The sequence below is a fragment of the Diceros bicornis genome, chromosome 22 (genome assembly GCF_020826845.1).
Source record: "Diceros bicornis minor isolate mBicDic1 chromosome 22, mDicBic1.mat.cur, whole genome shotgun sequence".
Classification (NCBI taxonomy): domain Eukaryota; kingdom Metazoa; phylum Chordata; class Mammalia; order Perissodactyla; family Rhinocerotidae; genus Diceros; species Diceros bicornis.
In genome coordinates this window covers 12,417,704-12,561,882 of record NC_080761.1, presented here as the reverse complement: position 1 = coordinate 12,561,882, position 144,179 = coordinate 12,417,704, and positions in this window count along the sequence as shown.

The following is a 144,179-nucleotide window of genomic DNA, read 5'->3' as shown; positions in this document are numbered from 1 at the left end:
CAGGTTTTGGAAAGCACATTAGAAGGGCTTCGTCTGTGCTTGTCCTTTCCAGTTAGTCGAGACATAGTTGTGTTTCTCCTGTCTGATGTGGATTCTTGAATCATGTAATTATTTCTAATTTATCTCTAAAATTAAGCATCTCAAATACAATTTTAATTGGGATTTCATTAGGTACTTATTATACCATGTGTCAAATGATAGTTGATTATTCTGAGCATGGATATAGAATCTGAAAAAGATAGTGGGAGAATGATGGGTACCTCTGAAAGCTGATGGTGCTCAATAAATATGTCTTAAAAATAATCAGTTGATATATAATTAACGTAAGTAATTACTGCAATTAAACTGTATTTATGGAACCCTGCTGTGTTGTTTCCCATCCTAAGCTTAAACATGATTGTTGTTCTTTTGCCCAAATAAAATTAATGTAATGAGAGAAAAACAGAATAAATATAAGTCTGGATAACAGAAAGAAGAAGACATTTTCCCTTTATTAGAGAAGAATGTCATGAATAGAAAAATTTACTTTCATAAGGAAAAGGTGTATGAGGCTTTAAAAATATCCTCTTCACCTAAATGAATTAGGCACATTCAATGCACAGCAAGATGTAATACGACTAGTAGGTGGGGTAAAGTATGTGCATCCTGATGAAGGAAGAACAGAGATCTTGCTAATCTAAAATACTCATCACTGAGAAACCAGGCTGGCTGTAGACCCTGCACTATGTGGTTGCTCTACTAATTTGTCTCTAAATCCTCACATTTAGGGCAGTGACTATCTATAGTAAGTATTTAGAAAAATACAACGTTGCATGGGTCGAGTCTGTCTTGAGTGACAATGAACATGCATAGTTTACAGGGAGGTGATGGAGAAACAAAAGAAAGGAAAAAAATCAACAGACTCAACTAAATGTGTCCCCTTGATCAAAATAAACATTCCTAAATTCAGCTTCTGGGCAAGATGGGCCAACATTTCTCCACTTGAATCAACTTGAAAAAATAACAGACAAAATATATAGAACAATGGTTTCAAGACACTGAAGCATGAAGCACTAAATGACAGTTTCCTGAGATTTAGGAAGCAGATGAGGAGGGCCATATGATGGTCCTAGCTTACTTCTCGAGAGCTTCCAGGTTATGGCATGGTGAGGGAGAACTCAGGTGGAGGTGGGTAGTCTCTCTGAGTTAAGGAAACAGAGCTGTGAATCTGGGGAGACCAAGGCAGCTAGAGTTTGCAGGGCACGGGACCAGAGAGGATAGATCTGTATAGAGAAAGAACTTCAGAGATCTGCAGGTCTGCTTTGAGGCTTCAGCCAAATAATTATCAGCACATGCTATTGAGGAAACTTCTTGAGGCCATGGAAAGCACTATTGGAAAGAATTAGAGGGAATAATCACAAGGATTCTCATAGGGCTGGGAATAATTCTTGTTCCTATCAGCTAGAATAGTTCCTGTGATTACTCACTCTAGGAGAGGTGAGAATATTGGGTCATTGGATAGACTATTCAGAAGGGTTTTAATGCAGTAATGTGGCAAAATTAACTGTAGACCAAATACTGCTTTGTTCCCACCTAACAAAGCTTAAAAGAAACACCCAAGAGGATCATGTCTTAGTCAGGTTAGGCTACTATAATAAAAATACCATAGATTGGGTGGCTTAAACAACAAACGTTTTATTTCTCACAGTTCTGGAGGCTGGGAAGTTCAAGATCAAGGTGATGGCAGATTCAGTGTTTGGTGAGAGCTATCTTTCTTGTTCACAGATGGTGGTCTTCTCATTGTGTCCTCATATGCAGAATGAGAGAGCTCTCTGAGGTCTCTTTTTATAAGGGCATTTATCCCATTCATGGGGCTCTACCCTCATGACCTAATCACCTCCCAAAGGCTTCACCTCCTAATATCATGACATTGGGGGTTAGAATTTCAACATATAAATTTTGAGAGACACAAACATTCAGTCTATAACAGATTAAAATGTTTCTAAGCAACTTAACTGTATTCCAGAACAAAGCTCAAGAATGTGTATAGGGATAAAAAATATCTAGCACCAGGGTAAAATTCACAATGTTTGGCATCCAATTAAAAATTACTAAGTACACAAAGAAGCAGGAAAATATGACCCGTAATAAACAGAGAAATCAATCATTTGAGAAGCCTAACTTTTAGTATAGCAGAATGAGGAGAGAGGCAAATTTTCTCCCTAAAAAACAACTATAAAACTGGACAATATTATTTAAAAAAAAACCCCATTTCCTGGCTCTTGAAATCAACCAAAGGCAAAAAGCAAATTGAGAAGCCTTTATTCATGAACAACTGCTGAACTTCAGATAAAAACATTGGGAATCAATTGCATTCTTTCCTGGAGCTGCTTCCATCCTTCCCAGGTTGGTTGGTATGGTAGTTCTAGTATGTGGGGAAGGCTGTGCAAACCAGCAGCTTTGCTGCCAGAAGGGACTTGCTTGATTTTGTGTGGAAGGTGGAAAAACCACTTCCAATAGCATTCTCAGTAAAAGTAATGATCTTGGAAGCAAGCAAATGAGGAAGACCAGCAACTGCTCATTTGAGGTATAGTCCCAGTTGGGAAAAGCAGCAGACCAATGGACCAACCAGAAATTAAACAGAGAGATCCTAGATATGAGACAAGCATAGAAGGGATTGTTACTATCTCTATACATCCCTGGCTGCCTTCATTGTTCGTGCACATGGGAGACCAAAGAGAGTCCAATCTATCCAAATATCCCTGGATAATTGAGCAACTACATACCTGTGCAGAGTAGATGCAAGAGAATCCAGCAGAAAATAAGTGCTGGGTAGGACAGAAAGTCCTTGAACTTTGAATGAACCCATACAACAAATCCAACAATAAACAGTACAAGGCTTCTTGGATTAAAGTGTTTGAGTACAACCTCTGTTTAATCATTGGCTGACTGTTAAGCTATGAAGACACAGGGATGGCCTCAAGGAAGCCACCCTTAAAAATAAAACAAGAGTTTAAAAAATTACTGAGAAGAGACATCAGGGGCTACACATGGCAGAGGAAACCAACTCCACAGATTTACAATAGGTAAGTTTCTAAAACAAGCAAACACAAAAACCCAGCAACAACAGCAACTCTCAGGGAAAATATCAAAATCTAGAATTACTATAATACATTATCTAAAATGTCCAGTTTTCAACCAAAATAATGAAACCTTCAAAGAAACAGGGAAGGGTGACCTATATTCAGGAAAAAAAAGCAGTCAATAAAAACTGAGTGGGTCCAGATGTTAGATTTAGCAGAGAAAGGTTTCAAAGCAGCTGTTATAAATATGTTCAAAGAATTAAAGGAAGCCATACTCAAAAAATTAAAGGAAAGTATGATGACAATGACTTAGTACTTAAAGAATACCAATAAAGAGATACCAAGTATAAAAAAGAACCACATGGCAATTTTGGAGTTAAAAAGTACAATAACTAAAAAAAAGTTCACTAGAGAGGCCCAGCAGAGGATTTGGGAAGAATCAGCAAATGTCAAGTAGATCAATAGAAATTATGTAATCTGAAAAACAGAGAGAACATAGTTTGAAGAAAAATGAACAGAGCTTCAGAGACCTGTGAGTTAACAGCAAATTTACCAGCATAAATATAATTGGACTCCCAGAGGGAGAAGAGAGAGAGAAAGTGGTAGAAAGAATATTTTTAGAATTTATGGCAGGAAACTTGAAAAATTTGATGAAAAACATGACTCCACAGATCCAAGAAGCTCAACAAGTCCCAAATAGGATAAATACAAAGAGATGAATACCTAGACACATCATAGTCAAACTGAAAGACAAAGACAGAAGAAATCTTGAAAGCAGCAAGAACAAAAAGACTCATCAAATACAAGGGAACTCCAATAAGATTAACAACTGACTTCTCTTCAGAAATAATGAAGGCCAGAAGGCCTTCCTTCAGAAATGAAAGTGAACAAAAGACCTTCTCGCATAAACGAGGCTGAGACAATTTGTTACTAGCAGACTTGCCTTAAAAGAAATACTAACGGAAGTCCTTTAAACTGAAAGGAATGATGTTAGATGGTAACTGAAACCCATAAGAATAAATTAGGAGCACTGTGAATGGTTAAATATGTGGGTAAATATAAAAGACTGCATAAATGTTTTTTCTTTTCTTCTCTTAAATTATTTAAAAGGCATTAGAGTATACAAAGCAATAATTATAACTGTATTGTTGGTTTATAACATACATAGATGTAATATATATTCTAATAGCACAAATGGAAGATGCAGCACAGTCTCTATATTTCACCAGAATTAAGTTAGTATTAGTTTGAAATAGATTGTGATGTGTTAAGATGTGTATTTAATTTTTAGATGAAGAAAAGAACTAAAAATATATAGTAAAAAATCAACTGAGGGACTTCTACTTCTGCAAAAGATAGAGGAACAGGGACCAGATTTACTCTGTCACCTGAAATAACCAAGAAAAAAAAGAACCATCCAGTCAAAATGTACGAAACAGTGGTTTTCAAGACAGTGAACATTAGGAAGGAGGAATTCCAAAGGAGTATGAGGAAACTTTTGAGAGTAATGGATACTTTCATTATCTTGATTGTGGTGATGGTTTCACTTGTGTGTACATATTCCAAATCTTATCAAACTGTGCACTTTAAATACATGCAATATTTTATAGGTCAATAATATCTAAATAAAACTGTTAAAAGCATTTCTAGATCCAAGTATTAGATCATAGATCCAAGTATTTAAAGTACATATACACAAACATGCATTATACACATAATGTTTTTGGGGAGGCATTATAAAAGTCACTCCTGTTAACTTGGAATTCTCCTTATGTAACACTTTTCCATAATTTAGAGGTAATTTTGAAAATATTTGGAAAATGGGTAATTTGAAAGTTTCAGAAAAGTAGATGCAGTTTATATTCTGGTAAGTTTAGCCTTTAAATTAGGAATATGTTGAAAAATACTGCAAAATATAATTTGAAACAACATAATAACTCCACTGGCTTTATAAAAAATAAACTATATCAGACTCAATTAATTTCTTTTTACAATAGAATAATATATGGAGGAAGAGAGAAGGGCTGGCCAATAAATTCCAGGTAAGAGTCAGTACTGGCTGTGGTGATTGAGATCTGGGAATAGATTAAATAAGGATTTGAAGCAAAAGAATTTCCACGGCACAGTAACTGGAGTTTTGGAGGTTAAGCAGAAGGAGTGAAAAGGTTCTGAGGTCTCTATCTTGGATTACTGGGTAGGTGTGTTGTCTTGAGATGAGCTAGGGATTATCAGAGGTGCGGGAGGTCTGAAGGAGGAAAGACATAGTGATCTTGATCTTAAGCATGACATAGGGATTTTCTTTTGCACCGCATATTTGAGAAATATATAGGCACTAGTTTCTGAAATCTTTTCCCCTGAAGATGTTCATTCATTTAAAAGTGACTTTATGCATAAAAGGGTGTTTTGCCAGATCCTAAAAATGGTGATTCTCTTCTGCAGCAATAACGGAGCTTGAACCTGGGGTGAACTGTCTGCAGTGTGGTAACCAATCAGTCAGCATGTAATATTGAGATCTTCTCAATACTGGAAACAGTGCCGGGTTTAGAACAATGAACAAGGGAGATAATGTTGCTACCTACGTGGGTCCCTTTCCTGGGGACTGGGAAATTGCAGAGGCATTATTCTGAAAGTCAAAATGGAGCATTTCAGCCCTTGTTTTTAGTCACCGTTAGAGATGGAGATAAGCGGTTGGGGGGCATGATCCAGGAATACAGAATTGAGATGCCTCGTGTGGTCTGGGATCTAACTCACTGGGGCATATGACAGCTCTGATTCTGCTTCCCTCAGCCTCAGGCTTTGCTTCATTAAACTCCAGAAAATGCCTAGATTTCCTAATTACAGACGGCAGGAGAGAATATGTGGAAATTCTGGGTAGATTGAGCCTTTTCTTTAGAATCAAATTCTGGCATAAGTGCTACCACAAAACCAGACTACAGTTACAGCAATGACAGTGACAGTTCTTTGAAAGTCAGAATGAAAGTGCTCATGTCTGGTTCTCTGCAAGAAGATCTCCCTCCACGTTACTGACTTGAGACCTGTTTGGTGTGAATGGTATTGATGTTCAACTTGTACTAGAAAAACAATGTGAATTTGTGAGACACTCATTTTTAAAGAGGTTTTTTCCCAAGACATTCTTGAATTTCATTTATTAAACATTTACCCATGCTCCTTATTTTGGGGGAATAAAGGTGGTGTCATTATTTTAAATAGTGTAACACTCATTACTCTCTTGGTTGATTTAATAGCACTAGGCCAACTATTACAACTCTACTTTTGCACATTTTTGACTCAACAATTTAAAGAGTAAACTATTAAATTGCTTTAAATAGATTTCATCTGAAATTTAAATTAGATAAGGCAGGTTTTGTTTATTTATTAAGTGCTAACTAATTACTTCAAACATATTTTGCTTGCTTTAAGAATGGCATATGATTATCAAAAATCAGTCAGCCCACACTAAACAGTGAAAACAATATATTAGCTTTGAATTTATCAATGCTTTTTATAGCTATTTAAAGGCATTTAAGTAAATGAGATTTTGTGGCAGATTTTGAATACTTCAAAACCCCAGTGATATTTGGCAGTAGCAAGAGGGTCATATGGATGTATAACTCTGAAAGTTAGTGGTAGTATACATTTTGAGGTTTAGGTCACAAGTTCAAGCCAAAGTCAACTTGATAATGACCAACATTTGTTACCATCTGAGAGCTACTTGTTGGTGTTTGAAATAGTTGTATGGTCTTAAAGAAACTTTTTAACTATTTCTTACCTACTTTTTTAGTAAAATATTCTGTCTGAAAATGTTAGAGTGACTTAATCTTTTTTCATTGTTTAAAAATCACAACTGTAACTTTGAGGAAGATGAAATAAATAAGAACCATTTATTTGCTCTTACTAGAGAAAAAATTTTAAATACTACAATTATTTAGGTCCGGATTTTACGGATTCACTTTTTTGTCTTTTGCTTTTAGTGAGAGGGAGACCATGTCAACAAAATCTACCTTTAGACAAGGGAAATACACCTAAAATTACTTCATAAAACATTATAATTTCATCCTAGTGTCTTTGGAATTTAGGGGCCTAAGAAGGGATGAGTACGACCCAGAAACCAGGTGCTTGGCCTTTTAAAGTGTTAGCCATCATTTAAACCAGAGATGGCACCTGAGTAGTTTGGGACTTGACTCGTTATTGACACGCACACAACACCTTGTGTGCATATCCACACCAAGCAGGGCAGCTGCACAGGTTGTTCACTGAACAACTCCAGGGGAGCTATTCACACAGGCTGTTAAGGGCACCCCTTGGAGTTGTTCACTGCTGTCCAGTGTTCAACCTCTATAAGTCTATCTGGTGGCTTTTACAGGGTTTTCATCTTATGTTATTTCATCTCTATATAGTTAGTTTTCTATGCCTTAATTTTTGCAGAGATTCACAATCCTATTATTTAGTATTATTACACACTAGCTAATTAATTACATCCTCTTTGCTTTATTAGATATGAATGATTTGATTTCAGTTTTTCACACACTGCCCCAGATAGGGAAAATACTCTTCACCTACCAAAACACACACACACACACACACAGACACACACACACACACACACACATACAGGTACAAGTACAGGTAGACCAAAAGCAATGTTAGTGTTTCTGGAACAAACAGTAACATTTAAAGCAGTGCTTCATTCCCATGGAATTGTTTGTTTTCTTCCTCCTGTTATTTTTCTCTCTCTTGGTGTCTAAGAGTTTAGGGCAACTGAATAGCTAAATATTGATTTGTAACCACTGTGTGTTATTATACAAATGAAATCATAGAACACAGAATTTAAGAAATATTAACCTAGACCTAATGTTTTCCCTTTCGATATGCTTACATTCCTAGTGTTTGAAGTCATAGCTCCCCAAATCAGCATATGACATTTCATCTGGAGTTTCTCTTAAAACCAACGGTTTCTAAAGATTCTCCCACATTAAAACATCTTTATAATTGTATAATTCATTTGCCTCAAGTTAGGAATTTTTGTGTCTACATTGGGTGATTGTTATACATGCAGTTGTGAGAGAAACGGATCTAAAGAAAACCCCATAAAGCCCTTTGTTGTCAATCTCTGTCAGTTCTCTGTACTTGAAACCCACTCAGAGTATCTATCTCCTTGCACTTTCCGAGTGTCAATTTTCTGTATAACTTCCTTCCATAAACTGTAACTTTAGCTATTCTCATAACGATTGGTTTAGTCTTTTATGCCATAATTTCTGTTATTTCTTTTTCCATTTGTCTGGGCTTGTAGGTAGTACTTTGATTCTTAGTTTTCCTGGCTGAAAGTTATAGATTTACCTCTTGAGACTCAGAAGAAATCACACTGTGTTCTTTTTCAATCTTCTTTAAATATATCCACACTGCTTTGTCGTTTCATGATTCATTCACCGTTGCTTCCAACTGATATTAATCCAATTCAGCAAAACCATTCTCCTAGCTTTGCTGAGTTCATCTTTGGATTCTTGCTTTTACCAACTGGGAGAGATGCTGGGAGAGTCAATTGTGTATGGAGTGCTTGATCTGTATGGAACTGCACCAAGTCTTTTGGAGAGTGCAGTTTCTAAAAATTGTGTGTGGGCGTGTGGTTGATTGAGTCAAGTCAACAAGATCACAAATAAAACATAAAGGGTAGCGTGAGATCTGAGAAGGCATTGACTGCAATCCATGTCAATTATCATATTTACTATATCATTACTGTGAAATTTACTGGTATAGAATGCATTTGAGAGAAATTCACAGGCCTGTACTGGATGTCCCAATAATATAACAAGGGAAGACTTGAATAAATTAAGGGGGATGATCACATTAGAACAGGAGCCTGGCTTGCTATCCCAGCTCCAGCCATACTGATACTATCTCTCTACCTGTTTATGCTTCTCTGTTGGAAACTGTTGTCGGGGATAGTTTGGGCTGTGGCAGCTAGACTAGTCTAAGTGGGGGCAACAGGTTAAACTGGGCGAAGGTGAAGGTTGTGCTTTTATAAACCATCATCTCTCAAAAAACTCTATGTCTAGTACCGACATGCCTTTTAATTTGTAATCCTCTATCTCCAACTGCTTCTGGGCACCTCTGCATGGATAAATGCCTTCTCAAACTCAACATGTTGAAAATAACTCACTGTGTTCTTCCCTCAATCAACTTTTCCTTGAATTCCCTGTTTCTATAAATGATAGAATAATTTTTTACACACTGAGGATCAAAACTTGTCACAGGTAACTCCTTCTTTTTCTGTCACCATATCCAATCTATTGAAAGTCCTAAAGATTCTCTTAAAACATTCATACCATTGCATGCTTTACATTTTGCCCACCAGCCTTTACTTCAAGCCCTTGATATTTCTCATGTGGACCCTTTCCATAGTTGAATAAGGAATATCAACCCTCACTTGTCTATTTCCTTTCCATTCCATAAGATACAAATAGGCCAATTAATCTTCTTTACTAAAACATGGTTATTGCTATAGTATCCCTTATTCAAAAACATTTAATGATACAATTGCCCACCAAATTTTTAAAATAATTTTTTGTTTACTGCAGTAACATTGGTTTATCACATTGTATAAATTTCAGGTGTACATCATTATACTTGTATTTCTGCATAGATTACATCATGTTCACCACCCAAATACTAAATACAACCCATCACCACATACATGTGCCGAATTGTCCCTTTCGCCCTTCTCCATCCCCCCTTCCCCTCTGGTAACCACCAATCCAGTCTCTGTCTCTATGTGTTTGTTTGTTGTTGTTATTATCTACTACTTAATGAGGGAGATCGTACGGTATTTGACCTTCTCCCTCTGACTTATTTCACTTTGCATAATACCCTCAATGTCCATCCATGTTGTCACAAATGGCTGGATTTCATCGTTTTTTATGGCTAAGAAGTAGTCCATTGTGTATGTATACCACATCTTCTTTATCCATTCGTCCCTCGTTGGGCACTTAGGTTGCTTCCAATTCTTGGCTATTGTGAATAACGCTGCAATGAACACAGGGGTGCATGTGTCTTTACGCATTGGTGTTTTCATGTTCTTTGGATAAATACCCAGCAGTGGAATAGCTGGATCATATGGTAGTTTTATCCTTAATTTTTTGAGGAATCTCCATACTGTTTCCCTTAGTGGCTGCACCAGTTTGCACACCCACCAGAAGTGTATGAGAGTTCCCTTCTCTCCACATCTTCTCCAACACATGTTGTTTCCTGTCTTGTTAATTATAGCCATTCTGACAGGCGTGAGGTGATATCTCATTGTAGTTTTGATTTGCATTTCCCTGATAGTTAATGATGTTGAACATCTTTTCATGTGCCTAATGGCCATCTGTATATCTTCTTTGGAGAAATGTCTGTTCAGGTCTTTTGCCCATTTTTCAATTGGGTTGTTAGTTTTTTTGTTGTTGAGATGCATGAGTTCTTTATATATTTTGGAGATTAACCTCTCATCAGATATATGGTTTGTAAATGTCTTCTCCCAATTGTTAGGTTATCTTTTCATTTTGTTGATGGTTTCCCTTGCTGTGCAGAAGCTTTTTAGTTTGATGTAGTCCCATTTGTTTATTTTTTCTTTTGTTTCTCTTGCCCGGTCAGACATGGTGCTTAAATATATGTTGCTAAGACCGATGTCGAAGAGTGTACTGCCTATGTTTTCTTCTAGAAGTTTCATAGTTTCAGGTCTTACATTCAAGTCTTTAATCCATTTGGAGTTAATTTTTGTGTATGGTGTAAGGTAAGGGTCTACTTTCATTTTTTTGCATGTGGCTATCCAGTTTTCCCAACACCCTTTGTTGAAGAGACTTTCTTTTCTCCCTTGTATGTTCTTGGCTCCTCTGTCAAAGATTAGCTGTCCATAGATGTGTGGGTTTATTTCTGGGCTTTCGATTCTATTCCATTGATCTGTGTGTCTGTTTTTGTGCCAGTACCATGCTGTTTTGGTTACTATAGCTTGGTAGTATATTTTGAAATCAGGGAGTGTGATACCTCCAGCTTTGTTCTTTTTTCTCAGGATTCCTTTAGCTATTCGGGGTCTTTTGTTGTTTCATATAAGTTTTAGGATCCTTTGTTCTATTTCTATGAAAAATGTTGTTGAAACTTTGATAGGGATTGCATTGAATCTATAGATGGCTTTAGGAAGTATGGACATCTTAACTATGTTAGTTCTTCCAATTCAAGAGCACGGAATATCTTTCCATTTCTTTGTGTCTTCTTCAATTTCTTTCAGAAATGTTTTATAGTTTTCTGTGTACAGATATTTCACCTCTTTGGTTAAGTTTATTCCTATGTATTTTATTCTTTTTGTTGCAATTGTAAATGGGGTTGTATTCTTAATTTCTCTTTCTGCTACTTTGTTGTTAGTGTATAGAAATGCAACTGATTTTTGTGTGTTGATTTTGTATCCTGCAACTTTACCGTATTTGTTTATTACTTCTAAAAGTTTTTTGGTGGATTCTTTAGGATTTTCTATGTATAAAATCACGTCATCTGCAAATAGTGAGAGTTTCACTTCTTCCTTTCCAATTTGGATCTCTTTTATTTCTTTCTCTTGCCTGATTGCTCTGGCTAGGACTTCCAGTAGTATGTTAAATAGGAGTGGTGAGAGTGGGCATCCTTGTCTGGTTCCTGTTCTTAGAGGGATAGCTTTCAGTTTTTCACCATTGAGGATGATATTAGCTGTGGGTTTCTCATATATGGTCTTTATTATGTTGAGGTACTTTCCTTCTATACCCATTTTATTCAGAGTTTTTATCACAAATGGATGCTGTATCTTGTCAAATGCTTTCTCTGCATCTATTGAGATGATCATGTGATTTTTATTCTTCATTTTATTAATGTGGTGTATTACGTTGATTGATTTGCAAATGTTGAACCATCCCTGCATACCTGGAATAAACACCACTTGATCATAGTGTATAATCTTTTCAACGTATTGTTGTATGCTATTTGTTAGTATTTTGTTGAGGATTTTTGCATTGATGTTCACCAGTGATATTGGCCTGTAATTTTCTTTTTTTCTGTTGTCCTTGTCTGGTTTTGGTATCAGGGTAATGTCGGCTTCGTAGAATGAGTTAGGGAGCTTCCCCCTCTCCTCAATTTTTTGGAAGAGTTTGAGAAGAATAGGTATTAAGTCGTCTTTGAATGTTTGGTAGAATTCACCAGGGAAGCCGTCTGGTCCTGGACTTTTATTTTTGGGGAGGTTTTTTTGATTACTGTTTCGATCTCTTTACTGGTGATTGGTCTATTCAAATTCTCTATTGCTTCTTGATCCAGTTTTGGAAGGTTGTATGATTCTAAGAATTTATCCAGTTCTTCCAGATTGTCGAGTTTGTTGGCATATAGCTTTTCGTCGTATTCTCTTATAGTCTTTTGTATTTCTGAGGTGTCTGTTGTAATTTCTCCTTTCATTTCTGATTTCACTTATTTGTGCCTTCTCTCTTTTTTTCTTGGTGAGTCTAGCTAAAGGTCTGTCAATTTTTTTGATCTTTTCAAAGAACCCGCTCTTGGTTTTATTAATTTTTTCTATTGTTTTTTTAGTCTCTATTTCATCTATTTCTGCTCTGATTTTTATTATTTCCCTTCTTCTACTGATTTTGGGCTTTGTTTGTTGTTCTTTTTCCAGTTCCTTTAGGTGTATTGTTAGATTTTTTATTTGAGATTTTTCTTGTTTCTTGAGATAGGCCTGTACTGCTATAAACTTTCCTCTTAGAACCCCTTTTGCTGTATCTCATAAATTCTGGCATGTTGTATTTTGATTTTCATTTTCCTCCAGGTATTTTTTGATTTCTCCTTTGATTTCTTCATTGACCCAATTGTTGTTCAGTAGCATTTTGTTTAATCTCCATGTACTTGTGGCTTTTCTGATTTTCTTCCTACAGTTGATTTCTAGTTTCATACTGTTGTGGTCAGAAAAGATGCTTGGTATTATTTCAATCTTCTTAAATTTATGGAGACTTGTTTTGTGGCCTAATATGTGATCAATCCTGGAGAATGTTCCATTTGCATTTGAAAAGAACGTGTATTCTTTGGTTTTTGGACGGAATGCTCTGTATATATCTACTAGGTCTATCTGTTCTAATGTGTCATTTAAGGCCAATGTTTGTTTATTGATCTTCAGTTTGGATGATCTATCCATTGCTGTAAGTGGAGTGTTAAAGTCCCCTACTATTATTGTGTTACTGTCTATTTCTTTTTTTATGTCTGTTAATAATTGCTTTATACATTTAGGTGCACCTACATTGGGTGCATAGATATTTACAAGTGTTATACCCTCTTGTTGGATTGTTCCATTGATCATTATATAATGCCCTTCTTTGTCTCTTTTTACAGATTTTGTTTTAAAGTCTATTTTGTCGGACATGAGTATTGCTACCCCAGCTTTCTTTTCATTGCCATTTGCGTGGAGTATCTTTTTCCATCCCTTCACCTTAGTTTGTGAGTGTCTTTAGGTCTGAAGTGTGTCTCTTGTATGCAGCATATATATGGGTCTAGTTGTTTTATCCAATCAGCCACGCTATGCCTTTTAATTGGAGCGTTTAGTCCATTGACATTTAAAGTAGCTATTGATAAGTATGTACATACTGCCATTTTTTAACCTTTTTTATTTTTCAGTGTTTTAGTAGCCCTTCTCTTTTCCTTTCTCTTTCTATACAGAATTGATGGTCTCTTTAGTTTGACCTCTGCCTGAAAGCTCTACTCTTTAACTCCCCTCCTCCCCCATTTTATGTTTTTGATATCACACCTAACCTCTTTTTTGGGCATTTGTATCCATTGCCCTCTTATCATGGAAATAGATAATTTTTCCTATTTGTGGTCTTCTCTTTTCCCCTTAAATCAGTCCCTTTAACATTTCTTGTAGCACTGGTTTCTTGGTGACAAACTCCTATAATTTTTGCTTGTCTTGGAAGCTTTTGATCTCTCCTTCCATTTTGAATGATAACCTTGCTAGATAGAGTATTCTTGGCTGTAAGTTTTTTCCTTTTAGCACTTTAAATATATGGTGCCACTCTCTTCTAGCCTGTAAGGTTTCTGCTGAGAAGTCAGCCGATATCCTTATGGGGTTTCCTTCGTATGTAACTTGTCTTTCTCTTGCAGCTTTTAGGATTCTCTCTTTATCTTTAATTCTGGACATTTTGATTATGATGTGTCTTGGTGTGGGCCTTTTTAGGTTTATGTTTTTTGGTGCTCTCTGTGCTTCTTGTACCTGGATGTCTGTTTCCTTCCTTAGGTTAGGGAAGTTTTCATCTATTATTCCTTGAAATAGATTCTCTGCCCCTTTGTCTCGCTCTTCTCCTTCCGGGATACCTATAACACAGATGTTGGTGCACTTGATGTTGTCCCAGGGGTCCCTTAGACTGTCCTCACTCTTTTTAATTCTTTTCTCTTTTACCTGTTCAGCTTGGGTAATTTCTTCTAGTCTTTCGTCCAGCTCACAGATCCGTTCTTCTGTATCTTCTACTCTGCTTTTGAATCCCTCTAGTGAATTTTTCATTTCCAGTATTGTATTCTTCATTTCTGATTGGTTCTTTTTTATCTCTTCCATTTCTTTGTTGACATTCTCACTGAGATCATCTATTCTTCTCCCCAGATCAGTGAGCATCCTTAACACTCTTTGTTTGAACTCTCTGTCAGGTAGGTTGCTCATTTCTGTTTCACTTAGTTCCTTTTCTGGGGTTTTGTCCTGTTCCCTTACTTGGAATGTATTCCTTTGCCTCCTCATTTTGCCTCTTTCCCTATGCTTGTGTCTATGTATTAGGTAGTTCAGCTACGTCTCCTGCTCTTGGATAGGTGACCTTATATAAGTGATGCCTTAGGAAGTCTGCATTGTGCTTCCCTCAGTTCTCAATGTTCCAGGGGTGACCCCTATGTGGTCTACATGTGTCCTTCTGTTGTGGCCTGTTTGCTCTCCCTGTAGGCTCCCAGGGAAGCTGAGTTATGCTCCTGGCCAGCTGTTATAATGCTCAGCTGCTTGTAGTTGTTGTGGGCCCTTCAGTCTCTTTATCAGGTGTGGGGAGCCCCAGCACAGTTGGCTGCAAGTTCTAATACCACATTTGTGTTGTAGTATTTCTTTTAAGTGAGTAGGTCCCCAGCGTGGCAGGTTGTTAGGCTCAGGGGCTTACAAATGCTTTAAGCCTCCAGCCTTTATGTCTCTTGTCAGCTCTCTGAGGATTGCAGCTGGGTTGGGCTGGCCTCAGGCATGGGAGCACCCAATTGTTTCAGGCTTTGGAAAGTGGGGCAAACCCCCATGTGGGTTTGAGAAACACAAGTGTTCTGCAGCTGACAAGCCCTGCCACCCGCAGGTCCACACACACAGTCAACACAGTCCTGCCCCGTGTTCATGCCCCGACCTCCTGACGTGGACCCAGTCTCTCCACATGGGGAGCCCCACACACTCCACCACTGCCCCACACTCTCCACCAGCTTCTTGTGCACGCCCTGCTCCACTGAAGTGGGCCCAATCACCATGCTGCAGAGAATCCAGTCACCAATCTATGCAGGCCCACAAGTTGCCTGAGGGCTTGTTGTTGGGTGGAGCCAGTCCCTAGGGTGGGCTGCCTGCCCTGGCTGAGCTGGATTAAATCGGTGCTCTAGTGAGTGGGGCAGGCCCTGGGCTAGCAGGCCCCAGGGAGAACTCCAATGATGTCTGTGTCAGCACGCCCACACTAGGCCACAACAATGGCCGCCGCCAATATGCCAGTCCCTGGACAGGTCTCACCTCTCACTGCAATGCACTCAGAGCCTATCAGGTGAGTCTCTTTTCACCAAAGCACTGTGCACCTTTCTTTCTCGTGATTTTAGGTTGCTTTTTGAAATGGGTGAGTTTGCATGTGGGCCCTTTAAGAGCCAATTGTAATTTCTTTGTGTACCAGCTTTTCTGGGGGTATTCTCCAATGTTTCAGTAGCAGGCAAAGTCAGATATTATGCTCCTTGTCTCAGTTGTGCTGGGTCCACAAAATGCCCACAGCGGGGGCACTCCCGGCCCAGGGCCCTGCTCCTCCAGGGAGGGCTGCTGACCTGCGGGCTGCTCCCGGGAGGCCGTGAGGGGCTGTGGTTTGTGCAGGCGGCATTTTTTCTCTCCAGAAGGGAATTTCTGCCTCTTCCACCTCAATTAGGATTGTCATTTGTTGCAGGAGTTCCTCTTATCCAGTTTTCAGTTCTGTCTCAGGGGTAATTTTTCCACGCGTAGTTGTAAATTGGCTGTGTCTGCAGGAGGAGGTGAGTTCAGAGTCTGCTTACGCTGCCATCTTGACTTCTCTCCTCTGCCCACCAAATTAAGTGTTAGTTTCCCAATCTTCCATTGTAGACCTCCAAAATAAAACTGCAACTTATCCCTCTAGTCATATCTTGCATTTCTTCCCTATATCAATCTTTTTTTCAGCTAAAACAGACACTTTGGAGTGGTCGGAAGATTGATTATGTTTGAACAAGGAGATGGTTCGTGAGGAAACGGAGGCAGTGGCTACAGCTAGAGCTAATCAAGTTCATGTATATCGCATGAGCACGTTTTTATTTATCATCTACTAAGTATAGGAAATATGTGCCAATAGATACTATGTGGTAAGAGAATGTAAAGGTATATACGATAGATTCTCTGCCCGTAGAGTTTATATTTTATTTAATGATATAAGATCACATGAAACGTTAAATAATAATACAGTATTTAAATTTACCACAAGAAGAGATATAATAATGCAAAACAATTGTTTGTTTGATGAATTTTACAATTTACAAATTTTAAAGGACATAAATATCAGTTTAGACTAAATGAGCTTTTAGAACAAAGAGGACTTGAATGTTTCAGAAGCAGCATATTTTGTTTTGAGTGGAGATTGAGAATAAGAGATTGGGGAGATAAAGCAGGAGAGGCCGGTAGGGGCTCTCAGAATAACTGCTTGGAGGAATAGATTTTCAACCAGTTACATGGTTGTGGAGCAGGTACAGGGTGGGGACCGGGATCTGCCCTGAGGAGGAAGAGCCAGGTGAGGTCAGTAATTTGTGGAGGAGATATGATTAGGAACCCTCTGGGGAAAGATAAAGCAGACAGGTTAGAGGAAAGAACTGAAATCAGGAGTTTGAAATTTGCCCCCATATCCCACATTGAATCCTTTGGTAAATCTCGTCTGCTCTTTCTTCAAAATATGTTCCAAAGCACTTTCTCTCCTACTATCCGGTCCCAAGCCAATATCATTTCTCACCTGGGCTATTGCCATAGACCCCTCTGGCTTCCTTGCTTTCGTTCTTACTCCCACTCCCACCAAACCATGGTCTGTTACCCACAGTATAGCTTCAATTTACTTTCAAAAAGTGAGTCAGATCATTTTACTCTAGAATTCTCCAGATGATTCATCATCCCACTAACAATAAGAGCCCAAGTCCTTACTGTGGTGTACAGACACCCACATGATTTGGTCCCCAGCTATCTTCTTACCTCATTTCCTGCCAATCCCTGCCTCCTTCACTCTCTGCCTGCCACACTTGCTTCTTTGTTTCTTGAACACACCAAGCACGTTCCTCCTCAGGGCCTTGGCATGTGACATTCTTTCTGCTTGGGGTGCTCTTCTCCGGTTAGCTGTATGGCTCCCTTCCTCAATTCTTCAGGTCACCTCCCTAGAAAGATATTCCCTGATCCCCCATCAAACAGTCATGCTCATCAGCCCATCACTTTCTGTTGCCTTATCCTGCTTTACCTTTTCCCATAGCACTTATATGCCTGACATAGTGTATATTTATTTATTTGTTTATCATCCACCTCTTTCCACTAAAGCGTAACTCCATGAGGGCAGAGATTCTTTTTCCTCTGCTGTATCCCAAGCACCTATAACAGTCCAAATACATTCTAGGTGCTCCATAAATAGTAAATAAGCTGAGGGTGATACCCATGAAACAGAGGAACCAGAGGAAATAACAGTGGTGGTAACTCTCAAAGGGGTGAGAAGGCACAAATTCTAGATAGGGGAATGCAACGTCCTGCTCTCATTCTCCTGGAAGACACAGACAACAATTAAGTAAACACATATGATGATTTTAGAGGAATAAGGCCTATGAAGAAAATCTTAAAAATTGCAAAGCAATAGAAAGTAATGGGAGTGGAGTGTGGGGCATCTAGGGTAGTTAGGGATACCTTCTCTGAGGAGGTGATAGTTGAGCTGAGACCCTAATGGTAAAGTTCCAGCCAAGCGACTATTTAGGGGATGAGAATTCTCCACACTAGGAGGAACAAGCCAAGGGTCCTAGAGTTGCTTTGTGGTGCCATCCCAAGGCAGTCTTTTCTTGCCATAAATGATCCTTGCCCACTTATGAAGGGCAAGCGATGTGGGGACTCCTGGGATTCCATTTTGCCATTATGGGAATAGTGGCTATGCCCCTTTAGATTTGTGAATTCTCTTTGACTATGTCTCCTTGGGATTTACTGAAGACTCTGTTGAGGGGGTCTTTATGTATGTAACACTTGAGCGAATCTAGAAAAATACCCATCTATAGGAAGGGAAAAGGTTAGTGTTACTGATAATCCCCCAGATCAGTCCAGCACAAAATCTAAACTGGAGGGCACACTGACAGAAAGAAAACTTTTCACTTGCTCTTTTATCAACCACAAGATTTCAAGAACACTTACCTCCTCCCAATTATGGGGTCCCCAGGGTCTTAGATGTATTCTGGAATAAGGCCCATTGTTTGCCATGTCTTTTCTCCATTTGTTTAAGTGTTTTTAGTGGTATTATAAAGTTTTCTTCACATATATTATGCATTTTTTGTTGTGTTTACACTTAGATATTTCATCTTTTTTGTTATTATTATAAGTAGGCTCTTTTCTTCTTTTATGTCTTCTATCTGATTGTATAAATGTACGCTACTGATTTTTGTATGTTAATTCTGTAACCAGCCATTTTGCAAATTCTCTCATTGTATATAATCATTCTAGGACTTTCTTTTAAAGTATTAGTACTCACTTCAATATAGATTCATAGAAGGGTTAATAGGAAGTTCTGATTCATTCACTCACAAATATTCATTGAGTGTCCACTATATGCAAAGGCATCTTCAAGGCCCTAGATATCAGGGCTATCATTAGCCCCGAAGGTTTTTTTTGTGAGAATTAGCTTCCTTAAGAGATTTTACTTATACCTTTTGGAAAATTGTCATAACATCCGATTTTATTGATACAAGGTCCTCTCCTTCCTTTGCTGGATAAGTTTGATAGCAAAGCTGAAAATCTATGTCTATAAATTGAATCACATCCTCTTGGATGTGGTGCCATTGTGTAGTGCATAGTCTGCAGATGCAAATACAGCAGCCATGGAAACAGCAGAATAAGTTATTCAAGGATTATGCTCTCATGGGTCTTACCTTCTGCCAAGGAGAGAGAGTTTTTGCCAGCATAATGAACTTATAGGGCTCATAAAGCGTATTCCTCAAATCATCTTTAATTTTGTCTCCTGCTTTAAACCTACTTCGTGGAAGTCATCCTTTCTCTGACTTTTGCATGAACACTCTGGCGGTCCCATGACCTTTCTAGTCACTCTCAGGTAAAAAAATATTTTAGTCATTGGAAGCTGAGAGCATAATCTCAGTTTGGTTTACATCTTCTCCCCTTCCCTAGGTGTAAACCTACAGTCTGAGAAAGAGTGTGGTCGGCTTCCTCTCTTTTCGTCGTTGACCTTCTCTTCCACTTGTAAGTTAGTTGCTGTTCTGACTCCTCCAACTTCGGAACATTGAGGTGGAGGATAGGAAATGGGGTCAGAAAATCCTTACTTGACTGATGCTGCTGTGAGCCAGCTTCTTTGTTGCCTGTGGCCCATTTCTCACACATCCTTTTTGCTGATAAATTCTGGGAGTTTGGGCTGATCCTAACACAGTTACCTCTGCCTTCAGAGCTGCCAGCAGCTCAGTCTTTAACCAATTAGGTTCCTCAGATGAGAATCAGACTCAGTCCATTCTCCACTCAAAATCTAAGGGTCACATAGCAAACTCCAAGAACTCCAGTTGAAGTCTCTTGTTCTAGGCTTAAGTTTGGGAGCAGTATTTCCTACAAACTTATCTCTTTCTTAAGGGGGTCCAGGAGAAGGGGTAATCACAGCTCAGCTCTCAAGTAATTCTCCTCGCAAAACTCCATTCTCTCCATTCTTTCATCTCTTTTATCTAGTTGTTATAAATCTATCATCTAATCCCTTGCTACTCTAAACGTGGTCTGTGGACCAGCAGTATCAATATTGACTGGGAGATTATTAGAAATGCAGAATCTTGTGCTCTCCCCAGAACTGCTGAACCAGAATTTGCATTTTAACAAGATCTCCAGGTGATTTATGTGCCCATTCAAGTTTGAGAAGCACTGATCTAATCTATTCTTAGTCTCTTATTTTAAAGATTCTGCTGGTAATCTTCCTCATACTTCATGTTGATATCTAATATCTATCAGATCTTGGTGCTTTAATGGAAACTTATAATTTAACATCTTGTTACATAGACAATAAGCAAAAAAAAAAATTAAAAAAAGATCAGATTGGGATACCTTCTATGAAGAAAATGTAAAAGGGTAATAATTATGAGTTGAATTGTGTCCCCCCACAAATTCATGTGAGGTTCTTATTCCAGATACCTCAGAATTCGACCTTATTTGGAAATAGGGTCATTGTCGATGTAATTAGATAGGTTAAGATGACCTCATACTGGAGTAGGGTGGACCCCTAATCCAATAAAGCCCTCTAATCTGGTGTCCTTATAAAAAGGGGAAGATTTGGACACAGACACGCACATAGGGAGGACATGATGTGAAGATGAAGGCCGAGATTGGGGTGATGCTTCTATAAGCTGAGAAATGCCAAAGTTTGTCAACGAACTTCCAGAAGCTAGGAAATTTTCTCACAGCCCTCAGATGGAATGAACCCTGCTGACACCTTGATCTTGGACTTCTAGCCTCCAAAACTGTGAGACAGTCAATTTCTGTTGTTTAAGCCACTCCGTGTGTGACAGTTTGTTACGGCAGCCCTAGCGTGCCATGTCACTAGGACCTCAGTGAACTAGAGTTGCAGTTCTCAGAGGAAGGTCAAGAAACGTGGAGGGGTTAAATCACGGTCACTCTGAAGAGGAGAGCCCACTTCACCCCCAATTTCATGCAGTTTCTGCTGGTCCTGCTGCAGCCTCCTCCAGAGCTAAAACGGGCAGTGAATACATATTTGTTGATGTGACAACATCAAAAGAGTGTCTCGCTTTGGAAACCGTAAAGTGAAGGGGAAAAGGCAGTTTCTCGTAAATGGAAGTAATTCTCAGCAGGCTGAATTCTTACCCACTTAGCACTAAGGAATTTTGCTCATGTAGTGAGAATGAAAACATATTGAAAAAAATAACCCAAGTTTTCCATTGCAGTTCCAGAACATGAGGATTTGGCTCGTTATTATTCTCTGCTTGATTGCTCCTTTCTGTTGTGCTGGAGATGAAAGTGCCCTGTGGTCCTACTCAAGCAGCTGTTCATTAATCTCCAGACAGAGCTGGAGGAGAGACCCATGCGGTGCTTGGTCACCCCACCTAGCAGGCTGGGAACATGTTGGGCATTGGTGGAAGCCCAGGAACGTGCCAACAAAAGTGTGAGGCAAGAGAAGTTCCTTTTCTATGCCCTCTTGGTTCCCTTTTCTGCAGATACCTCATCCCTTTAAGGAGGACATTAGTTTTTAATGATTGCCATGCATATTCACATGGAATTCTCACAACACAGCTTGATGTAAGTGTTTTTATCTCTAGTGTCCTAAATAGGCCCTTGGGGCATAACTTTATGGGACATCATAACATTAGCATGAAGTTTGTGGAGGATGTAGACTCTTTGGGCCAGGCTGCCTGGGTTCAAATTCCAGCTTCACACCTTATAAGCTGTGGGACCTTGGGCAGTTACTTAAACTTTTTTCTCTACCTCAGTTTTCCCATCCGTCAAGTGGGGCTAATAAGACTAATAGTTCTTATCTCCTAGAGTTGTTGTGAGGATTAAATGATTAAATGAATCACTACGTGTAGCATTTGGAACATCACCTGACGTACGAAGATGATGTAGGAGGAGCGTGAACCCAGGCCTGTTTGACTCCAGGATCAGTGCTCTTTCCATTGTGCACAAGCTACTTCTCTCAGTGCCCAGCTGCCCTCATGACACTTGGACATTCTTCGGACCTTTCTCTTCTTTCCCTCCCACCACAAGTTACCTCCTCTGAACTCCAATTCCTCAGGAACTACCAGGTATTTGGATTAGTTAACCTGACAAATCGCTGTAGGCTGAGGTGTTAAGGAGCACTCCTGGCTCGATGGTGTGCTTTGTAGTTGTGGTGGTGGTGTGAGTTGTGCAGACTTGCAAGGGGCTCTCTCATAAAGTAGAGGTTGGATAGTCACTGGTAGAGGGGCTGGACAGAGGATACATGAGCTGGGGAACGGTTGGCTCTACATTTCTATGCAAAAGGAAGACCACTGTGGAAAGTGCGGCCATTACTGCAGACTCTGGAAGACAGATCTTTGTGCCTTCAGGCCTTTGTTTACAGATCTCACCATTTGTTAGAGACCTTCACTGGCACATAGGCCGGCTAGACCTGGAGAGGGGGTGGGGTGGGGGGTTGGGGGGGTGAGGATGGGGGAGTGCAGCAAGTCCTCTGAATAAGAGCTAGTCACTTCAGACTCTTTGTAGAAACTGATTTATTATTTCCATAGTCTTCTGTTATTTTAACCGTTCAAGGTTTCCATCCATGGATTAACATATTTTGGGGGTAATTTGCTCAAGCCAAGCAGATTGTTTATTTTAAATTTATTTAAAAATATATCTCAATCTATTCCTCCATAATAGATGCTTGAACTGTGGTTTCCTGAGTAAACAATTCCTTGTTCAACAGATTGGGCAAAAGGGGTAACAGGGCACATATACATTATGATGGATGGCAACTAGACTTTTGGTGATGAACACGCGGTCTATACAGAAGCCGAAGTTTAATGATGTACACCTGAAATCTGCACAACGTTATAAACCAATGTGACCTCAATAAAATAATTAAACATTTAAAAAATAAATAACTTAAAAAAAAAAAGGTTATTTCTGCCTAAACCTTACCAGGTTAGAGGAGGTTTTGAATGCAAACCCAGCCTGACCTAATGGTGCAAAGAGATTGCACTGGAAAGAAACATTTTGGCAGGAATCAGAAAAGAAACAAACCGACTTGGTACCGTCTCCTGCTGCTAAAAACTGAACTAAGAGGGGAGTTGGCTAAAGGCCACAGATTTTTTAAGGAAACAAGCTCGTGTGTGTGTGTGTGTGTGTGTGTGTGTGTGTGTTTGCCATATTTCTGTTGACAGATGGGTCTTTGCTACCAAACTTGGAAGAAATGTAGGCAGTAAATCAGTTTTCCCATTTCATGACAGACTTTATCATGAAGGATGATTCTAAATGTAAACACAGTGGGTAAAATGCCACTTAGAGGGAATTTAATAAACATACTAATTTAGACCTCAGCAAGAGAGCACCTAAATATCAAACATAATGATATACCACAAATCAAATATTCAGGATATCTATTTTAATCTAAGAGGAAACAGAACTCTTTATTCTAATCTTGCTGTAAAGCCTTTGGCTTCCTAAAGTATGTGATCTTGTTAAATTAAAGGATTAAAGTGAATGCATCCTTACTTTGGTATGTACTTACAACTAAATAAATAACATGCTTGTTATGACTGCAAACAAAATGAATTAAGTGAAACAAGACGGACGGCATGGACTTGCTGATGTCTTTGTTTTTTATAGCCTCTAATCCTGGAAACAGGAAGATATGGAGATGAATAAACATTCCCTTCCTATGTGAGCTCCCAAGTGGTTAAGTCTATGCCCAGATCCGTGCTAAGAAGTTCAGAAACTGAAGCATCTGAAGACAACCTTGCATATGTATAAAGGAAATCTCTCCCTTCCATTGTCTTCTCAGTTTCCTGCTTATCTGAAAGCCCATTAATGCTGTAGCATTCGGGGCCCTCAAATACTGTAAGGGTGGTGGGGGTGGAGAACAAACATTCCTCATTAGACACTTTTGAAGAATTGTCCCCCTTGAACAGCTGTCCCAGTTTAGTCTCCATGAGCTGTCACGGAACCTTCCAAAAAAGAAAAAAAGACCTGGTGCTTTCAATGAAACCCCATCCCCAACAACATTAACCCAGGGGCCACAGCTGTGTCCCCTGCCTTCATGGAATGCCGTCCTGAACCAAATATGCTAGCAGTCAAACAGCCCACGAACACACCACAAATATTTGTTTATTGGGAATCAAAACGTGGAGGGGGCTACAAAATTGGGGGCTGGATTATTAAGACCAGATTGAAGAGTGCTGTGGTGGTGCCTGGGTAAATATCACTAGGGGTACAATAGTGAAAAGACGGAGAAGTCATCAACCAGCCCTTCAGAACTGAAACACATGATTTAACCACAAGCCGTACTTTATGAAATCTTAAACTGTAACACAAAGAGCCACCTAATTTAATCCATGTGGGCTGCATGTTTGATGTCAACAGACTTTTCTTTTTAAACTGTCCGGGGAATGCAACAGGGTCTTTAGTCTTTAATAAAATCTGGGCTGTTTCCTGCTAAGTCACTTATCTTAAGGCATTAATTATTTTTACATTATGATTGATATTCCGTGGATTCCACGGATTTTTCTGTACCTTTTTGTGCATATCCTTTTTGCAAGGGACAGTTAACCATAAGTCTTAAAACGTTAGTCTCCCACAGGTATAGTGGATGTGGAAGCAGATCCTGAGGTAGACAGCCTCCTCTCTCCCTGAGGGGCTTGTAAGAGACAGAATGAAGACAATAGTTGCTGTCATAAGTCATATGCATGATACTTGCTTCACACAGAGGCTACTGGTCGACCTCACATGACACGTGCACATTTATAGAAAAGCACCTCCTAAGCAACTCTTCTTAATGCAGTTTGAGATATGACTTGGGGGCTGGAGCCTCCCCATCAATTGGGTTCACAGCATGCTTTTTCACCAGAATGAGATTGTCTCAGCATGATTATAAGTTGTTTTTTCTACCAGATGGACAACTAGTTAACCCTTCACTTTTTTTTTTTTTTTTAATATTATGACCATTAACTGAAAATATCAGATGGGCACATTTCACAAGTCTGTCCTTTTAAAGGCTCAGTGTGACTAAAATTTCTGAGGTGATGGTCTCAGTCCAGACTGGAATGGTTGAAAGGGGTACAGTGTCCTCCCTCAAGTAGTCCTGAGGACTCCTAGGCTGATAACAGCAGGGATGACATAACTAGATTAAAAAAAAGTAAGCAAAGAAGAATTCAGGCCTATGTCCCATCCCTACCTATGCTCCATTGTTTATAGCTTCCACAGACCTCAGCATCAGCATCACCTGGGGATTTGTTAGGAATGCAGACAGACTCAAGGGCCCTCCCCAGACCTACTGAATCAGAATATGCATTTTAACAAGAATCCCAGGTGATTCACAGGAGCATCTAAATTGGAGAAATACTACTTTAGAGGCTTTTGGGCCTGGCTGTAGGATGCCTTAAGTAACTGAGTTAATCCTTTAAAAATTATCCCACAGAAAGAAAATTTCCTTTGCTGGATGTAACACTGAAACATCAGAATGGATGAATTAGTATCAGGTTCATATATATATATATATATATATAAAAAACCGTATTTCCAACTTAGTTGTGTAGGATGGTGTCAGGTACCAAACATGAATAAGAAGAGCCACTTATCCATCCCTCTGTAGAAGCCTGAGGCTGAGTACCATAAGAAATTAAGTAGGCTGGGAGCATTCTTTCCATGGTTTTATAATAACTTTAAAATTGAACTCTGCTCTTCAACTTTGAATTTGAACATTCAAATATTCTAGACCAGAAGGGTCCTCACAATTTCAAGTTTTTCCTCTGAAAGCAAATAGATAAGAAAGGACATTTTTCCTGGCTCCAGGCCTTTACCACCTTAAAAATACTTTGGTTCATAGTACATAAAAAGATACATGTTCTACATATTGATGAAATTTAATATTCAATCCAAATTATAAAATGTTATTATTTATACACTGACATTTGTCTTGTATAATAAAAGAGAATGTATTCTCATCAGATGCTTTTCTATTTTTAATTTATTAAAAATAAACATAACAGAACTCATGCAACTCAACAACAAAAAAACAAACAACCCAATTAAAAAATGGGCAGAGGATCTGAACAGACACTTCTCCAAGGAAGATATGCAGATGGCCAACAGGCACATGAAAAGGTGTTCACCATCACTAATCATTAGGGAAATGCAAATCAAAACTACCATGAGATATCACCTCACACCTGTTAGAATGTCTATAATTATCAAGAAATAACTGATACCAAACCTCTTAATCTCAAGTTCGTGTGCCTGATGCCCAGCAAGCCAAACACTGAGACGTCAGTGCTTAGAGGTAGAGAAAGATTTATTCGAATTGGCCAAAACGAGTAGGTGGGAGCCTGGGTTTGCTCAAATCCACCTCCCCAAGAACAGAAAGCAGGGTTTTTTTATAGAGCTGAGGGGCTTGGCAGGAGGGGCTTCAGGGAAGCAAAGCGGTCACTCCCGATAAGCCTCTGGGCACTCTACTTCTGCGCTTCAACAGCTGCTGAGAGCTGGATGGCCATCTGGTGATCGCAACCTCCCCCAAGGCATTCTCTTTCTCCTGGAAAACAAGCTCACAAGTCCTTGAGACTCCTGAGTCACCTCTCAAGTTAAACATGGAAAACAGCAAATTAGTTTAATATCTACAGTACCCCTCAGATACCCGGCTTCATAACAAGTGTTGGAGAGGATATGGAGGGAAGGGAACCCTCATACACTGCTGGTGGGAGTGCAAACTGGTGCAGCCACTATGGAAAATAATATGGAGATTCCTCAAAAAATTAAGAATAGAACTACCATATGATCCAGCTGTCCCACTTCTGGGTATTTATCCAAGGAACATAAAAACACTAATTCAAAAAGATATTTGCCCCCTTATGTTCATTGCAGCATTATTCACAATAGCCAAGACTTGGAAACAACCTACCTGCCTATCAAGGGACGAATGGGTAAAGAAGATGTGGTATATATACACAACGGAATACTACTCAGCCATAAAAAAAAAATGAAATCTTGCCATTTGTGACAACATGGATGGACATTGAGGGTATTATGCTAAGTGAAATAAGTCAGACAGAGAAAGACAAATACCATATGATTTCATGCATAAGTCGAAAATAAAAATAACAACAACAAAGACAGAGGTATGAAGATTAGATTGGTGGTTACCAGAGAGGAAGGGAGGAGAGAGGAGGGCGAAAGCAGTAAAAGGGTACATGTGCATGGTGATGGACGGTAATTAATCTCTGGGTGATGAACACAATATAGACTACAAAGAAATTGAAATATAATGATGTACACCTGAAATTTATAAAATATTATAAACAAAGTTTACCTTAAAAAAAAACTTAAAAAAATATATAAATTCACAAGATCAAAAATTTCAAACTATAGAGATATAAAAGAAAAAAAAAACACAAAAAACTTTTCTTCCTACCTCTTCATGCTCCTCCTCTAATACTGAAAAAATAATATGGTTAACAGTTTGTTTTCAATATCCTTCCAGAAAAGTTACTTTATTTCTCATTTCTTTCCTTCCCTCCTTCTCTCCCCTCTCTCTCTTCCTCCCCATTCTCTCTCCTGTCTTTCTGATTTTAATGATTTTTAAATTTATACAATAGAATTATATCTTACACATTTTATAGTACTTTGCTTTTTTCACATAACTTGTTTTGCACAACTTTATGTGTCATCACCTACAGATATACCTCATTTTAAAAAAACACCTTTTCATTTGGAAATAATTTCAAATTAACAGGAAAGTTACAAGAATAAAAATAGTACATAATACCCTTTACCCAGATTCACTTATTTGTTTACATTCTACCTCATTTGACTGACAATTTGAGTTCTCTGTCTTCTCTCTGTCTCTGTCTCTGTGTGTGTGTATGACTTCATATGTATTTTTTATCTGAATTATTTGAGAGTGAGTTGTCTACATCATGACCCTGTATCCCTAAATATTTCAGTGTACATTTCCTAAGAATAGGAAATTATCTTATACAATCACCATATTGTTATCAATTTCAGTAAATTTAATATTGATACAATACTTTTATCTAATCTCCCATCTATATTTCAATTTTATCAATAGACCCAATAATGTCTTTTTTCAGCATTTGTTTTTCTCCAGTGTGGGACCAAGTATAGGACCAGATACTACGTTGAATTGTCATGTCTTTTTAGTTTCCTTTAATCTGGAACATTACCTCAACCTTTCTTTGTCTTTCTTGACATTGACCTTTTGGATAATACAGCCTCCCTACCTCAACTTTTAGATGGAAAATTCCTCTTTATAGGTTTGCCTGATGTGTCCTCAGGATTAGATTTAAACTCTGTACTCCTGGCATGTATACTATATAAGTGATGCTGCTTCGTTCTCAGCATATTGGATCTGCAAACACATGATGTCCTCATGTTAATTTTGATCCTCCATCAAGGGGGATCTAATTTCTCTGCAGTATAATTATTACTTTTTTCCTTTATAATTAATAAGCAGTCTGTGAGGATACACTTTAAGACCATGTAATCCTGCTGCTCATCAAAATTTCCCGGTAAGTTCAGCATTCATTGGCCACTCTTGCCTGAAATCATCTTTGGTATGGTTACCTACACCAGCTTCCAGCTAAGCCCCTGACCTCTGGTCCTCCCTGGCCCGAGAACGTGCAGGTGGCACACTCACGAGGACATCATGTGTGCAGATGCGATGTCCTGAAAAGGACACAATGTCACTTACATGGTACAAGTGCCAGGAGTACGGGGTCTGAATCTAATTCTGAGGGCACATCAGACAAAGCGATAAAGAGGAGTTTTCTATTTAAAAGGCAGGGTGGTGGTGGTGGTGGTGACTATATTATCCAAAATATCAGTATCAAGAAAGGCTGAGGCAATATTCTAGATTAAAGGAAACTAAAAAGACACAACAATTAAACATAATGTTAGTATGGTAGACGCAAAAGGATGGCCTTCCATCCCCAGCACTCACTCAACATTTATCTGCTATGCCTGGCATTCTGCTGTAATCAAGATCCCTCCCTTCCCCTATTTAATTAATTTGTATGGACTGCTATTTTTTTTCCAATGGTTTATAATTCATTACTGCACTTAATTTAGGCCTCCAGTTTCCCAGAATTGGTGACAGAGTTCTTTCCACTGATTCCTGTGTTCTTCTACCACGTTTCAATCATTTTTTGTTTTGTTTTTGAACATTTCCTTACTTTCTGGTATAAGAATAGGGTCCAGACTTATCTTGTGTTTACCCTATGCCAGCCCTGGAATCAGCGACCTCTCTAAGAAGCCCTGATTGCTGTTGATGGGGGATGGTATTAGACACCAAGTCTGAGTAGTAGGTGTGCACAATTCTACAGGAGTGCCTTGAGTTTCTGGAATGAATCTCACTTGATTGTGATATATTATCCTTTTTTTTTTTAAAAAAAACAAAACACAGACTTTATTTTTTAGAGCAGTTCTGGGTTCACAGCAAAATTAAGTGGAAAGTACAGGGAGTTCTCATATACCTCCTGCCCTCCCCTCTTCCCCCTCACCCCCACAGCCTCCCCACTATCAACATCCTGCACCAGAGTGGTACATTTCTTACAATCATGAACCCACATTAAGACATCATTTTCGCTCATAGTCCATAGTTTACATTAGGGTTCATTTTTGGTTTCATACATTCTACGGGTTTTGGCAAATGTATAAAGACACATATCCATCATTGTAGTATCACACAGAATAGTTTCACTGCCCTAAAAACTCCCTGTGCTCCACCTATTCATATTCATCCCTCCCCTCATCAACCTTTGGCAACCACTGATCTTTTTACTGTCTCCATAGTTTTGCATTTTCCAGAATGTCATACAGTTGGAATCATACAATATATAGCCCATTCAGATATTGTTCTATTACTTCACTTAGTAATATGTATTTAAGGTTCCTCCATGTCTTTTCATGGCTTGATAGCTTGTTTCTTTTTAATGGTAAATAATATTCCATCATCTGGATGTACCAAAGTTTATTTACCCACTCACCTATTGAAGGATCTTGGTTGCCTCCAATGTTTGGCAATTAGGAATAAAGCTGCTATAAAACTCCATGTGCAGATTTTTGTGGGGGGGTAAGTTTTCGACTCATTTGGGTAAATCCAAGGAATGTTATTGTTGAATCATATGGTAGGAAAATGTTTAGTTTTGTAAGGAACTGCCTAACCATCTTCCAAAGTGACTGTACTGTTCTGCATTCACACCAGCAATAAATGAGAGTTCCTGTTGTTCCACATCCTCGCCAGCGTTTGGTGTTGTCAGTGTTTTGGATTTGGCCCATTCTAATAGGTATGTAGTTGTATCTTATTGATGTTTTAATTTGCAATTTCCTAAGGATATATGATGTTGACCATGTGCTTACATGCTTATGTTCCATCTGAAAATCTTTGGTGAGGTGTCTGTTCAGGTTTTTTGCCCATTTTTTAATTGGGTTGTTCATTTTCTTATTGTTGAGTTTAAAGAGTTCTTCATATATTTTGGATAACTGCCCTTTATAAGATATGTATTTTGCAAATATTTTCTCCCTGTCTGTGGCTTGTCTTCTTATTCCCTTGATATTATCCTAGTTATACATTGGTGGGTTTGATTTGCTAACTTTTTGAGCGTTTTTGCATCTATATTCACGGAAGATATTGGTCTGTAGTTTTCTTTTCTTTTCTTTTCATGTCTTTGTTTTGTTATCAGAGTAAAGCTTGCCTCATAAATGAGCTGGGAAGTGTTCTTTCCTTTTCTATTTTTTGGAAGAGACTGTGTAGAATTAGTGTTATTTATTCTTTAAATGTTTGCTAGAATTGACCAGTGAAAACATTTGGGCCTGGAGTTTTCTTTTTTGGAAGGTTTAAACTCTGAATACAACTTTTTTAATAGATATAGAACTATTCAGTTATTTTTATATCATCTTCAGTGAATTTTATGATTTGTCTGATTAATGCTCTTTATTTTATTTTCTTTAACTTCATTGATTTCTGCTCTTAACTGTATAATTTCTTCCCTTTTGCATGTTTGGGGTTTACTTTGCTCTTCCTTCTCTAGTTCCTAAAGTGGAATTTTAGATTAACTGACTTGAGAACTTTTTTCTTTTCCAATATAAAAATTTAATGCTATAAATTTTCCTCTAAGTATTGTGTTAGCTACATCCCACAAATTTTGACATATGAAATTTTCTTTTTCATTCAGTTCAACGTATTCTTTATGTTGCCTTGAGAGTTCTTTTGTTATCCAAGAGTTATTTCTATATATATTTATTTAATTTCAAATAATTGGGGCATTTCCAGATATCTTTCTGTTGTTAATTTCTAGTTTAATTCAATTATGGTCTGAGAACATACTTTACAGGTTGATATTGTTTTTAGGTTGTAAGTTTTATTTTATGGCTCAAAATATGATTTATCTTCGTCAATGCTCCGTGTGTACTCGAGAAGAACATGTATTGTGCTGTTGTTTGATGTCATGTTCTCTAAACATCAATTAGATTGAGTTGGTGGTAACATTGTTGAGGTCATCTTGGTCCTTACTCATTTTCTTCTTTCTTATTCTGTTAATTACCGAGAGGAATGTTGAAGTCTTCAATTATAATTGTGGGCTTGTCTATTTCATCTTTCAGTTCTATGGTCTTTTAGTTCATGTGTTTTGAAGCTCTATTTTTTTGTGTATACCATTTAGGATTGTTATGTTTTCTTGGAGAATTGACTTCTTTATTATTATGTAATGTCTCTCTTTACCCTTAATTGTATTCCTTGTTCTGAAGTCTACTTTGTCTGATATTATTATAGCTATTCCAGCTTTCTTTCAGGTAGTGTCTACATCATATATCTCCATCTATCCTTTTAATTTTACTTTACCTACATGAGTAAAGTGGGCTTCTTATAGATAATGTATAGGTGGGTATTGCTAATTTTATGCAATCTCACAGTCTTTTCCAATTGGTGTATTTAGACCATTCACATGGAATGAGACTATTGATATAGTTGGACTAAAATCTACCAACTTGAGAATTGTTTTCTATTCCATCTGTTTTTTGTTTCTTTTTTCTCTTTTTCTTCTTTCTCTTAGGTTAATCAAGCATTTTTTATGATTCCATTTTATCTCCTCTAATGAATTATTATTTATATCTCCTTAAAAATTTTTAGCAGTTACACTAGTATTTACAATACATCTCTAATTAATCAGAATTCCTTTAAATATTTTTACATAATGTCATATGTTGTGTAAGGACCTCAAAACAGTGTATTTTCAGTTCTTCCTTCCCATCTTTTGTGATACAGTTGTGCTACATTTTACTTTTGTATATGCTATAAACACACAATTCACTGCTACTAATTTTTTGCTTTTCACAATTATATTTTAGACAAATTAAAAGAGGATAAATGAATTGTAATTTACTTGCATTTGTTCTATTTCAAGTGCTATTTATTTCTTTCTGCTTATACAAGTGTCTGTCTTGTATCATTCCCTCTTCTTTAATATTTCTTTTTTTCCCAGCATTATTAAGATATGATTGACATATAACATTACGTAAGTTCAAAGTGTACAATGTAATGATTTGATATGTGTATATATTGTGAACTGATAACCACAATAAGGTTAGTTAACACATCTATCACCTCACATAAATACTATTTTTTTTTGTAGTGAGACTATTTAAGATCTACTCTTTTAGCAACTTTCAAGTATATAATACAAAATTTTTAGCTATGTAGTCACCATGCTGTATATTAGATCCTCAGAACTTATTCATCTTATAACTGGGAGTTGCTACCCTTGAACCAAAATCTCCCCATTTCCCCCATCTCCCAGACCCTGGCAATAACCATTCCACTCTTTCTTTCAATGAGTTTGGCTTTTTTTCAGATTCCACATATAAGTGAGATTATACAGTACTTGTCTTTCTCTGTCTGACTTATTTCACTTAGCATAATAACTGCAAGGTCCATCCATGTTATTGCAAATGACAGGATTTCCTTCTTTGTAAAAGCTGAATAATATTCCATTGCGTATATCTATCTGTCTATCTATAATCACATTTTCTTTATCTATTCATCCATTGATGGACACTTAGGTTGTTTTCATATCTTGACCATTGTGAATAAAGTTGCAATGAACATGGGGGTGCAGATATCTCTTTGTAATAGTATTTCATTTCCTTCATGTATATACCCAGAGGTGGAATTGCTAGATCATATGGTAGTCCTATTTTTAATTTTTTTGAGGAAAATTCATATTGTTTTCCATAGGCTGTGCCAATTTACATTCCCACCAACAGTGCACAAGGGTTTCCTTTTCTCCACATCCTTGCCAAGACATCACGTTTTGAGTTTTTGATAATAGCCATTCTAATGGGTGTGAGGAAATATCTCATTGTGGTTTTGATTTGCATTTCCCCATTCATTAATTATATTGAGACTTTTATGTACCTGTTGGCCATTTATACGTCTTCTTTGGAAAAATGTGTATTCAGATCTTTTGCCCATTTTTAAATCAGATTATTAGTCTTTTTGCTATTGTTACATGAGTTCCTTATATATTGTGGATAAATATCTGATAACCCCTTATCAGATATATGATTTGCAAATATTTTCTCCCATTTCATAGGTTGCCTCTTCAGTTTGTTGATTGTTTCTTTTGCTGTGTAAAAGCTTTTTTATTTGATATAGTCCTACTTGTTGATTTTTGTTTTTGTTGTTTGTGCTTTTGGTGTTATCTCTAAAAAATCACTGCCAAGACCAATGTCAAGGAGATTTTCTTGTAGGAGATTTATGGTTTCAGGTCATATATTTAAGTATTTAATCCATTTAGAGTTAATTTTTGTGAGTGGCGTTAAGATAGGGGTCCAATTTCATTCTTTTGCATAAAGATATCCAGTTTTCCCAGCATTATTTATTGAAAAGACTATTCTTTCCCCATTGAATCTTTGTGGATCCCTTGTCAAATATTAGTTGGCCATCTATGCATGGGTTATTTCTGGGCACTTGATTCTGTTTCCTTGGTCTGTATGTCTGTTTTTATTCCAGAAACATACTGTTTTTGTTGCTGTAGCTTTGTAGTATAGTTTGAAATCAGGAAGTGTGATGCCTCCAGCTTTGCTCTTCTTTGTCAATATTGCTTTGGCTATTCAGCATCTTTTGTGTTTCCATACAAATTTTAGGATTGTTTTTTCTTTTTCCATGAAACATGCCATTGGAATTTTGATAAGGATTGCATTGAATCTATAGATGGCTTTGGGTAATACAGAAATTTTATCAATATTAATTCTTCCATTCCATAAAACATGGGCTATTTTTCCATTTAGTTTCTTTCATCAATGTCTTATAGTTTTCAGTGTACAGATCTTTCACCCTCTTGGTTAAATCTATTCCTAGCTATTTTATTCTTTTTGATGTTATTGAAGTAAGATTGTTTCTTAATTTCTTTTTCAAATAGTTTATTGTTAGCCTATAGAAATGCAACTGATTTTTGTATGTTGATTTTGTATCCTGCAGTTTTATTGAATTCATTTGTTAGTTCTAACATTTTTTTGGTGGAGTCTTTAGGGTTTTCTACACATAAAATCATGACACGAGTGCAAACAGAGATTATTTTACCTCTTCCTTTCTGATTTGGATGCCTTTATTTCTTTATCTTATATAATTGCTCTAGCTAGGACCTCCAGTACTATGTTGAATAGGAGTGATGAGAGTGGGGACCCTTGTCTTCTTCCTGATTCTAGAGGAAAAGCTTTTAGCTTTTATTATTGAGTATGATGTTAGCTGTTAATTTGTGATCTATGGCTTTTATTATGCTGAGCTATGTTCCTTCTGTACCCAAATCGTTGAGGACTTTTATCATGAAATGGTGTTGAATTTTGTCAAATGTTTTTTCTGCATGTATTGGGATGATCATATGATTTTTATCCTTCATTCTATTAATGTGGTATATCACATTGATTGAGTTGCCTATGTAGAACCATCCTTGCATCCCGGGGATAAAGCTCACTTGATTATGGTGTATGATCCTTTTAATGTACTGTTGACTTTGATTTGCTAGTATTTTTCTGAGAATTTTTGCATCGATATTCATCAGGGTTATTGCCCTGTAGTTTTCTTTTCTTGTAGTGTCCTTATCTGGCTTTGATATCAGGTAATGCTGGCCTTGACAAATTAATTTGGGAGTGTTTCCTTCTCTTCTAATATTTGGAAGAGTTTGAGAATGATTGGCATTAATTCTTTAAATGTTTTGGTAGAATTCACTAGTGAAACCATCTGGTCCTGGGCTTTTCTTTGTGTAGGGTTTTTGATTAATGATTCAATCTCCTTACTTGTTACTGGTCTGTTCTAATTTTCTGTTTCTTCATGATTCACTCTTGGTAGGTTGTATGTTTCTAGGGGTTTATCCATTTCTTCTAGGTTATCGAGTTTTTTGGAACATAATTGTTCATAGTACCTTCTTATAATTATTTGTATTTCTGTGGTGTAGTTGTAATATCTTCTCTTTTATTTATAATTTCATTCAACTCCTCTTTTTTTCTTCATGAGTCTAGCTAAAAGTTTGTCAATTTTATTTTATTTTTTCAAAAAACCAACTCTCTCATTAATTTTTTTCTATTGTCTTTCTAATCTCTATTTCATTTATTTCTGCTGGAATCTTTATTATTTCTTTCCTTCTGCTAACTTTCAACTTAGATTTTTCTTCTTTTTCTAATTTCTTGAAGTGTAAAGTTAGGTTATTCATTTAAGATCTTTCTTTTCTCTTAATGTAGCCATTTATTGCTATAAACTTCCCTCTTAGAACTGCTTTTGCTGCTGCCATAACTTTTGGTATGTTGTGTTTCTGTTTTCATTTGTTTCAAGATAGTTTCTGATTTCCCTTTTGATTTCTCCTTTGACCCATTGGTTGTTCTGGAGTCTGTTATTTAATTTAAACATATTTGTGAATTTTTCCATTTTCTTCTTGTTATTGATTTCTGGCTTCACATCATTGTGGTCAGAAAAAATACTTGAAAAATTTTCAATCTTTTTAAATTTGTTAAGGATTGCTTTGTGGCCCAATGTATGTTTTTTTCTGAAGAATGTTCTGTGTGTGCTTGAGAAGATGTGTATTTTGGTCCTGTTGGATGGAATGTTCTGTATATGTCTGTTAGGTCCCTTTGGTCTATAGTGTTATTCAAGTCTGCTGTTTCCCAATAATTTTATGAGGATGATCTCATAAAAACTGGAGGATCTACCCAATGTTGAAAGTGGGGTATTGAAGTTCCCTACTATTGTTTTATTGCTGTCTATTTCTCCCTTCAGTTCTGTTACTATTTGCTTTTAATATTTAGGTGCTCCAATATTAGGTACATATATATTTACAATTGTTATATCGTCTTGATGAATTGACACCTTTTTCACTATATAGAGACCTTCTTTGTCTGTTATGACCTACTTTGACTGAAAATATATTTTATCTGATAAAAGCATAGACACTCCTGCTCTCTTTTGGTTACAGTTTGCATAGAATATCTTTTTCCATCCTTTCACTTCCAGGCTACATGTGTCCTTAATGCCAAAGTGAGTCTCTTTTAGGAAGTATATTGTTCGATCTTGTTTTTTTCCATCTATTCAGCCACTCTATGTCTTTTGATTGGACAATTTAATCCATTTAAGTTTAAAGTGATTATTGATAGGTAAGAACTTAACTGCCACTTTGTTAATTATGTTCTGACTATTTTTAAAATTCCTTTGTTTTCCTCTTGCTGTCTTCTTTTGTGATTTGTTTATTTTTGTAGTCATATGTTTTAATTCCTTTCTTTTTATCTTTTGTATAGCTGCTATAGGTTTTTCTTTGTGATTACCATGAGGCTTATACAAAATATCTTATAGATATAACAGTCCTTTTTAAGTTGATAACAACTCATCTTCAAACTCATAGGAAAGCTTTACCCTTTCACTTCTCCTTCCCCATATATATATATATATTTTTTGTAAGGAAGATCAGCCCTGAGCTAACATCCGTGCCAATCCTCCTCTTTTTGCTGAGGAAGACTGGCCCTGGGCTAACATCCGTGCCCATCTTCCTTGACTTTATATGGGACACTGCCATAGCATGGCTTGACAAGTGATGCCTCGGTGCATGCCCAAGATCCGAACCCAGGCTGCCAGCAGTGGAGCGCACACACTTAGCCACTATGCCACGGGGCCAGCCCCCTCCTTCCCCATATTTTATCCTATTGATATGACACTTTATATCTTTTTATATTGTCAGTAGTAATTTATTGTAGCTATAGTTATTTTTATTATTATTGTTTTTTAACTTTATACTAGAGACAAAACTTTATACACCACCATTACGGTATTAGGGTGTTCTGAATTTGACTATATATTTACCTTTACCAATGAGTTTTATACTATTATGTATTTTCATGTTATTATTTAATGTTCTTCATTTCAACTTAGCATTTCTTTTAAGGCAGGTCTAGTAGTGATGAACTCCCTTAGGTTTTGTTTATCTGGGGATGTCTTTATCTCTTCTTCATTTCTTAAGGATAGTATTGCCAGGTATAGTATTCTTGGTTGGCAGTTTTTTTCTTTTGAACACTTTGTATATATCATCCTTCTCTGTCCTGGCTTGAAAGGTTTATGCAGAGAAATCCACTGATAGCCTTATGGTGGGGAGGGGTCCCTTGTATGTGATGAATCATTTTTCTCTTGCTGCTTTCAAAATTTTCTCTTTATCTTTGATTTATAATATTTTGATTATAATGTGTCCTGGAGCAGTCTTCTTTGGGTTGATCTTTCTTGTGGTCCTTTGAGCTTCCTGTACTTGGTTGTCCACATCTCTTGCAAGATTTGGGATGTTTTCAGGTATTATTTATTTAAATAAGCTTTCTGTCTCTCTCTCTCTTTCTTCTTCTGGGACTGTCTGATAGAATGTCTGTTCACTTGATTGTGTCCCATATTTCACATAGGCTTTCTTCACCTTTTTTAATTCTTTTTTTCTTTTTGTTCTTCTATCTGGCTAATTTCAAATGATTTGTGTTTGAGTTCACTAATTTTTTCTTCTGCATGATCCAGTCTGTTGTTGAAGCCCTCTGCTGAATTGTTCAGTACTGTCATTGTTTTCTTCATCTGCAAGATTTCTGTTTGTTTCTTTCTTATGGTTTCTATTCCTTTATTAAATTTCAAAGTTTTTTTCATGTATTGTTTTCCTAGTTTTGTTCATTTGTCCCTATCTGTGTTCTCTTACATTTTGCTGAGTTTCTTTAAGGTTATTATTTTGAATTCTTTGTCAGACAAATCATAACTCTTCACTTCTTTGGGGTTGGTTAATGAATCTTTATTAGTTACCTTTGGTGTCATATGTGCCTGATTCTCCATGATCCATGTAGCCTTGCATGGCTATCTGTGCATTTGCAGGAGCAAACACCTCTTCCAGCATTACAGACTGTTTTTGGCTAGTGAAGACCTTCTGTTGATTCCCCAGGCTTATGGTATTATCTCCAGAATCTCAGTTGTGCTGGGTTGGAGTTGTTTATGAGGCTGTTGGTGGGTTTTCAGTGGGGTCTGTGGTTGGTGGGCTGGTTACCAGGGACTCAGGTGGGTGTGAATCCTGTCTGTTCCTTTGGTGGGTTAGACTGCCTTCAGACCTTGTTCAGTAGGGTGGTGCTGGGCAAGGGTCTGCTTCAGGGTCCACAGTTGAGCTTACAGTCATCAGGCCTAATACCAGGTGCATGGACAGGTGTGTGTCCTGCCAGGTCCTGGGAGAGTTCCTGCTTGGTCACTGGATGGATCCATGATTAGGCAGCATTGGTCTTGGACTGTGGCTGACAGGGACTAGAACAAAACCCCAGGACTGTTTCAGGTTCCACAGCCAAGATTGAGGTCTTCAGACCTTGTCCTGAAGCCATGGATGGGTGTGTCTCCCCACCAGGTCCCTGGGTGGGCTTGATTGTTCCCTGACCATGGCTGGAGGGGCTGGAGCTGAGTATAGAGACCTTTCAGGATCACCTGAGGTACAGTCATGAGAGTCTCCCACTGGGTTTCTGGTCCCTGTGCCAGCAGGACTACTCAGGGACTGCAGATGAGAGGGGCTGGAACTGAGTATAAGGCCTTTAGCATCTCTGGGAACACAGAGGATAGTGTCTCCCACTGGGACCCTGGACCCTCAGTATTGCTGGCATGCTGTGGCCGTGAGGGGACTGAAGCCAATTATAGAACCCTTTTGGGATCTTCAGGGGTGCAGACAACAATATCTCCTACTGGATCCTGTTCCAGCAGGTTTGCTTGTGGACCTCAGCTGGGAGATGGCTGGAGCCTCATATAAGGCCCTTTATGAATCTCCAAGGTTGAAGACAAGATTATTTTCCTCTAGGTCCCTTGACCTCCAGGATTGTTGGCAGACTTGTTGTGAGGGGGCTGTAACCAAGTGTAGGACCCTTTCAGCATCTCTAGGGGCACAGACAGAAGTGTCTCCTGCTGGGACGCCGGGCCCTCAGGGCTGCTGAAAGACTGTGGATGAGAGGGAGCTGAAGCCCAGTTACAGAGCCCTTGCAGAATCTATAGTCTGACCAACTTTGGTGGGCTTACTTCTAGGGGCTCCCCAACCAAAGCCAAGACAGGCTGAAGCTGGTTCACAGGCTACTTCCAGGCGCATAGCTGGGATCAAGTTCTGTATCTCTATTACCCAATGCATGGGTGGGTGTGACTCCCACGAGGTCCCTTGGTGTATGCTGCTTGTAACAGGCCAAGCCATATGGGACTGTAGCCAATCCTCATGGGGTATAGAGATTTTTCTGAGTCTGTAGCTGGGACCATGGTCAGTAAGTCAGCTGCCTGGGTGTGAGCCTGCCTTCTCAAAATGGCTCTCCTCAGTCTTGGACTGCAGTTAGGCTTCTTAGTCTCCTACTTGGACCCCAACAAAGGTACTTTTGTCCATGGATGGATGCCAAATTGTTCTTCCGAGGGGATATGAATGGGGAGATGTCTTATTTGACCATCTTGCTGACATCACTCCCAGTATTTCTTGTAGAGTAGGTCAACTAGCAATAAATTCCTACAGTTTGTATGTGCCTGTGAAAATTTCTATTTCTCCCTCATTTTTGAGAGTTATTTTTGCTGGGATTGAATTTTGGGTTGATAATTTCATCTTTTAGTATTTTAAAGATACTACTCCATTATCTTCTAGCTTGCATAGTTTCTGAAGAGAAATCCATTGTTTTTATCTTTTTTACTTTGCATGTAATGTATCTTTATTCTCTTGTTGCCTTTAAGGTTGTATCTTTGTGTTTTGCTTTTAGTGATTTAGATATATTTTGCCTATATGTGTCTTTTTTTCCCCTCTGTGTTTCTTGGATCTGTGGTTTTTTGTCTATCGTTAATCCTGAAAATTCTTGGTCCTAAATTTTATAAAATCAATTTAAAAAATTTTATAAAATCCTGAAAATTATATTCAAATATTTCCTCTGTCTTATTCTCTCTCTCTTCTCCTTCTGGGATTCCAATTGCATGTCTATTATACTGTTAGATATAGTTTCACAACTCTTGAATGTTCTATCCTTTTTTTCCTCTTTTTGTCTTTTTGTATTTCAGTTTGGGTAATTTCTTTTGACCTATTTTGTAGTGCACTGATTCTTTACTCTCCTGTGTTGATCTGACTTGTGAGCCCATTGAAGGCGTTCTTCTCTGTTACCATGCTTTTGATTTCTAGCATTTTCATTTGATTCTTTCTTAGAGTTTCCATCTACGTGCTATCTTAGGTGTTGTCCAGCTATTCCATTAGACTGTTTAACAAATTAATCATAGTTATTTTAAATTTTATGTCAGACATTTAACATCTTTGTCATATTTAACTCTGGTTATGGTGATCACACTTTGTCTTTTGGGAGTGTTTTTTCATGATGTTTTTTATATGCTCTGTTCTTTTTTGTTGAAAGCTGAATGTCTTGTGTAGGAATTAGAGATTGAGGTAAATAATTTTCATCCTTGGAAATGGGCATACATTTCCTTCAGCCAAGCGTTCAGTACCAAGATTTGTGTTAATCTAATTAAGAGTTGGGCTGCGGTTGAGGTTTATTGTTTCTATGATTACAATGAGTGAATCACAGGCTCTAAATTCCTCCAGGGATGTTTTCTGCTTAAGACAGGAATTGGTTTCAGAAAGAAACTGTTTTCAATAATTGCTCTGTCCTCAGCCTTAAGTCTTCCCTTTGTGCTGCGCCTCGGAGAGGTCTATCTCTTGCGTGTTTCTTGTGACTCAATGCTTATTAGCCTGGCAGTGGGGACCAGGGATGGGGTGGGTATCTCCATTGTTTTCTTTAAGCCTCAGTCTTAGGCAGTCACTGCATCCCTGTATCTTGGGGATATCAGTGACCCTGCCCCTCCCCTAGTGACGTACTGAACTTTGCACATATGGCGGCTCCTCCCTCAGAGGTCCAGGTTTATTTCCTGTTCTCTTCCCCCAGCTGCAATGGGATTTTACTAGTGTCTTAAGTGTGAGGGTATTTTTTCTCCTTTCTCCATAGATTAAAGCTTTTTATTTTTCCTGCAGGTGAGAAGGCAGAGAAGGGTCTAGGCAAATTTCTTGCCCCTCCTGCAGTGACTGCTATCCTCCTTTCCAGTTCTGCACCAGAAAGGAGACTTTTTCAGGATTCTCCCAATCATTTCTATGAGTGTCCAGTGGGGTTTGTGGGGGGAAAAAAGGCCTTTATATTTGCTGCCACTTAACCTTCACCCTGTCACCAACGTACCGTTGGCCTTCAGAAATTTGCCTGTCTCCCTAGCTGAACTTTTCTGCTGGTGCTTGAGTTCTATTTAATCTAATCAGATTAGATTAATTTCTTACTGGTATTTGACCTGGGTAAGTGACTGCTCACACCTTGTCTCTCCCGTAGGTGCCTTTTTCTCCCTAGATTCTGGGCCAGTTGGTTGTCTCATGATGTTAGCACACTGTTAGGCTCAAGAAAAGCAATGAATTTGCCATTTGTCCAGATTTTTTTTGCCACCAAAATGTTGGGAGCAATTCTCTTTCCAGCTTTCTCCATCTCCAAGCAGAGATTGGATGTCTACCATTGTTTTAAAAATTATAAAAATAGATACATATTGTCAAAAAGAAACAACATAGGACAAACTGTGCATATTCCAATGGCAACTTTTTACTGTCAGTAGGAGGTGAAGTAGAGAATGAGAAAAACCGATAGTGAGTAAAGTGCAGTCTCATTCACATAGGGTTACAAAGCCCAGATAATGTGTTCTGGAAGTACCTAAGGAAAAGATATATATAGTACTAATTCATCCTTTAAGAGCTATTTGTAAACCTTCTTAGAAAATAGTATTTTGCAACCATGTAGACAGATGCCAGAAAGGAAGCAGGACTTCATCACTGGTTTCCCAGGCTACATCATTTATGATTCAATACTTTTCTGCTTTAATTTTTTATCTCTAAATTACCATTAAACTCTAAATAATAAATGATATTTATTTTTATTCATTAAAAACTAATTGTCTTTCAAAATCACATGGACTCTCTAACAAAGTGTTACCATAATTAAACATAATATTAATGAAGAGAGAGCCCAGGACACGGAGGCAGTAGAAGGAGGGAAGGAAGATTCATTTAGAAATATATATTTTTTGCTACAAAAAGAATACTTGTTGAACACTGAGCGAATATTAACTATTCTTAACTAAGAACTGGTGGATTGGTGGCTAGTGGAGAAAAGACTTGCCTAAGAATCGGGAAACAGGAGCTTCCTTCTCTGTGTAAGTTTAAGCAAGTTAGTTAATATTTCTAGATCTCAATGATCCCAAGTATCAAATGAAGGGTGGGATGGGTTGGATTAAAAGGTCATTAACATTCCTCCTACACTAATGATTGCTGGGTGTATAGATGGTGTTTCCTGATATCTGATATCTTTCCAAAGCATGCGTGAATGCCCATAATAGGTTATTACCTACAATTCATTATATGGTTCCAGGAGCTATGCCAGGTCCTTGGGCCCTCCCACGCTGGGGGCTCCTACCTCATAACTCACCTGGTAGCACATTAGGTATTTGTGGCTCTCACACTTACACCCATGTGCTTGGCTGATGCAGGAGGGGTCCTCCTAAAGTTAGATTCTTGCTTTGTTTGGAACCTAGCTGAAGCTGAATTCCTCATAATTGTGAAGAGCCTTCTTCTAAGGGTATTGGAAGTGCAGTGGAATTACTTCACTGCCTCAAGCCTTTGGGATAAAAAGACTGTTGGAGTGCACATGCTCACATGACAGAAGAGTTTCTAGATTCCCAAATTGAACATATAGGATTATACAAAGAAATCTTATTTAAGCACTTTCAAAGGAAAAATGAAGTCTCTTTCCATGCCCTGAAACAAAAAGTAACATAATCTCAACTATAGAAAAACAAGAACTGGGTCATATTATCTGCAGACCCAAAGGAAAATATTAGAGGCTATACAAATTAAGTAGGCATGAGCTGTTTGCTAAGCTTGAGTGAAGTGAGTGCTCTTTGCGGAAAGAGATAAGAGGAACAGGCATCACTGTGGAGAGGGAGAGGAGTCAGTGTCTCTGTAGACACTCACAGAAGATTCGGGAACACCTGTAGGGTAGCAGAAAGGGAACATCCTGATGGAAAGCAAAGGGAAAGCTGGGGTTTTTGATTCATGGAACCAATGCTCAGGTTTCAAAGTTTTTGCCCAATTTATATAGAAATATGGGCTCCCTTGAAAGAAAATCTGAATAACTGGCAATATTCCAGCCAGACTTATAAAAGGCATTATTTCTTGTCTTATTTGGAGTGGGGCTGCTGGACAATCTGTGATGAGAAGGTGTGGGAGGCTCCCCTGGGCTCAGGGTGAAGAAGTTATGATTGATTAGTAATGCCTGCCGTGAGCCTATGGTGGAGGCTCTGATTCCTGGGCCACTGAATATCTCTGAGAGGGCTGCATTTCATTATTGAAGGTAAGCTTGGTACATTGCTTATAAACAAGCTAGGGATGGAAAATCTATTTTATGAAACGTTAAACGGTTAGAGATCTAATTTCACCTGTATCCCAGAAAGTTTTCAGTGGTCAAGTGTGTTTTATCTCCCTGCTGTTTTAATACAAATTTTAAAATAAGTCCCTTTCCCACTACCACACAATTTTAAAATTTACTTTCTCGTTTTATTCTTCCTGGCTTAAATGTAGAAAGCTTTATAAAATACCCGTTTAACACAGCCTTCTCTTACTTTTTTAAATGCTGTACTAATTTGACTATAAGCTCCTTGTTCACCTGGGTAATTTAAAGCTCTGCATCCACAGAGAAAAAGATGATAACTAGACTCAGCAGAAAGTAGCCAAGAAAACAATGGGATGTATACCTTGCTGTCTTAATGTCCATCAAGCCAGAAAATAGTGGCAGGGCCACGCCTGCTGTTTTGAAGAGAAGAGGGAGACTTTTGTTTTAACTGTTCAGACCACATCCCTGAGTAATGTTAGTGGTTAGGGACAATCTGAGTTTTTCAGACAGTGGTGTTGGCATCTCAAAAACACTTTTAGTGCTGCGAGAGCCAGCTGTGCAGAGCCTTACAGCAATACCCCCAGACATCTCAATCTGTATTTTTCACTGAGGTTCTGTAATCATTCATTTATCCCACCCCCTGCTTGCCACTGCCAGTTTCACCCATTTAATCTTTCATTTCCCTCATCATCCCCCATGGTCTTTTTGCTTATTTTTGTTCTTTGGGCATTAAATTTCCCCTCATGGATGTTTGCCATCCCCTAATTGCATATGTCCAGTTGACCTGTCAGGTTATTTTTTGTGATGTTTCATCCAGTTGTCTATCCTGACTTTGCCTATCATTTTCCTTCTCTAAATCGATTACTCTATTGCCATGATTCTTAATCTTTAGTGTACAAAAAAAATTCACCTGAGATGCTTATTAAAATGCAGGTTTCCAGACCTTTCGCCCAGAGAGTCTAATTTACTAGGTCTGATGGGTTCAAGAATCTGTTCTCTTAACAAATCACGCAGGTAATTCTGATGCAAGTAGACTAGAATTCCAACATTAGACTTTGAGAAATTATGCTCTTTCATGTCTAAATTATTTCAGAAAACTTATATTTTATCGTTGTTTTTTGTTTTGCCCAAATAAAATTATTACAACCACCTTGATTCGGTGTAAAATCTCCAGGTGCAAAACTTTGACTCCTACCATTTGAACTTTAGACTCTTGGACTATAAACTCTAATGTGTTTAGATTTTCTCTAATATTTTCAGTCTTTTGGATCTACATTATGAGTGATTTATTTTACTCTACTAATATTTTTGGCAGTCATATTCTTTATTTTTAAGAGTTCATTCTTCCTTTATGTTTGTTTCTTTTTCATGGAATACAAATCATGTTTTATTGATGCAGTTTTTCAAATATCTCTGAAGATGCGAATTTAATTTCTAAAAAAAAACCCAAACTATCCTTAATTCCCTGAGTTGTCAGTTTCTGGTCCATTTCTCCCCCCATCCCAAGGAAAGTGAGGCAGTAAAAGATTATCAGCAGATTTGAGTGCACTGGTGAGAATGTCAACTGGAAGGCTTCTCTTTGGAGTGAATGGTCTGGCAGAAGATTGATACCCTGAGAATCCTCTATTTGAGTGAATGTAGAGCTCTGTTCTTGAGTCATCCAATATCTTTAGAGAAGGTCTCCAACTTTTTGATGTTGAGCCCTGTTTAGAGAAAAACACACTCCTATGTTTTTCCTCTACTCTCAATTTTCTACTCCAACACCATTTCACTTCTGACACCAGATTTTTGGGTTTTCCACACATCAAGTAATTGTGCCACACCAGCTGGGTGTCCTATAATTTGACTCAATTCTGACACTATCTACTTGGAGATAACATCAGATCTCTCAGGTTAAAGGTTCAGTCCCACAAGACTCCTCTCTGCCCATTTCAGAGGAAAATCACACGTCCAGGTTGTTACCTATGCTTCTGACCCACTGGCTATACTGGCTATAAATCAGAGGTTCTTATGACCCTCTCCTTGGGTTCAATTAATTTGCTAGAGCAGCTCACAGAACTCAGGGAAACACTTTACTCACTAGAGTACTGGGTTATTACAAAGAATATTAAAGAATACAAATGAACAGATAGATGAAAAGATACCTAGGGCGAGGTCCAGAAGGGTCCCAAGCACAAGAGCTTCTTTCTGGCCCCATGGAGCTTGGGATGTGCCACTCTCCCAGGACATGGGTATATTCTTGTTCATCAGCCTGGAAGCTCTCCAAATCCTGTCGTTCAGGGATTTTTATGGAGACTTCATTATGTATGTATAATTGATTAAATCATTGGCCATTGGTGATTTATTCAACCTCCAGCCCCTCTCCCCTCCCTGGAGGTGGGGGGAAGTGGGGAGGAGGGGGTTGGGGGATGGAGCTGAAAGTTTCAACTCTCTAATCATGATTGGTGTCCCTGGCAACCAGCCACCATCCTTAGGTTACCTAGAGGCTTTCCAAAAGTTACCTCATTAACATAAACTTAGGTGTGATTGAAAGGGGCTTGTTATGAATAACAAAAGACACCTTTATGGCTGCTCTAATCACTTAGGAAATCCCAAGGGTTTTAGAAGCCTTGTGCCTGAAAAAGGGATGAAGACCAAACATATATTTCTTATTATAAATCACAGTATCACAAACCCCAATTTATGTTATACTGTGGGAATAAGAAGGGTGGGGCTGTTGATTATTTCATATAGAAACTTTGAATTAATCTTCGGTTTTCATCTCTATATCTCACTTCTGAGTTTACTCATCCCTCCCCCAAAACATGGTATGTATGTTTCTGAGTCCAGAGCCTCTTTGTGGTTCTCTTAGATGATGGACAGAATTCTCCACTGGATTGCTCTTCACACATTGTCCAGCTTGTGGCTTCTCCTATCCTCTTCCCCTCTTCCTGCAACTGCTTTATGTTCCACAAATTTGTTGAGAACTCTTATTAGCTATTCACCCTTCTATTTTCTTTATCACTGAGGGTTTAACTTTAATTTTTTTTATTTTATAATAATTTAAGTGAATTTCAGAAAGGAGAGGAGATAAACATCTGTTGTCTATCCATCAGCTTTAACTAGAGTGACAGAGTTTCTAGATAAATGTACTTGATGATAAAATTTGTAAGCGCTATGTGCTGTGGAGTGTTCTTCTTTTGGATATTCATAAGGTATATTAGCATATTAGTAGGGAGGAGAAGTCCTGCCAGAAATAAACATGTTAACCATGACCATCCCAATGTTTCCCAAACTTAGTTTTTACCATGAAATGCTTTTTGTGAAGAAAACCTATTAAAACCTCGCTGAGCACAGCGTTCCACAAAGTGCAATTTAAGAAATAATACTCTAGTTAACCTAAATAATCAGGGAAAATAATTTTAGAGCTCGAAGAGATTATAGAGAACACCTCACCTACCGTTCTCCTCCTTTCTAACAGATGAGAAAACTTTTATAAAGTATAGTGTCTTGCCCAATATAGTGACTTATTCTGCTAAATATGAGTGTCTCTCCTCGCTCTGAACAAGACTATACTTAGATTATCTGACAGCAATGATTCATAAGCTATAGAACACCATGAGATAGAGCCTGTGGGCAGTGTTGTGTGTAATCATTCTGCTCTCTACCTGAAGGTGAGATTCTTCACTCAAACAAACTACCTCAGAGCCACAGAGTTGGTGTAGAGGGAGCTTACTTGGTAGTGAGGCAGGTAGTAAAAGGTTCTACCCATGGCTTTCCCCTCAGCCCCTGCAGGGCCATCAGCTAACTGTTTATGGTGGTTTCAGAGAAGAGTATTTCTACCTATCATCATCAGTTGTCCTCGTCTTCTTCTTCCTCCTCCTTCTCATCTTCCTCCTCCTTTTCCTTCTATCTTTGCCTCCTCCTCCCCCTCTCCTTTTCCCCTTCTCTTCCCCATCCCCCTCCTCCTCCCCTGTACCCTCCTCTGTTTCTCCTCCCTCTTTATTTGGGACATTGATGGAAAAATTTCTCCACAGTCTTTCATAGAAATTTATGAAACAATCAAGTAAGATTTTTAAGGGAACAAAGTGCCATTTGATGCGGGCTTTGCAGGCATTACATGTAGCCTTTTTCTTGGAAGGGACCTAAAGATCTTGGCATACTTTGCTTAAGAACAATACTCATTGTCTATTAATTCCATGTGTTTTTCATAGGAACGAAAAGCATTTTGTGGCTGTATTGGGGACCTCAGGTTTTAAATAAAGGAGATTTTCTGGAGGCTCTCTTTATTAAATCAGAGTCATAAAACATATTTGAATCCCACTCAGGATGTTTACCCAAGTTTCCTAAATCTCAGTCCAATTTTCTTTCTCTACCTTATATTGCTTTTTGTATTTCTTAAATTCCTAGAAAATTAAAGCACATTTTGCCCAAATTACCCAAGCATTATGACCTCTTCTTTGTTTTAACTTAGGTTGAGTGTTGAGTGTTAGGATAAGTCTACTGCTTTGATCTCTTTGATATTTTCCAACAACCTAAAGATAAAGAAATGTCTTAATTGTGCATTCATTAACACTTTCATTAAGAAGTATTTATCAAGAAGGCACTTTTCTATGTGCTGATATTATAGCAACGAACAAAACAAATAATAATCTCCTACCTTCAAGGAATTTACATTCTGGGGAGGCGGTGATAGAGAGAGATACAAAGAATAAATATACAAATTAATATGTAGTATAGGGTCATGAATTGATATGTTTTACAAAGAAAAATAAATCAGGATAGGGGAATGAATATTAATGGATATGCTGGAGGGTATGATTAGACGTTGTAGTGCCTGTATGATGTTGCTGAATGTGGCTGTCATTTTGGATCGGTGGGTAGAAAAAGTCTAATGAAGGGAAATTTAAGCAGAGATTTGAATGAGGAGGAAGAATGAGCTATGCAGATATCTGAAGGAAGAGGGTTTCAAGCTAAAGGAATTGCAGTGCAAAGACACTGAGGTGGGAATGTTCTTTGATGTGTTTGAATAGCAAAGAAACTGGTGTGACTATAGTGGGATGTATAAAAGGAGAGTGGTAGAAGATGGGCCTAGGAGGTAGAAGGGTAAAGCTCATGTTGGGCCTTGAAGCCTATGGTAAGCTCTTCAGAATTTTTTCCCCACTCTAAAGGAGGTGAGAAACCATTGTAAGGTTTGAGCATAGCAATGTTATGATCAAATTTACTTTTTAAAGTATCCCTCCATCTCCTATGAGAAGACCAGAGTGCAGGGGAGCAGGAATGAAAGCAGTGGACCAATACTGTAATCTAGGTGACAGATGATGCTGGCTTGGCTGGGTTGTGAAAGAGGACTTCTGTATTTGAGACACATTTTAAAGGTAAAGCCAATAGCATTTGCTAATATTTTGGATATGTGTTGTTAGAGAAAGAGAGGAGTCAAGGATAGCTGCAGAGTTTTGTGTGAGTTACTAGGTGGATTTATTGAGAGGAGTAAAACAAAAAGTCACTTCTTAACATGTTAAGTTTGAGACGACTGTTAACCCCTCAAATGGAAATATTTAGAAGGCATTTGGATACAGAATTCTGGAGTTCAGGCAAGAGGTCAGAGGTGGAGATACACATTTGGAAGTATTCAGAGTATTGATAATATGTGAAGTTGTGAAACGGAAGGAGATTATCTAAGGAATGAGTGTGGATAAGAAGGGGAAGCTGTGCAATGACTGGGCTGGAGCACTTCAGCATTTTTTTTTTTTTAATAATTTTTATTTATTTTTTTCCCCCCAAAACCCCAGTAGATAGTTGTGTGTCATAGCTGCACATCCTTCTAGTTGCTGTACGTGGGATGCGACCTCAGCATGGCCGGAGAAGCGGTGCGTCGGTGCGCGCCCAGGATCCGAACCTGGGCCACCAGCAGTGGAGAGCGCACACCCAACCGCTAAGCCACGGGGCTGGCCCCACTTCAGCATTTTGAGGTCAGGTAGATGTGGAGGAGCCAACAAAGAGACGAAGAAGGAATGGCCGGTGATTTGGAGGGAAACCAAGAAAGGAGTCATGTCCCAGAAGTCATGAACACTCTGTGAGCTTGTATGTTATCTCTGAGTGACATTTGGCATAGTTGATGTAGTCCTTTCTTTCCTGTAAATACCACTTTGTGTTTAATTGTTGATTTAGTGGTCTCCAATGAACCATGTCTCCTAGTAGTCAAGACTTTGTATAATTTTCTCCCACATAGACTCTTGGGTTGGCTAATCTGACATTGGCAAGTGTCATGCAAGTAGATGCTTGATAAATACTTTTACATTGAGGTTTATCCTTTTAGAACACTTTCTCTGAGAATCTAGCTTCCATGTAAAGATGTTCCAGCCAAGGCACTATACATGTGAGTGGAGCCATATTGGATGTTCCAGTTCTAGCTGCCATTTGACTGGAACTGCACGAAAGATCCCAGCAAGACCTGCTGATGAATCTCCCAGCTGAGCCCCAGTTATCCACAAAATTGACAGCAATTACAATGATTGTTGTTTTAAGCCACTAACTTGTGGGTTTTTTGATGTGCAGCAATAAGTAAATGAAACAGCGTGTAAGTATATATTGATTTAGTGTTTGAAGCAACATCGGTGTGTCTGAATATGATTGTATGTGTACCTGTTTTGGTATTTCTTAAATCATGAGATTTAGAAAGTTTGGACTATACATGTTTAACTGCCTTTATTTAGCATCTACCCTCATGTCATCTGTATAAATATGCATTAAGATATAAGTTTTAGTGGAATTGACTCTAGAAAGAAGTTGTGTGTTGGTGTGCGTTTCTGCTGAATTGTTAAGATTTCCTTTTACGTTGCCCCTCACTGATTTCCTGCTTCTAATCCCTCTGCCACTAGAGCCCTACCTCCCAATCCTGGCTCTCTCATCAAAGAGCTCTGTCATCTTAGAGGTCATTTAATCCTTTCTTGGTTTTGGTTTCATTGTACAAGGAATAAGAATGAAAAACAAAAACAAAAAACCTTGTTCTGGACACACAGATCAATGGAACGAAATTGAGAGCCCAGAAATAAACCCACATATCTATGGACAGCTGATTTCCACAAAGGATCCAAGACCATACAATGGAGAAAGGAAAGTCTCTTCAATAAATGGTATTGGGAACACTGGACAGCCACATACAAAAGAATGAAAGTAGACCACTGTCTTACACTGTACACAAAAATTAATTCAAAATGGAATAAAGACTTGAATGTAAGACCTGAAACCATAAAACTCCTAGACGAAAACATAGGTAGTATGCTCTTTGACATCTATCTTAGCAGTATCTTTTTGAATATGTCTCCTCAGGAAAAGGAAACAAACAAGCAAACAAAATAAACAAATGAGACTACATCAAACTAAAAAGCTTCTGCACAGCAAAGGAAACCATAAACAAAATGAAAAGACAGCCCACCAATCGGGAGAAGATATTGATAAGAATTTAATATCCAAAATATATAAAGAACTCATACGACTCAAAAACGAAAAAACAAATGGGTTAAAAAATGGGCAGAGAATCTGAACAGACATTTCTCCAAAGAAGATATACAGATAGCCAACAGGCACATGAAAAGATGTTCAACATCACTAAATATTAGGGAAATGTGAATCAAAACCACAGTGAGATATCACCTCATGCCCATCAGAATGGCTATTACTAAAAAGACAAGAAATAAAAAGTGTTGGGGAGGATGTGGAGAAAAGGGAACCTCATACACTGCTGGTGGGAATGTAAGTTAGTGTATCCACTATGGAAAACAGTATGGAGATTCCTCAAAAAATTAAGAATAGAAATACCATATGATCCAGCTATTCCACTTCTGGATATTTATCCAAAGAATGTAAAAACACTAATTCAGAAAGACATATGGACCCCTATGTCCATTGCAGCAGTATTCACAATAGCCAAGACTTGGAAGCAACCTAAGTGTCCATTGACAGATGAATGGATAAAGAAGACGTGGTGTGTGTGTGTGTGTGTGTGTGTGTGTGTGTGTGTGTGTAATGGAATACTACTCAGCCATAAAAATGAAGAAATCTTGCCATTTGCAACAACATGGATGGACCTTGAGGGCATTATGCTAAGTGAAATAAGAAAGATGGAGAAAGCCAAATACTATATCATTTCACTCATATGTGGGAGATAAAAAGAAAACAAAAATAACAACAACAAACAGACACATAGACACAGAGAATAGATTTGTTGTTACCAGAGGGGAAGGGGGCTGGGGGAGGGTAAAAGAGGCAAAAGGGCACATGTGTAAGGTGACAAATGGCAACCAGACTTTTGGTGGTGAACACGATGTAGTCTATATAAAAGTCAAAATATAATGATGTATATCTGAAATTTATATAATGTTATAAACCAATGTTACCTCAACAAAAAACAAAAACAAAACAAAACAACCACCACCACAATCTGTTCTACTTACCTGGCATAGATTTTTCTGATGTTAAAATGAAATACAGGCAGCTTGTAAACAACCTACTTGTTAAAAGTGAATGTGTAAGTCAGTCTTTGAAAACCTAGAATTTCCCTTTCTTATAGAAACAATATTATAATTTTGGGGTTTACTGTTTAAAATTTATTTACTGTTGGTTAACCATTATCTTGACCATTCATTTATTCACTCATTTAACTCATTTTTGAGACTTTCTACTCTCTTGGTGCTGTGCTCAGTACCAGTGAAGCAGAGATGAGCAAGAGAGATCTGGTCCCTGCGCTTGTGGAATCTTAGAGCTGTCAGACTTCAACCAACCAACTAACTATAGAATTACTTATTTAATAACAATGGTGATGGGTACCATGAAAGAGGAGCTCGGAGTGCTGTGAACTTGCATAGAGATGGACCTGACCTGCTCTGAGAGTCAGAGTGGTCCTCCCATGATGTTGTGGCTGAGATTTGAAGAATGAGGGGGGCAGGAAAATTCAGAGTGCAAGTCTTAAGAAAGTGAGGCTCTGGACACCTGTGGGGATGTAAGACAATGAGAGCAGAGAAGGAAGGGGATTTTAAACAGTACTATATAGTTGTCTAAGATTTGATAGTCTTCCATATTCATCTAAAGAAGTGAATAAGGTTAGAATTACTTTTTAATTGCTTATTGCTTCCTTAGATGTGAATCCCCTCCTTTCTTAGGCCACCTGACTCCCTAACCAACATTAAAATGTTTGTATGCGCACTGAAGTTTTCTGGAACGATCCATGAGAAATGGTAAGCAGTGATTACTTCTGGTTTGTGGAATTTGGAGTTGAGGAATGGAAAAAGTACTTTCATCTTTTACCATGTGTTCTCTGTACTTTTAGAATTTTGAAGTTCTTATCTTGACTATGTGTTACTTTGATAATTATTTTTAAAGGCAATCACTGCACTGATGAGAAAGGGTTGGAAAGTGAATTCAGGGAGTTCAGTTAGGGGACTCTTGTTCTAGGGATGATAGCTTAGACTGAGAAGTGGAGAAAGAATAGTGAGTGATGGCGTTGAGGAATATTTAGGAAGTAAAATCCACAAAGGCTTGGTGAGGATGGCAGACTGAGGAACACACCAGGGGGAACTGGTATGTTCCTGGCGAGCACAGTTAGATGAATGGTGGTGTCAGTTACAAAGATGGAGAAGACTGGACAAGGCAGAGAGAGCAGAGATAGAGTTCATCTCCTCTCTTTTTGGCATTCCTGCTCTTGGTCATGAGTAGGATAGAGTCCTCACCATCTCCTGTTCCTTATCTTCCAAGGGCTTTCATTCTATGAGGAAACATGATAGGTAAATTACATGAATCCGGGAATAAATGAGGGGCTAATGTAGAACATGAAAATAGCCAGCCAGATACTTCGAAATAGGAACATTGTGACATGGTGCAGGCATTTTTAAAGTTGATGTTTCAGTGCAGACACACATATTTTCTTCAAAGTTTCATTGCTTATGTACATAGCTGTAGCTACATTGGAGGATTTATAACATAACTTTAACTAGATTTTAAGCTCCTTGTGGACAAGAACCTTGTTTTGGACATCCATGTATAGTGGCGTCTTGTCCCAAAGTAATTACCCTAGAAAAACTCACTTAAAGATTAGGTTGAACAAAGGAAATCATGTGACATTTGGCTTTCTCTGTCTGTCTTATTTCGCTTAGCATAATAACCTGAAGGTCCATCCATGTTGTCACAAATGGCAAGATTTCATCTTTTTTTGTGGCTAAGTGTCCATCAATGGATGAATGGATAAAGAAGATGTGACATATATATATATATATATATATATATATATATATATATATATACACACACACAGAGGAGGGTCTTTTTTAAACAACAGAATCTAGTTATGATGGAGTAGCTTGAGATATTATTTGAAAATTAAAGACATTCCTTGTATGAGGATTTTTGACTAAGAACACTGATGTTCTTAATGGAGAATTTTCTTAACTCATGCTTTTGTGGCTTAGCCCAAGTGTGGCACATGTTTAAATGGGATGTCTTATCTAAAACTGAAGCTTGCTTTTCCATTTCAAGTAGTTATTTAGATACCTGGTCTCTATTGTGTGATCTTCTGATGTGAATGTAGTTTATCTTTCATTTCTATCCAGTTTCCATGACTCAAACCCTTATGTTAGGCCAGAATGTGGTAATAGAGGCAATTATGCCGTTGAGTATGTGGTCCAGTTCTCAGATTAAGGTTTCACACCTGGGTATCATTATTCTTTCCCATATCAATTTGTTGTTTAAGGACTTATTATTGAAAGCCCTTATAATGCATAAGCAATTAGAGTAGCTGAGAGTCTGTCTGTATTAAGTGTATTTATTTTTCTTTTCTAGCTTTTTATGCCAGAATAATTAAATCCCCTTCTAATGTGTCAGTAGCAGACTGTTCTGAAATTGACAGCACTCTTTCGTCTCCTCTTCAGGAAGAAAAAAAAAAAAAAAACAGAGACTGACAGATAAATAATAAACTTTAAAAAAAAGGAAAGAAAGAAAACCAAACATATGCTAGTTGAGAGGTTATTTCTCCCCTAAATCAGCAACAGTTACTGAATATATCTGATTTATTATTATTTTCTAAACAGATTTTACAAATGCTACTGTTGTGTTGACTGTATGAGAAACAACTTACTCCTTGGAAGTGAATATTCCGTGTAGCAAATTTGTCCAACATAGTGTGTGTGTAGCAAGATATTATACTGAGTATTTAAAATGAAGTGACCTATTCAATAGGACACTTTAGGAAGAAGGAAATGAATTGACTTGACCTCAGGGGAATACCTATTTGCATATGCTTTGGATGCAATGAACACTTCACAAATTTTGAATTTTACCATGTGGCTGTTGTAGCAGAATAGCTGGTCTCTTTTCTAAAGAGTATATTTGCATATGATAGTTTAACAGCTTTTCCCTTTTGTTCCTAGAAGATTGTCTCAGTCATAGGAGAAAATAAATTAAAGGGGGTTCCTTACAACTTGAAAAAAGTATAATTTGAAGGCAAGAGCAAACCCTGAAAATCAGCTTTTATTTCCGAAGGCTCAGGCTAAGAAATACTCTTTTTCTCTGTAGGTGCCAGCAGAGCTGTCCCCAATTCTTGGTGGCAGATGTGTCACAAGAACCCCTGTGAAGTTGAAATAACTCCTCAAAATCTTCCATATCTATTGTTTTTCTACCAAGTGAAATCCAACCTTCAGCATTTCACTCCTTGGTTCAGGTTTGAGCTCTTTGTTTAAAATTCAAATTTTCTTGGTGGGTGGATGGGGGAGCACAGAGATGAGTGCTCTCTGAACGACAGTGATTACCTCAGATGATCCACGGAAAAAAGGTTCTGGTCTTAAAAAGGATTAGGAAATTGCATAACGCACACTTTTGGAGGGTGGATCCTGGCTCAACACAAGGTTGACGTAAGGGAAGCCATATTGTAGAACAGAAACTATATTGTAACTTTGAATGACCTCTGGTTAACTAATCCAGCTGGATATGCACCCTCCAGGAGATATATATGCTCTGTAGATTTTATGGCCCCTCCCAGCTACCATAAGACAAGATCTTTTTTCTTTTGAGTACCCTAGGAATGTCATGAGCCCCAGGCAGAGATTCTGTGCTGATATCCCTGACAACCGAAAGATCTGGTGTGACCACTCCCAGTCTGTAACACCGGAGGGTCAATATTCCTAACCCCCTCCCCTATAACCCACTGGCCTATATAACTGCTTCAGGGTTCTGAAGATAGCCCCCCTTAAGATAGTTCTTTAGGACACTAATCCACCATCTTCCAGTTTGCTAGTTTATCACTTAATAAAATGCCCTTTCTCTGCCACCATCTTGCCTGTTGACCACGGGCTTTTGTCTTGCAGCGGAGCAGATTGTACCCTTTGCAGGGTTACAGGGTGGTAGTACACATTAACATATTAAAAGATGCTTATTCAGTGTGGGGAAAATCCTTCTAACTTTTTTTCTGGATGTCTCAAATATTTGACCTTGGGATTTTTTTTCCCACATAATACCTATTATAGTCCTTGGAACTAGTATCCCTGGAATACATTTTGGGATATTATGCAATTTCCTGGATAGGATCTTGGAATTGTTCACTGATTGTTCAAGGATATTCATTTTAGCTTCCTAAGAAGACGCTTTCCTTGGGATTCTTCATAATGCTGGCTCCCACTAGACGGTAGCCAGCCAGGGACCACAGAATTTTGTGTCTCACTGCAAGGGAGCAAATAGATAGGACATGGAGTCACTGGTTTGCTTCTTGAAGAGTCTTATGTCAGTAATCAGGAAGCTGGCTGACTGACATTTTTAGTTTTGCTTATACTTTGACAAATGTTATATAGAAAAACCTTTGCTAAGCTTTTGTCAGAATCTATATTCCGTTGGAGCACTGCCAATTCTTTGGGGTGACATTGTTCCTTGCCAAACTTTGTCTCAAATATTCTGAGGGACAAAATGAAGTTTAGAAATACCATGCAGATACAGGAAGACTACATTAAAAAAATCTCCATCAGGTTTTCTTATGTAGATATTTGTGATTATTCTTCTGCTAAAGTTAACTCAGTTGTTTAGTTCTCTGATTTTTTTCCTTTTTAATTCTGGAAAAAGAAGCTAAGTAACACTGAAGCAATTTTCAGATTAATTAAAATAGAAGGACCCAGTGAGGTTCATCTATATTTTGTGCTTTGTTTACAAAGGTACTTAAAAATAATAATTTCTTTCCCAATTGTTGCTAAATAGGCCTGCAGTGGATGTAGAGTCCTTCTACAACAACAGATTAAACAATATTGCACTTTTGAATGAAATTAGGGAATTGAGGACTAGAATTGGCAACATAACAAAAGTCTGTTATCTCAGAGGAAATGTGTGCTATTGATTCTAACTAAAAATAAAAACAGTGCACTCTGGGATGCCAGGAGAATAGTCTAAAAAGCCACTGGGATGGTGGTGGCAGAGGTATAGATTTATTCATGATATAAAATAATAGAATATAATACTTTGAAAACATCTGTGATCTTTTCTTAGCTGTTTTAGTTGAAAACAGTGTTTGACAAGACTGTTGTTCTCTGAACAAGTTATTTATTGTATTATTAAAATATAATACACTCTGTGGCATGCTCTTGAAAAGTCTATTCCAAAAAACAAACAAATTACACACAGAGAGTTCTTTCTAGTGTGCATCTGGGAATTAACTTCTATACTTCTCTAACTGGCAAAATTAGATTAAGTCATATAGGTCAAATGACACATAGAATCAAATGAATTGAAGATGTAAACAGTGATATTCTCCTCTATCCGTCACTTCTAAATGAACGCAAATAAGCATTTCAAGAAAAATAAGGTAGATCACATAAGCAGTGTTTCTTTTAGATCCAGAATATGTTTATAGGATGCCAGGCATCTTTGACAATTTTAAATGTGGTCATGTATCTAGATATTTGAAATCATTAGCCCTGTTAGGACAGACAGAGCCTGACTCTGCTCACTATTTTATTCCCAGCATGTAGCACTGTGCCTGGTAGTTAGTACTCAGGAAATGTTTATGGGATGGATAGGTCAATGGATGGATGGGTGAGTGGGACATTTGAATATCTGTGGTATTAATCCTGATATTTGGCATTGTATAAACACAACAAGAGTACACTTTCAAACTGATTAGTTGGTAGTATCAGGTGCCTGCTAACCTAGGAAACCACCCTCCTGACTACTGTAGTCTCTTTCATTTGGCAAAAAACAACACCCCTAACGATACGGTTTCAAATAAAATAAAGGAGGCATGGGACACACTTTTATTAAAGTTATTCATTGTTGACCTGAAATTCAAATTTAACTAGGCATCCTTGTTTTTATTTGCTAATTCTGGCAATCCTACATAGAAAGAATGATGTTGCTAGTGCCCAAAGTTAGTTTCTATAGAGAAGTCTGTTAGGGCCCCACGCAGATCCTCTTGAATCACTCTGTGAACCCATCCTTCAGCGTTTCCAGGTTTTACTCCTAACTGCTAGCACCTTCAGCCTAGCACTGAGGATTGCCCTTGGGCACTGGAGCCTCCTAGCTCTTTAGGATGAACTCTCTCCTCAGGATTAGGGTGAGTGTCAGTCTTGCTCGCTCGGAAAGGAAACCTCAGCCTTGCTTGGCTTCTTCCTCTTCCCTGTCTTGTTTCTCTCCCTCCCTTACTGCCTTCTTTGGGAGCACTTCCTTGATGAATCAACTACAGGCTCAGGATCAGCTTCTAGGAGACCTGACCTAAGACTGCTTACCTCCGTGTGGAAAGAAGGTCTGCCACCAAAAGCAGGCAATCTAAATCTTTAAAAACTTTCTTAGCCGAAAGCAGTCTTTCATTTTCCTTAAGCTTTAAATAATAAGCAAGTGCTCTACTTGTAGCAGAGGGTCCTAAAGAGTATCAGCAAAATTTCCCTTGCTGAATAGGCTGTGGTAAGGACACGGTGGCCCACAGAAACTCTCCATCATGGCCGACGTAGAACTACAGCCAAAATGGAAGTGGGCTCACTTAACAGGGTTGCGGTATGGGCTCTCTTGAGGATAAGATATGCCATGCGATAGGTGAGTTCATTTACGGAAACTTTCCTCTGGTATGATATTTCCTCAAATGTCCACTGTAGTCTTACATTATTTTCTGGAAAAATTTGTGCATTGTGGTTGAGTCATCTTGTTGCCAGATTGAACCTGGATTGCCATCTAATTTGCATAGTCCAGAGAATCTTGGCTTGGTATCTCCTGGTGAAGAGCTGTATTCATTATCTATTTCTGCACAGCAAATTACTCCAAAATTTGGCATCTTAAAACAACGAACATTTATTACTCACGCATTTTCTGATGGTCAGGAATCTGGGAGTTGTTTAGCTGGGTGGTTCTTGCTCAGGGTCTTTCATGAGGCTGCAGTTAAACTGTCAGCTGGGGCAGTAGTCTCTTTCTGAAGACTTGACTGGGGCTGAAGGATCCACTTCCAACCTCATTCACATGGCTGTTGGCAGGAGGCTTCAGTTCCTTACCATGTGGGCCTCTCACAAGGCTGCCCATCACATGACTTCCCCAAGAGTGAGTGATCTAAGAGAGAGAGAGGGAGAGAGGGAGAGAGAGTGCACACAGGCACCTGGATGGAAGCTGCAGTCTTTTATAACCTAATCTCAGACATCACATACCATTACTTCTGTCGTATTCTGTTCATTAGAAATGAGTCACTAAATTCAGCTCATACTCAAGAGAAGAATTAAGCTCCACTTCTTGAAGAGAGGAGTACCAGAGAATGTGTGTGGATTTTATATATATATATAAAAAATATATATCTCCTATATAGTTAAAGGTAGGTCCAGGAATTAAGTGAATTTGAGCACTCATAAACACCAAATAACAGGGATACAGAGTCATATTTGGGATGGAACTTGGGCTTTATATTTAGGTAGATCTCAGTCCAAAACTCGGCACCACTGCTTATTAGCTGTTTGGGCTTGGAGAAGTCACTTAATCTTTCAGAGCCTCATTTGTAAAGTGGAAATAATACTATTTCCACTTTATATTTATATTTATAGAGAATTGTTATTGAAAAGATATAAAATAAAATCTGTGAAGGATATAGCACAGTGCCTGGCATATTGTAAATATTTTGTATCCCAAGGATCTCCATGCTGTGCTCAGAGTCTTATTAACATTAATACCACTTTCTTCCTAACACCAAGCTCTCACTCGTGTAGAAAATCCAGCAACTTGCAGAGTTCTATTGTCAAAGTATTTCTGAAAACCCCCAAAACAGTAACTTATATGTGTCCACTAGTAGTCTTATTGCTATTATGGCCAGGTAAGCAAGGACTCCCAGACACTGACTTTGACTTAACAGTAGAAATCTGTTCCTGATTGTGTCAAACCAGCAAGATTAAACTCTGCTGCCACTCTTTGGTGGTGGTGGAGTTGTGGCATTGCACAATAAGATTTATTGAGTATTTACTAGGTTTCAGGCACTCTTCATGAGTTTTAGATGAATTTTCTCATCTAATCCTCACAACAAACAATATTATTATATCCAATGTACGGAGAAGAATGTTGAGGCACACAGAGTTGAAACAACTTTATTTTTTGTTTGTTTTCCTTTTTCTTTCTCTTCCTTCCTTCCTTCCTTCCTTCCTTAATCCTGCTTGGTGTTCTCTGAGCTTCTTGAATCTGTGGTTTGATGTCTGTCATTACTTTTGGAAAATTCTCCACCATTATTCCTTCAAATAGTTCCTCTGCCTTATTCTCTCTCTTCTCCTTTTAGAGTTCTAATTACATTTATCTTGGACAGTTTGATACTGTTCCACAACTCTTGAATCCTCTGATTTTTTTTCCCACTCTTTTTGTCTATGCATTTCAGTTTGGGTAATTTCTATCGACTTATCTTCCAGTACACTGATGTTTTTCCCCCTTGGCTATGTCAAATCTACTGATGAAACTGGCATCTTTTGATCTCTGTAATCCATTTCTAGCATTTCTATTTGATTTTTTTCTGATAGTTTGCATTTCTTTGTTGAAATTATCTATCTGATCTTGCATGTTGTCCACCTTTTCTATTAAGAGCCTTTAACATATTAATTATATTTATTTTAAATTTCTTGTCTGATTGTTCCAATATCTCTCTGTATCTGTATCTGGTTCTCTTAATTGCTTTGTCTTTTGATACTATGTTGTTTTTATTCTTGCTTTTTTGTATGCCTTATAATTTTTTTGTTGAAAGCCAAAAATCCATTCTTAATGTTAAGTGTTCCCTTTGTGTCTCAGAGAGGTCCTCTCTTCATATTCTTGCCCCTCTTCCATCAGGACACCAGGGGTACTTGTTATTTGACACTTGTTAGCATAGTTGGAGGGGAAGGTATGAGAGGGCCATTGTCCCTTGTTATGATTAAGCTTCAGTCTCAGACAGGTACCTCTGAGTCTCAGAGGTGTAGCTTTCTTAGGATTCCTGTCCCATTTCCAATTGTAGGTCTGGGCCCAGCCTGTATTCCTATCCCTTCTCCATGGGTGAAGGGTATGTTTTGTTTTCATCCCCTAGCTGAAATGGATCTTCACCGGGGTCCTAAGGGCGACAGTGTTTATTGTTCTTCCTGTTGCAATCTAAAGCTTTGGTTCTATAGGAGAGACTGGGGAAAAGGAGTTTTGCGACTGCTCTTCCCCTCCTCCAGTCTGCACCATGAGGAATTCTTTCTCCAGAACCCCTCCAGTCTTCTAGTGGGGTCCATGGCAAAAAGCCTATAAGAGGGTGTAAAATCCCCTTATATCTACAGCCTCTTGGGGAATCTACATTCTCATATTCTCTCATGAGCCCATACTTGGCCTTCACCAGTGTGTTAAAAGTTTTTGTTGAGTTCTTCCCAGTGTCTTGCTGCATTTGCCTTAGGTAAGCAAATGCTGGTGACCTGAATCTCCTTGAAGGCACCCGTCTTTCCTTAAATTTCCAGTTAGTTGACTGCCCTAAAGTCTGAGCTCTCTGATGAGTTCAAGAAAAGATTTGAATTTTCAGACTGTCCAGTATTTTTTGTTTTGTTTTAGTAAGAGTAGGAGAATGTTCTTTCCAGCTTCCTACATCCCAAGCAGAAGACGGAAGTCTCACATGTCTCCCAGGGTAACTTTTTACCTTGTTAATAAGGGTAGAACCAGGATACAAATCAAGCAATTGACTCCAGGCTCCGTATTCTTAACCACTGAGCAACTAAGTCAATTTATCTTGGTGACAATAAAGCTTCAAGAAACTTCAGTCAACTTCAATAAAGTTCCTTCACAGGAACTTTGCTGCTGGACAGTGATGCTTTTAGTCTGTGCTATCTAATACACTAGCCACTAGCCACGTGAGACTTTAAATTTAAATTTGTTAATTAAAACTAAATAAAATAAAAAATTCATTTCCTCAGTCATGTTAGCCATATTGCAAATGCTAATTCACCACATGTTCTAGTGGCAACCATCTTGGACAGCATAGATTAGAACATTTCCATCACTGCAGAAAGTTCTATTGAGTAGCTCTTCTCTAGATGCTTATGACAATGTGATAGTCCCTTGAAATGAGAGAGACAAACCCACCTCCCCTCCCTCTGAGCTATGCTTGGACCCAAAAGTATAACAGAATTTAATGAAATGATTGTTTCATTTGATGAACGTAACAGTGTTTCTCTCTGCCACCCCTATGCCACCAGGGTGTAGGCACAACGGAATGGATTTCCAGGAAAGCTGAAACACTGCTCTTGAATCCACTAACCCCTTGTAACATTGGGTCACTTTGGGACACTGTGATTTTTCTGCCATCAACATGAGTTCTCTTTCAGGGGCCCCATCATATGTGACTGAAATTTGGCTTTCTTCAGGTTTCCTGCAGTCAATCAGATACATGGATATACATATCTATATTTCATATATACACATGGAACACATCTGCATTGGTCTATATTGCAACTGTGCCCTGAAGTCAAGTAATTTTCCCAGCAGCTTCCTTAGCTCACATTCAAATCAGTGCACCCAGGCAGACCCTGGGGAGGCCTGCCACCTAACCCCACCCGGGTACCAGGACCAGTACTATCATTAGATAGCATCTAAAATGTGGCACAAAGTCTATTTACTCTAACTTTCTCAACTAAGATTTTGTTTAGGGATCTTATAATGCACATACCTTTAGTTTCACCTCGGAAAGTTAGAAACCAACACAAAATTGGAATTTCCATTGAATGCTTTTATCACTACCTAACTGTTAATAAGCTCGACTGATCTAAAAACTTGCTTGTGTTTAGTTCTTCTTTTTACTATATGCTCATCTGCTTTAGACATTTTTCTTTTTCCCAAAGCCTCCATATTTTGGGGCCAAAATAATAATAATGATAGCAAATATATAGATAGCACTCAGCATATGCTAGGCACATACCCATTTACTTCTCATCGCTATCCTATGAGAGAGGTACCATTAATATCATCCCTGTTTACAGATTAGAAAAGCTGAGGCATGGAGAGGTTAAGGTTCACACTGCTAATGTGGTAGAGCCGGGATTTGAATCAAGATTGTCTAGTTCCAGAGGCGAGGCATTTAACACAAATGTTAATTATCTAAAGTTCCTAATTATCTATTTAACATTTCCCTATTTTTCTTGAGGACTAATTGCTCTGAGCATCTTCCCAACTAAAGAAAACTGTTGGCCATTTTTCCCAATCTAGGATGTTCCTGGCCTGTTGATCAATTACCACCACTTTTGCTCTGACCACTTAGTTTTCACATATCACCCAGATAATCCATTCCCTAAGTTCACCCTCTGACTCACTCTCCTTTCTGACTTTGCTTTGCCCCAGATGTTTTTTACTGGATTTTCCTTTTTTTGTATAAAGAAATCAATTTCCAATATTTCCAACACACATTCTCTATCTCAATACCTAAAACCCTCAAATTAAATAGAATTTAAGTGAGTATATACTATGGTGGTGTTTTCAAAGTAGAGAAGGTGTTTTTTTTCTTTCCACATGTGTAAAAAGGTACAAATATAACCATATAATTAAAGTCATATTGGTTTTCATCTCTTTGCTAGAAAATCTGCCTGCCATGATTGAGGGAAAATTAGTAAACTATGCCCTACATTCATTTCTGTCAATTCTGATACCCAAGAAATAAGTTTTTGTTTCTACCCACCATTATCCATCTCTCCCTTCCACCACCTCCATTTTTTGTATATCACACAACTTGTTTGCATCACCCTGTAGAGGTTATTTCTTATGAAAATATTTAAGTGTAATATTTATCATGTTAACAATATAATGTATAATAATAATGTGAACTAATGAAGAAAAAATGGTACAAGTAAGCTGTATTCATATATTGCCTTTTAAAATGGAAAAATGCTAAGAGAGTTGAGGTGCCAAGCGTGTTCAGTTCATACTCACTGAGTGTGTGCACTTGGTGACATCGCCTTCTAATACATATTAAGGCTAGATTAGTCACTGTGCTGGGTCGTTTATCTAAACACGATTTGTGACCTTAAACTTCCTGTTTGTTCTCATCCAAGCTCACTTTAAGAGCCAAATTTAATGTGTTTTTTTCCCTAGTAGTAGTGCTTACAGAAACCCATATTCCCTGACATTTAGAAAACAGTGTTGCACACAAAAGCCATTAACATCTAAAAAGATTAAATTAAAATTCATTTAAAAACCACACATGTCCACTGAACATTCTTATTTTAAGATTTCAGTGTAAGGTGAATTTTTCCCAAATTCCTCATAAGTTTTTTATCTTATAGGAGTTAAACTCATTTAAACTCAGTATTTCTCCCTCTCTTCCTCTTCTTCCTAATAGATGCTGAAAAAACAGCCTAACTAGGAAACTTGACTAATTGTACAGATAGACATTCTGATATTAAAATGCTATTATTTATCTAAAGACAGCTGAGAAACTAATTTCTTGTCTGTTCTCTTTTCTTGTTTTTGGCTAGGAGGAGGTAGGACATGGAGCTAAGAACCATAAGCTTAACATCCTAACTATTAATCTATTTATTTTTTTATTCGGAAAGTGTTATATTTTCACTTATGCCAAATACTTCCTTTATGATTTGCCTAGGCTATTAAAATGTCAAAAGAAATACAAACCAACAAAATAGGAGATCAAGTTAATTGTTTATATCATCCTAATTAATATAGCAGTAGGCCTAAAAGCATATCTGAAGAATGTAAAAATCACATTAACTGAAACAAGTAGGAGGTGATAGAAGAAATTTAGATTAGACCAGGTAGAGACATCATTTAGGTGGGATTTGTAAGGTGATGTTACCTCCCAGGATCAGAATGACAGCATGAAATACGTGCAATAAACAATCTGGCTAGAAATGCAAAGTCTCTGCCACAAACATAAATAGCTTTCTTCTACCAGAGATCAGAGAGTTGGAATGAGAAAAATAATGCTCTTTGCTAAAGGGCATCCAGTTGTAATTCAAAAGATTTTAACATTAAAATATGGGCTCTGGAATCAGACCTGCATTCAAATTCCATCTCTCCCTTCTAATTGTGTGACATTGAACATGTTCCTTAAGACTTTAGGTCCATAATCTGTGAAATGGGGCTAAAAATAGTACCCGCTTCTTATGGTCATATCCAGAGTGCTTCACGTACTGGTATATGGCACACACACCATAATGATAGCTGCTACAATAATAACATTATTAATAATAGCAGCTATTATAACAATGGTAATATATATCATTATTAAAATGATAGTGGTGAAAAGATTTTTCCTTTTCTTTTTTTAAGTGCGTCTAGTTGCTTTCTCCATTTTCTAACTCTGCAGAACTATAAGCAACTGAAGTCCTTTGCAGAGCTAGGATAGTTCTACTGTAATTAACCTTGATAAGAGTCAAATGGAGAGTCCCATGGGATATGACTGCACCGGACCATCATCAACTCCTAAATTGGTACCGTTTAATAAAATTTCTAGCATTGAACGAATATTCTTCCAGACTCAATTTTCACGCCCTAATTTTGGGAACCTTTAATTTTTTTTTTTTTTGGTGAGGAAGATCAGCCCTGAGCTAACACCCATGCCAATCCTCCTCTTTTTGCTGAGGAAGACTGGCTCTAAGCTAACATCTATTGCTAATCCTCCTCCTTTTTCTCCTCAAAGCCCCAGTAGATAGCTGCATGTCATAGTTGCACATCCTTCTAGTTGCTGTATGTGGGATGCTGCTTTAGCATGGCCGGAGAAGCGGTACGTCGGTGCTTGCCCGGGATCGGAGCCCTGGGCCACCAGTAGCGGAGTGTGCGCACTTAACCGCTAAGCCATGGGGCTGGCCCCGGGGACTTTTAATTTTTTCAAATTTTTAATTAAAAAAAATTTTTTTGAATCAAGTTACCAAAATGATTTAAAGACAGGAAGACTTTTATCTCTGTTTCTGGTTCTTTTATCCTGAAATGTCCTTCCCTACTCTATTCTGTTCTCCCACACCTTGTCCAGCTAGTTAAGTCCTTTCTATCTTTTAAGTCTTAGTTTAAGAGTTATATCCTTTGAGAAGCCTTTCTCAGTCTACACAGTTGGATTATGTATCTTGCCTATGTTTGCCTATCACCCTAGATTTTAACCATTTATTTATTTGTATACCTCTCTTTTTAGATTACGTGTTCTTTGAGGGCAAATTACTTAATATCTGTACCTCAGGTAGGTAGAGTATCAATAAATATTTGTAGAATTAATAAATTTTATAGCAAAAATAGAGGTCAAAGCAGAAACCAAAATAGCCAATAAGCATATGAAAAAGTATTCAACACCTTTTCTCATCAGGGATGTGCAAATTCACACCCCAATGAGATACCCATGCCCCCCTACCAGAATGGCTAAAATGAAAAAGACTGACTATACCAAGTTTTAGATAGGATGTAGAGCAACTGAAGCGTTTATACAATGCTGGGGGGAGCGTAAATTGGTTTGGCCACTTGGGACAACTGTTTGGCAGTACCTATTACAGCTAAACATAAGTCTACCTAATGATCCAGAATTCCACTTCTAGGTATATACCCAAGAGGAATGAATGCATATATCTACCAAAAGACAGCACAAGAATATTTATAGCATTTTTGTTCATAATTAACCTCAAATGGAAGCACAACAAATGTTCATCAATAGAAGGATGAATAAGCAGACAATGGAATAATCTAATAGCAACAGAAAAGAATGAACTCCTCATATACTCAACAACATGGATCACTCTTAAAAACATTATGTCAAGGGGCTGGTCCAGCGGCAGAAGCGGTTAAGTGCGCGCGCTCCGCTGTGGTGGCCCGGGGTTCGCCGGTTTGGATCCCGGGCGCGCACCAACGCAGAGCTTGGCAAGCCATGCTGTGGTGGCGTCCCATATAAAGTAGAGGAAGATGGGCATGGATGTTAGCCCAGGGCCAGTCTTCCTCAGCAAAAAGAGGAGGATTGGCAGATGTTAGCTCAGGGCCGATCTTCCTCACAAAAAAAAATAAATAAATAAAATAAAATAAAAACATTATGTCGAGTGCAAGAAGCCAGACGCAAAAGAGTAGATACTATAGGATTTTATTTATATCAAGTTCAAGAATAGGCCAAAGCAATCTCTGGTGATAACTGGGGTAAAGTCATAATCATGGTTACCTCTAAGGGAAGACTATAGACAGGGAAGGGGGTTGGAGGAACCTTTTGGGGTGATGGGAATGTTACATAACTTGATTTGAGTGGTGGTTACGTAGCTGTATATGTATATAAAATTCATTAAGCTGTACACTGAGATTTGTAAACTGCATTATATATAAATTATATCTTTAAAAAAGCACTAAAAAATCTTCAAGAATCCTAAATCCCTAATAAATAAACTTAAAATTTTTTCTCATACTCTTTTGCAGTTCTTGTTCATTTACTAAATTGTGTATATTTCAATAACTCTTTTAAATATATTTCACTCCAAGATGGTTAGATTTGATAATCCAACCCCTAATAAAGACACTTTAGAATGATATCAGCAGGAATGGAAAAGTAAGGACCTACAAAAATCCTCTTCTCTATAAAAGCTGTGAGAACACTGGCAAAAATTGTCACAATATAACTCTTTCAGAACTCTGGAAATTAACCAAAGGCTTGAAACAATCTGAGGGGTGTTTGTTTAAGATGACTGGTTGAATCTCTGTAAGAACAGCAAGCTTTGTGGCATTTTAATTTGCCTTAGGCCCATCCTCTTCTTGCTGGCCAGGCGGTAGACTTAAAGGCCGATACTCTTGCAAAGATGGTGAACACCCTTAGCCTAGCAGCCTCTGGAGAAAGAGGCAGAACTGTGGAGGAGGGACTGAAGCTTTTCCAAAGCCCAATTCCCATATAACCGACATTATTTGACTTATCTGGCAGTTCCCTAAAGAACTCCCACTTTTAGGATTTGCCTTTATTTGACCTCAGACCTCAGCTCATGAAAACAGCCTTTTCTACAGGAGGATTTATCAAAACAGTCAGTTCCAATAGTACAATATTACAGCTGCCTGAGGGGGCGATAACAGTTGGGGCAAACCAAAAGCTGATCAAAAAGCTGATCAAAAAGCTCAAAAGGAAAAGCTGGGGAATGAGATGTCACAGAGAGCTTTAAAAGCTCTGACATATTCCTGGGGTTCTAAAAGGCCACATAGTGTGTAGGGCTAGGATCATGCTTGGGAAAGATCTGAGAAGGCCTTATGCTCTTATCTCTAGCTGACTTAGAGGATCCATGCAAGTAGGAAGTGAAGGCTAAGGCAAAGTAGTAAACTGCCTGCTTGTGCACTGAAGGCATGTCCCAATATACACACAGAGCTACTAGCAAAGGCTATGAACTTTAAGGAATTTAGGGAAATATCTATCTAATCATTAACTAACTACTAAGCTAACTGAACAGAGACTTCAGTGGCCACTCATGGCAAAGAATATCAGCTTCACAGTATTAGTTCAGGAAAGTCACTGAACAAATTAAAAGCAGTAACAACAAACAACCACAACAAACCCTGGAGAGAGAGAGGAATCTGATTTCCACAGTTGCCACATTATGTTATTTAGAATGTCTAGTTAAAAAAAAAGAGAGAGGCATGCAAAGAAACAAAAAGTATGACCCATACACAGGGAAAAAGCCAGCCAATTTAAATAATCTCTGTGGGAGCCCAGAATTTGGAGATACTAAAGACTTTAATTCAGCTATTTTAAATGTATCCAAAGAACTAAGGGAAACCATGTCTAAAGAAATTAAAAGAATGATGTCTCACCAAATAGGGAATATGAATAAGGAGAAATTATGCAAAAGAACTAAATAGAAATTCTGATGTACAATAACTGAAATTTAAAAATTCACTGTAGCAGCTTAACAGTTGATCTGAGCAGGCAGAAGAAAGAAGCAGTGAACTTGAAAATAGAACAAGTGCAATTATGTGTCTGAGGAGAGAGAAAGAAACAGAATGAAGAAAAATGAACACAGCTTCAAAAACTTTGAGACACCATCAAGTGTACCTACATATGCATATGGGAGTCACAGAAGGAGAAGAGGGAGAGAAAGGAACAAAAAAGAATATCTGAAAGAATAATGGTTGAAAAAATTCCCAAATTTGGTGAGCAAGATTTATTACATCCATCGGAAGTTGAACAGACTCCAGGTAGGTAAAGTTAAAAAGATCCACACCTAGTCACAATATAATCAAACAGTAGAAAGACAAAGAAGAAATCTTGAAAGCAGCAAGAGGGAAGTCACTCATCATGTACAAAGAATCTCCAATAAGATTAACAGCTGATTTCTCAACAAACCACGGAAGCCTAAAGGCAGTGAGATGCCATATTCAAAGTAGTCAAAGAAAAAGACTGTCAACCAAGAATTCTGTCTTGCAAAGCTATCCTTCAAAATGAATGAGGAATTAAAACATTGCCAGGTAAGCAAAAATGGAGAGAATTAGTCACTAGCAGACCTGCCCTACATGAAGTACTACAGGGAGTCTTTCATGCTGAATTGAAAGGACACTACGTGGTAACTCAAAAGCACATAAAGAAATAAACAGTACCAGTAAATGTAACTACACAGGTAAATATAAAAGACAGTGTAAGTGTATTTTTTGTTTGTAATTCTTTTCTTCTCCCATCTGATTTTTAAAATAATATTATAAAACAATCTTTATAAATCTGTGTTGATGGGTATACAATGTATAAAGTAATTTTTACAACAATTATAGCAAAAAGGAGGGAGAGGGAATGGATTAATATAGGATCTAAGTTTTGGTGAACTATGTAAATTAAGTTCGCATATTCCCCACGGCAACCATTAAGAAAATAACTCAGAAAATATATATAAATGACAAGAGAATATGCTGTGTATAAGAGACACACTTTAAATTTAAAAACACCAATAGGTTGAAATAAAAAGATAGAAAAAGATATACCATGCAAACCATAACCAGAAGAGAGCTAACGTGGCTATACTAATATCAGACAAAATAGACTTTAAGACAAAAATTGTTACTGGAAAGAAGGATATTTGATAATGATGAAATGGTCTACCATCAGGAAGATATCACAATTATAAATATATATGCATGTAACAAGAAAACACTCAAATAAATGAAATAGAAACTGACAGAATTGAAATGAATAATAATCAGTTCAACAATAATAGTTGGGGACTTCATTACACCACTTTCAATAATGGTTAGAACAACTAGACAGAGGATCAACAAAGTGCTAAGGACTCGAATAACATGATAAACCAACTAGACCTACCAAACGTGACCTTCTATAGAACACTCACCTAACAATAGCAAGTACACATGGAACATTCTTCAGGAAAGACCATAAGATAGGTCACAAACAAGTTGCAACAGATTTAAGAGGATTGAAATTGTACATAATATGTTATCCAACTACAATGGAATGAAATTAGAAATCAGTAGGAGAAGGAAATTTACAAGTATGTGGAAATGAAATACACTTTTTTTCTTGGTGTCATAATAGTTTATAACATTGTGAAATTTTAGTTGTACCTTATTGTTTGTCAGTCACCATATAAACACATCCCTTCACCACTTATGCCCACCCCCTAACCCCCTTCCCCCGGTAATCACCAAACTGTTCTCTCTGTCCGTGTACTAGTTTATCTTCCACATTTAAACAACACACTTTTAAATAATGAATGGGTCAAAGAAGAAATCACAAGGGAAATTAGAAAATTCTTTGAGATTATTGAGAATGAAAGAGCAATATACTAAAACTTAGAGGATGGAGGGAAAGCAGTGCTTAGAGAGAAATTTATAGCTGTTAATGCCTATGTTAGAAAAAGAAAGATCTCACGTCAATAACCTAAACTTTCACCTTAGGAAACTAAAGAAAGAAGAGCAAAATAAACCCAAAGCAAGCAGAAGGAAGGAAATAGTAAAGATTAGGGCAAAAGTAAATGAAATAGATAATAGAAAAGCAATACAGACAACATAACTAAAAATTGATTCTTTGAAAAGATTTTTAAGAATTGACAAACCTTTGGCTAGACTGGCCAAGAAAAAGAGAAAAGTTTTAAATTACTGAAATCAAGAATGGAAGAACTGAAAAAGATTATAAGGGAATACCGTGAACAAGTGTATGCCAAAATACTACATAATTTAGAAAAAATGGACAAATTTCTAGGAAGACGCAAACTACCAAAACTGACTCAAGTAGAAATGAAAGTATGAATAGACCTATAACAAGTGAAGAGATTTAATTAGTAATTTAAAAAAAAAAAAAAAGCCAAAACATTTCCACAAAGGAAAGCCCTGGCCCAGTTGACGTTACTGGTGAATTCTACCAAACATTTAAAGAGTTAACAGCAGTTTTTACAAACTTCCAAAAAGTAGAAGAGGAGATGACAGCTCCCTATTTATTCTGTGAAGCCAGTATTATCCTTATACCAGAACCAGAAAAATATTTGCCACGAAACTACAGACCAATATCTCTTAGGAGTATAGATGCAAAAAATCCTCAATAAAATACTAGCCACTGAATCCAACAACATAGTTAAAAAGTTATATACCATTACCAAGTGGTATTTATCCCATGAATGCAAAGTTGGATCAATTTATGAAAATCGATCAACATAGTACACCATATTAATAGAATAAAAGAAAAAATCCATATAATCATCTCAATAGATGAAGAAAGAGCATTTGACAAAATTCAGCACCCTTTCATGATAAAATAATTTGAAAAACTAGGACTCAAAAGGAACTTCCTCAACTAATCAAGGGCATCTATAAAAAATCCACAGCTAACATCATTCTTAATGGTGAAAGACTGAAAATTTTTCCCCTATGGTCAGGAACAAGACAAAGACATTTACTTTCACCACTTTTATGCAACATTTTACTTGTGTTTCTAGACAAAGAAGTTAGGGAAGAAAAAGTAATAAAACTCATCCTGATTAGAAAAGAAGTTAAGCTATCTTTGTTCACAGACGTCATATCTTGCATCTAGAAAATCCTAAGGGATTCATAAGAAAACTATTAGAGCTAATAAATGAGTTTAGAAAAGTGGTAGGATGCAAGATCAATATACAAAAATGATTTGTATTTTTACACACTAGCTGTGAACAATCTGAAAATGAAATTACAAAAACAAACCCATTTACAAAAGCATCAAAAAGAATAAAATATTTTGGAACAAATTTAACAAAAGAAGTGTAAGACGTACATCAAAAATATATAAAATATCATTTTAAGAAATTAAAGAGAACCTAAATAAATGGAAAGATCCATGTTCACAGATCGGAAGACTTAGCACTTCTAAGATGGAAATAGTCCTGAAATTCATCTATAGATTCAATGCAATCCCTGTCAAAATCCTAGCTGCTTTTTTTTCTCCAGAAGTTGACAAGCAGATTTTAAACTTTATAGTGAAAATGCAAGGGACCAAGTATAGCTAACACAATCTTGAAAAAGAACAAAGTAGGAGGAATCATACTTCATTTCAAAACTTACTACGAAGCTACAGTACTCAAGAGTAGGTAGTACTAGCATAAGGATAGACATATAGATGAATGGAGGAGAATGGATAGTCTAGAAATAAACTCTTACATTTATGGTCAATTGATTTTTGACAAAAGTGCCAAGACAATTCAGTGGAGAAAGAATATTCTTATCAACAAATGGTACTGCAAAAAAGTATGAAGTAGGACCCCTACCTTATACCATATACAAAAATTAACTGTAAAATAGGTCAAAGATCTAAATATAGGAGCTAAAATTATAAAACTTTTAGAAGAAAACATAGACATAAATATCTCTGACTTCAGATTGGGTAATGGTTTCTTAAATATTACACCAAACACACATGCAACAAAAGAAAAAAATAGATCAATTGGACTTCATCTAAATTAAAAGTTTTGTGCTTCAATGGACACTATCAAGAAAGTCAAAAGATAGACGCAGAATGGGAGAAATATTTGCAAATCATATATCTGATAAGGGACTTATATCCAGATTATATAAAGAACACTTACAACTCAACAATAAAAAGATAAATAACCCAATTAAAAAATGGTCAAAGTAACTGAATAGACATATTTTCAATGAAGATATACAAATGGCCAATAATCACATGAAAAGATACTTAACATCATTAGTCATCAGGGAAATGCAAATCAAAACCACAGCGTGATATCATTTCACAGCCACTAGATGGTTATAATAAAAAAGATAATAACAAGTATTGGCAGGGATGTGGAGAAATTAAAGCCCTTATATGTTGCTGGTGGGAATGTAAAATGGTGCATTTGCTTTGGAAAACAGTCTGGCAAGTCATGAAAATGTTGAACATAACGTTACTATACAACCCAGTAATTCCACTTTTAGGTATATATCCTAGTTAATTGAAAATATATGGCTACACAAATACCTGTACAGAAATGTTCATAGCAGCGTTATTCATAATAGCAAGAAGTGGAAATGAGCCAATTGTCCATCAACTAAAGAATGGATAAATAAAATGTGGTTTATCCATACAACAGAATTTTATTCAGCCATAACAACAAATGAAATACTAATACATGCTACAACGTGGATGAGTCTTGAAAACATTATGCTCAGTGGAAGAAGCCAGTCGCAAAAGCCCACATTTGTATGAATTTCTTTGTTTCAAATGTCCACAATACGAAAATCCATTGAGACAGAAAATAGATTGGTGGTTGCCTACAGCTTGGGATTTGGGGGAGATGGGAAGGAACTGCTAAGGTTACGAGTTTCTTCTTGGGGTGATGAAAATGTTCCAAAACTGATGGGGACAACTCTGTGAATATACTAAAAACCATTGAATTTTACAACTTGAATGGGTGAATTGTAGGGTATGTCAATTATATCTCAATAAGGCAGTTATAAAAAAAACAATGGGCAAAGCATTTGAATAGAATAGACATTTCTCCAAAGAAGAAATGCAGTGGCCAATAAGCACGTGACAAGGTAGCAAACATCATTTGTCACTAGGGAAATGCAAATCAAACTACAAGGAAATGCCACTTCATACCCAGTAGGATGACCATAATCAAATAGATGAACAATAACAAGTATTGGTGAGGGATGTGGAGATGGTGGAACCTTCCCACATTGCTGGTGGGAATGTAAAATGGTGTATCCACTTTAGAAAACAGTTGGCGAACAAGGTTCTGGAAGGAGCACATGTAGCATCAAACAGGCAACTCAGAGTCCTGGTCTGCTTACTCAACTGCCTATTTGGAAAGAACATCTGTTAAGCCCTCCATTAATATTATATTTATGGTGGAAACTTGGATGATTATTTTTTATGCATTGCAAAAGCCACTTTAAAAGAAAAAGAATCCAGTAGAAATACCATTCAGATTCAATGTTATGTAAATCACATATTACCTAGCAGTCACAGAGTGGACAGTCTTAATGGTAAATTTGATATATAGGACATATATACGGGATATATAAGGATATACCTCCTTAAATGTTTGTCTTTATTGTGTTTATTAGACATTTCCAAATCCTAGATTTTAGGCAATTTGAGAAGTAGTGTGGGACGTACTTATTGTTAGTTATTTCAATCATTTTTAAAAAACTAATGTTAGTTAAATTTCATTTGTAAATGTAAAACTAAGGGAAGCATTAGTCTAGGATTTCAGACTGAAAATTAACTTGAAACTCAGGCTGAACAAATAAATGAGAACAGCGTTAATGGGTGATTTCTAGGCAGGAATCTCTGTCGTTTCACGAGAAATTCAAGACAACAAGTGCCAGTTTCCCTAAATGCAGCCTATTCACTGTGGCCTACAAAGCCCCGGAGATAATGTCAGGCTTTTTCTCCTTCTCAGGATAAAAAAAAAATTTCCCCAGAGGAAAGAAAAAAATGTGGCTGTAAATGCAGTTTAAATATCCACTCAGAATGTTGCGTATAGTGTCTTTCAGCTCATTATTTTACTTTATGGTTTTCACCAAATGACAGTTTTAGGTAACAGCTTAGATTCAACTCACCTGATTTTACCAGTGCTGCATGAGCTGTAGAATCAAAAAATGAATCTAAGCATCTAACATTTGAGGAATGGCGTATATTCCAATGGTGATTTAAGGGTTGACCAAAAAAAACAAAAATTTTGGGTTTTCTCTTTGAAAAATTACCTCAAATGAATTCAATTTATGATCCCTTTAAATTTTTTTCTGATAACTGTCCGAAAGGCTAAAACAGTTTTTGGTAACCATTCTCATTCAAGCTAGGTGGAAATACCCAACAAAGTGCAGAGGGATGACTGTTCCCGACCCTTTTTATACTTTGGGAAATTAGATATCAGGAGTTAGTTGTGTTATCGTGTTAAATATTTGTTTCTTATTATTCTCACGTTCTGAACCACTTTAGTACAATGCAGTGACATACTAATACAGCATAAAATCAGAAGCTTCAAATACATAGCCAAAGCAATGAAAGTCAGAGTGAGGAAAACTAAGTTGTTGCAAAACAAAATAATAATCGTAACGGGAAAAAGAGGCTTTTGCCACAAATCATTTAAAAGCCTTTCTGACATTTATTTGCTATTTTCTTTAAAACTGTATTTCTACTATTTTGTTTCTCCATTTTTCCATTATGTAAATACCCACCTTTGCTTACATTATTGTGCCACTGGATATATTTTTAAATCTTGAAGAGAAATTCTCTTTAATTTCTAGATTATGATAAAAGGGTGTTGATTTTACCAATCACAAATGACAGAATCAAATCAGAATGGATCAAACTTGGGATGTTCAAACAGATGATGGCCTTGACATATTCTTCCCAGGGAAGACTGAGAGCAACACTGTGAACTGCTTCTTTCTCTCTCTACTCTCACCTCTCTAAACTTTGCTCTTTGGCTAGGATTCTCTTGGGAACTGGTCCTTTTCACACTGGAAACTTTGCCATGGAAATTTTCCATTTCCCAAGTGCTCTCATCTATTAAAATCATTTCAGTGTGGTGTTCTTATCAACACTGTGAAGCCGTGTTGTTTACACAATGGTTTATGGATTGGAAACTGAGACCTAAAAGGTTAATTGAATTGCTCAGGGTCACACAGTAAATGATAACCTTGGGATTTAATTCTTCAGACATGATACTAACGTACCTGGAAGGTTGCCTGTAGTGTAGATCTTCACAATTTCAAGCAGTAATATAATCTTTTGTTCCTTTGTTATTCTTTCTCTTTCTTTCTTGTCCAGTTTCTTCAAATTCTCAGCTTTCACTCATGTTCAAAAGACTCTCAAATTTTTATGTATGTTTCTTCTGCTTCTCTCAGTAAACAAACTCTTTCCACTACATTACTCCACCCTGGAAGTTTGGCTTCCATAATACCTGTACAGAGTCTTAAGAGAGTAAACCTCAGAATTTGAGTTTGGGAAAAAACACTGCTTTTTGTTTTCATCTTTTCATCCTTTCTGAAATCTTCATTGCTCAAGTCTACTGAAGTTCCTCGAAATCCAGTGGCTTTTTGCTTTTGTACCAGGGGGGCACCTTCCACTCCTGGCAGAGCATCTGGGTGGCTCCCCCTGTGCCAAGGATGCACTTTTCAGGATTCTGCTGTGGACCTGTACAGAGGATATACTGCTTACAACACATCTCTCCCCATTCCTCATCTCAGATAATATTTCCTCCTGCCTTGCTACTTTAAAAAGGAATTTCTCTCTATTCTCCCTCCAGGAGGCCTAGCTTTTGAAATATATTTCAAATTTTAATTTTGTACTAGAATAATAAGCATATATTTTTTAAAGCAAATATTTTTAAAAGACTTATGACTAGAAACCTACAGTCTTTATTTCCATCCCTCCCTACCTCCTCAATAATTGTTTCTTCTTTTCTTTTCTTAGATATTTCTAAATAATAGAGATGCACTGCTATTTCCTGAATTATTGACATTTGGGTATTATATAGGAACTTGTTGATATAATAGCTTAGCATTTATTCCTCTTCATTATTCTCCTAATTTTCCTGCTCCCATTATCCTATTACAGTCCTCTATCACAATTTTTGGTTAAATCCATTAGTATTTATAATATTATTACCTTGTAAATATTGCACATTGCAGGGTCAAGTAATGTACTGTGACTTCTTTTATTTTAGGATACATTTTTTCTAAAGATAAAAATTTCCTCCAATATTCATTTGTTTAGTTTTCTATGAATCTTTCATTTTTTCCAAATAGTCCAATAGTTCTGCTGCAAGGCTAAAAATATTTCTACACGCCAAAACATCAAATAATATGTTGGTTAATTTTTCTTCCGCAGGAACCCACCTTTGATATCTCCCCAATTTACTCTGATCTAGTCTTTTACTTTCTCTTTCTGTCAGAAAGACAGCTGTCGTTCTGGGACATTTTTTGGCTACCCTCTTTTATTATAATCCCTATTTCCTGGATTTCATATATAGATAACTTTCCCATATTCTGTAGCATATCCTCTAAGAGCTTTCTAAGAAAAGGTGCATTGAAATTATTATTATTCCTTGCATGTCTAAAAATGTTAATTGGTAATATGGCTAGGTAGAGAATTCTAGGCCAAAAATAATTTTCCCTTAGAATTTTGAAAATATAGCTTCATCATCTTCTTGCTTTTATTGTTGTTACTAAGTTTTATGAGAGTCTGGCCTCAATTCCTTTTTCTATGTGAAACCTGTATGATTTTCTCCTTGTCCATGATGTTCTAAATTTCATGATGTACTTTTGATACTTTTTTCATTCATTGTTTTGAGCTTTGGGTGGATTTGTAGGATTTGAAATGCATGCTTTTCAGTTCTGGGGCATTTTCTTATATAATTTGATAGTTTTCAGCCTTTTCTTTTTCCTTTTTGGAACTACTCTTAATGAGAAGGTAAAACTCCTGAATTAATTCTCTAATTTCTGTTATTTTTCTCACTTTTCCCAGCTCTAGCTTTTTATTTTACTATTTAAGAGATTTTTCTCAACTTTATATTCCAAGACTTATTAACATGTTTATTTTGGTTAGCATATTTTTAATTACTTTTCCTTGTTCTCTTGGTATTTCTGCTTTTCTGTTTTACATAGCATGTGGTTATTGTTTTGTAGACATAACATTTCCTTTTATTACTCTGAGTATTTGAAAAGTTTTAGAAGTCTCTCATTCTCTTTTATTTATTTATTTTTTAAATCTCACTTTCATGTTGAAGCTTGTTCTCAAATGCCTGGTGACTCATAGGTATCAGTGAATAGAGACATCAGAAAAATAAAATTGATGGGCTACTGTATTTGTCAGATTTTTTTCATTTGTGATTTACAGAAACTCCATTTAAGCTAGCTTAAGAAAAAAGAGAAATCTCTTGTCATACACAACCATAAAGCACAAAGTAGTCTTCAGAAGTGGCTGGATTTGGGGATTAATACGATGTTGTCACAATTATCTCTCTTTATCTCGTGACGAGCTCAACTTCTCTTCTACCACATGAAATGGGTGAAAGAAAAGAAGGAAAGAGGAGTTCTATCAAAAGGAGGTCGAAAGAAAAAGGAGTACTTCAAAGAGAAAAACCATAGCTGTTCTCTAAAGCTTCCTAGAATGACAGCATGTGAGACTCAGGACCCTAAAAAAAAATCCCTTTATTTTATAGACAAGTTATTATTGCTCTTAATAACAGAGCAAAATCTATTCCCTTCCAGGAGTGTGACCTGTGATTCTCCCACTCACCTCACTGAATAACACTGACTCCTTTCCCTGCCCAAATGTGTTTGAGACGTGTCCGTCTGAAAGACAGGGTAGTCTTGACCCAGAAATTCTTTTTTTTTTTTTTTGTGAGGAAGATTAGCCCTGAGCTAACATCCGATGCCAATCCTTCTCTTTTTTTCTGAGGAAGATTGGCTCTGGGCTAACATCCATGCCCATCGTCTTCTATTTTATATGGGATGCCGCCACAGCATGGCTTGACAAGCAGTGCCTTGGTGTGTACCGGGATCCGAACCTGCGAACTCTGGGCCACCGAAACGGAGTGCATGCACTTAACCACTATGCCACCGGGCCGCTCCCCAGAACTTCTTTAAGAGTGCTTCTCAAACTTTAAGGAGCATACGAATCCTTGGGGTTCTTGTTCACATGCAGGTACTGATTCAGTAGGTTCTGGGTGGGTCTGAAATTCTTCTTCCAAAAGTTCCCAGATAATATTGATGCTGTTGGTTCTTGGTTCCCACTTTGGGTAGCAAGGCTTAAAGACATTTTGTTTAGCTTCTCAAATTGTCATTGGTTAGAAAATTCCAGAAAATTTCAACCTAACTTTGGCTGCAGGGTGCTACCTTCACAAGCTTCAGGATTGAACCAAGTCCTTCATGGCTTGGAGCTTTGCGTAGGTGGCCTAATGTTTCCAGGATGAATAACTTCCATTGACCAGAGGGGAAGGGGGGAGGGAGGAGGGCGAAAGGGATAATTAGGCACCTGTGTGTGGTGATGGGTTGTAATTAGTATTTGGGTGGTGAACATGATGTAATCTATGCAGAAATAAATGTATAATGATGTACACCTGAAATTTATACAATGTTATAAACCAATGTTATTGCAATAAACAAAAAATTTAAAAAAAAATGAAAAAATATGACTTTCTGGGAGGGAATTACATTTTCTGACTCTCTAGTACCTCAGGCTCTCTCTGCTTCAGTGTGAGTACAGAACTTGGAGGAAGTCTCAAGTCTGTAAATGTGATTACAAATGGATGTGAGATTGGCCAAAATCAATCCCCTGCCTAACAGATGCTCACTGGTTATTTTTCCACAATCTGAAATCCATGAAGTAATTATCAAAGCGGATAAGAATGAAATCATAGGCTCAATACCTGGTCAGTGAGTTGCCCCATCATGAGGTTATGGCTATTCACAAATAGTAGGAAATACGTGTCCTCCTGTAGCAGAGTCCCCCATTTGTATGCTCCTTGTGTTATTCAATAGTAATACTTCAGTTCCACAGTATTGTTACTCTTGGATTTAGCTATGTATTCTTCTCTACGATAAGAGTAGAAACTGAATAATGACAGCATATATTTTTCACTGAAGTCCCCCGAGTCTTTTCAATATCCTTTTATATCTCTTAGACTCATGTTTAATCATTCCTCACATCCCTGGAATCTTTAAATAATAAAAAGTGAAAGCACTGCTGTGAGTGATTTGGCACCAGAAACAATCCCGGCTTTGGCTGAGGTTGGAGTGAGCACGGGCTTGGGGACTGGGGGAGCCCTGTGTGCTGAACTTGACTCTGACATTACCTCCTTCAGGAACCAGGGGCAAATGCTCAGCTCATTGCCCCCAGCTGAAATTGTCAGAAGGCTAATAACACTTCATCTGCCTTTCCTAGAGAGAATTAATTAACTGGCAAAGGAACTTTGGGTCAGGGTAGGGGGGAGGAAGGCCTCTAAAATACTCAAAATACTACATGTAATTCTGTGAGAATGTGATCATTAGAACTCTTCGACCCCCAAAGTGGTTTGCAAGTTTCTGTCCAATTAATAATTACTAAAATTTAAAAGAGAAGTCAACACATTACAGTATATTAGAGTCACAATAATGAGTATGTTTATATTTTGCATACACATTTATGTAAACCAGAGGGTCGTTATGAACACGTGTGATATCCTGTCACAATTCATGGATTTACAGATGGAAGAAACTGTAAAAATTGACTAAATGATTCCATTCATTTTATAGAAAAGCAAGCTGAGGCACAAGAAGATTAATTGACTTAGCCAGTCATAGAGTGTGATTACTTTATACCAGAGGCAGGCTGAAAAAAAGAAAAGAGAAAGAAAAATGAGCATTTGTTGAGGGTCTCCTAAATGCCAGATATCCTGCTATGATTCTTCACATAAATGGATTAATTTAATGCTCACAGAAAACCTTTCGGATATTATCTGTATAGGTTTTATTTTGTCCAAGCCAGCACAATTAGCAAATGTGAGAGTTGGAGTGTGTCTTAGTGGTTGAAAGAGCACGTTTTGCTTGCTTGTTTGATTCTACCTAACTATCTCTGTAACGCAGGATTGCCAATGGTTGAACAATCCGGGTTAGTGTGGCAAGAGGCCTGGGGAATCTGGACGCAGTCCCCCCAGATGTGTTCTGGCTCCTTGAATGGAGAGTTCCTTTTCCCATAATAGGCCCCAAGCTCTCCATTCCAGAAATAACACTAGTTCTGGTCTCCAGGTGCAGTTATGCAGCCTCCCAAGGCTTCCATTTTTATATATCATTCCTTAATTTGCCTGCCCTTCGTCTATCAATTTCTCCCCAAATCCCTTTTGAAATTTCTCAAAATATATCTTTGAACTTCTCTGTTTCTTGGACAGTCCTGAATCTTTCCCTAAGTTTTATAGACTCTCCTCCTCCAAAATACTTTAGAGTTTATTCAATGTTTTTTAATTGGTAAAGAGTAACTATTGCATGTTGTAGGATTTTTCATGAGTCAAATATTCTACAGATGAGAGGTCATAAGACCCATGATGACATTCTCTGTTTTCCACAAACCATGCTGTAGTGTAATGTATAGCCTACCAACACATCTATGAAAATGTGATATCAGAATATTCAACCCAAAGGCATAGAATCATTACTTGAAAACCTATACTCCATCAATGGGCATATTTCACTAATTCTATCTGGTAAACTGTTAGTCTTGTTTTAGACTCTTGTCAATCAGTTATAGAAAATCAGTTTTCCATGTGAGAGCCTTTGCTTGTGTTTACAAGCTGAGAAAAATTTAATTTGCCCTCTGAATCTCTTTTAATGAAACTTCATATGTGAAGCACATGTGCTCCGTGGTTTTCTTGGCTGTGTATATTCCCAGATTTATTATTAAGAAAGTTTATAAAATTATGTGATCAATAGTCATGAAATTGGATTTTTTGTTTTCTCTCAAGAAAGACATGTTGGCAATACTGAGCTTATTAAAAGCATAACACAGTCATGAGAATGACATCAAAAAAGCTAGAACTGAGATTTTCATAAACTTGGCACATGATATATAGCAACCTGATGATTCATGCATTAACCACTAAGCATGACAATTAGCTTGTTAAATAAAGCTCACTTGGATTTGGTGTTTATAAGCTAAGGGAAAGAAGTCTGTAGGAACCTCAGTCAAATCAGTGTCTTTACAAACTAGCTATTTCTCTGAGTTTTTCTATGAATCATGATCATGGAGCCTGTTTAATCAAGGAAAGTGGAGGTTTGTTTTGAATTACTCAGTGAATCTGAGCGATTTCTCATAGCAATTCTGAATATTCAGAGAAATATCAGAATAGTCCAATTCACTGTTAGGACAGTCCAGAAATTTAAAATCATCTGAACTGACTGTTAAGAAAGCCACAAATTCACAAATTAAACACATAGCTCATTTATTTCATGCTTTGGTTGCACTCGCAGAGCAAATATGTTTGAGTGAATGTTTGGGGCTTTTGCACTCTTAGATTACTATATCATTTACCTATGGTTGTCCACCAGTCCAGCCCAAAATATGATGGTTTAAAACCACAACTATTTCTTTGCCCATGATTCTGTGGTTTCTCCACTAGGACTGGGGTCAGCTGAGATGGCTTGGTTCTGTGCCACCAGAAGTTGGGCTAGTCTCAGTCTTGTGTTTGGGCCATGGCTAGGGCAGCTCAGGCTGCTGCCTGCACACTCTCTCATCCTCCAGGAGGCTAGCCCAGACTTTTCTGACTAGTGGTGGAAAGAAAGCAGAGAAGGTAAGCCCTAATGCACAAGCCTTCCTCTAGCTTCTGGTTGCTTCATGTTTGCTGATATCTCATTGGCCAAACAAGCCACATGGCTCAGCAAAGTCACTGTGGGAGAGGACTACACAGGGAACAGAGAAAGGAGTGATTCTCTAGAATCATATAGAAAGGAGTAACTATTGACTACAATTACTAACACAGAGATCCATGGAGCCCTTCCATCTTTTAGAAAATAAATATTAGATCAGATTATATGTGGGCAAACTATGGCCTATGGGACAAATCTGGCTTGACACCTGTTTTTTTTTCTTCTTTTTGGTGAGGAAGATTGTCCCTGAGCTAACATCTGTTGCCAATCTTCCTCTTTTTGCTTGAAGAAGAGTGGCCCTGAGCTAATATCTGTGCCAATCTTCCTCTATTTTGTATGTAGGTTGCTGCCACAGCATGGCTTGATGAGCGGTGTAGGTCCATGCCTGGGATCCAAACCTGTGAACCTGGGCCGCTGAAGTGGAGTGCACCAAACTTAACCACTATGCCACCAGGTCGGCCCCCTGACACTTGTTTTTATAAATAAAAGTTTATTGAAACACAGCCATGCCCATTCATTTATATATTGTATATGGCTCTTTTGTGCCACAGAGGCAGAGTTGAGTAATTGCTAACAGAGACAATATGGCCCCCAAAGCCTAAAATATTTACTCTCTGGACGTTTACATAAAATCTTACCTGACCCTGAAATTGATAATTGACTCTTTTTTCTGTATCTTTAAACTGTAAGGCAACAGGATTTTAACTGAATATTTTTTATAATATAACTGAGTTCCAGAGGTTAAAATTGAAGTGTCTTTTGGGGAATCAAAAACTAGGATGAGAAAAGTTAGATTCACAGCCAGTGCATGAAACAATGGTCCTTTCCCTAGAAATGAAGAATATGTAATACTACCAAGACAGGCCGTGGGATATTTGGTGGACAAGGTAGGGAGCTAATCCTTTCCCTGTGTGTGTCTGAGTTATGCGTACGTATGTTTTAAATCTTACTGACTAGCACAGCAAAGCAGTTCATGAGAGAATCAGTCCTTTCTCCCAACACCCCATTTTGAAGAGTTTTCCAGTGCTTACAAACTCACACAGAGCATAACTGAAGCCAGAAGACACTGCCAAGTAATCCTACTGGATTCTATGTTATAAAAATGAAGAGTGGGTAGAGAAGGTGAGATATGTATGTGCCTACAGGTGTTTGCATAACTAGATTTTGTTGTTTTTCTGTGTTCTTGGTTCTAATCAGAGATATTTCACATGCAGGAGAAACAGTTTTATATGTATATACATCAAGTATAATATAATTTAATATATTATACAATATATAATACATATAATATATGATATAGTATATAGAATAGTACGGAATAGTATATACACACCGATAGATAGATAATATAGTAACAACATAATGTTATCGGGCTATAAACATTTCCCCAATCCTTTCTCATGCTTCCTACCATCATTACAAATATGCACCTGATGGTAGTCTATGAGAAAAAAAAAATTCTGGTTTTATAATGCATAATCATTAAATTTTGTTGAAATTTTCCATTGAATGTCACTTCAAATATTTTTGATTCAGCCTAAATTCTATCAAGCTCTGAGTCTTGGGCAAGTCTAATTTGCTCAATGCTATGTATGTATAGGTTCATATTCGATGTTAGGCTAGTGTCAACATTAGGCTGAGGTACTGTTTAATAATCAAGGGTCAACATAGATCAAAAAAGCAGAAAATATATACTTAAAGTGACCTTCAACCTGTGACTATTTTATTAATCTTAAAAATTTAATGGTTAACATCTTTAAGGTTTGATATGGAATTTGATTTGATGTTGATGCTGTTAGGATTAAATTTTTCAGCCTATATAAAGTATTTATAAGAGTGCCAGGGACACAGTATTTGCTGTTATTATTTAGTTTGCAATGAACTTCAGTCTTGTCAGTTCATGGTGAATATGTTGAATACTACGGTATTCACATATAGATATTTGTTGAGTTTAATATATGTACACATACATGCATACATACCCAACCCTATAAAAATACAAAATACCCGGAGAAATAAGGCTAAGAGTTAAGTCAGAAAGATGAAGTGAAGCTCTAAAAGGAGAAACAAAAGTACAGTTGGCACCTGGGAGAACTACAAGAGGATTGAACATATGCAAGGACTAACATAAATGTTGAATAGCTGTAGATTTCCCAATTCATCCCATATCGTGGGTGCTCTCTGGAAATGGACATGGTGGCTTAAAAACAGATTTGGCAAAACTGAGCATAGAATTTTCCATCATTTTTTAAAAAAGATTTTATTTCTTAGAGCAGTTTTAGGTTTACAGAAAAATTGCTCATAAATGATAGAGAGTTGCCAAATACTCCTTCCCACTTTCCACCACCCCCTCAGTTTCTCCTATTATTACCATATTGCATTAGTGTGGTGCTTTTGTTACAATTGATGAACCAATATTGGTACATTATTATTAACTGAAGCCCGTAAGTTATGTTAGAGTTCACTCTTGGTGTTGTACATTCTATAGGTTTTGACAAACATATAACGTCATAGATCCACCATTATATTATTATACTGAATAGTTTCTCTGCCCTAAAAATGCCCAATCCATCCCACCCTCTTCCTTCTGAACTCCTAGCAGCCACTAATATTTCTACTGTTTTCATAGTTTTGCCTTTTCCCGAATGTCCTACAGTTGGAATAATACAATATGTAGACTTGTCAGACTGGCTTCTTTTACTTAGCGATATGCATTCAAGTTTCCTCCATGTGTTTTCACAGCTTGGTAGCTTATTTCATTTTAGCACTAAGTAATATTCCATTGCATGGATGTACCACGGTTAGTTTATCCATTCATCTATTGAAGGACATGTGGTCATTTCAAAATTTTGGCAATTATGAATAAAGATGCTATAAATATTTAAGTGCAGGTTTTTGTACAGACATAAGTTTTCAACTTATGTGTGTAAACACCTAAGACTGTGATTTCTGGATCTTATGATAAGCCTATGTTTAGCTCTGTAGGAAATTACCAAACTGTCTTCCAAAGTGGCTGTACCATTTTGCGTTTCCACTAGCAATGAATGAGAGTTCCTGTTGTTTGATATCCTTGCTGGCATTTGGTGGTGTTAGTGTTTAGGTTTTAGCCATTCTCATAGGTTTAATTTGCAATTACCATATGAATATGATGTTGAGCATCTTTCCATTTGCCTATTTGCCAACTGTATATCTTTAGTCAGGTGTCTGTTAGATCTTTTGCCGATTTTTTAATTGGGTTGTTATTATCTTACTGTTGAATTTTAAGAGTTCTTTTTATATTTTGGATACAAATCCTTTATCAAATATGTATTTTGCAAATATTTTCTCCCGGTCTGTGGCTTGTATTTTCACTCTAACAGTGTGTTTTGCAGAGCAGAAGTTTTTAATTTTAAGTCCAACTTACCACTTCTTCCTTTTATGGATTGTCCTTTTGATGATGTATTGAAAAAGTCATGGCCAAACTGGTCACCTAGATTTACTTCTATGCTATCTTCTAGAAGTTTCATACCAATTTTTTAGGGAAATTATCCTTGAAGTGCAAAACTTTGTCTTCCTTAATGCTTTCCTGTCATCACAGAATGCCTTTTCCCTCCCTCGTCTTTACTTATCTGGAGAAATCTTAAACAAAGACTCAATTCAAGCCTCACATCCCTTTAAAATTGCCCTGTCTACATCAGACCACTTTGATCTCATCCTTCTTTGAACTCTCAAAGCTGTGATAATCTATACTACATTGTTCGGTACTGTATTATACTCTGTTTAGTGCTATTTTAAAAATTATTTCCATGTGTTAATCATATCTTGCAGGCAAGAGAAGTTAGAAATTATGCATCCTTTATAACTACCAGCAAACTTAGTGTGGGTTGGGCTCAGAGCAGATTCTCAAAAAATGCCTGGAATCAGGAAGCTGCAAAGTGAAATTGTTAAAGGCCTGAGTTTTGAAGTCACATTGACAAGATTTTTATTTCACCTGTGCAACTGATGCCTGTATGACTTTTGGCAAACAGGGTACTGAACGTCCCTGACTTAAGTATGTTTATTTGTAAACAGAGGGATAAGAGTACCGCCTACTTACTTGATGTAGGTATCAACAGGAGAGAAATACATGTAAGGATCTTAGCAGGAATCCTGGCACATGGCATGTGCTCTATGTTGTTGTTATTATTATATTATTCTTTCTGTAAATAAATAGACTAGCATACAAATGAATTATGTTAGTTATAATGAAGATGAAAATATGAAAATACTTTGTGATCTCTATGTATCATTATTATTATTAACATTATTATGCATAAAGGTCCATGTTGTACAAAGAATATTAAACTGAACCAAGAATTCCAGAATAGCACATTTTAAATCCTGGTTTCACCTTTGTTCTTCCAAATTGGATCCAGCTTTCACAACTACTACTGAGTATTCAATTTAGTGATCACATTTACGAGCTCTGTAATCATGGGAAAACTGTGTTCCTCCTTCCATTCTTCTCCCTATAGCCTCAGTTTCCTCCTATTAAAAACCTGTTAAACTCTGACTATCTCTCAGAATTGTTATAAAGGTTAAAAGATTATTATGTGAAAGCAGCACAGTGTCTCACATTTTGTGGCTGTTCAATAAATATTAATTTTGATTTCTTCACAGTGAATGTCCTTTAAAAATCTTCATAAAATTCTCCCCTATACTTCATCTTCCACACAATTGTCAGAAAGGGCTACTTGAAGTGCCAGATAGGCTGAGCTGCTTCTCAATACCTCAATGGCTTCCTAGCATCGGGTGAGAGAGTCAAAGCTCCTTAGCACGCCATTGGAGGCTTCAGCTCTTCTCTTCCAGTATGGCCTCGATTGTTGCTTCCCCGTCTCAATTTAGTAATAGGAAGTACCAGTAATTTCTGCTTTCTGTCTTCCTTCCTTTCTTCCTGCTTTTATACTTGGCTGGTTCTTTGAGACTCAGTTTAGTTATTATCTTATTCAGGAAGATCCTGGGTGCATCCTTCCTACCACCAGGCTGATGTAAATCTTCTGTGTTTAACAGCACTCTCCTTCACTCATTTGTAGGTCTTCTTCTCAGGACTGTGAGCTCCTTGAAGGCCATGATGAGTTCCTTAGCATCAGTGAAGAATAAATAGTTCTTTATTGAATTCTGTAAAAACGTGGGCCTCAGTACAGTGTCATGTATGTTTTAGTCACCGTATAAATTTGGTGAATGAACAAATGGGTAAATATCTGAATAAATACCCAAACAAGAATGAAGATGAAGTTTTATCTAAGCACAGGTTTCAAATGACCTCTCAAGGTTTTCACAATTCAATTTTTATGTAAAAGATCCACGTAATACCAATATGGTAGCAGCTTTAACATCAAACATAAGACACGTAATAAACATATGCAATAATTATATGGCTATAGAAATTTTGGGCCATTGAAAATAACTTCATCTTCAATAAACTCTCTAGAATAAATAACTTCTTAGGAGTAGGCAATATGTTTTATTTAAATAAAATTATCTTTTTATACATCTACTCAATTGCAAAGAACTCTAAAGTGCCTGATAAACATTTATCTCACCTACTGTTTGCTGTCATTCGAGTAGTTCCTTCCTCTTCCACATAACTCGGATTTTGTTACAGTGTCCACCCGCTAATAGCTCATATCATTCAGGTTCACTGATGTCATCTCCAGCTTCAGGGGTGGGTGAGGATAAGTCTAAACCAGTCAATATATTCTCAATGCCCTTTGCCATGGATTGGTCCTGGAGACCAAGCTTCAGCCAATCAGCACGTGATCATCCCCCCCCCCCCCCCCCCCCCCCCCGGGACTATTACTGATGTTAGTGATGAGCACATGACATCACACCAGTGAGCTTGATCAGGCTGGAAGCAGGTCGTTTTTCTCCTTGGTTAAGGAGAGGTCCTCTCTGTCTTTCTGGACAGAAATGAGAAAGAACAGGGCCTTGTTTGATCTTAGAACCCTGAGGGGAACCAACACTATGGATTGCAGTGCAGAGAGGCGAGAAGACTCTGCACACTTGACATTACTGAGTGTCTGCATGGACAAGATAATTTTGCTTATTGTTTAAAATCATTTTGAGAGAGACTGCTTATGACTTGTGACTGAAAGCAGCCTAATACCTATTTATAACTTTTCTATGCTTCATATAAACTAAGATGTGAAATAGTCTCTTCCTGACACAGCAGTGAGATGAGTATAAAAACCTACCACCATCTCCCTAGGAAACAAGGGCCCGACTTTCAGGTGTGATGAGCTTTAATCATGAGCATCAGCGTCTCCCCTCGAGTGTGAACTCTGGTTAAAGCTGCAGTCCACGGGACTTGAGGGAAGGAGAGTAACGAGGAGGCTCTGCGTGCGAAGGCGATAAGAGGAATCTCCAGTGGAGACGGAGAGTGATGCATCTTCGCTGGTTGCCAGAAAAGCTGAATGTAGTCTGCCTTTAGGTCATTTCACTTTTTTCTCTGGATTGTCTAATGGTAGCTGAGAGCAAAACGTCTCCCTTAGGATGTAACCGCCCATAAGCTGAGGAGGCAAGCATTAGCATGAGGGAGAGAGAGTAGGAAAGGAAGACTGTGTGCTTTCCTGGAGCTGTTAATAATATACTGGACAAGGGCAATAAATAATTGATAGTTGTCACCTCGCTGCTTCTTGATTATTCATGGGCTTCGAGATGGTCCTTTATCTTAGCGCCATCTAATCGTGTTACGTCACATGCGCTCTTCGTTGCCGACATTAATATGTCTGCCAGTGACATGTGCTGCACGCTGGCTTTCCAGAGCTATCACAAACTGCTGATCTGCGCCAGTCAAGAGCAATGTAATTGTCACGGGTAGACAGAAATATTACTGCCAGACAGAATAGTGTAAATAATACAAAAAATAACCTCCAACACCAATGACAAATCTCCATAATTAGGGAGAGGTCTCTCCATCACATCCGCCGTACAACTCCCCTGAATGAGACCTGTGGTAGTCTGGAGGGAAGCGGGCTCAGTTCAAGCAGGCTAAGCACCTGCACTCTGATCATGTACATTGCAGAGACAGAGTAGGTGTAGATTCTGGAGCAAATGAGTATTTCAGATTTTTGTTCCTGATATCTTTACATACACCTGCAGAGGTACCCCAGCAACCTAGCAATGATTGCCTTCCACAGCAATGTGGCCGCATTAACCTACATACAGTAATTCCTAAATTTTGATTATAGGCAGAGTGAGAGTACTAAGTACAGAGGGAATAAATTCAGAAAGGAAGAGAAATATTGCTTTAACTGGCAGCTAAAACTATCTAGACATAACACAGCTCATTTTATTCTCAAAGTGTTCAAGGGAGTGTTACCTAATGAATTCTTTCTATCAGATGCTGCAGGATCCCCCATGCACCTGTGGCAAACACTATCCAGTCCTCCTCTTCCTTGCCAACAGAATCCCAATTTTGAACAGGATGGCAGAATGCCTGGCTAAACACTAGCTTCCACCACCTTCCTCATAGCTGGCAGGGGGGGAGGGCAAGTGGCAGAGTTCTGGCCAATGAGACATGACTGCAGGGCTGTTGGGGATTTCTGGGAATGTTTTTGTTTTCCTAATAAAAGGGGCAGATGTTGCTGGAGCCACCCTTCTCCTTCCCACTTTCTCCTTGCCTTGAATGTCTAAAGCAGCTCCAAGTACAGATCAAGAGATGTACAGATACAGACTCTGACCTTAATGAGCCGCAGATCAATGCCAGCAGCCGCCTATCACTGGCTTTCTTCTTATTTGAGAAAAAAAATAAACCCTGTTTTTTTTTTAAAGTTGACACAGACCATGTTTTGTTTTATTACTCGCCGATGAGCACATTCCTAACTATAGACCCAACCTAAAAAGCCCTTGCTACAGCCCCAACGTTAAAACAAAACAAAAATTTTAAAAAAAAATCCTTTTAAAAGCCATGTGGAGAAATGACGAGAGACAGTGAGGAATATAACAATAAAACTAGCATTTATTGAGGATGTACAATGTGCTAAGTACTTTTGTAAGACATTTACATGCACCAACTCCTTCAGTTCTCACAGCAATCTTAGGAAGTCTTTTCTGTTGTATACCCATTTTGTAAATGGAACAGAGGCATAGCAAGGTCAAGCAACTTGCCTGAGGGCACACAGCTAGGTGGGGAGGGAGCCAGGATGCCAGGTTCCAGAGTATAGGTTTTTAACTACAATATTTTCTGGTTTACATTTTCCACTTCATAGAAGGTGAAAACCAAGTCGAAGTTTTAATTGGTGAATTCATGGCTATACAAGGCTCTTTTTGATGTGTCTTGAGTATTAGTAGGAAAAAGATTCTTTTGTGAGATATGATTTTCAGCAATTTTTGCTCTGTGTAGTATTTTTGTTTTCAGAAACTCAAAACGAAAATTTAATCTAGCCATCCATCCATCGTATGGAGATTACCCTGGCAACTATCTGTACTATATCTAATATATTTGCTTTGATATATATTGAACTTGCCTGGTTCTTGAACTGTGCATTTAAAACAACAGATTCTTTAAATTTGGATCACCCCAAAGTGGATTTGAAATCCAGCTGTATTATTGTTTATTTTTCCTCCGAAGGCTATTACATCTGTTTGTTTATTCATTGATTATTATTGAAAACGAGATAATACATGTCAAAATGTTTTGGAAACTGTCAAATAAAAATCCGTATAAATATAAATGATTGTCATGTCACAGACAAATTTGATGTGGTAGAAAGAGAATTAGGAAACCTAAGTTCTTCTTCTGGCTGTGTCTTTGAATTACTGTGTGACATGGGGTGAGTCATTTATCCTTTCTGGGCATTGTTGACCTGACTTCTGTTCTCTGGGCCAATATAGCTCCCTTCTCAGGGTATCTGCCAGTTAATAAAAGTAAGCTGAGAACACTTGTCCTGTGTTTGGAGGCCCTCATGCAGGACCTCAGCCTTCCTTGTTTGTTTCCAGCTCGCTTTTATTTGATCTCGTCTAACTCCAGGTCCAAATGTGACTCCAAATTAATTTCTACTTTCAAAATGGGCTAATAATAATAGTTCATATTTATTGAGTGTCTGGTTTGTGTCAGGCACAATGGGCAACGCTTTGCTTGTACTATCTCATTTAACATATACCACAACTAGGGCGTTCACCCGTAGGCAATGGTGTGGCTGGGTAATTTTTTACCTCTGGTTCTGATTAGTTGGTGCCAATATGTGGGACAGGAAGGGTAGGGGGGCTGGAGTTAGAGATTTCCCTTCCCCCAGGTTGGTTAGTCTTTGGTACAACCCCAGTCAATTAAGCTCCAGTAAAATAGTTTCTCTTGAGGGTAGGCCTTGTTAAGAAGAAGAGAATGCTCTGGGCATATTTCAAAATGACTATTTTCCCTTTCTCCTACAAGCACAAGGGGGGTTTTCTTTGATCTTCCCTGTAAGAGGAACCTGGTAAAGCCCCCTGGAGATAAACAAATGCAAGTATGGAGGCCCCCCAAGACTTGGCCTCCCTGAGTTTTTAACTCTCAGACTTATCTACCTTGAGCCTCCAGCAATTTGTTAGTTACTCTTTAGGTTTTCCTCCCCTGGTGCTGGTTCCTGCAGAGGTTTCTGATCTGGTAAGTTGTGATTCTCCGTATCTGCCTGTTTGTCTCTTCAATTTTGGGGGCAGTGGTTTGCCCTGTGACCTCAGTTCTCTTACGGATCTAAGATGAGTTGTTTATTTTTAGTTTTGTCAGCTTTTTTCTTGTTATGTAGATAGGAGTGACACATTCCAACTCATTACATGCTGGGCTGGAAACTAGAAGTTCCCACAGTTTAGAATATATCTAATAAAGTGCCATCCAAGGATAAGAGAAAATAAGGAAATTTTTACATTGGCCCTTAAGAAAACAAAAACAAAAACAAAACACCACCACCAAAAACAGCAAACAAAAAAAGCCTAAAGATTAAAAACCTCCAAAAGGCTGATAAAATGACCTATTCACAGATTCTTAATGAAAGAACTAGAGTATATTTTAAGAAGAAAGAAGGAACAAGATATACAAAATAATAAAAATAAACCTTTAATCTCCTTATGATCATTGGTGATTTAAAATATAACAGATTTTCCTAATTGTTGGAATAATTGAAACTTTAATCTCCATGGTTTTGTATGGGTCCTGCTCCACCTATTCAAACATATTTCCACGATTCTCCAGTATAAACTCTCCTTTCCCATCACACAGACCTCCTCCCCATCCTCTCCCTATTCCCATTTGCCATGCCCATTCCCACCAGTTTTTGCTGTTCCCTTATGCTGAATAACTTATTTTCCCCTGAGTCACTTATCTAAGACTCATGCTTCAAGGTCCAGGTCAAGTTCTGACTCCTCTGTTTGGTACTGAATCATTTCCAAAATGATTCACTTGAGTTGTTTTCAATCCCTGGAGGTGGACTGGAAGCTCCTCAAGCTCGAGAGCCATGATCTATTTATTCATATACGTTATAAGACCTGTCTACTAATATTGGAAAGCGAGAGTGGTTGTCTAATTTTCCCTCCATGACTAAAGTCAGACTCAGAGACCTCAACCAAATGAGTCATGATGTATTTCTTACCCTTCAGATACTTGTCTCCCTCAACGTTTGGTCAGTTTGACTTTAGGCTAGTTGAAATTTAAACCACTACAGTGATTTACAAAATACAGTGTCAGCTAATGTATGACTTCTCAAACACACCCATGTGGCTACAAGCATTTGCATTAATATCTGTGAGTACGAGTTGCTTTCCTTTGAATGGGCAATTGGTGAGGGATTAAAAACTTCTTGCACAGAATGACTCAGTTCCTTCTGATGTCAGCTGAAGGATTTGAACTGCTCTCAGAATTAAAAGAATACCCACCTGTGAGCACAGGATAAGAAGACAGATATTCAAGTGCATATATGCGGAGTAGTTTTTAAGCTTGAAATCTCACACTAAGTCACATACACACACACATTTAAAAGCTTATTCATATTTGTAATCACTTTATATTATCTGCATGTTTATATGACTATTTGACAATTTGATTGTCTTTTTTTTTTAATTAAAAAGATGCAGAGTGAAAATCAGTCACGTAACTAAACATTGAACTACTTTTCTCATCCCTACTTCTCAGAAGTAGATAACATCCTAAACTGTCTCTCACTGGCTTTGATGATTGTGGCGAGTAAATCTTTGGCCTATGTGCAGTTGTAGGATGGGACACACCTGATTGGTAGGATGCTCATGTTGAAGTTACTCATTGGCGTGATGTCCCTGCACAAGTGCTGGCCTCACCACCCTGGCAGCCATGTGTTTCTTTACTGACTTCTCTATTGCGGATGTGCATATTTACCTCAAAGCTAATGTCGTTTTAATTGACAGGGCTTGGAGCCAGGGACCTTTCATGCATTGGTGTCTGGAGTCTTTTGTTTGATGTTTCCTTCTATATTCTTGAGAGACTTCATTTTTCTCAAAATCTCCATTAGCGGCCTCCTTTCCCTCACATGTAGTGTTCTAGGGTCATAGGATTCTCATCAAGAAAAGAAGTTTCTGCCTATTCCCCACTTTGCCCCACTAAAGACATTATCATTACTCTTAAAGGATCCTTTGATTTACAAAGAAGGTTTACTACCATGCTTCCAGGTTTAAGGTTTGTTGGCTACTTGATCAATCACTTAGAAAGGAGATAAAACACCTTTGAAGGTTGAGGCAATGGGAAAACAAACCAAAAAAAGTGATGTCAGTTAATATGTGGTTTCACATACCTTAAATTGATATATAACTCTTTCAGGAGAACATCTGTTAAACAAATGAAGATATACCTCTGTTCAGAGTAATGTCCGCTGCTTTAGTTTAGCAAGAAAATGACTTTCTAACTTATTAACATTTCTAGATCAGTCTAGGCATCTATATTCTCTTTTTCTTTCTTTCTCTCTCTTGCTCCCTCTCCCTGTCTCTCCCTCATTTTCCATATGCAACCTCTAATTATGCTCAAGAAGATTTTATTTCAGTAAATGAAAATTTTAAAAAGCCCTTGAGAATAAAATATCAGGGAGAACTCAGAAAATTAAAACTCTACTTATGACTGTTTGGGTCAGGTCTGTTGGAAGTAATTATGCAAAATGTGGACACAAGTTTAATGATCTTTTATCTGACAATCATTGTTTAGAAGATTTGAAAGTGCTTTTCTTTACCCTAATTAAATTAGAATTAAAATCTCAGTAATTCTTAATGGAGCAACTCTGTGGTATGTGTAGTATGGCATAGTGTCTATGAATGTAGCTTGTGAAGCCAGATGTCATGAGTTAAAATCTTGGCATTAACACTCATAAGCTAAGTTAGGCGAGTTACTTAACTTTTTTGTACCTCAGTTTTCTCGTTTGTCAAATAGGGTAGAAAATAAGGTACTTACCCCAGAGGGCTGTTCTGAGTACTTATGAATTAATATCCATATCCATAAATTACTTAGAGCAGTGCTGGTCACATAGTAAGTACTCAATAAATATTAGCTTAAAAAATCCATCCAAATCGTAGATCTATATGCTTTTGAAGACTTTTTGTTTTTCCTGCATTATAGTTAGTGACCAGCCAGCCTTGGTGGTCTAGCAGTTAAGTTTCGGTGCTCTCACCACCACGGTCTGAGTTCATTTCTGGTCAGGGAACCACACCACTCATCTGTCAATTGTCATGCTGTGACCTCTGCATATTGCTGTGATGCTGAAAGCTATGCGACCGGTATTTCAAATACCAGCAGGGTCACCCATGGTGGACAGGCTTCAAAGGAGCTTCCAGACTAGGTAGACCAGGAAGAAGGACCTGGCCACCCACTTCCTAAAAAATTGGCTATGAAAACCCTAGGAATAGCAGTGGAGCATTTTCTGATACTGCGCCAGAAGGTGAGAAGATTGTGCAAAAAGATACGGCAAGGTTCCGCTCTGCTAGGGGCGCTAGGAGTCGGAATTGACTCCACGGCACTAACAAAGTTAGTAACTGCAAATCTTTAAAATATATTTAGCCTTTGCTAGCTGACAATTTCTATAACAATACATCACATTATTATAAATTGTGATCCTATACTGGGAAATATAGAAGAAACATAAAAACTTAAAATTTATAAGGCTATCTTAGGTACCTATCAGTAATGCTATAGACAGCATAGTAAATTAAGGTGACAGCAAGCTTCACTATATCTACCGTAACCATGGAATTCAAAGTTGTCTACAAATTTTTTCTAAATCTACTAGTTTTCATAGAACCGTATACGTGGTGTGGTGGTGGGTCATTTTAATAGAACAAAAGTTCTTTATAAGGGCTTTCGTGGATAAAAAGGTCAAACCTACTCTAGGTACTAAATTTTTATGTTTCAGTTGAAAATGCATTTTCTGAAAGAAGCAGTTTGATGTACTTAAGAATTTGGATCCTAAGACCGGAAGCTTGAGTTTACTTTCTGGGTCGACCAGTAACCATTAACCTGTGGAGACCTCAGTTTTTCTCATCTGTACAATGCAGATAATAACACTTAGGTTTTGGAGACTCAAATTATATAAAGTATGTGAAAGCACTGTTTATATTATAATATTCATTAGAGCACTGTATGACTGTAACATTTCTGAAACAATGACATTCTAGTGGAAGTTATTTAATGCTCCATAAGAAAGGAGTTCTGTGGTCAAATTAGTTTGGGAAACACTAGGTACATGTAGCTGCAGCTCTTGGGGTTTTGCACTTCCAGGCCTTCCCACTTCCGTGCTGGGGTAGCTTCCCATTGCCTGTGCTGGAAGTGCCCAGAACACACACTTTCTGGAGCAAACCCCTTCCAGTGACTAACTGCATTTGGTGTATAAATATAGAGCTTTCCTGCCCCTCGGGTGGGATAGATCTACAGCATAGGTTCCACCTCGTGTCCCAGAGGTTCCTGTGGAATTACGCTCCAGGTACCCTCAGTGGCAAATGTCTTGATAACACACCCCTGATTGGCTCCCTTCTCTTCCTTTCTCATTGTTTCTGTTTCCTACCAGTGTTTTCTCCCCTCCCCCAAATGCCACTAGCATTCAAATCCTTTTCTTGGGGTCTCCTTCTGGGGGCTCCCAAACTAAGACCATAGAATATCATCCCTTGTGGAAATTCACAATTACTTCTGCATATTAAAGACTCTGAGAAGCCCAGAAAGACTGACTGATCTTTCACAGCGTCTTAGTCTTTCCAACCTTAAACAATCTGTCAAGGGAGGAGTTTGGATCAGGTCAGTGGTTTTCAATCATTTTTAGTGGTATAAACCCTTTAAAAGCTGAAACCTGATGTACAATTGCAAATTACAAAAATTAAAAGTCTTTTCTTATGTGTATAACATTACTTTATGCTTACAATTTATAACATTAATTTGTTATAAAAAAAAATCAATAAGAACAGTCTGGCTATTTGGATCAACACCTAAATTTGAATTGGGAGTTTGAATGGCAATTAAAAACTTTTATCAGACTCATAACCGATTTATTTCTGTATTTTGTTTGGTTCCACAGTATTGGAGTCACGCAATTAAATACTTACAAGTAGTAACAGTGTTTAAATGGTTTGCTTTGCAATTTCAGAAATATTTTCAATTGAACTGAACCAGCACCTTAAAAGCGGTGTGGTAGAAACTGTTAGTTAAATCAATGCCAGTGTGTAAAAACTCACACACCATCACTGGTAAGCATCCAAGTAAGAGGAAATTTGTAGTTCATACTCATGGATCCAAATATTCACTTTTTTTATAGGGAAATACTTTTCTGATGTTCTTTATATCATCAAGGTATTTAAAATTATAATTGAATACATTTTAGATAATTTGGTGCCTGCCTTTGTCAGAACTTCACAAATTTTCAACTTTTCAAATTTATGTTTATTTTGCTTAGCATATTAAATTAAGAGATTTAGTTTGTTTCATTACTGTAGATGTGAGCCCTGTGACACCATAACCCTAACATACCAAACTGAACTTGTCCCCCTAGTCAAAGCTGTCAGGTAGCGGAGTCATGTTATGTTTGAAATATATTTAGTTAATAAGGTTTATTTTATAAACAAAAAAGTACTCTCATTTGGAATATTCAGACAATAAATATTCTTGTTTTGGTCCAGAATAGCCAATAAAGTTTAGTGTGAAAGTAAATTATACTACTCTCTGCCACTATAATTACAAATAATTCCCAAACTGGGAAATATAAAGAGCACATCCTAATTTGTGTGGCTTGTCCAGCCCTGTTTTGAAATGCCCGGCATCTTTTCAGCATTGGGGCTCATCCACACGACACATATTTGAACATAGTTTAGAAACCTCTTTAATAGGAGCCTTAGCTCCTGTGTGGTTTTTTTCATGATGTTTCCTTTGCCCTCTCAGAATAGATGTCACATCATTTTTCAGATTGATTCAATGGCAAAGACAAGTCTAAGTGCTTAAAATTTTCTCTATTGTGTCTGTGTGCAGTATTTTTACAAAGTAACAAATCTATCTTATGTTTTCCTCCACGAACTTACTAAAAAATGAGCGAGAAGTACTCCACAATATCTTTATCCTTGGCGAATTGACTTGTAAAGAAATATACTAATGGGGACTTCAAATCAATTCTTCATGTACATTTTTGAACTTTTATCTGGGTTGTATTTTAATATGAGGATACTAATTTCATTATTCAGCTCTGTGCCCCTGACATAACGTGCATTGGAATGCCAACAGAGCAGGCTCTAATCAACTCCACCTGGATCACCTCGATGCTGTATGCTTCTTCATGTGCAACGTGGTTTCTTGCTTGGAATGATTCTTTAACTGCATTTTCATTGTCAGATTTTAATTTTGCCTGTGTATCTACAAAGGCGCATCTACAAAGCACAAATACAAAGTTCTTGGGTTCCAGGGGAACATTGTAAGATCTCTTCTTTATAAGGAATGACAAATGGAATTGAAAGTGAGGATTTCCTGAGTGCTCATCTTCCCCCTTATTATTCCCGAACTACATATGTGTTTTGGGGCCAGAGATAGAAGTTTTTGCCTCAGGCTTGTGAAATGGAATTAATGCTGCTCTAAAATCAAATATAGAGAGGGATGAAGAAATGCCTTAAAATGCCCTTTGAAGCCACAAAGAGACCAACTATGATGTTTATAAACTAGAGGGACAGAGATGGGTAGATTGTTTGGAGTATCAGCAAAAGTTATTCAGTACTGATTTAGGAAACAGAGTTCTGAGACAAAATTCATCCATTTATGTCTGTGTTCAGCAAATATTTATTATTTATGCCATGCACTGTCTAGACTCTGAAAATACAGTGGAGAACAAGACTGTCACAATTCCTCCCGTCTCAGATCTTCCGGTCTTCAATGTTATGCTAGGGAAGTACCAGGTACTGTGGGAGAATATAGTGAGAGGCTGGTCTGGGTGGTTTGGCTGGTCAAGGTGACAGAGAAGATTATTTCAAGTAGATTAGGATATCTACACCATGAAATTTCATCCATGGCACTTGAGATCCATATGTTAGAAGCAATTTTCTCAGGTGTAAGGAAAGAATCACTATAGGTCATGCATCTTGGTAGAAGCAAGGGCTTTGATGTCAGCACTGTGTCTGGGTTCACTTATATTATTAACTCAAAACTAGGTCCTACATTAAGGACTGATGAAGTCAATGGCTCTTGGAGAGAACTTAGACGTCCATTTCAAATGCAGATCCTAATCATTATCTCTTTCTAATACACTCTGGAAATGGATAATGTGAGATAACTATGACCTTACCACAACAGTCACAATAGAGGTAGAGAGCTGCTGAATAATAGTTTTAGTACATAAATACCTTTCCTTCTTCTACCAGAAGGCAAATAGGCTTTCCTAGGGTGAGTTGTTTCAGGTTCAGGATGGCAGGGACATTATGAATGAGAAAATTGGCTTTGGAAAGAAGTTTTCAGTGGATATTTAATCTGCCTGATACTGATCATACTGATAGTAACTTTTTCTCTCACTTTATTAATGAGGATTTAAACATGTAATAAAATGTCTTACCTCTCTCCTTCTAATCTAGTCTTGTAATTTTAGACTTAACTCTTGATGTTTCCTGATTGTCATTAATGAGTTTTTTAAAAAGCCCCACACTACTTCTTCTTTATGAAAGAGATCGTCCTATGCTGTAGGTTAGCTCTCAGTGTGGGTTCTCCAATGGGCTCTTAGGCTGTGCGGGTCAGCATCAGGGCTGAAGTCCTTTGTGGTGGTGGTCCAGGGACAGAGGCGGGGCAGAAAAGTGAATGTGTGGATGCTCAAGATTCATTTTCACCTGCTTGGAATTTTCCTAGAGCCAGGCTTGGAGGTAGGATATTTTAAAGCTCAACTTTCAGGTCTTGTTGTTATTGCTGTGAACATTTGTGTATGACCAAATTAGAAACAGAAGGACAAAGGGGAGTACTAGATGAAAAAATATGATCAGAGCGTAAGGACATTTTCGAGCATTTCTGAGATCAAATCAGTCTACTTCCTACAGTTTATAAATGAGAAAACTGAGGCCAATAAAGTAGATATGTGTTTATTCTTGAAATCAGAAATCAAAAGTCTGTCACTGTTTACTCTGAATCACCAATCGACTTTTCCTTCCCTTTTCTCTTTTTCTGAAAACATTAGAAAAACACTTGTGAATTAATCTAACCTTGAGGAAATAGCTACGAGTCTCCCATGGTGTGTGGTCTCTAGGAGTCTTGCCATCTCTAGGGCTTCAGGTCATGCAGTGAGCGAATGTTTGTATGCGTGTCTCTGGGGGTCGGTGGAGGGTGTTAGTGGTGACAGCCACACACGTGTTTAGAAAATCCAAAATGCATTTGCCCCTAAGCAGTTCCCTCCTCACCTAGTTTCTAAGCCCATGTGTATTTCAAGAGAATTTTAATCCATATGTTCCTGATTTACTTTCACTAGGTCATCTGCATGTTGGTAAGAGTCCTTTGATGTCTAAGAAGACTTACGAGCAATTTTTATGGCCTCTCTGAGCCTTTGTCCTTTCAAGAGGCAAGATGTACCTTTCCGGCATGGATGGCACTCTCACTGTAACAATCAGAAAGTTTCTGAAAACTTGGAAAGGAGGCAGAGTGAATCCTAACCTTGACCAAAGGCCCATTCTTCTTCCTAGTTTCAAAACCGTAGAGAAAAAGGTCTTATCTGACTCACGAGAGAAACATGCTGTCAATATTCCAGCATCCCTTTATTTTGTGCTTTGATCCTTGGTGTTCAGGCAAATATATTCCTCTTGACTTGTTGGGAAGGATAGTTTATTAAAATATTAATTTGTGCTTATTATTCTTTCATTTATTTTTCTTTCCTCATTTCAGGCAGGCAGCCAGATCCTTAATAATTCCCTGCCTCAGAGAATTTTTTTTGGTAGGCCTGAGAGCAGAATCCTAAAGTTATTAAAGTCATTACGTAGGGACCCCATTAAAGTCATTATTAACTGCCCCAGAGAATAAGGGAAGGAATGGTCTTCCAAGGCCAGGGATGTACTCTCTTTGGCTGAGATGAGACAAGAGAAGGATTTGGTCCTTTTGGAGTGGGGCTCATATCTCACTCCTGGCAAAGTCCTGGGGACATGACAAAACCTCAAAAGTGATGGCCAAAAAAGCACTGGGCACTGTACCTTGAGTTCAGGAGTTCCAAACCTAGGCCAGTTGCCTACATTCCATGCAAGACAGAGAAGCAACTAGGCTGCATGTGACCTGCAGGAACCAGATGGGCTGGGTCACTGGGCATCTCAGTATGGAACAGTGTGAGAATTCCCCCATGTTCTGGTGCTGAGGACTCTGGGACTTTTCTTCCTGGGACAGATAATCATGACTGACACTGAATTTCCTTCAGGACAGTAGGATGAAGCTGAAGTCACATCTAAAATGATTTAAAGAAAATCATGGGCGTGTGATATTCTGGAATACCTGAGTTTGTGTACAGAATAAGATTTATTTCTGCTACGCTCACTTGTTTTTATTTTAGAGCACCATAAATATCAGTCCACAAATATCCCCCAGGTGATGCTGTCCTGTGTCCAGTTCTGGAGTGGGGGAAGTGCTCAGTGATATAAAAGAAGCTTCCAGCTCTGTCTTCAAGTTGCTTACAACTGAGCTGTAAGCAGAGGCAAGGCTGTCACACTGGTTTTTATTAACTTTTATAGAATGCCTTAATGAGTTACAAGCACTGTACTAATTGCTTTAAGTGGATTATCTCTTTTTATCTTTGCAATAATTCTACAAGGCAGAAACTTTTATTGTCCCTATTTTACAGATAAGGAAGTTGAAGTTGAGAAAGAAGGCAACTTCCTCAATATCATACAGGTAGTAAGTGATCAAGCCAGGACCTGATCCAACTCTATTTGATTCCAGTTTCCATGCTTTCAATCTCAACTCTATACTGCTTTCAGTAAGCTATAAAATAGTTCATATAATTAAATGTGGAAAACAAAAAAGGGACTGACCAGGTTGAAAAAGAGGAGTCAATGAAGGCTGGAGTGATCAGGGATGGGCTCATGAAGAGGTGGGATTTAAAATGAGTCACAGAATAGTGAGGTTGTAATGTAACTTAGATATCATTTAATCTGTCCCTTACCCTTTACAGATGTGGAAACTGAGCCCTCCTACATGGACTGAATCCAGACAGGCAGAGGGTAGAGGCAGAACAACATGACTATGGTGCGGATATGGGAATGATTATAGCATAGCCATTTTTACGGTAAGAAACCAAGCCAGAGGACAACAGAGAGTGATTTGGGGAGAGAAGTTACAAAGGACACGAGGACATTATGGGTTGCAGAAATTGTAGTGGTCTATTAATTCCAAGCCATAGCTCTGAACTTTGTATCAAAGCATATTTCCTATCTTAGTATCTTAAATGTTTGTTTAAAAGACTTATATCTGGATACCATGCCATATCTAAGTCAAAAACTCTATCTTGGTAGGAGCTGGGATTCTGCATTTTCCACAAGGCTCCCACCCCAGCATTCCAGTGATTCAGATATTTACTGAAGTTTGAGGACTATTGTGCAGATAGTGGGGATCAGGTGCATGATAGACACTGGAGATTTCAGAACAGAGAGGAGGCCTATGTGTATTTATTAGGTTGTAGAACATGATAGGAGACCAGAGAGATCAGCTCAGGTATGGATGTCAGTTACGGTACAGTACAAGGCTTTTCATCTTAGAAAGAGTCTACAGTGGCTGTGGGAACAAGTGAGAACAGCTGAATAAGGCTAGTTTGAAAAAAGACCTAACAGACTTGGTGACCAGCTAGGTTAGAGTGATCAAATGAATCACCAGTCCTGTTGTTTCTACCTTGTAAATATTTCTCAACTACTTCCAGCTTTCTCCATTCTCACACCTCATGCTGTTACTGCTGCTGCCTTCTTGTGAGTTTCCCTGATTTAATCCATGTCCCATCCCCCTGCATCCATTCCTCAATGTTATGACAGTGATCAATCCAAATGCAAAACCCACCAGGTTACAGTTCTGCTTAAAAGTGTTTAATAGTTTCCGATTGCTCTTGGAATAGCTTACATTTGTTTATAAAGCATACAGGGTCCTTCACAGTCTGGCGTCTGTTGCTTCTAAATTCCTCTCTCTCCCACCACTTCCTGTGCCTCTTGGTCTCAGCTGTGCTAAACTTGGACCATAGCCTTTTCACAGCACAGAATCTTTGCACAGGCGCTGCTCTCTCTTTCTAGAACATGTTCCCTTCCCTCTTCTCTGGTGACCTTGGGTTTCATCCTTGACCACCACCGCCCCGCCTGGACTGGGTTAGGACTTCCTCTGTGTGCTGCCATTGTACTCTGTTTTTGCATTTAATGTGCAAGGTCCTTGAGGGAAGGCCCAGTCTGATTTATGGTTGTAACCCAGCATCTAGCACAGCACCTCGTTCACGGGAGGTCCTCATTACATGTTTGTTGAGTAAATGAACAAATGAGTGATCGAAAAAGAGGGAAGAGCCAACAATGTCACCAAGGTTTCACACCTGATTAACTGAAAAAGTGATAACATCAGAGGTCTCCCTGTTCTCTTCTACAACTTCCTCCTTAACCGTAAGGGACACAGAGTCCTTTTCTTTGTCAGGGCAAAGACAATAACGACAAAAACCCCAAGACCTAATCGATTTTAACTGAATCCGTTTCCTTGACACTTAGAGGTCGACAGCCCTTCCAATCAGGGGAATAATGATGATATGGTGTATAACAAGACTGAAACTAGTATCTATCAACTCTGTATTGGATAAATCATGTTAGGACAGAGGGCTATGCCGTCGTTCATTAAATGGCGTTTTTTGACCATTTAAAAAGAACCTTTGTTCCACTGGGAGAGAGAGGGGCAAGGAGCAGGGTGTCTTGATCCTGGGGAGAAGCAGCAACCTACTTTGTGTGTTGACTTTCTGTTTGTGAGATATATAGTCAGCATTTCTAATGAATCTGCTGGAAGCGGCTGGAATATTATGATTTATAGCACCTTCCCACTCTCTATCATAGCATTTTATGAGATGGATGGGAAGCTGGTAGTAATGAGGTTAGGAACGAGAAAACATCCATCAAGCCCTGCTACATCTTTTCAGGAAAGACAACACACTATCTCATATGTCACAGGCAGTGATCTAGGTCACGATGACATAAAATGCGTGATTAAAACCAAGCATTTGACACTAGATAATAGGCATCTAGTTAAAAAATAGCTCTAGTGTTCCTGACTTTTAATTAAACCCAACTCGTAAATATGCACTGTAGTAAATATACTGCAGAATGGGGCTTGTTTATATTCCACCACATAACAATTACCTCCAGAATGGGTGCTTTATTTCACTACACGGAGTTATTAGTCAGATGATGGACTGAAATACAAATGTTAAGCCAGTGATGTCAGACAGGCACGCCATAGCAGTGCCAACACTCGGCTCCTGCTCTCCCCTCCCGCCGTCCCTGGCTGTCCTGCATTCCTCCTCCTCCAATATCCTCTCGCCCTCTCCACCAGAGTTATCAGTTTGAAATCAAACACATTTAATCATTTCCAGCAATCTCTCACAGTACCTTTGATTGCATCAGTAATGACTGAAGAGAGAAGATCTTTTGAATACATAACCTTGGCGTTCAGTGAATCTGTCCTGTTAATGGGTTTATTCTTTGACAGGGGATTCATTTATGAGAAAGTTTTTTTTTAACATCAAGTCCAGTACTAGAATACTAATATAAAATTGAATGAGGAGGAGTTAGGAAACAGATTAATTGATTAGTTTTTTTCATTTTGTTGGGAATTTGGAAGTTCTTGGGTGATAGCATGGACCATGGTCAGAGCACTGGTCTAGGATCTGGATTTAACTCTAACATTAATTGGTCATCTGACATTTATTGCCTCTTTGGTGGTGCAACTTTGGTGAGTTTTTAAATTTGAAAAGTGAGGTTAGGTAAGGCCTTTTCCAAGATCTCTTCCCTTCTGGTGGCCTATGAATCTGTTAAATCAGTGCATCTCAAACTTTGATGTCCTACAGATCTCTTAGGGATCTTGTTAAAATGCAGATTCTGATTCTACAGGTGTGGGGTGGGCCTGAGGTTCTGTGTTTCTGACAAACTTCCAGTGAATGCTGATGCTGCTAGTTTACAGACCACACTTTGAGTAGCAAGACGTTAAAACACAAGGATCATTTCTCACCATTGCAAGTTTTAAAGTTCTGGGTCTTTTTTCTCTCTCCCAGGGTAATTACTTATTATTTATGCAGTGCCCTTCAGTGGAATGCCTACCTTTTTTAAGCAGCATATTGTTAGAACTGCTTTCTTTTGGCTAACGGTATTAAATTAAGATCATTTCTGAATATATGACTACTCTCATGAAGTTCAGTACAATTCAGTTAATATTTCCCTAGTATCACAATCTAATTTAGTAACCCATTCCTGTGATCACACGACTCCTTATCAGAGTGATTCTCTGTCCCTTTAGATCCCACATGCTCATGTTTAAGCTCTTCTTTCTTTCTCTGAGCTCAAAGGAGATAAGGAACAGCTGATCACCTGTGGAAGTAATTTATCCTAAATTGGCATGGACAGCCCATGTGCCTCAGAACAAGAAAATTCTGTTAATAAACAGAAAGCCAACCAGCCAAGCCTGTCCCCCAAGACTTGTGTCTCCCCGGAGCTGAGGAGCAAAAGGTTTCATATCCAGGATGGTCAAGCAGTTAACCAGCCACAAACAGCTGTGAATGGGCTGTTCTGAGCTGCCTGTGCGCTTTTGGAATAAGGAGAGTTTCTTCTTGCATGAGATTTAACTTATTGTTTTATTCTTTTTAATATGAAGATCAGACCTCTATTTTCTTTCTTTTTATTTTCATTCAGTTTTGATGTGATTGCTATAATTATGTGACAGCTATTACCACGCACATTCTAATTACTCCATTTATTGCTAGAATTACTGTTACTACATACCGCTTTGTTCATTAGTGAACTCTGAGGGGACTTCCTTGCACATGTCACACTTTAGAGACAGTCTGATTTTACATGATGGGTGATACTCAAAAGCATTATTATTTTGAACAAATTTACAAAATTAACATGTGATTTTCAATTGGATATTCTTGACTAATGCAGTTCAGCCTTTCCCATTTCTGAACACATTGTTGCTAGGAAAAATAACAATCTCATTATTTAACAGGAGTACAAAAAAAAAAGGGAAAAGTTATGAGTCAATATTTTGCTTTCAACTCTTAAAGATAGCACCATGGTGTTTTAATTTTCAAATCACTGAATTCCTTTATTGATTTTTTTTTTAACTGCACGAATTGGTAGGCTTTGTGATTCTAAACTTGCTTCTCTATTGACTTATGTTGTGTTGAGCAAGTGGTAAGTTAAGCCTCCCTTTATCCATCTGTAAAATAGTTTGAATAGAGCTATCTCTCAATGTCCTAATGATGTTGTGAATTTAACATGTTAATTTTATATGTACAACAATATCAATATCCCCAAATCTTGAGAAAGCAAAGGCTATTAAATTTAACGAATTTTTACTGATTTTATGTAATATATTCTAAGCTTCTCATTAAAAATCAGTTCTGTACTTCTTCACTCAGTGAAAATATAAATACAACCTAATTTAGCATAAAGTTTGTATACTTTTTATAGACGCAATTATTTTAGTTTTTTATTATATTTTTTCTGCTTCTAAAATTTGCAGTAAGATATTATTCTCATCTCTCCCTCTCATCACCCAAACACCCACTAAATTGACCAGAGAAAAATAAACTGTATCTAGAAACTAGGGATAAGTGTTTATGGAAAACTTTTTTCAGCCTAGGAGGAGTAAAACATGAACTCCTGAAGGCAAAAGAAGAGAATACAATTTAAAAATATGGTCTACAGAGGTTAATTGTAGACACTTGCTTTGTACTTGCAATAAAATTTAAAGATCTTTAATATTAAGTATTAAAGATGAAAGAGAATGACATGTTGATGTGAAGAACTGGGAAGGAGAGGGAGGGAAAATTAAATGGGAAATTAAGTAAGATTAATTTTAAAAAGGTAAGAAAAGAAAGTAGAACATGAGAATTAATATCTGCAGAAAGTAAAATGAGCAGTATGGAGAACAAACTAGAGAACCTCAAATAGAATACAGTAGAACAGGTTTAAAAGGTAAAAATATATAGAGAGATGGTTGTAGACATGGAGATCAAAATAAGCGTAACAGAAAATATCATACATATAAAAGATGAAAACAGTTCTGACCAGTGAAATTCTCTACCTGAAATAAAAAGAGTAATTACAAACCAGAGAAATGTACTCAATCTATAGGCGTATTCTGAAGAAATGATTAAGTATAAAGACAAATTCTCCAAGTATCTAATCAAAAAAAATAAAAGAACTTTCAGATGTGTTCCAGCTTTCTCCTCTATAATAGTATTAGTGATAGGAGACCATGAAATAATATAAATTTTATGGGAAAGAGGTTATAACCCAATAATTTCACATAGTCAAATCATCATTCATAGGGGAAACAAACAAAAAATATCAGATAGACAGTGGCTGAAAGAGTAGTTCAGTCATGTACATGTCTTGGGAAAACAAATTTAATTAAAGGCAGATAGCAGTCAGCTGAGAGATGAACTGAAAAACAAACAACTTACATGTAGGGAGATCATGCTTTTAGGAAGACTAGAAGTAAATTTAAAACCATGTAAATTTACCATTAAATAAAGTTATTTGTTAATAGAGTCACAAATGAGAATATGAATATCATAAATAATTATTGAAAGAGAAGATATAAAATGTGAAAAAAAATTCAGTCTAGAGGGTCAATTATATAAATTAAAACAAAAATGGTTAGAAAAAGGCTAAAAACGATTGATTTCCCTATTTCACATAAGGGAGTCAATTGATATTGATAATTAGAGGATAAGGTTCAATTGTGCTTAGAAAAAACTAACTTGAAAAAGGATAGATAATATATTAAAGAAAAAAGATTTTAGAAATGTCAAAAAAGCATAAAGAACAGAAAGGGTAAAACAAAACAACAATCATTTATTTGTTCTTCAAGAAAATAGATTAACTAGGTAAAATATCACTGCTAAAAAATAACTGGGATTGAAAAAAGTCAGCTCTAAAACTTTTACCTAAAATAAAATTATAGAGAGTAGAGTAATGGCTGTGTAAAGTTAATAGGCAAATGCAAAAAAATAAAGCAGCTGATATTGAATTAATATGAGTATACATTTCAAGGCATTATTTGATTGAATGAGTATAAATGCAAGGCAAATAACCATTAAGCCCTATTATTTTACATTGAAAAAATGGTATAATCTGCAATGAAGTATGGATGTTCTGAACTTTATTTGATGAATAACATATAGCTTAAAATGTAAATAAAAACTATTAGAAATACAAGGAGATGTTGATATAATCATGATGGTAGCACAAATATTCCTGTATTACTTTCAGTTCTTAACAGGTGAAATAGGAAAAATACAACTAAGAAAATAGTAGTGGAATAATAAAACAATAATATTGATTTAATAGAAACATATCTAACTCAACGACTTACATAAATAAAATGTATTTTCTTTTGGGTTGGCCTAAATGTTTTTACAAAATTTATCATGTGTTATACAACAAGGTCTCAATAAATGCCCCAAATCATAAATCTTGTAAGACTGTATTACCTGGCCAAAATGCAATGTAAATATTAACAATATCAACAATGAAGCATATAAACCACAACAATAACAAATCTAGGCATTTAAGACACTCTTAAATATTAAGACACTCTCTTGATCTCTCTTACAGGATGTGACATCAGCATCATGGTGGAGTGAGTTGCTCCGTTTGTCTCTCCCCTCTAAGTTTCAACCAGTAGGACATCCAAGGACCAACAAAGGATTCTCTACATAGCACACCAGAACGCCTGAGAGATCCATACTTCCATACATCTGAAGGTGGGTGGACTGGACCTCATGGAGGCAGTGGCGTCAAGGGAGCATTGGCAGTGGTGGCAGCTCTCAAGACTGGAGGCCCCCGGAACTGTGGCTGTGTCTGTGACCAGAGGCTCCAGAAACGGCAGTAATGCTGGTAAATGGAGGCCCCAGGACCGGAGGCAGCCTACACTCCCAGAGGCTCCATGAACTGCTGTGGCATCTGTGACCAGAGGCTCCAGGAACCACGGCAGTGCCTGTAACCTAGCCCGCCACCCCTACCCCTCCCCAGTGGTGGCACCTCTGACCCAGGTCCTCCAAGCAGCAGGGGCTGCATCTAAGACCCCACTACCACCAGCCTATGACCTGAGGTTCCAAGAATCTCATTGGATCCCAAGAGAAGAGGCTCAAGGGACTGTGGTGGCACTTGGACTCAGCCCCTCTCCCTCATCCAGCAGTGGTGGTGGCACCACAATCTGAGGCTCCAGGAACTGCTGTGGTGCCCAAGACCAGAGACTCCAGGAACTGTGGCAATGCCTGCAACCCAGTCCCCCCACCCTGCCCTGGTGGTGGCACCTCTGACACTGGCCCTCCTAGCAGTGGGAGTTGCATCCAAGAACCTGGTACCCCCAGCAGCGGTGGTGGTGCCCATGAAGTACAGGAACTGTGCTGGTGCCTGAGACCAGAGGCTCTAGGAACCATGGCAGTGCCTGTGACCCAGGTACACCTTCCCCATGGCAGTGGCAGTGATGCCTGTGAGGCCCATCCAGCAGCAGTGGTGACACCCAAAAACCCAGAGCCCCTGGCAGTGGTAGTGCCATCACCCCCAGAAAACCTAGGAGCAGCAGCACAGGTAGTGCATATAGGAGCAGCACTTGAGGCTGTGGAGTGCCCAGTAACCATGACAACAGAGCCTACAACCCTGGTTCCCCCCAGCTGCAGCAGCACCTGCAACTCCAGAAACCCCAGGTGTGGCAGAGGATCCCATGACCCCAGCTACCATCTTACCTTCTCCCTCCTCCTGCCCCAGTAGGGGAACCTGCAGCCAGGCAACCCTGGAGGCAGCAGAGGTGCTTGCCAGTGACCCTAGTGATAACACCGCGACTGCAGTGACTCCATAAGCAGCAAGGCACCAGCAACCTCAGAAGCACAAACAGCATAATGACGGCACTTAAAATGCATCTGGTAGTGGCAGTGGAGGGTGGAAAGTGCAGGCTCTCAAATACAATCAGAAGCAGCTCAGAATCAAAGTAAACAAAGCCTTTCCTAAATAAGAAAGATATTTGCTACTACAAATGCATGGGAGAGGAATAACTCATTAAGCACTATGAAAAACTATAGTAACATGGTATCACAAAAAGAAAATGACAATTCTCCAGAAGCCAAACTTGAAGACACGAAAGACTGTGACCTAACTGATAGAGAATTCAAAATAGCTGTCATGAAGGAACTCAAGAAGCTACAAGAAAACTCCGAAAGACAGTTCAATGAGCTCAAGAATACAATTAAGGAACAGAATGAGTAATTGAAACTCTGAAGAAGAACCAAACAGAGATTCTGGAGCTAAAGAACTCAATATGAGATGAAGAATAAAGTAGAAAGCATTGGAAATAGAGCAGATCATATGGAAGAGAGAATTAGGAGCTTCAAGATAGAAGTCTAGAAAATATTCAGGTAGAAGAGGAGAAAGAACTAAGATTTTTAAAAAATAGAGAAATTCTACAGAAAATATCCAACTTGATTAGGAAAAGCAGCATAAGGATAATAGGTATCCCAGAAGGGGAAAAGAAGGAAAAGGGAGCAGAGTGCTTATTTAAAAAAATAATACCTGAGAACTTCCCAAATCTGGGGAAGGAACTTGATACACAAGTAAATGAAGCTAATAGAACACATAATTATCTCAACACAAAAAGACCTTCTCCAAGGCACATTATATTAAAACTGTCAGGGGCTGGCCCAGTGGCACAATGGTTAAGTGCATGCTCTGCTTCAGCAGCCCAGGATTTGCAGGTTCGGATCCCTGGCATGCACTGATGCACCGGTTGTCAAGCCATGCTGTGGCGGCATCCTATATAAAGTAGAGGGAGATGGGCATGGATGTTAGCCCAGGGCCAAGCTTCCTCAGCAAAAAAAGAGGAGGATTGGCATTGCATGTTAGCTCAGAGCTAATCTTCCTCACAAAAAATAAAAGTCAATGACAAAGAAAGGATATTATGGGCAGCCAGAGAGTAAAAACAATAATTTACAAAGGAACCTCCATTAGGCTATCAGCAGATTTCTCAGCAGAAACTCTACAGGCTAGGAGGGAGTGGAATGATATATTCAAAATACTGAAAGATAAAAGCTGTCAGCCAAGAATACTCTTCAGCAAAGTTATCTTTCAAATATAATGGAAAAATAAAGGCTTTCCTAGACAAACAAAAGCTGAGGGAGTTCATCGCCACTAGACCTGCTTTACAAGAAATCTTCAAGAGAGCTCTCCTACCTGAAACAAAAAGGCAAATGTACACAAAGCTTTAAGTAAGGTGATAAATAGACAGAATCAGAAAATTGCAACTCTTAGGATAGGTTACTAAACAATTAGTTATAACATAAATGTTAAAGCTAAAGAAAGCATTAAAAATAAGTATAACCACTTCAATTTGGTAACAAACTCACAAGAAAAAAGGGAAAATTTTTGACAACAAAAACATAGAATGGGAAGAGGAAAATGATGGAACCTGCATAGGCAAATGAAGATAAGAGGCTATCAGCAGAAAAAGTACTATCTTATCTATGAGATCTTTTATACAAACCTCATAGGAACCACAAAACAAAAATTCAGATTAGAGTCCTGAAACACACAAAAAAAAGGAAACTGCAAAACACGTCACAGAAAACCACCAAACTGAAGTGGCAGACAGAAACACAAGGAAAAAGAAACAATGGAAATATAGAGCAACCAGTAAACAAAAGATAAAATGGCAGTATTAATTCTTCATATAACAATAATCACCCTAAATGTACATGGATTGAATTCACCAATCAAAAGACCCAGAGTGGCTGAATGGATTAAAAAACAAGACCCAACAATACGCTGCCTCCAGGATACCCATCTCAGCCCTAAAGACAAACATAGGCTCAAAGTGAAGAGATGGAAGATGATACACCAAGCAAATAGCAACCCCCAAAAAAGTGCGTGTAGCCATACTTATATCAGACAAAATAGACTTCAAGCCAAAAAAGATAACAAGAGACAAAGATAGAAACTATAGAATGATGAAGGAGACAATCTATCAAGAAGATATAACATTTATTAATATATATGCACCCAACATAAGAGAACCAAAGTATATAAAGCAACTATTAACAGACCTAAGGGGAGATTGACAGCAACACAATAATAGTAGGGAAATTCCACACCCCACTTACACCACTGGTTAGATAATCCAGACAGAATGTCAATAAGGAAACCTTGGCCTTAAATGAAACACTAGACCAGATGGACTTAATAGATATCTAGAGAGAACATTCCATTCAAAATTCGCAGAATACATATTCTTCTCAAGTGCACATGGAACATTCTTAAGGATAGACCATAAGTTGGGAAACAAAACAAGTCTCAATAAATTTAAGAAGACTGAGATCATATCAAGCATCTTTTCTGACCACAATCATATGAAACTAGAAATTAACTGCAAGAAGAAAGCTGGAAAAGTCATAAATATGTGGAGACTAATCAACATGCTACTGAACAACTGTTAGATCAATGAATAACTCAAAGGGGAATCAAAAAATACCTGGAGACAAATGAAAATGAAAACATAACATACCAAAATCTATGGGATGCAGCGAAAGCAATTCTAAGAGGGAAGTTTATAGCAATGAAGGCCCATCTCAACAAACAAGAAAAATCTCAAATGAGTAATGTTAAACTACACCTAACAGAACTAGAAGATAGAAGAACAAAGCTCAAAGTCAGTAGAAGGAAAGAAATAATAAAAATCACAGTGAAAATAAATGAAATAGAGACTAAAAAGACAATAGAAAACATCAATGACACTAAGAGCTGGTTCTTTGAAAAGATAAAAAAAAATTGACAAAACCTTAGCTAGACTCACTAATAAAAAAGGAGATAAGACTCAAATAAGTAAAATCAGAAATGAAAGAGGAGAGATTACGATGGATAACACAGAAATGCAAAGGATTATAAGAGAATACTATGAAAAGCTATACCCAACAAACTGGATAACCTACAAGGAATGGATAAATTCTTAGAATCATACAACCTCCCAAAACTGAATCAAGAAGAAATAAAGAATCTGAATAGATCAATCACTAGTAAATAGGTTGAAACAGTAATCAAAAACCTCCAAAAAATAAAAGTCTAGGACCAGATGACTTCTCTGGTGAATTCTAACAATCATTCAAAGATTTAATACCTATCCTTCTCAAACACTTCCAAAAAATTGAAGAGGACAGATGCTTCCTAACTCATTATATGAGGACAACATTACCGTGATATCAAATTCAGACAAGGAAAACACAAGAAAGGAAAATTATAGACCAATATTGCTCATGAACATAGATGCAAAAATCCTCAACAAAATATTAGAAAATCAAATACAGTAATACATTAAAAGGATCATACACCATGATCAAGTGGGATTTATTTCAATGATGCAGGGATGGTTCAACATCCACAAATTAATCAATGTGATACACCACATTAACAAAATGAAAAATAAAAATCACATGATCATCTCAATAGATGCAGAGAAAGCATTCAACAAGATTCAGCATTCATTTATGATAAAAAATCTGAATAAAATAAGAATATAAGGAAAGTACCTCAACATAATAAAGGCCATATGTGACAAAACCACAGCTAACATCATACTCAACAGTGAAAAACTGAAAGGTATCCCTCTAAGAACAGGAACAAGACAAGGGTGTCCACTCTTGCCACTCTTATTCAACATAGTTTTGGAAGTCCTAGCCAGAGCAATTAGGCAAGAAAAAGAAATAAAACATATCCATATTAGAAAGGAAGAAGTAAAACTGTCACTATTTGCATATGACATGATTTCATATATAGAAAACCCCCAAAGAATCCACCAAAAACTATTGGAAATAATTAAGAAATACAGTAAAATTGCAGGGTACAAAATCAACTTACAAAAATCAGTTGAATTTCTATACACTAGCAACAGACTAGCAGAAAGAAAAATCAAGAATATAATCTAATTTACAACTGCACCACAAAGAATGAAATTCCTAGGAATAAATTTAACCAAGTAGATGAAAGACCTATACACTGAAAACTAGAAGACACTGTTGAAAGAAACGGAAGAAGACACAAAGAAATGGAAAGAAATTCCATGCTCATGGACTGGAAGAATTAATATAGTTAAAATGTCCATATTACCTAAAGAAAACTACAGATTCAATGCAATCTCTATCACAATCCCAATTACATTTTTCACAGAAATAGAGCAAAGAATCCTAAAATTTATAGGGAACAACAAAAGACTCTGAATATCCACAGCAATCTTGAGAAAAAAGAACAAAGCTGGAGCTATCACACTCCCTGATTTCAAAAAATCCTACAAAGCTATAGTAACCAAAACAGCATGGTACTGGCAGAAAAACAGACACACAGACCAATGGAACAGAATTGAGAGCCGAGAAATAAACCCACACATTTACGGACAGCTAATTTTTGACAAAGGAGCCAAGAACATATAATGGAGAAAGGAAAGGCTCTTCAATAAATGGTGTTGGGAAAACTGGACAGCCACCTTCAAAAGAAAGAAAGTAAACCATTATCTTACACCATACACAAAAATTAACTCAAAATGGATTACAGACTTGAATGTAAGATCTGAAGCCAGAAAACCCCTAGAAGAAAGCATGGGCAGTACACTCCTTGACATCGGTCTTAGCAGTGTCTTTTTGAATACCATGTCTCCTCAGGCAAGGGAAACAATAGAAAAGATAAACAAATGGGACTTCATTAATCTAAAAACTTCGGCACAGCAAAGGAAACTATCAACAAAATGAAAAGACATCCTAACAATTGGGAAAAGATATTTGCAAATCATACATCCAATAAGGGGTTAACATCCAAAATATATAAAGAACTCATGCAACTCAATAACAAAAAACAAACAACCCAATCAAAAAACGGGCAGAGAATCTGAACAGACATTTTCCAAAGAAGATATACAGAGGGCCAATAGGCAGATGAAAAGATGTTCAACATCACTAATTATTAGGGAAATACAAATCAAAACCACAATGAGCTATCACTCATGCCCATCAGAATGGCTATTATTGAAAAGACAAGAAATAACAAGTGTTAGAGAGAATGTGGAGAAAAGGGAACCCTCATACACTGCTGGTGTGAGTGTAAACTGGTGAAGCCACTATGGAAAACAGTATGGAGATTCCTCAAAAAATTACAAATAGAACTACTAAATGATCCAGCTATTCTACTTCCGGGTATTTATCCGAAGAACACAAAAACACTAATTTGAAAAGATATATGCACCCCTATGTTCATTGCAGCATTATTCACAATAGCCAAGACTTGGAAACAACCTAAGTGCTCATTGACAGATGAAGGGATAAAGAAGACGTAGTATATAAATACAAGGCAATACTACTCAGCCATAAAAATAGACGGAATCTTGCCATTTGCAACAACAAGGATGGACCTTATGGTTGTTATAAGTGCTAAGTGAAATAAGTCGGAGAAAGACAAATATCGTATCATTTCACTCACATGTAGAAGATAAACAAACAAACACATAGGTAAGGGGAACAAATTGGTGGTTACCAGAGGGGAAGGGGGGTGGGGAGAGGGCAAAAGGGGTAAAGAGGCACATGTGTATGATGACAAATGGTGAGTAGACTTTTGGTGGTGAACACAACAGAGTCTATACAGAAGTTGAAATATAATGATGTACACCTGAAATTTATATAACGTTATAAACCAGTGTTACCTCAAAAAAAAAAAAAAAAGGGAGAGCTGTAATCGTAATTATGTTAAGTCTCAGTTTGGTGATGTGAGGCTTAGGAAAAGCAACTCCATTCTGAGCCTCTTGCCTTATTTTTAATACTCAGGTGCTTCAAAATGTAACTGTATTTGGAGATAGTGCCTTTAAAGAGGTAATTAAGTTAAAATGATGCCTTTATGGTGGGTCCTAATCAAATCTGAGTGGTGTCCTTATGAGAAGAGGAGATTAGGACATACAGAGAGTTACCAAGGATGTGTACACACAAGGGAAAGCCCACCTGAGGACACAGTGAAAAAGCAGCCATCTGTAAACCAAGGAGAGAGGCCTCAGGAGAAACCAAACCTGCCGACACCTTGCTCTTGGTCTTCTAGCCTTTATTTCTCCACTCTGAGAAAATAAATTTCTGTTGCTTAAGACGAGAAAAAATGTTATGGTCAAGAACTAAGTAAAAAATGAAATTAAACATTAATTAGAAAATCATGATAATAGGAGTAGTTCACATAATGTTTTCTGGTAAATGGCAAAGATTATAATCCAGAAGTAAATTATTTGTTTAAACTGTGTAGTTACTAACAAATGTAAAGTCCACAAATTAAAAACTTCAATGCATGGAGTAGATAAAGAAAAACAGAACAGTAGTAGAAAGAATACTAAGAATAAATTTAAGAATTAATGAGTATAAAAAAATTAATGACTATAAAAGAAAAAAACTTATTTGGAAACGAGTTCAAAAACTGATTTCTTTAAGAAAACATATGGGTAGCCTCTAACTAGCATGATAAATACAAATGAGGGGAAAACACTCAAACACACACAATTTGTAATAGATGGCTGAATTTTCCTTCCTCAGCACATTCTCCATTTGGCTTTTGTGATGCCCCACTACACTGGATTTCCTTCTAGCTCCCTGGGCACCCCTTTATTTCCTTTGAAGGTTATTTTCCCCTGTGTGAACTCCAAATATTGGAGCTCCCCACAGTTATTCCTTAGACCTCTTCTCCCATGGCTTTGAATGGCATTCTCTTATCCATGATTTCCAACCTTACATTCCCACTCCAAATCTGTCCCTTGAAATTTGTATATCTATCTCTGTATTTTGTATTTCTTTTTGGAGATATGACAGATATTTCACCTTTAATACATGCAAAATTGAACTCTTGGTTGCCCCTTTTCCCTCAAACATGTTCCTCAACTCTTCTTACTTTCTCAATAAATGGCAATGCTATCTCTCAGTTTCACAGGGCAGAAATAGCAGTCTTTATTGTTTTACCTTTCTGTTTCCCTCTTTTAAGCAAGTCCTATTGATTCGCCTTCCATATTATATAACCCAGTGCATTCTCTTCTCTCACCAGCTCTGCCCCCACCCCAGTCCCAGCTGTGAGTCTCTCTTGCCTGGCTTCCCGCAGCAGCCTCTTCACTTCCACATGCGCCTCCTGTACACACAGCAGTGACAGAGGGGCATCTTTTTAATGAACACACATTCACAATTCTTCGATGGATTGCCAGTGCAGGTAAAATAATATCTAGTCCATAGAAAAACCTGCACTTGAATGTTTATAGCGGCTTTACTCATAATTGCCAAAACTTGGAAGCAACTAAGATGTCCTTCTGTAGGTGAGTGGATAAACAAACTGTAGTACATTCAGACGATGGAATCTACTTCAGTCACACAAAGAAATGAGTTATCAAGCCATGGAAAGCCATGGAGGAAGCTTAAGTGCACATTGCTAAATCAAAGAAGCCAGTCTGAAAAGGCTACATGTTGTGTGATTCCAACTATATGACATTCTGGCAAAGGCAAAACTATGGAGACAGTAAAAAGATAGATTGGTGGTTGCCAGGGCCTTGAGGAAGGGAAGCAGGAGGAATGGATTGGTGCAGCATAGGCGATTTTTAAGGTGGTGAAATTATTCTGTGTAGTATTGTAATGGTGGATACATGACATTATATATTTATCAAAACCTATAGAACGTACAACCTCAAGAGTGAACCCTAATGTAAACTATGGATGTTAATAACAATGTATCACAACTTACTCATAATAGCCAAAACTTTCATCAGTTGTAACAAATGTACCACATTAATGCTGGCAAGGATGCGGAGAAAGGGAACACTTGTACACTGTTGGTGGGAATATAAATTGGTAAAACTACTATAGAAGCAGTATGGAGGTTCCTCAAAAAACTAAAAACAGAAGTACTCTATAATCCAACAATTCCACTTCTGTGTATATATCTAAAGGAAATGAAATCACTATATTGAAGAGATATCTGCACCCCCATGTTCATTGAAGTATTATTTATGATAAACAAGACATGGAAACAACTTAAGTGTTCATCACCAGAGGAATGGATAAAGAAAATAGGCATGTGTGCGCACACGCGCGCGAGCGTGCACGCACACACACACACACACACACACACACACACACAGACACACAGTGGAATACTATTCAGCCCTAAAAAAGGAAATTCTGCCATTTGTGACAACATAGATAGACCTTGAGGGCACTATTCTAAGTGAAGTAAGTCAGACAAAGAAAGACAAGCACTGTATGATCTCACTTATATGTGGGATTTTACACAAAACCAAACTCATAGGCAAAGAGATGAGATTGGTGGTTGCCAGAGGCAGCAGGTGGGGCTGAGAGAATTGGTTGAAGGTGGTTAAAAGATGCAAACTTCCAGTTATAAGATAATTAAGTACTGGGGATGTAATGTATAACATGACTATAGTTAACAATGCTGGATGGCATATTTGAAACTTGCTAAGAGATTAGATCCTAAAAGTTCTCATCACAAGGAAAAAAAAATTTTGTAACTATATGAGGTGGTGGATATTAACTAAACTTATTGTGGTAATCATTTTGTAATATATGCACTGTCAAGTCATTGTGCTGTACACCTTAAACTCATACAGTGTTGTATGTCAATTATATCACGATAAAACTAGAGGAAAAAAAGATGTTAGGAATGGGGGAAAGTGGGTGGGGAGCAGTGTGGGTAGTGAGGTAGGAGAGTGAATGAGACTGGGATGGAAAGGGGTTATATGGGAGCTTTCTGTACTTTCTGCTCAGTTTTTGTGTAAACCAAAAACTGTTAAAAAGTAAAGTGTAGTAGTTCTTAAAAATTATCTAAACTCTTTACCATGATCCACAAAATGCATATTATAAATTATCCCATTCTTGGATATGGATGACTGAATTATTCCCCATTTTACATAAAGAACTTTGCAAACGCAGTTACAATTTTCCTTCTGATTGGATTGCTAGTACCTAACCTCCTTGGTAGAAATTTCCCAGCAGCCATTGAAGACATGCACACTTCCTTACCTGCCCAGCTCTCCAATCTCAAAGCCCTCTCTACATCACCCCCTCTGTTTCAGCCACCTTGTATTGCTTTCAGTACCTCAAACACAGTAGGTTCTGTCTTGCCTAGGCATATTTTGGGATTTTTCCTTCCTTCCGTTCCTAATCTTCCAGGTTGGGATTTAAATGTCATGCCACAGTGAGGTCTTCCCAGGTTTCTCCATCTAACTTTGAACTCCCCTTAGCCCTGTAGCCATACCCCACTTATTTTCTATTACTTTACTTTGCTATTTTCATACCACTTATTACAATTGTAATTATTTATTTTTTTGCTTACTTGTTTACCATTGTTCTTCCCCACTAGACCATAAAATCCTAAATGACCTGAAACCATATATTGTGTTCATCAATAATTACCCAGTGCTCTGAGCAGTGTCAGGCACAGAGAAGATGGTCAACAGTGGGGCAATTGATGGAGAAAATGGTTCTCAGATCAGATATGGAGGAGATAAAATACTATAAGTGAATGTCATGAACAACTTTTTATTCTAATTAATTTGACAAACTTAATAAAATGGACAATTTACTTGGAAAATATGAATTTCTAAAAATAATTCAAGAGGGAATAGAAAATCTGAGTATTCATGAAATAAGTTGGGATTGTTAAAGTGCTAACTCTGAAGAGGATACCTGGCTAAGAATATTTTAAGGGTGATTTTCCCCAAACCTTCAATAAAAAAGCAATTCCTATATTATTTAAAACGGTATTGAGTTTACAAAAATTGATGCCTAATTCATTTTGTGAATTGCAAAATATAACCAGTTCATGTAAGAATAAAGATTCAAAACCCTAAATAAATAATAGTAACTCAAATACAGACTGTATTAAAATAATAGTATGCTATGAACATTTTATTAGGTTTTGAAAAAGATGGATTGATCCCCAATTCATTTTATGAATTGCAAAAATAGCTAACTCAAGAATAAAGATTCAAAAACCCTAAATAAATAATAGCAACTGAAACACAGCATTGTATTAAAATATGAATACACTATGAACCTGTTGGCTTTATCAAAAAAGACATGCAAAGAAATTTTAAAAGTAGAAAATTTATTAAAACAATTCATCATATCAAGAGATCAAAGAAAGTGGAAAAATTATGTGATCATTTCAATTGATGCTAAAAAGGCATTTGAGGAATTCAACTTCAATGTGTGAAGAAAACTTTTGTAGATTAGGAATAGAAGGACATATATCTAGCATAATAAAAACTATTCTAAACCTGAAGCCAATATTTGAACTAAATGTCAAAAGTTAAAGGAAGTATAGAGTAATATTTGAGAGCACATTTTACCTCTGTAAGTCTCAATTTCCACATCTGTAAAATGGAGATAAATAATAGTATTTACTTTATGGAGTTATTATTATATCATATAATATTTGTAAATAGCTTTACACAGTACCTAACACATAGTAACAGAAATGAAATTTGTGTGTATTTCTCCTCTTCATTATAAAAATATTAAGGGTAGTTTCATTTTGAAAGATGAATGTGTAGAAGCTTAAGGCAACTTACAAGGAAAGGACTGCAGCAAGACCTACCGGGAAAGAGTGTGATACTAGATTTTGCGTTATGAGAGCCCAGAAGAGCGAAGCTAAGGAGAGGCCTAGGATCTAGAGATTCACATTCCCAAGCCTCAACACTGAATGGCCTCAAAATGGCCTTGGAAAAGCTGATGCCAGTGGACAAGAAGAAAGGAACTATCAAGAGGGTGACTCTGAGAGAGTGCAAAGACCTAAATCTCTCTGGCTTACCTGGCCATGGAATCCAGGGTGTGTGCTTTGAGATCTCACCTGGCTAGACTTGGTGAGAATCAAAACCAGGTTGCCTGTGCCTTGAGATCTTGCCCAAAGGTCATTCAGTTATGGTTTGAGGTAATTTTGTGCCATTTTCATGCTTTAGAATCTCATACTCAAATTGATTCAGTTTTCTAGGAAAGATGCTTCTGTGATATGTGCCAGGATGCTGGTAAACTCTAAAAGGATCACTGGAAACCTGGCAGGGTAGGGAATGAAATAGCTTTTTAGGTTGGAGGCTGGCCTAGGGCATGTTGGGTTGGGGATGATGGAAAGTTGACACCCCTGTGGTGAATATTATATATCTATTAATAATACAAGTAAGCCTTATCATAATAAGTGCTTAGATTTGTCTTGGAATCTCTATCCAATGAAGTACTACAAGAAAAAGAAACTGTAAAAGTATTGGAAATACAATTATTTTTAAATGGCTGTATTAGTTACCTAGAAAATCTAAAAGAATTGATGGTAAAGCCCTGAGGACTAATAATAGAAACAGAGTTCAATAAGGCTACTTCTCACACAATACACATAAATAAATTCACATAGTTCTTATAGATCAGCAATAACCATTTAGAATATATAAAGGGAAAAATGTCATTCAGAATAGCAACATAAATTTAAGCTTAAAATGAAATCTAGAAGATCTACCTAAAAAAAAATTCTACAAAGCAGTTACAAAGAGACTTAGAAGAGGAATTAAACAATTGGACAGACCTATCCTACTCTCAGATAGGAAGAATCAAGATTGTAAAGATGTCAGTGTTCCCCAAATTTATCATAAATTGTATAATGCAAATAGCACAGTGCATTTTTGGCTGTATCTAATGAAATGTTTTTGAAGTTATGAAATATAACCAGCTATAACAACAAAGAAAGAAACATTAATCTAGAAAGAATAAGAAGTTTAATATTTGCACTACCAAATATTAAAATGATTGATAAAGCTGCAACAATCAAAACAATGTGTCAAGAATAGATCTGGGGAACAAAATAAAAATCTAGAAATAGACCCAAATGTATGTTAAAAACAGAATAGTAAGCAGATATTACATGAAAAATGGTGCTGGAAATTTTGGCTAATTAGTGAGGAAAACAAAAAAATCAAACCCTACCCTACATTATATAATGAAATAAAATTTAAATTTTATCTAGTTTATACATTTAAATCTAAAAAATTAGGTTATAAATTAATATTTATTTGAATCAAGTATGTAGAAATAGTTTTGAAACTTACAAGTTTTCATAAAGTATCATGAAATAAAAAGGTTAATGGTTTGGATTCTGTAATTATCTGAAATTTTCATTGTCAAAATTCACTATAAACAGAGTGTGTATGGTGGAGCTGGGGAAAACCTCCTCCCTGGAGAGACATCTATAAAGCTGGTCAAAATTAGCAGAGGTAATTATTTCAAGTCTCTGGAGATTGATCAAAAGGCTTACTACATATTGAGGAACGTTTAGTCAACAGAATCTATAGAGTCTTGTATGAGCACATCGCTTTTGAGCTTGACACTGCACGTATCCCCTCACAGCAACCGGAAAAGCTCTTCCAGTAGGCGAGGCAGCTGAGCGGCAGATCCCGTCTTCCCCGGCTTCCGTGAGTGGGAGAGCTATTCCCGGTGGGTTCGGCAGCGGTGAACGTTGGCGGATCCCACTTTCCACAGTCCCGGTGCTGCGGAGGCCAGTATTGCGTGGGTGGCAGCAGTGCCGGTTACCCCGCTCCCAATTCTTGCTAGGTGGGAGTATCTGGCTGGGGAAGTTGGTGAAAAACGCGGCTCTATGTTGCCGAGCTCCAGTGGGCTTGGCAGCCACACGTCAGATTCCATCTTTTCCGACTTCCTGGGACAGAAGAGCCATTCTGAGCAGATTTGGCAGCTGGTCAATTCCGGCGTATTCCATGCTCCCTGACTCTGGGCTGCAGAAGATATGAAAAGACAATTCACAAAGGAAATATTTGAAATGGTCAATAGACGTACACAAAATATTCAAACTCTTTTGGTGGAAATTAAAACATTAATGAGATGCCATTTTTCATCTGTGATACTGGCAAAAGTTAAAAATATATAATATCCATTGATGGAGAATGGGAATTGTGATCTATGGCATAAGGGACTGTAGGTTGTTATACGCTTTCTGAATGGCAATTTGAAAATCTTGTGGCTTTAAAATGTCTATACACTTTGACTTAGTAACTCTACTTTTTCAAGTTTACCTTTAGAAAATATTCAAAGATGCACACAGAATTTTATGTGACCACAGAATCATTATAATTTAATGTTAAAAATAATAAACTAAATGTTTAACAAAATGCTAATTGTTAGATAAATGATGCCATATCCATGAGTTAGAATAATATGCCTCCATTAAAAATCATGTTAGGAAAGTATTTTAATTACACGAGAAATTCTCATAAACTATTAAGAATAAGTATATATCTCCATAGAAAATAATATATCTCAAAATGCTGGTAGTAGTTAACTCTAGATTGTGGATATATGGGTGGTTTTGAGTTTGTATATTATATATTTATGTAATTTCTACTTTTTTTTACAATAATTATGTATAATTTTATAATAAGAAATATTAATAAATATTATTCAAAAGATAAGAGACAGAGTATAATAAAGTTTGAAAATGTAAAGGAAACTATAAAAATGGTAATAATAATAATACTAATTTTTTTGTCCTAGTATCACAAACTATTATTCTTATTGAATTTTATTTTTCAATGTAAGAAAGTATAACGAAGGAAAATACAGCCAAAGGAAATCAGTGTTGGAAGAAATATGAAAATTTGTTTCAGCTTTTTTTCAGGAGATTTTTTTGTTATGCTTGCTGTAGATGAGGGAATATGGATAATTTGTTTAGGAAAAAACACAGTTTATTAAAAATTACATTAGAATCACAAATTTTTATAATTATAACTGTGAAGAGATATTCCTGCCTTGTCCACTCTTAGACATCATGAATGTACAGGTTTGAGACATTCTCTTCACTGAAGAGAATACGTGGAAAGCCCAGGATAATGAAGTCACAGTCAATCACCTGACCAGGGCTTCTCAAACTTTAATGAATACATGCTCACCTGGGGGATGTTATTAAAACGCAGACTCTGATTCAGTAGTTCTGGGATGGGGCACGAGATGCTGCGTTTCCAACAAGCTCCAAAATGATGTTCATGCTGCTGGTCTGTGGACCACATCAGAATAGCAAGGGCTTTATACCTGGCTCTGCAATTGAGCCTAGTATTATTAGCTCTTGCCGCCTTTCTCTCTGCAACACGGAGACTAAAATTTCATGCTTTTTAGACAGGAATAGTGGTGAAATTAAATTTTTTTTGTTCGAAACAGTGAATTTCAATCAAAGTACTTACTAAATCTAGTCTTATGTAACAGCATTCCCAATAGTCTACATAATTGTTTTGTGGGGGCATTGTTTGTTCTTTTTTTTAGAGTGACCCAAAAGGATTTGTCCTCCTCCTGTGTTATTAATAAAAGAGTAACAACAAAGAAATCAAATCACCAGTAAGCAATTTCTGTATTGGCAGTTGCCATTTGTTTTAGGGACCTATACAATTATTTTCCATATATATCTTAGATCGTAGTAATACATGTAAGTGACATTTAGCCACTCAGTGAGTTAGGACAACAGAGGACTATTATGTTTGTCTTTATTTAGATGAGGACAATCATGGCTTCCAGTGGGTAACTACCCTTAGCAAAGCTTATCAGTTGTTTTCATTGGTAACTTAGCTGTACTTACAAACATCCTACAAATATGCCACCAGTAGCACTAAGTGAAAATGTCCTCCGTGTTGTGAAGAGGAAACAAAATGGTGAAGGAGAGAAATGAATTTATTGGTGGAGGAGGATACTCCCAAGTTTTGTTTTCATGATTTGCAAGAAATAATTTTGTAATGTGAACATTTTTCTCCAAATTAAGATGTCTTCAAGGGTTTTTTTCCAATGGCTATGGAAGATGAAGACTGATAGTGGGGAGAGAATGAACAACCAACAACTTATCTTTGTCATGGATCTTTTACTCTGGTCTTCAAAGTTGTCATTCAGTAGCTCTAAATAGAGCTAATAGGGAATAGCTAATAGGGAAATCTACAGTTTTCTAAACTAGTTGAATTTTTAACAAAAAGTCTCAGCTTGCTTTTAGAACTCAGTAATTAGCCAACAGAATAGATAATTCTGTTATTTGACAAAAAACCTTTATATTTTATTTTAAAAAGTTTGATACAAAGATTAATAACCTACTCAAGTATATTTAGCACCCAGCTTAAGAAATAAATTACTAGTAATATTGTTGAAGCTCCTTGGGTTTCATAGTACATATATTCTTCCACAACTTTCTTTTTTTCTAACATTACATTTGTATGATTCATCCATATTGTTACATGCCTCTAGGTCATTTATTTTCACTGCTATATAGTATTCCATTGTATGAATATACCATAATTTAGTGATCCTGTCACCTACTGATGAACATTTAGATTGTGAATCTATCAGGATGGGTTGCAATAGGCTGTGCCCAAATCTCAGTGGCCTAATATAAAACATTTTATTTTGTATTGATTTGGATTTTGCTCATACTACCTGTCCAACCTTGGGTGGGACCCAGGCTGACGGGACCTCTGCTATCTGCAAAATTATGTCACTGTGGCAGAGAAAATCACTGAGGTGAATCATATACAGTCTCTTAAAAACTTTCACTCAGAACTGACCCATGTTTCTTCTGTTCGGATTTTATTGGCCATAGAATGTCACATGGCCACTTTAATTTCAAAGTGGTTAGAGCCATGTAATCCAGCCATGTACCCCCAAAGAGGGGAATAATAATATTAGCCAACAGCTTTATAATAACTGCAAGTTGTTTTCAAAATTTTGTCTTGCTAGCAATCCTGATATGAACATAGATGTACTTAATTTCTTGTGCACATATGTAAAAGTTACTCAAAGTTATACACATAAGAGTGGAATTGCTAGGTCATGAGAGTATAGACATTTCTCTTTTTTTATGATGTGTATTCAAGTGTTTTGTCCATTTTTCTATCATTGCTTATCTTTTTCATATTAATTTATTGGAAAATGTCAGTTATTTTTGAATATTAATCCCTTGTGATTATTAGTGTTAAAAATATCTCTCCCTAGTCAGTGGTTTCTTCTGATGTGTAGAAGTTTTCAATTTTATGGTAGCCAAATTCATCAAAAATGTTCTCTAAGGTTTGTGGATTTTTTGTGTGTGTGCCTACGTGTGGATGTGTGCATGTGTCTTTAAAAAAAATCATCATTTTTCTGATATTGTAAAGATAATTTTCTCTATTTTATTTAAATGGTGTAGTTTTTTCTTCTACATTTAGGTCCTTAATCCACCTGGGATTAATATTTTGTGTATGGTGTGAGGTAGGGACCCAATTTACCATTTTTTGCATATGATTAGCCTATTATCTCAACACAATTTAAGAATAGTCCAACCTTTTTCATTAATCAGCATTGCTTTGTGATATATGTTTGATATATGTGTGGTGATCTTTCTGGGCCCTTTATTTTGTTCCATATGTTTATTTCTCCAAATCTTTACCAATACCACACTGTCTTATTACTTTAGCTTTATAATGTCTTAGCATGTGGTAAGGAGTGTGGATTTTTTATATTCATTCAACAAATATTAAGAGGGCATGTACTATACTCTCTATATATCTGTTTATATATGGAAATAAAAAATTGGAAAAAAAATTCCCTTCTCTCTAGGGACTTAGAGAATCTTTTGAGAGAGTCTACCTGGTGAACAAATTACAATACAAATATTAATACCATAACATGTATGTAGTAAGTGCTCTAGACACACTCTTTCTGCCTGAAATAGGAGATAAACAGAAACCATGTGTCCAGAATTTTTTTTAACTTAGATCAGAAAATTCCAAATCTATTGCCAAGAAATTTTAGCCTCCTCTCTAAAATCAAGGGTTGGGGTTTGGGCATGCTGAACATGGACCTGGGACCATAATTAAGTTACGTCTGACCTAGAGGTGAAGAGGATGTTTTTATGAAATGAGTTTTGCATTCTATAAAATCTATCTGGCACAAATATTCCATTCAGGTTCCATTTTGTGGATCTTTTGACATTTAGTGGGTTTGATCTACAATCTTGCATCCTTCACTATGGTGAGCCCACTAGGGAAGACTCTTGAGGAGTGGTTATGTCTGTGTCTGAATAGAACTAGGCCTATAGACTTAAAGCATTTATACGAAAGGAAGACAACCTGATGATAACTCAAATTTCATTTGGATGAATGTGGCTAGAGTTGCCTAAGACACTAACAATGATAGATTATATCAATAACATTATAATATCTCAATTGAGGGAGGTGATGGTCCTAATCAATCCCTTTGTACAGGTATACCTAGAGTTTTGGATCCATTTCTATGTTTGACCCGTTAAAAGGAACAAAAGTAAACTGGTATATTCTTGGAAGAGAGCTGTAGATAGATGTGGACTCAAATTCAGTGCTATTATTGATAAATGTGAAGGAAAAGGGATTATTTTGATTGGAGTGGTGGAGTGATGGTGGAGGGGACTATTTTTAGAAATGTGTCTCTAAATGGCACCAGTGAAAGGAATGGACCATGCCTCAAGGAAATTTCTTCTCACTAGCAATGTTCAAGCATGGATTCACTAGCTGACCTATCAAAAGAAGTTCTATAGAAGGGATTCAGTTCAGTGGTGTTAAGATAACTTCTATGGTTACATAAATTTCTTGAGACATTTTATCTTAAAAAAATTTTTTTCAAATCAATGTTCCCTTGATATGGAAATTATACTACTCATATATTGGAAGTCTTGTTATATATATATTTTTTCATTTTTTCCCTGTATTGTCAACAATAAGGAACAGAGTTGACTGTCCTCCAACCTCACAGATATGTGACTACGACCTTAGTCTAAGCTGCTAATTTCATGCTTGTCATGCATCAATCACTGGCACTCACCAGCCAACCTGTTCTGAGCTGCAGAAAGAAAAATAGGATATATGACTGCAATTTGAGTGTGTTACCGAGCTTGTGTTGCTATAAATAATAGTTTTAGAAACAAGAAAGAGCAGTGAAGATAGAGTGTGAAATCCTTGGGTTAGGGACCACATCTTCTTTGCCCTTCTAATTGGTTTAATGTAAAGAACTGCCATTTCTCAATAATCTTAGAAACTGGCCATGTCATCAGGGTAAGGAGGACTCTAGATTCATATTCACATGTTTGTTCTTTGTGTACAAAATTTCCTGTAGTCAACATTTATTGTGAACTACAGGGGAGAGGGAAAGAGTCTTAGGTGCTGGGAGAAAATAGATTCATAAGTCAGTGTTTAGTTTTGAGTACATGATAAACACATTATAAATACTTTACAAGTCTACAAAACAACATGCATACATTTTCCAGAGTGCAGAAGCATTCACGAAATACAGCAAAAAAGGAATAATTGGAAATCATTGTTAAAAGCCTTTAATTTCTGACTTTTGCCAGCCAATTCCTCTCCACTCCAAAGGATAATATCAGTAATTTATATTTTGAATTACATATTATTTGAAATGACTTTCAAGTTAATTGTTAAGTTCTACTTTGATGGCTTTGAAAACCAAGTTTTACCAACCTTGCCACACTTGAGAATTGTGGATTTGAAAGGAGTTTGTTCATAAATTCCTCTTTTTTTGGAGGGTACTGGTGAATTTCATATATGGAGGCAGCTATTCATCCAAGACACTAAGATAAGTGTTCTTGATTTCATTATGGGGCAAGAATAGTTCTACGGAAAAAATCAGTAAATTCCTAATGTGAGTGCAAGTTGCTTTCTTGATGCCACCATGATCCTCACAGCAAGAGTGATTTACTATGTTGGATTATATTGTCCAACTCTTTTTTCAAAGGAATAAATCACATGCTTCTATTGCTATGATAATATACAAGCAACTGTGACCACTGTTGAATGCTGTCTTAGCTACATCTTTTATACTGTTCCAATTAAGCAGAAGGTGAGGAATGTTGGCAAGGGGATTTTAATGTCTCATCTAAAGGTCAACACCTAACAACAGGACAGCATTTATCCTGAACTGGACTGTAGAGTCAGCACTGGGTTTGAGCTCAGTTGCTGTTGGGGGACTTAAACATGTAGTCCTCCAAATGAGAGCAGGTGGTGTCAAAAGAGCTATACTGGTGTTCAAGATATATCCTAAAATAGCTTTAAGCTTCTCCATGACCTCATTTTGTCATGCTGGCTTGCTTACCAGTGTGTTTTTGGGTGGTGTTAATGTTCTAGCGTTAGCTGTTATAATTTATGGACTGACATAGTATAGTTAACACTGAGCATGGATTGTACTCAGTAGCCAAGGCATAACTTTTTCCCTTCTATGTTTCCTGCAGCTGGCCAGTGTTTTGTAACCAGGGTACCAACTCTGGAGCCAGTTGGTAACTTTAGATGTTTGATTGGGTGTGCCATTGGCATCACAGATGTGGTTAACCGAGGATAATATTAGAATATGCATGACAGTTTCAAGATTTCATACTGTTAGACAGAACTAGTTTTAGCACAAGATGAAACCGGATAACTATATCTATGGTAAGATTTTTATTTAATAAAAGCTTTTTATGCAAGGTAAAACTGTGACTATTTACCCTTTGAATAGGTGAATGAGGTAGCAATTTTTTAAATTAAATTCCTATTTTTTAATCAAAGTAAGCGATGTATATGATGTGTTTGTAAAGATAATAATGTTGTAAGACTTACAATGAAAAACAGCAGACCCTTCCCTTGACCGTGTCTTCTCTACCTTAAATCCTGCTTCCAGGAGCCACTACTTTCCCTTCTTTTGGATAGTTTTGGCATTTGCCACCATATTTCTAAATAACACAGTAATTCTTATGGTGCTTGATTCTTCAGTTTTAGAAATTATTGATTGAGTTTCTATTATGAAAGATGACTATTTAACTCTCTTAAACCACTTTGCCCCCAAAACACATTCTTCCCCTCCTCCCATCCTGTTTGTCACAATTTTTGGTGAAATCAGTGTTAGATATTTTTCTCCTTATGACTACGTAAATCATCGGTTTTCAATAGGAGCAGAAATAGTCTTTCTTAATGACCATTCATTAAGAGATTACAATAATTTATGTTAAGGGGTTTGATGTCATCAAGGTGATGCCCTGATGCTACTGTAGAGACAGAGGAGACACAAAATCTAAAGAAACACGCTGCTTCCTGGGCTTGAATGGAAGCCAGCAATAGCATGAAGATGTTGCCAACAAAGGGAAATCCGAGGTGGAAGCTCTGCTAGTGAGGGGACTGGCAGGTCTATTTTCCCTGGCCTAGGTGACTCCAACCACTTTTGTGTTAGTTTTATAATATCTGCAGAACCTATAGCTTTCTGCTCAGAGTGATCCCTGGCCATTTATTTTTTATTCAGTCTGAGCCCATGAAGCAATTTCTCCTGCCACTTGTCAGCGAGGAAGGTAGGTGGTGAAGTCAGCTATGGACTGAACTTCAGGCAGCAGGTAAAGACTGGCACCAGCTGGAGCCATTGCAACCTTGGATAACATTTTGTTACTGGGAATTAGGGAGAGACCGAAGAGTTGAAATTAAATATCACAAATACTTACAAGGTTACAATAATCCAGGGCAGAGGCCAAAGTGAATGTGTCATCCCGTGCATTACAAATGGCAAAACCCCACAATCTTAAGTTGTATCTTGTGTGTGTGTTGAAAAAGTCCTTGAAACAGCCTTATGGACTCATACAGTACCCTCACTAGCACTTACGCAATGCCCATCATATGCTAAGAAACAAATAACAGTGGTCTGTTCAAGTTTCAGGTGTTTGGGTATAACTGTGTGAGGTGTAGTTGAACTTGCTGTAGAGAAGCAGGCCTCATTCAGGCTCCATCCATTTATCAGGGCTGTTGCTTACCACACACGCCCACTTGAGATGCTAGACTCTTGATGATGGTTGTCCTTCGCATCCTCTCATCAAATTAACAATACCAAAAGGGCTCTTTTACTTGGGACATAATAGTGACAATAGAAATGGTTAGTTGAGAATGAGTGAACACACACAGGAATGAATTATTTTTAGTTCATGAAATACTTGATTTTAGCAAATGTATACATACAAGAAGCTACAAATGATATACAAAATGGTTTGGGTATTTAATTCATCCCTACTCTTAAGGGAACTGGTGAAATACTTAGCTAGATTACAGTCAGAGATATCTCTCTCTTTGATCTGTTTAGATCTTTTCCTCTTCCTTTATCCTTTTTTTATGTTCTGTGTTATTTTTTGTTCGTGCCTTGTATTGGTCCACATCCTGCATCTGTTTGTTGTTATTTAAGTTTAGATTTTAAGCACTGAATCATTATAATCTACCTATGTCTTTAGGTGAATATTTAATTAGTGACTTTAAAAAAAATTAAATGTTCGATGTTGAAACACTAAAAAACAAACAAGAGCCAGAGATCAAACAAAAAAATTATAATCCTCCTACTCTGGAAAAAGCCCTTTTAACACATTGGTGTATGTACTTCTCTTTCTGTGTATGTGCAGGTATTTGTGTGTGTGGGTTAAAAATGGAAATCATACTGTTTTGTAGCTTGCTTTCTTTTCCTTAGCATTTCCCCATATCAAAACTCTTCTTTAATAATATTACTGGTAGTGGTTGCATTATGTTTATTTGTATGAATATGCAACAATTGGGAATAATAAATCCATAGTGCTGAGACTTTAGTATGTTTCCAGTTTTTTTTCGTCATTATATCTGCAGCTTCTGTTATCCTTATTCCTGTGTAGTTACTGCATGGCCTTGGGCAAAGCTGGAAACGAAGAGGTTTGCTATCGTCTAATGTACAGACTATAAAATATGCTACGATTCCTAGGTACCCTGGCAAGCATGCCCTCTCTCTCTCTCTCTCTCTCTCTCTCTCTCTCTCTCCTACCATTAGGTGGTACACGTGCTATAAAAATTCCCAGCATTCGTTTAGAAAGGGTAAAACTTCCTGTCTGGGTTTTAGCTAAGAGGCCTCCCTCTGCACAGCTCTTGTTAGCTTTCAAACCACAACAATTCAAAGGTACCAGACTCGGATTTGGTGATTTAACCATTTCAAGCCCAGTCGTGTATATCGTTCTCGCTACTTAAAAGTAGCCTCCCTGGGCAACACCCTCTCCTGATCAGCAGTGGATTATAGTGGAGGCGCAAAAAGAAACCTGCGCGATGCAAGGGCTGGGGGATGCTGTGGAAACAGGACAGTGGAGTGGACAACTGGTCTGCCAGGGCCTTCGCAAGCTAATGATTGCCTCTCAGCCTCTCTTTTGTCATCTGTAAAATGAGTATAATCACAAACTCTTAAAGTTTTTGTGGTTGTTAATAGTGAAAAGATATTTACTGAGAACTTAGCACAGTGTCTTATACAGAGTATTAATGGTGGCATCATTGTGTTGTTCTGGTGAAATTGCAGATGGCAAGAGATGTGCTGATGTTGTGTGGAGAAGCACAGCCAGAGGGACAAAGCCAGATGGAAAAGGACCCTTAAAACACATCTTCCATAGTCTTTATTTGCCTACTCTCCTTCACACATCTTTGAAAAAGCAGCCCTTTTGCATTTCAGTATTTTCTCTGTCCTGAGAGCCAAAATGATACTGATGAAAAGAAAAAAAATCACAAACAACCTGACAACTGTGTGCTCTGAGAGGCCAACATTTGCTGGAGCTTTCCCAGTAGACTAGTATTCATTTGTCCTACTTCCCACTGCCCCCGAGCCCCTACCAGCTTCAGTTTTACTTTGTTATTAACAATAAAGGCTTTGTCCACGGACAGAGCAGCTATGGGCTTGGTCTTAACCCGTTTGTTTAACTCTCACTTAAAGTTATTATTCTTTGCAACCAGGGCATTTCTGGTATTTGAACAGGAAAAATTCTCAGCAAATGAGTCAAACAGCACATTGTCTTAAAATGGATCCTTTACTACCAATGAGCTAGCTAACTTGCACAGAGAAGTGTCATCACTGGGGTTACATTCCTGTCTAAGGTCACCACAGTTAATTACTAAAAGTGTCATCAGCAAAATGTTATAAATGAAGATACTCTTATTATAAAACTAAGTAGTAATTTCAAGTGGTAGAATGTTTCAAGTCCCATAAAAGGAGCATAAACATACCTTATGCATTGATTATTCAAGCGACATTTATGAACTATAAAGTGTACATATAGCACATAAAGTAACAAACTTTGTCCTAAATTTGGCCTAGCTCAAATTAATATGCTTGTTATAACAAATATTAACATTTAATTCACAACTTTAAATTAAAATTTCTGTGGAGGCATATTTGAACGATCAAAATAGTTTTAAAAGCTATCAAAGGAAGTTTGATCATTTTTAAAATAAATAAATTTTTGCTCTAGCAAATGGAAGCATTTGGAATCATTTCATTGACCTCAAAGCTGCTCTCAAATGTGAGATGTTGATAATTTGTATTTTTCAAAGAACCTTTGAGGTATCTAAATATTTCAAGGGCTCTCCGAGAATTTTCATTGTGAAAGTTTGAAGAGCAGCAGACTCTTCAATTTGGCCCTTCTGTGCATTTTTTTCTCTCTTCTCTCAGCAACTGTAAGGGTGGAATGGAGTAAGAAAAGGAGTCTCAGAAATGGCTCCTGAAGCAACAGGGAAGATGAGATTGGGGAAAGGCAGTCATACCTCTTTGTGCTTGAGGTGGGAAGTATTTATTGAGTGATGTATGCGTGTATGTATATGTGTTTGTATGTGTCTATCTAAATATATAACTATATTAAACTCTGGGGATGAAATATATGTACATACATAGATTTATACATATGATCTATCACATGGTAGGTTACATGTACGTGTGTGTATGTATATATATCTCACATACACAAAAACATTCTAAACACACACATGTAAATATAACATATCATGTGTATATATCATATGTATATATGAATGTATATTTCTCAGCCTCAGAGTTTCAGATTTTTTTAGAGCCCATCTAGTAGAGTTGCTGTCTTTTTCAGATTTAATTGTCTGGTTTGCATTCTGCTGCAGAAACTCTCTAAGTAGATGTCACTGAAAAGTAAAGACAGTATGACAGACAGACTAGTTAATAATCCCTATTCCATCACTTGCTAACTCTGTGAACTTGAGGATATTATTAACCCATGCAGCATGAATTTCTTTATCTATGAAATAGAACTCATAATACCAACTCTTTAAGGTTAGAGTGAGGATTACCTGTGATAATACATTAAAAAGTATATAGCACAGAAACTGGTCATGATAGACAAACGCCCAAAAAGTGTAGTTCTTACAATTATTTTTTCTATTATGATGGCTTCCACTACTAATAATAGTGTTAAGCAAGTGGAATTTATCACACAAAGTGTTGACTAAAGGGACTGATTTTATTATGATTAAAGTATTTACTTATGTTACTCAAGTTTCTTGAAACTATGCATGCAGCATAAGTACTGTTTATAAATATATTTCTAATCTGGGTCCTAATTAGAATTTTTCCCTAGGCAATTATTATAATCCACATTGGTAAGGATAAGCAAAGTCAATGTGGAAGAAAGGAAAGGAGCTGGACCATCAGAGTCCAATCTTTTTAGCTTTTGCCTGTAACCAGCCCATGAGTAGCTTGTGGAAAGGCCAGGAAGATTTCAAAAAAAAAAAGAGAGACTTTCCAGAGGTTGCCGAAGGTGATTCTGGAAAGAATTATAGTCTCACTTTTTCTGAGGTTTATTAAAACACTACAAAATCCATATTCGCACTTTCATTTTGAATCAAGAGAATGTCATGAAATTAGCACCAAATTGATCAAGTGAATTCTCTATTTGTTCACTTGAGTGCATCTTGCAGGCAGGTGAGAAGGTGGAAGAGGAAAGATTCGATGACACATCTCTTTTGAAAGTGTAATATCAACTAGATGTTGGAAAGAAAACATAATACACGCCCTGCCATTACTAGTCCATGTCCATCTAATTATAAGAGCTTCAAGAACCCGGTATTCTATTTGACCTCAAACATATTAAAGGCTCGTCATTCAACCTGGTCTAATGTTCTCTGAGAATTTGGTCAGATCATTTTCTTGCCTCAAATATTTAATTGAACCAGTTGTGGCTAGTGAGATCTGCTCCTTGACAACTCACAAGTAGTGTTCACACTGAGTTATCCTTAATCATAAGCTCTATGTCATCTTTGGCCTTCTGCACAGGCAGATGGGAATTTAGTGGGCAGTTCATGAAAATACTAGCCCACAAAAAAGTCTTGGCTGTTTCACAACAGCTTTTCAGAACACTTCTCTCAGGCCCTATGTCAATGTAAATATTAGAAGACTTGGGAGAGTGTGCAATCTTCTGGCCTATGGGTAAATTATTATTTTAACCCTCATTTTCCTGAGTACCATTGACAGATAATTTTAGTTCATCTGGTTTGTTTTTTGTTGTTGTTTTCTTAAAGATATCTTCACTTTCCTGGAAAAGCAAAACAAACAAAATGATACAAAGCACAACACAATTCAACGACAGTCACAACAAAAAACAATGTGTAATCCATTGGCCTAGTTGAGGTGTGGCTTATTAATTTTATTTGTCTCGGAAAAAAATGCAGCACTATTGCCTAGGTATGGAGTTCTGTAAAATCCCGAGGCTCTCTGTGAGCAGGATTTTTCTTTTATAAAGGAAAAGAGATTACAGGAAAGAATACAAGTTGGAGAAGTCTTTTAAAGGAATTTGCATATGAATAATCCCCAAGGATGTTATTTAGGCACATGAGTATTGCAACTTCTCCAAAATGGAAGTGACTCTAAAAAGGGAAGTATAATTTTTATAGATTGCGTCTGAGAGAAAGTAAAATGGGAAAGGAAAGATGAAGAGGCTGATTCCTTTATAAATGTTAGATGCTTAGATAGTAAACACATCAGTAGCAATTCTGTGTTTTGTTTTTCTCCAGCCATACATAGTGCTGTTTGGATGCTGTCAGTCCCAGTTCAAATCTTTATATCCCAGATTGCTTGTCTCACATAGGCTATGTATTAAAATTGCCTTATGTCACATACTCCATGCAATTTAGAAAAAGATTTTCATTGTGGAACAAACTTGAAAAAAACAAAATATTTCTATGAAAAGCAATTTGCTTTGCTAGGCTTTGCCTGTATTCCCGGTACAATTACTGTAGATTATATGAGTTTGAAAACGAGCTTTCTTCCTCCCAACCCACTCTCTCCCTCTGGTTTGATTCTCTGGTGAAGTCATAATCCTCTGTTTGCACAGTAAGCCTGTTACCATGGAGATTAATGTGATGTTACAAATTTGCTATTATTTATGACTTCATTGTAGGATGGATCAGAATGAGAAATTAATCTCTGATTGCTTCATCAAATATTTGGTGAGTCATATGAGAACAGGTGAAGGTATTTCAGCTCTCATTTCTTAATTGGGAGCTGGAAGTACTTTCACTGGTAAAAAATACAAAAATCTAAGACATAATAATTTTTAAAAATGTCAAAGTAAGTATTTTTGAAGAGAAGTTGAAACATGTGGAACACTAGGATAAAATTTATATTCTATTTACAAAATATCTGCTGAGAGCTACAAGACAAGCTCCTCCTTGAGAAACCTAGCTTGTCAGTGTCATTCTCTGAACAAGTCTCTCCTTGGTTCTGCCATGTTTACTTTCTTAGCAAAGAGAAGCTAAACAGTGAGCACTCTGGTGCATAAGCCCCTCAACCATTGGGATATTGAATTCTGATCTTTAATAAACCAACATTGATTTACTTCACTGCTTCTGTTTGCTTAGTTAAGCTCCACTGGCATAGGAAAAGGCACACATAATTTAATCAAATTGCTTTTTTTTCATTTGATTTTTTATTAGTGCACAAAGCAGGCTCAAAGCAGAATTTATTTTCTTTTCTCTTGGAGAAATTTGAAATTACAGTTGATTTCATCTCTTATTCTCTATATGTACAAAGACAAAACACAACCAAAGGTCTTATTTTGGAGTGTCAAATTTATTCTTTCTTTTTTGACATCAGTGTTGACTCTTGAAGAATCCAGTGTAACATCTAAACAGGATTGAGTTTTGAGATTTCGAGATTTCAGATGCCAAGAGACAAGTCAATATCCTCAACATTTTTAATTAGGCAACTTTTTCTTTTGCTAGAACTGAGTTTTTCCTGGTCATCTGGTTTAGTCAATTAATAGAAGAAAAAATGGACTTGGAAAGGTGAAGTGATTTGTCAAAAGTCAGGAGGCTGATGGGCTGACAATTTGAGGGTAGAACCCTGGGATCTTGAGAATTCAAGCCTGGATTATCAATGCCACGTGAAAACTACTGTTATTTCTCCTCTTGAGTTTATTTCAAATTAGAGAGTTAAAATTCATTTTCCTAAATATAAAGGTTAATGTTAATCATATTTTTCATATCTAACTTTCGTTAGTTTTTTTTTAAGACACTGGGTATTTAGAGTTTCCAAATGAAGGTCCTAGTTATTTCTGTGAGAAGGAAGTCAATGCATTATTTTAGAGTGTGAGTGGGATTCATGGAATAGCTTGCGATGCTGCACTTCTAGGGGCGTAGAAGCACGTAGACTTGCCAGATTTACTGGGGAAAGACAAGGTCAAAAGGCTGTGAATTCTATTTATCTGTACACTTGTTTCTTCTGATTCACTAGTGCAAGGTTAAAAAATTTAGGAGTATTACTTTTGCTTTATGTAATAGTCTAACCACTGTTAAAAACTTTTTTGCATAGAATGCTTTTAAATCATATTGAACTAGAGGTATTTCTCCATTAATAGAATATATCCTTTTCTTATCTCCCAAAGTTTGAAGAGTGGGGAAGAGTTTTTCTCTCTCTTGCTTGATGCAGACAAGAAAATATTTTTCCTCTAGCCAGTTGGCAGTCACCTCCTTACTGTGTGGAGAACTAAGCTTGTGTGGATGGAAGGCAGCATATGTGACAGAATGCAGAGAGGGAGGATCTGTCTGGGACCCTGATAAATGTATTGAAGTACTAAGTTAAATAGTCCTAGAACCTGAGCTACTTTTGGACATCTTTTATATGAGATAATAAATGTTCTTAGTACGGTACTGGACCAGTTTATGTGCCTCCCAGATCTGCTTAGGCACATCTGCCTCCCGGCCCTCAAACCATTGCCCTGATTCCTGGCCAGAGTGAGGGCCAGGCTGTGGCAAAGGTTCTGTTATGTCTTCCATGCCTGGAGCTCCAGTGTGCAGGTTCAACTCAACTGGACCTACTGAACCTCCCCAGTATCTGCCTACAGGGGCTGATAACACAACCCATATATGAGAAGGTATTAGACAATAGATGAGAAGAAGCTGGCAGATAGATTGCTGGCCTGTCCCTACCCTATGGACTACTTAGAGATGTAGTGGTTCCTTATAGCAAACATCCTACATGATTAAGCAAACTGGTTGTGTTTTGATAAGGCTGTGGCCAGTTGGGTGATGCACCACCTCATAATGATCTTCCTCTTTCTGTGCTTCATTCCATTCCCCCCTCACCCTTGCTTCCCTGGAATTATACTCCCTAACCCCAATATAATGTTAAGCAGGTAAACTTCATCTTAGGTTCTGTTTTCTAAGAAATCTAGGCTAAAGATTCCCTTAGAACCCTGATATCACGAGAGGCCATAGTAAACAGACCCTTAGGATGTGGATTGCCCGTCCGAAAGGGGCAATAGGGGACTGGTGGCTGCTGGCGTGGGGAGTGGTAATCATCTTTGGCATGCATGGCCTCACAATTACTGAAGTTTTCATTGTGGTGAGTTAAGAGGAGGTGCAGATAAAGCCAAGTCATTGGAAATAAAGTGGCTACTGCACTTGATTGAGATGGCAGAAAAATAAAATAAAAATTGTGGCGTGAGGTGGCTGCTTTTGATGGCATTGGGGCCTTGCAAAAAGAAAGTGATACATACAGGTCAAATCATTATTTGGGTAAGCTATGCTATGACTGCCAGAGGACTTCTATAGCAGCCTGAAGAAGATTAGCTAAAAAACAAACAAACAAAACTAAAATTAGGCTTAGGGTCTGATTATAAATGTGACTAGACACCTGCAAAGGAGACAAAATAAACATCCCTCAGATCATCTATGTCTAAGTCGGGGCCCTGATAAGGAAAGAGCAGGACACTGAGGCTACAAACTAAGTGGATAAGCCTAGGAAACTTGAGCCCTTCCGATCCCCTGAACCTCTCTGGCCGTCAGAAACAGCCCCTCTTCTCTTTCTAGAGGAAAATAGCCTCACAGTGTCTGGAGACTGTACTGTTTTCACATAAAGCAGTTATCTAGCAAGAGGATGTTTGCTCTCCTCACTATCCATCACTACTGCCCTCATTCAGGCAGATAACCAAAATCCTGTCTATGGTAATATGTGCCAGGAGGGAATGTACCAACAGATAATGAACTATCAAAAACTTAACCATAATTGAAGCTGCCTTGCCGAATGTGGTATCTTTTCTGGAGTAGATCAGCACTGCCTCTCTTATTTAGTACATGGCTGTTGGTTTGGTGAGTACTTTCTTTTAAACTGCCAGCAGTAGGAAGAATAACATGAGTTCATCTTTATGTAGTTAGGGGCAGTAGTACACTGAGACTGTCTTTAGGGATCTATTAACTTTCTATCATAAGGGGCTTTGATCATCGTATCAGTCAAGGTCCATTCAGGGGACAGAAACCATACCAATCACTTAAAAGATATGTTAATATAGAAAATTGTTAGCCTGCTATAAGAGAACTGAAAAGACGAAAGGAACATGAGGTATCACAAAAATAGCAACGACAGAAAGCATTTATCATTCCTAGGGTTGGGGGTGAAAGGGCAGAGATTGGGATTATTAAAATCTGCTTGAACAGGGGGGCCCTGTGACCGTGGGACAAAGACTCAGTGGAGGGGCCCTGCTTGGCTGGTATAAGTGCCTTAGGACCTCAGGGAAGGACGCTGAGGAACTGGGATTTAGACCTATGAGGAGGGGGCCCCAGCTGATGTGCTGTTGACTCTGAAAGGGCGTGTTATGGCTGGCTCTGCTTGTGTGGAAACACTGCAAAGTAGAACTAGCTCCTGCTCTAGGAGTCAACTGTGAACAAGATGACATGGGCTTGGGAGTAAAGTGTATCACACCACAGAAAAACTCCCAAAGAGGAGAGTCTCAACGACGAGTGAATTAAATGACGCATCCTGAGAATATCAACCAGCCTCTCCCCTTGGCCACCTTGTAGTTGCACAATAAGCTCCCCTGCAAAGGAAACATGGTGTCAGAGGTGAAGGCTATTCACGGATCCAATAACATGGGCTCTTTTTCACCAAAGGTGATCTAGCCACTGCCGCTGATGATGGCCAATCTGACGGTAAAAGAAACTGCTACTCTGTGGGTATAGCCCTTTGAGATACCTGCTTTACGCAGAGGTGTCTTAGAACTCCCCATCTTGAGCTGGTCCCAGGCTCTGTCTCCCGTTCCCAGAACTCTGCTTAATGCTTCCCTCCTTTTTCCCTCTTTCCAACTGCCCCTTCCTTCCTTTCTGGTGTATCTTTCGCTATATCTTTATTTTCAAATTACTTATCCCTTTTATAAAACCCAATATTTTGGATCTTGGTGATAGATTTTGCTGTCACTCTTTATGCTATTTTTTTTGTCTTCTAATGTTGTAATAGGTACAATTGATCCACAAATTGGAGAACTTTTTATCTAACTCTCAAGATGTGTGGGGACAATTAAAATGTAAAAATTAAGAGTTTTCTTTGGGAAGGAAGTGTGTTCAACAAATGAGCCATGAACAGAAGGCAACAGTAAAGTACAGTAAAGCAGTTGAGTATGTTACAGAATTTCCTTCCAGTTTGTGGCTCATAAATTCATTTTCTTTATAATATCACTGGATAAACAGCAGTTATTAATTGTAATGTAGTTAATTTTATAAATCTTTTCCTTTATGGTTAGTTCAGTCTGTGCTCTGTTTAAGAAAATCATTACCCTAAGTTCCTAAAGATACCTTCTTTATAGTCTTCTGAAAAGATTTATAGTTTTATTTTAATAATTTAGTCCACTTAGAATTTATCTTTATTTTTTATTCAAGGCAGGGATCCAATTAAATTTTTTTTCCTAGATAATCAATTGTTTTGGCAACATTTATTGAATAGCTCCTCCTTTCCCCCAATTATTTACAATACTAGCTCTTTTCCTGGAATATCTGTTCTTTTCCATTGGTCTATTTGATTAATCTTGCACTAATAACAAATGTTTAATTTTTATAGTTTTATTATAATTCTTTATTATAATTCTATAATTCAGTCCCTCCACCATGTTTTTCTCCTTCAGTAGTATTTCTGTAGTATTTCTAAAAGTTCCTTCTTTAACAAATCATCTTAGTCATTTTATAGATGTTTTCCTTACTTATATGTCATTCTTTTCTCTTATTTGTTTAAATGTATTGAACATACTTGTTTTTAATTGTGAGTGATATTTTCCATTTCTAGAGTCTTTTTGTTTGTGCTGGCTTTCTCTCTCTCTCTTTTTTTTTTTTGTGAGGAAGATCAGCCCTGAGCTAACATCCCTGCCGATCGTCCTCCACTTTATGTGGAACGCTGCCACAATGTGGCCTGACAAGCGGTGTGTCGGTGCGTGCCCGGGATGCAAACCCGGGCCACAAGCAGTGGAGCATGCGCACTTAACTGCTACGCCACGGGACCGGCCCCCTCTCTCTTTTTTTTTTAATTGATGTCATAATAGTTTATAACATTGTCAAATTTCAGTTGTACATTATTATTTGTCAGTCACCATATAAATGTGTCCCTTCACCCCTTGTGCCTGTCGCCCAACCCCCTTCCCCCTGGTAACGACCAAACTGTTCTCTCTGTCCTTGTGTTAGTTTATCTTCCACATATGAGTGAAGTCATGTGGTGTTTGTCTTTCTCTGTCTGGTTTATTTTGCTTAACATCATACCCTCAAGGTCCATCTATGTTGTTATAAATGGGACAATTTTGTCTTTTTTATGGCTGAGTAGTATTCCATGGTATATATATCTACAACATCTTCTTTATCCAATCATCTGTTGATGGACACTTGGGTTGCTTCTACTTCTTGGCTATAGTGAATAATGCTGCAGTGAACATAGGGATGCATAAGCCTCTTTGGATTGTTGATTTCAAGTTCTTTGTATAAACACCCAGTAGTGGGATGGCTTCAGCATAAGGTATTTCTATTTTTAATTTTTTGAGGAATCTCCATACAGTTTTCCACAGAGGCTGCACCAGTTTGCATTCCCACCACCAGTGAATGAGGGTTCTCCTTTCTCCACAACCTCTCCAACATTTGTTATTTTTTGTCTTGGTGATTATTGCCATTCTAATGGGTATAAGGTGATATCTTAGTGTAGTTTTGATTTGCATTTCCCTGATGATTAGTGATGTTGAACATCTTTTCATGTGCCTATTGGCCATTTGTATATCTTCCTTGGAAAAATGTCTGTTCATATCCTCTGCCATTTTTTGATTGGATTGTTTGTTTTTTGTTGTTCAGTTGTATGAGATCTTTATATACTATGGAGATTAACCCCTTGTCAGATATATGATTTACAAATATTTTCTCCCAGCTGGTGGGTTGCCTTTTCGTTTTGATCCTGGTTTCCTTTGCCTTGCAGAAGCTCTTTAGTCTGATGATGTCCCACTTGTTTATTTTTTCTTTTGTTTCCCTTGTCTGAGTAGACATGGAATTTGAAAAGATCCCTCTAAGACCAATATCAAAGAGTGTACTGCCTATATTTTCTTCTAGGAGTTTTATAGTTTCAGGTCTTACCTTCAAGTCTTTGATACATTTTGAGTTTATTTTTGTGTATGGTGAAAGATAGTGGTCTACTTTCATTCTTTTGCATATGGCTGTCTGGTTTTCCCAGCACCATTTATTGAAGAGATTTTCCTTTCTCCATTTTATGTTCTTAGCTCCTTTGTTGAAGATTAGCTCTCTGTAGATGTGTGGTTTTATTTCTGGGTTTTCAATTCTGGTCCATTGATCTGTGTGTCTGTTTTTGTACCAGTACCATGCTGTTTTGATTATTATAGCTTGGAAGTATATTTTGAAGTCAGAGATTGTGATGCCTCCAGCTTTGTTTTTTTTGCCTCAGGATTGCTTTAGCTACTTGGGGTCTTTTGTTGCC